The 127,523-nt window shown below is 34.1% G+C and overlaps 7 protein-coding genes across 8 annotated transcripts; 2 read left to right on the top strand and 5 right to left on the bottom strand.

The window, feature by feature from the left end:
* Positions 1–34,584: 34,584 nt before the first annotated feature.
* Positions 34,585–37,018, bottom strand: LOC105317767 (uncharacterized). Its single transcript, XM_011414498.4, has 2 exons — positions 35,738–37,018; positions 34,585–35,643 (listed from the first exon to the last, which is right to left on the bottom strand). Exons 1-2 carry the CDS (start codon positions 36,905–36,907, stop codon positions 35,095–35,097), a joined length of 1,719 nt encoding a protein of 572 aa, XP_011412800.3. The 5' UTR covers positions 36,908–37,018; the 3' UTR covers positions 34,585–35,094.
* Positions 37,019–70,563: 33,545 nt separating this feature from the next.
* LOC109618693 (uncharacterized) lies at positions 70,564–72,707 on the bottom strand. Its single transcript, XM_020067013.3, has 2 exons — positions 71,829–72,707; positions 70,564–71,733 (listed from the first exon to the last, which is right to left on the bottom strand). Exons 1-2 carry the CDS (start codon positions 72,645–72,647, stop codon positions 71,182–71,184), a joined length of 1,371 nt encoding a protein of 456 aa, XP_019922572.3. The 5' UTR covers positions 72,648–72,707; the 3' UTR covers positions 70,564–71,181.
* Positions 72,708–76,708: 4,001 nt separating this feature from the next.
* On the bottom strand, positions 76,709–79,421 carry LOC105327687 (uncharacterized). Its single transcript, XM_011428296.4, has 2 exons — positions 78,000–79,421; positions 76,709–77,825 (listed from the first exon to the last, which is right to left on the bottom strand). Exons 1-2 carry the CDS (start codon positions 79,320–79,322, stop codon positions 77,256–77,258), a joined length of 1,893 nt encoding a protein of 630 aa, XP_011426598.3. The 5' UTR covers positions 79,323–79,421; the 3' UTR covers positions 76,709–77,255.
* Positions 79,422–82,971: 3,550 nt separating this feature from the next.
* On the top strand, positions 82,972–86,911 carry LOC105327686 (E3 ubiquitin-protein ligase TRIM71). The gene is made up of 2 exons (XM_011428295.4): positions 82,972–83,523; positions 84,103–86,911. The coding sequence occupies exon 2, from the start codon at positions 84,125–84,127 to the stop codon at positions 86,039–86,041; it is 1,917 nt and encodes a 638-aa protein (XP_011426597.3). The 5' UTR covers positions 82,972–83,523; positions 84,103–84,124; the 3' UTR covers positions 86,042–86,911.
* Positions 86,912–92,642: 5,731 nt separating this feature from the next.
* LOC105327701 (breast cancer type 2 susceptibility protein) lies at positions 92,643–112,586 on the top strand. Its single transcript, XM_066087521.1, has 28 exons — positions 92,643–92,764; positions 93,058–93,210; positions 93,492–93,656; positions 94,219–94,318; positions 94,957–95,111; positions 96,124–96,164; positions 96,662–98,000; positions 98,392–98,438; positions 98,593–102,502; positions 102,654–102,707; positions 102,893–102,965; positions 103,460–103,973; positions 104,391–104,560; positions 104,846–104,974; positions 105,243–105,314; positions 105,414–105,549; positions 105,896–106,054; positions 106,414–106,593; positions 107,599–107,749; positions 107,840–107,949; positions 108,165–108,281; positions 108,432–108,513; positions 109,472–109,568; positions 110,446–110,554; positions 110,940–111,040; positions 111,131–111,209; positions 111,572–111,856; positions 112,163–112,586. Exons 2-28 carry the CDS (start codon positions 93,084–93,086, stop codon positions 112,343–112,345), a joined length of 8,685 nt encoding a protein of 2,894 aa, XP_065943593.1. The 5' UTR covers positions 92,643–92,764; positions 93,058–93,083; the 3' UTR covers positions 112,346–112,586.
* A 4,192-nt stretch (positions 112,587–116,778) lies between these two features.
* LOC105327700 (uncharacterized) lies at positions 116,779–122,108 on the bottom strand. Its single transcript, XM_020067012.3, has 10 exons — positions 121,849–122,108; positions 121,325–121,531; positions 120,092–120,283; positions 119,630–119,746; positions 119,117–119,386; positions 118,221–118,370; positions 117,765–117,866; positions 117,565–117,586; positions 117,388–117,446; positions 116,779–117,012 (listed from the first exon to the last, which is right to left on the bottom strand). Exons 1-10 carry the CDS (start codon positions 121,889–121,891, stop codon positions 116,924–116,926), a joined length of 1,251 nt encoding a protein of 416 aa, XP_019922571.3. The 5' UTR covers positions 121,892–122,108; the 3' UTR covers positions 116,779–116,923.
* An 870-nt stretch (positions 122,109–122,978) lies between these two features.
* On the bottom strand, positions 122,979–126,740 carry LOC117686578 (uncharacterized). 2 transcript variants are annotated; one of them, XM_066086915.1, is made up of 10 exons: positions 126,615–126,740; positions 126,011–126,205; positions 125,476–125,664; positions 125,013–125,135; positions 124,567–124,683; positions 124,276–124,398; positions 123,851–123,952; positions 123,704–123,725; positions 123,512–123,570; positions 122,979–123,156 (listed from the first exon to the last, which is right to left on the bottom strand). In XM_066086915.1, the coding sequence occupies exons 1-10, from the start codon at positions 126,661–126,663 to the stop codon at positions 123,065–123,067; spliced, it is 1,071 nt and encodes a 356-aa protein (XP_065942987.1). In that variant the 5' UTR covers positions 126,664–126,740; the 3' UTR covers positions 122,979–123,064. The 2 variants fall into 2 exon arrangements, with proteins under 2 accessions (XP_065942987.1, XP_065942986.1); XM_066086914.1 differs by having other exon boundaries at positions 122,981–123,156; positions 124,567–124,830.
* Between the last annotated feature and the right edge of the window lie 783 nt (positions 126,741–127,523).

Raw genomic sequence — 127,523 nt, 5'->3', positions numbered from 1 at the left:
TATTCCGTTGGTAAATAAAATTACATTAAATCGACGATACACATCATTTGTTGGGAAATTTTCTGGCCCTGAAGGCAATTTGGCCTTTTTTCATATTATAATATGCCAACATTTCTATGGAGGCATTTGTATTCTTGCTCTTGATCTGGTTTCTTAAACAACTTTATCGAAAAAAAAAGAATTCGTAATTCCTATTTTTATGAAGAAACCCCAAGGGAACGTCGTAGAAGAGATGAGCCGCTAGGAAGAGTGCGTTAATTTACTGGATTCCCATCCAAATCAAATAAGCTAAAGTTATGGAAATAATAGGAATCCATCTCTGCTGCAAAATTCGCCTAAACTTATTAAAAAACATGAATTTGTTTATAGAATACTTAAATGTGAACAAAAGATACGGCGCGTTTTTTCTTTCACTTTTTTTTGGCGAGTAAGGAACACGCATTCCAATTATCTGTTCATAAATTGACGCTTCTCGTGCATACTAACAAGGTAGTGTGCATATATTACTGTCAATCACATAACTTAGTCGGTAGCTCCGCCCCTTCTTTGCACCACTGTCTTGCGGAAGTGAAACAGACTTGCGAACCGCCTAAATGTCAGTCATTACTACGTGGTACTGTTTACGATGGCACAACCTATCTATGGAAAAAAGATAAGTTCGATATTGTCTTTTCTCCGGAATCATCGGCTCCAGATGCATGGTTTTAGTGTTTTGGCATCGTTCCCACAATTCAGCACTTTCCAGAACATGAAGTAAAATGACGATATTAGAAAAGGGTTAAAGCCATTTATTCGAACCTTTATTTGTCTTGTTTTCAAAAAATTTCTCTCATTGAATCGCGGCTTTTTCTTTTGCCTATACCTCTGAATCTTGTTAAAGTTTACCGAACTGTAATAATTATCTTGCTAAGGCAGAACCTGAGAATCGGTAACCCGATGCAAATCATTAACTGCTATTATCGACATTCCCAATCTAAGGTTTCTGATCTTAGAATATCAAAGTGCGCTTGTTGAACCAGATAATGCAACACCTAATGGTTTCCAGACCGAGGAAGATAATTGGTTAGATGCCAATGTCTCCATCAAACAGCATGAAACTGATGGACGTGTTCAACACTGTTTTAGCCCCGCCCCCTTTTCAGAGAGCGTACCCGCCTTCTTTGAGATCTCGCCATAATGATACAAAAAATTATTATCGTGCACGATCGCCAAGGGTGTTATTAAAGCTCAATACTTCATGCCAGATTGATTATGAATCCCTCTCGGCTCGGGTTGATCCTCCCGCGGGAAATGAAAATCTGTCTATTGGCAGATCCATGGAATTCATTTCAATTTACTGTTCTCTCTTACCAAGGAAAAAAAATGAAAATGAAGAAAAAAATTGGAAAAGAAAGAAAAGAAATAAAAATTGCAAAGCTTGTGCGGTGTAGGTTTCATTTTCCAGAGTATAGAGAGACGTATGAAATGAATTCGTACAATCGAGAGTACGTTTTGATGAAATGTGAGAACTGATTATAGCAGTGATACGAACGACAAAATATAAATGTAATGGCCTTCAAGTGAAAATTACAATAATGAGTAAACGAGGTAACATTTCTTGGAGTATGACTTATTATATGACAATGGTACATGTAATAACATATCGTAAGGAAATTTGAGTGGTTGGGGTTGGGGTAGGGGAGTACTTTGGCTTCTGTTTAAAAGACGCAAGACACCCTAGGCCTAGACGAAAAAAAAATATCTAGGCCCTGCCAATAATTAGTATACTGGGGTGGGGATAGGAGTAGGGGGGGGGGTGAATTGTACGATAAATGTCTGCACGTATGTCAGACTGAAATATACTAGCGATTGTTATACTAGCAGAAAAGGTTACTCGCCGCGGTCCATCTTCGCTAACTGTGGGTAGGATTCGGGGATCGCTGAGTCGCCGCCTATTGTGAGTTAGGTATGAACAGGGGTGGGGATGGGGGGGGGGGGGGGGGAATCAAGCAATGCTGACTCACGGGACTCAATAGACTATTCAGTTTACATTTTATAGATTGGAAATCCCATTACAATTGTATATCTCTGGCACTTTTATATATGCAGTCTATAACTCACAATAATAATTAATGGGTCCTTAACCAATTTTTTATATTAAATATTCAAATTACTTACATGTATGTAGAAATGACGTAATTCCGTTCATAATGAGGGTCACCATCGTTTTCTCCAATTTCCTTATACATGCAGCATACTATTAAGCTCTTTGATCATTTTTCGTATACACCCTCCCCTTCCCTCCCAAGCATTTGGTCATCCCCCCCCCCCCCCCTCTCCCCCCGGCCTCTCCCCAAGTTGTGATTTTGCAAAGCCTCATCAGAAGAAAGTAGTGTTGACATTTTATTATCTTCTGTATAAGCTAAGACACCACTCTTCCATTACCTTACAAGAAGAGAGAGCAGCAATCAGCGTGTTATTGTAGTATCGATCTAGTGGCGACATGCAACACTAACATTAGTATATTGTGTAAACGCGACACAAATGAAGGCAATCAAGGGACGCAACTGTGTCAAAGCCGCTTAATTAAATTCTATAACGCCAATACGCAGTATGAGAACATTCAACGGCGTATCAGATGACATTGTTCTACATGTACCAGATAAATACATAAATTAAAAAACGAATTAGAACCTTAAGGCCAGACGCGACTTTTTTCTATTTTTTTTTCTATTTCCGCAAATTAATGTGAAGTTTTCCATTTAAATTACGTAATTCCTTTAATCATATTTCATTTTATATGATATTTTTCTATTTGAATATGAATGGAAAATTCAATGGAAAATATAATGAATTTATTTATAAGCACATAACTGCATTATGTATGCTATAATAAGGGGAAATTCAAACTATTCTAACTCCAAGAATAACATGTATGTGGTAATAATGGTAATATACCGGGTTTTTTTTTTTGGAATTTTATAAGGAATATTTGATGGAAATTTATCTTCAATTAAGAAACGACTCGCGTGTCTTTAAAATAATAAGTTTAATTCAAAATCATACAAAATATTTTATGATGTTGTCGTCATTGATTTGTTGTTCATATGCACTTGCTGCTAGCAATATTTCTTGTACAAAAGACATATCTATCTCTTTATTCTACTCCCCTTTTGACATACTATTTGAAATATAACCAAAAAATATGCATTATGACTATACAATCTATATCATTAAAATTCAAGTATGTCAGACGGACACTAAGAACATAGAACGGAGACAATCGCAACCTCTCGGGCCTTTCCGGCAGATTTCGGAAAAACCGAGCTCTGCCGGAAAGGCCCGAGTAGTTGCGATTGAGCATGGTGAGTATAATTATCCTTCAATTTTGTTTCGTTTGTTTTTCATACATTTTGAATTTAAAGCAAACGGAATTTACATGTACCTGTAGCCATATACAAAGCCATCGCATATTTGCCTCGCTGAATTTTGAAATATATCAAATGAAATTTTTGAATGGCTCATTGGAGGAAAGAATGACCACAAAACCAAAGGACATCCCATTGTTATATTTAATACCCATAAAAATGAATTTCCTTAACAAAGAGTTGTCGAAAATTGCTGAGGATAGAAAAAACCCACACAAGATGACAATTTAACAACAAGACGTAATACATTTATGTATCAAATCTATGAAATTTAAGTAATGTTTAATGGGTTTTTTTTTTGTTTAATACTAGTAGATCGTTTTACTAACAAAATTAATTTGAAATAAAATGGAAATATAACTTTTTAAAAACAATTAAACAGTTCTATATTTTCTATGTTTCAATAAATTAATAAAGTGCAACAAAGTTTATAAGTGTGAAATTTATACGATAAATGTACTGTCCTACAGTCAACATGCAATTTTACGATTAAATAGTTAGAACTTTTTCATATTCCGACTGTAATGTCAGAGATCAAATATAAACAGAAAAATTAAAAAACCCAAAGCAGGTTAAGATTACGACCTTATCCGAACATTCAGGCAAAACAACGACGATTTACCGAATTTTAATTTATACCATTTCCGACTTACATTGCAAATCTTCAGGTAAAAGAAAGATAACTCTTGCATCATCGAAGTACGTAGATTTTAAGGTGGCTCTATACACCACTTTTTGATGACGCAGTACGCAAAAAAGTAAATCTGGAAACATGCATTTCCGGTACTGGCTGATTTAAACTGAGGTGAATTGTATGGGAACCGCTATTTTGAAAAATTTGTTCAATGGATAGATTTAATATGATAATTGGAAAATTCATTACTTACAAGTAATGTGGTATGTGACACCTTCACGTTGTGTGGTATTATTTATCGAAATAAACAATAAAATCAAGTATAAATTTTCAAAAAGTTTCTTTAGCATCATCGTTATGTTACACCGTAGCGCAGTGGTTTAGTGGGTTCACTACAAACCAGTAGGTCATGAGTTCGAATCCCGTTGAGAACAATAAATTTTTTAACTTTCACCAAAAATTTCTAAAACGCATTTTTTGGTTGAATACCGTGAAAGAAAATTCTAAACATGTGAAAATATTTCAATTATAATATACTTTAATGCACATTAATATCGACACCTAACGGGGATGAGAGGGTTGCTTTGAATTTCTCTCAGGTTGGGATACATAAATCCTATTAGCCTAGTCAATGTTCCCCTTTATTTATTTAACTTAGTTTTGCATTAAAGCGAATTTATTCACTTATACAGGACAAAGTCTATAATGAAATATGTATGTATTTATCATTCCAACATTATATTTAGGAAATTTTCTTCAACTCAGAAATGAAAAGTCCCCAAGGTGTTTGGGCCTTGGGACTTAGGAACGATAACCCTTACATGAGGAACTTTCATACCAAATAAAATTAAAAAAATTTTTGTGTTTATTTGCAATGGTTTTCATTCAATTTTTTATGTCAGATTTATTAAAATACATTTTCTTATAACATCAAGCAACTTTTTCAGATGATTTGTCAACAGAGTAAGAAAATATGAAAAATTATGTTTTGGGGAAATACTAAAAAAATTGCAATAATAACATTTTTGAATGTTAAGAAGTGTTATATATTTTTTTATGTGTCCGAAGGAAATATCCATCATATGACAAAATAATTTCTCTCAATTTATTGATAGCTGTCTTTTTAAAAAATATTTTACAAAAACACGAAAAAACATTAAAAAATTCTTTAAAATTACCTATAGTATCCCTATCGTCATTTTAATATTTGATAAGTATATGTTTTGTGGTCTGCTATTGAAAATTGGAATAAACTGTGGGTGTATAGAGCCACCTTAAGGTACCTCTTATACTCTTCGAGACACTACGTCACAAGATGGCGTTTTAAATGTTTTGTTACACTGTTTTGGTTGTATATCGCCATAACTCAGTGGTTAAAGTATCGGGCGTGTAAACCGCAGGTCATGAGTTCGAATCCGTTTGAGGCTTTTGTCGCCTAGTTCTTTAATCAGGCTTTGTAATTTTTCTGCTGATTTGAAAAACTGTTTCAAGGTGTAGTGAGCCACCTTAAATCAGTTCTTCCTCCACAGAAATTTTGAGACTTACATCCTTTAGTTTACTAAGCATATATAACACGTACTCACGAATACAAAACACTGGTATTGCACAAAATGCTGCGGGAATGGGTACTTGTATGGTGATAGATTTCTTACCAACTTCGAAATCGGTAATACAAAACATTCAGAAAGTTTGAGGAGGTTCAAATCGAATTTATTGGTCCATATAATGCCAATGAACACAAAACACCAGATGCCGAAAGAAAGCAGCAAATTCAAATTAAATCTCAATGACCATATGCATGAATTACTTATTTAAAAAGTGATTAAAAACTAATTTTTGCCTGTAGTGCTTTAGAAAATTGAAATCCAATTTTACGGGAATATTTTAACAAAACAAGAGGTCTATACGCCTTAACGGTCACCTGAGTACCATAGCCCATACACAAACTATATGCATTAAATTAAGTTTCATTCTTAAGTAGAAAATTATAATATTGTAATGATCACCACCTCCCTGCCTAAAATCTTTCAAAAAGGACTATGAAATCTATATTAATTTAAGCCAAAAACTTAAAGATGATAATAGAGTGCATGACCTAATATTGAAAAGGTGCGAGACTCTGCTAGAAAAAATTACCTATATTTGTTAACTTTCAAGATAGGTTTTATGTGTATATATTTTTATAAATAAACAAAAACGAGGTGGCTAGTATACATGTTTTATTTAGAACAACAACCCATCCCCCATCCCCAGGGGCAGACAAAATCTATCTTTGTTGGCATTTTTATTTAGAAAATTCAAAAGCTGTTTTTGCTTCAAATGATAAAATACTTGCATAACAATAACTTACTTATTATGAATAAGCAAAGGAAGATAACTCCATTATGAAGAAGCAAGGAAAGATAACTCCATAAACTCCCCCTGAACTCTTTCCAAATGCTTTCACCTTATCTTAACTTTGATAGACAGCTTCATTTTTCTCTTTTCTAAATATGTGAATTTACTCATTTCTTTCATTGAAATTCCAGAACAGAATAAAATGATAGGACAAATATATACCCCCCTCCCAGCCATAACCCTTGTCTTACATGCAGGTGATATGAAATACTATTAAAGATGACAACTTAATGTGTATTTTCATCTAAATATGCAGACAGTTTTCATTCTGTGTGAGTAGACTTTTTTGATCATTATAATGTACATTAACACTAAATGACCATTTTGGTCACACCCTGTTTTAAAAACCCCTACCCTATACACTATATGAATGCTTCAGTTTGGCCCTGCCCTACATTCAAATCCCTTCATTGGGAAACATATAATTTCAAATTTTGATAGATATCTTAATTTTATTTCTTTATATGCAGTCAGTTTTTTATTCAGTATCAGTAGATTTAAAGAAATGATTTTTTAAAACATTAACATAATATGACTATTTTGGCTTCGCCCTAGAGTTAAAACCCCTACCTCTAGGGGCATGAAATCTATAATTTTGGTAAAAGGTTCTTGGTCCACAAAATTTCCTTACAGATGTGTACATTTTATGCATTAACACCATTATATAAATAGTGCCTTTTTGTGAGGGTAACAGTTGAAATTGACAACCCGCGGAAACCATTGTCAACCGACGCGAAGCGGAGGTTGACAATGGTTTTCGAGGGTTGTCAATTTCAACTATCCTCCCAAACAGACACTATTTATCTTATTATACTGAATGTCTTAACATTATATGCATAAACACCATTATATAAATAGTGCCTTTTTGTGAGGGTAACAGTTGAAATTGACAACCCTCGAAAACCATTGTCAACCTCCGCTTCGCGTCGGTTGAAAATGGTTTTCGAGGGTTGTCAATTTCAACTATCCTCCCAAACAGACACTATTTATCTTATTATACTGAATGTCTTAATATTAGAGAATGTTTTACTGCTTTTATATAGAAATGACGTGAATTCTACGCCGGACCGTACGCGCATAATTTGATTTAATAATTTAATCCTTTTGGCAATAGTCAATAAAATATGTTCAACTCAACTCATCTCAGCTAAGGTCTTTAAGGTGGTATGGGACACCTTCATGTTGTGACGAACTATTTATCGATATAAACAATAAAATCAAGTTTAATTTTATAAATAGTTTTTACCGTAATTGTCACCTAGCAGCGTAGCGCAGTGGGATAAAGGTTTCACTACGAATCTGTAAATCATGTACCTGTGTTCGAATCACCCTGGGTATATTAAAAATTTTTACCTTTCCAAAAAAAAAAAAAATCAATTGTAAAATTTAAATTTTTTTTAAATCGGCGAGAGTATTTTATTTAGTATGTTCTTTAATTCACATTAATATTGATAGATGTCCCATACCACCTTAAAAATTCATGTAAAGTGACTTTACATAGCGTCCATTTAACTCAGTCGTGCTCATCAAAATTATGATTCTTACCTTTCAAATACTCTTTGAAAATCTTCGCCGCACCCTTGTAGACTTACAATATTTTTATTTTAGACGTCCCCATTTCCGTCGCAGAGGCCTGAGCAAATCTTGTCGCTGCCATTTTTTAGACACAACATTGTGATGTCAATTCAAAGGACAACTACTTTAATTTAAAAGTAATTTCAAATTGCAACTACTTCAAATATATTAAGAAATTACAGAATGCAGTTTGTGTATTACATGTATATATTATCAAATGTGGGGAAACGTCCACCATATTACAAAATATTAAATATAACCAGACGGATATACCCAGCAGACACGTGCCATGTCTAAACCAATAAAAATGAGACTTTGCAGTCCGAAGGAAAATAAAGATAAATCTTCTGTGCGTTATGATCATAATGGTGTCCTTCTATATACATTTACTGTAATATGGATTGCGAGATATGAAGATATTATACTAAAGCTATACTGTGAAATCATTTAAATTCAAGAGGGCCAATTTTCGTGGATTGTGGGTTTTTGCATACTCATGGGGATGTAATTTCGTGGATGCATCAGTTTTCAGTTTCAGAAGGAAAGATAACTCTTTCTAAATTTGTTTTCGTCGAGGGTTTAAATTCGGCTAGCCACGAATGACACAACAATTGAGCAACCACGAATTCCATTGATTCCACAGTATGCATGAAAATGTGTATTTACGATTTCTTATACACGTTTTAGGTTGAACATAAAAGAAAGCGATTTCTTTCAAGTACCGATAAATTGCAAGCAGTGTTAAGGGACATCAGGACCACTAACAAAGTGGCGCTTACCGGGGTACTTTTATTACAAACTACAGTACCGATCAGACCCAACCTAACAGAAAGTAAACCCCCAACTATACCCTGTGTTTACTAGAGTGGACACAGAGTAAACCCAGAAAGGACACAGAGAGTAAACCCGATCAGAAGTATACCCCTGAAAGCAGACGCTAACTGTGTATTTGGAATATACAAGGGACAGGAATTACAGGCAGTAGGATGGTAAGATAAAAGAAGGGTCTGCTTCACACCAGTTGACCTCAAAAGCAATATCCAAATAAAGCCCGAGTAAACCCAAAGTAATCCCTGAGTGGACCCAAATTTTCAAAAAGTAAACCCAGAGTAAACCCCAAAAGTAAACCCGAGGTTTAGTTGGGGTTTACTCTGGTGTTAGGTTGGGTCTGTACACTTTTTTGAATTTTTATATTCCCAAGAAAGTCATACTGGAAATTCTATAGGGCAACGCAATAAGTTGTTTATTATATCGAGCGACATCCAGTACTACAATATTGAATTAATCGGACTCTAATCCAAAAAGATCTCTCACAATAGAAGAAGCTACCGAGTACTAAGTTTGTTGCCGAATATGGGAAAAGCATAAAATATCATAACGCTAAAGACTACTGCTATAGATCTAGCGGAAGCAGTCATAATACGAAGTCATGGCTACTACGCAAAACTGAAGGCAAACCACAACTACAGAAAACGGGTGACCATATTTACAAAGCTTTCCCTAGAGCATGAAGAAAAACAGAAAATTGTTAGTATAATATCAATGGGAAACATGATAACGAAAGGATGCAGCATGGCAGTAACAAAGCAATAAAGGAGTCATACACAAAACAGCTCCTGTTATTCTACGTGATGCTGCCATGATTACCAGAGACACTCAGCAAATGCAACCCAAAATTTCACATCAAATGATGCTGAACGACTTAATGGCTGCACCCACGCCAATCAAATCAGAGATAAATTGTACAGAGAGTTAGAAAAAGAAATTCTAAAATTCCACAACGTTGCCGACGAGGTTTTGGCAGCATACTCAATGTGTCAAAACGGCGAAAGCAACATTTAGGGCATTATTTGTAACACACAAAAAAGGAAAAAAAAGACCCCCCCCCCCAAAAAAAAACCACCCAACCAACCAATCATCATATATATTCTAACGAACCACTAGAGGACCTTAAATCTAAGTCTATAGCCTCCGATGGCAGCATTCAAGGCTTCGTTGTACTTTCAACTTAGGTCCCTGTTTCAATACAACGACAACATATACAAACTAAAAAGTTGTCAAACGCGAAACTCTTCAAAGGACCAACAATGCTGCACAGGCATGGAGAGACTGAATCGTACCGCAAAATCTTCTGCCACATAATAAAGTTGGTGTTCCATCTGGTAATAAAATCGGCATCGACGAAGAAAAATAATTTGCAAAAGCAGTTCACCATGCCTTTCGGGATCGAGTACAACTTCTTTGCACAAAACACTACAATGACAACTTGGCGATATCACAAAGACAAGGAAGGACGTGGAATCAAGGAACAGGAATACATACTAGTTGTCTCCTTCATATTTGTTTATGAAGGGAAAATTATCGCAGACGATCCCCTTTCGTTCGATTCCAAATAGAAGATTTGACCCGTCACCTATTTACCGAATTCCGAATTGAAAATCGTCTTAAACCACTTCTTGAAAAACGTGTGAACGCCCCCCTACAAACTAGCATAATAATCAAAGAAACTATGAACAATCATCCTGAAAAATCTTTAAACTGGAAGCCCTACAAAATAACCGACCTCATCAAATAGATAAACGATATCAACTCCATCCAATTTTATGATCTTCAATGTGCTCTTCATGACAATGGGAATTATGTTCTGCAGAATTCCATGAAACAACATAAGGTTTGCCCAAAATTCATGGGTGCAATTAGTTAAAAAAAAAAATAAAAGAGTGTGGACACTTTACACCCCAAAACCAGAAGTCCTTGACAAGACATAAATCAAGTCTACATCGAGTTGCAGCTTAAATTCCAGGTAACTGTAGGTAACCCTATTACCTGAAATGTACTTACTTTTAATTACTAAAATAATTACAATATCTTACATTAGAATATTATAGAACAAAAGGTGTTTGTGAAACACTTATGCCACTATTACTTGGCCATACACTTTAGGCTACACAAGCCTTATTATGGTCAGTAGACATTATGGTCAGTTTTGACCTTTTGAACTTAAAATCAATAAGTGTCATCTACCGGTACAATTCGAGATGCATCAACCTATCATACATGACGGTTATTAGTAAATGTATTGTGGACTTGTATCCCAAGTACCCCAATATAAGACCATTCGAGAAATTCTTTGAGAAAATACGCTTTTTTCATGATAGTACCGCGAAACGACTCATCCACTGAATGTGACAAACCGAATAGTGACCATATCGCAAAATTACCCAACCATCGAATGTGACAAACCGAATAGTGACCATGCCACAAAATAGCCCAACCACCGATGTGACAAACCGAATACTAACTTCACCATTGAAAGCGATAACACAGTAAAAACAAAACATTGTGAACAAGATATCTGTGAACCAATGGTCACGAGTATTACCCCAAAAACTCAGAGAAAACGTGCGAGTAAAGAATTGTATATAGGAAAGAAAATTGCGCCTAAAGTAATTAGAACAAACAAGATTGATGAAAATGGAAAACTTATTGACAAAGAAGTAGCAGTTTATGGAAGAATGATCCCTATCTTGAAGATTTTGGAAGCAGATTCAACATAGAGATTATGAGAGGACAACAGCAGCAGATACATTGACGCAAGATGATTTGCGCAAGATTTTCCTGCAGCTAGGAGAAGAAATGCCAAATCTGGTGAAAAAGCAAAGGAGAACCTACAAAAGATTGAAAACACACGTCACTTGAAAATATGGTGCGATCATTCAGAAATACTAAACCACGGCTACTTTACAATGACGATAAGTACCACGTATGACAAAGTAGCCTTCATCACGACTGCGGAGTATTTGAAAAGATTTCCTGAGCGCCCACTGTAGATGTGCAAGGTAGGGTGGAAAGGCCGAATCTTTATATTCACGGAAAACCTCCAGTAGCGATATTGACCATTTATCATATATGCAAACTAGAATAGAAGACACATAAAATTTAAGACAGCAGAATGACAAAATCTTGTTTATTTCGGGGTTTCAGTGGAGATGCACCAGCAAGGCAATTCGAGTCAGAGCATCAAAGTGGAGGTAATTACAGTTGTCTCTGCGGAGCAAGATCAAAGGAACATCAAAATCTATAATATACATTTAATATAAGCAACCCTTCATTAGAAGAGCGTGTAGAAATATTCATTGGAGGATATTATGGAAAAACTTTTCCTAAAAACCATCCCATTTTCAAATCTAAGAAGTCTGAACTTGAAACGGAACTTAGAGCAAGAGGCTATGATGTACTTAACAAAGACAAAAGTCAGCTGCAGGAAAAACTAACGTCATCACTCAGGAGGATCCAGAAACCACCAGCACTTCTCACAACTACAGATGAAATTTCTGATTTGGTCTCCCAATATACCTTCCTGCGAGACTCTTCATGACGTCACAAACATCCTACAGAATTTGATAACAGAGCCGCCATGTCACATTCAAGATTGATCCACACCAAAAGGAATTTAAAAAAAATTCCAACATCAACTTCTTTTTAAAAATTGCAACATCACCTATTGGCGACAAAAATCAGGTTCTGATGCGCGCCTTTTTGCAGTTAAATTGGCCATTTTACCGAACTTAGACAAAAAGATCAACAAAGACATTTCCGACCTCTGCATGACTTTATCTGAAATAATATATATCTGTAAAAGTGAACACCACCAAAGAACACCCCAAAATCTTTTTAGACGTAATAACTTCTATTTTTGTATTCAGTATCCTCTCGAAAAGTATTACTGGAGTCCCAAAGAAGATGACCGCCCAAAATTTTTCGGCTGCCACTTCCGTAGTATAGTAATACATGCTCACGAAATTTTAAGACTGATATGCCTAAGATCTATTGTTCCTAATCAAAGAGATAATTTGGCGACTTAAAAAGAATCTCATTAAATACCGCCAACAGGCAATGTGGATAAATCAACGACAATGCAGTTTTGAGATTTAATGCAAAAAAGATGGATGAAAATAAAAAGATTACGTAGGACACCAGGAATTAGTAATTAGTCACTAGCCAAACTGCTGACCAACCCTTTTTCAAGCTCATTACCAGCGAAATGCCGATTTCATGTGCGCTGAAAAAGCTCATTAAAATTAAATTTAATGAATAAATTTATCAATAATACCATTTAAATTCCTTTACATTTTGGCTTAGTTTTAGTCATTTTACGTTACATTCGGGTCCAAGTTGGGAAATCGAAAAACATTTAATAACCCAATGGCCAAGTTTTTAAGCCTGTTTTAAGCTAGTTCTTCAAGATATGAAATGACCCGTTTTATGGTTTTGATATTTATGTTAGCAAGCCTAATGGCTTGGATAAAGATCATCGAACGCTGACTATTAAGAATGATGATAATAAAAGAGACAATGAAATTTGCATGACAATGGATAATTCCGAGTTAAAAAGCTTTTACCATAAATCACATTATAAATGATATCCTCTTCAGGATTCAAAGGTCCAGACATTCCAAACCAGAGGTAGTGCTCCTTGACAAAGTAAAACCTTACATTGGGGAAAACATCCCTAAGGGTTTAAGCCGTTACAGCTACTCCTTTAGTGTTTAGTTATCGCCAATTACCCAAGCTCCTTCCTTAAAATCACTAACGTTTAAATGAATTGTTATCCTCTTGGAACATCGGCTTACACCAGTGTGAAATATGAGTTCGAATTGAGTTCGAAAAGCGTTTTAAATGTGAACGTCAGATAGTGGAGCAAAACAGTGGTGTTGGTTATACATGTGGCCAATGCAAGCAAGTTTTAACCCAAACCTGACAACCATCGACAGAAGTGAGTGTCTGCTTCCTTCACTTTGGCTAACCGGAAAACTAGAAAGTATTCACCTGATGATGACGATGGGTTCATGAAGAATCTTTCCTCTCTTATCATCAGAGTGCTCAGATAGATTTGTTTCTATAACACCAGATGCTAGGATGCAGAGAAGCAAGGATAACAAGAACAAGTTCCACAAGAGGACCATGTAATCTTCATCTTTCTTAAATCCAGCAGCCTTTATAGGAAATATCTGCTCATCGAAACCACCAAATGTCTCAGCTCATCTCTGATGCGCAGTATAAAGACTTGTAATGATACATGTGGTAAACAAGGTATTCAAAACTATGTTTGATGAGTGTTACGTGTCTTGCACTTTTAAAACAAACTACTATAGGTGTCCTTCGAACACAATATAACATCTGTAGAACTTAACCACATAATATGAAAAAATTTCTAAAACTAAAATCTTATATTGTGTATTTTTTTTAATTTTTTTTACTTGATAACAATGTTCATTTGTAATAATTGTAAAGATGGGTATATGCCCATGTTTACAGTAGATGTTACGTGGTCTTGTGGACTTCAACTAGAGTTATTTTTCTTCGTCCACTTTTGTGAAATATTTATTTTACCGTTTGTTGTCAGTATTAAAACCAAATAAAAAAAATGGCATACATAATTTAGCAATACAATTTGATAATATCAATTTATCTTACATTTTATGTCATCTTTCGATTAAAATAAGGATAAAAAGAGAATTGCAAAAGAATCACAGCGAACCAGAGTACGATCAGACGAGTAAATATATTGAAGTCCTGTTCATATTATAGGGAAACTACGAGCAATTTCACACACTTGTTATAAATGGCCACCAGTAATAATATCCATCGTTTTTTTATACATACAGGTATATCCTGGCTAAGTTAAAGAGATCCAGAAGCCGAAACAGGAACGTACGACACTTTTTGAAAAATGGAATTTCGGAGATCGTTTCAGCGAAGTGTACATTGAAGCATTTAATAGGAGTTAACTCCAGAAAAGTTTCTACGTAATGTTTTGACTGACCTTTGTCCAATCAGATCGTAGCTTGGCGGAGTTAAGACATTGCCGCTCGTGACTTGAATGAGAGAGAAAGAGAAGAGGAGAGAGAGAGAGAGAGGGAGAGAGTGAACTGAGTAAATTATAAGTGGTGCCGATGAAGGAATAATCATTAGTTATAAACTTGCAAACAAATTAATTAAGGTCTGTATATAAAAACTACCTGAAAAAATTACATGAAAAAATCCTATATTGGAATAACTTTAAAGCGTTTTAAAGAACGATTGTGAAAATTTCTTTGGCCGCGCGCCGTCGACAACATGTACATGGATAAGAATGACGTAGCTAACCAACTTAATTTCTTAGCATGGAGTCCGAGAATACAGACATTAAATATTTTGAAATGCGAACGAATGATCACTTATGAACATGATGAATTTAGATGTAGTGTGAAGGAAAGGCAACGCAGTCGGATGCTTAGTGGAAAAGTAAAACAATGGTGGACAAATTCGTCCTAAGGTAAAGAATGTTTCACACTGAGTAACCATGAAGAAAGTTTTTATACAAAGTACATTTACTACCTATCTTTAATTCCAGGAAGATTCGGCAAACTTTGATATGAATATTTTGACATTACCTCATCCTATTACTGATCTATATATAGACATCGTTGTTCCTTGGTTACACTTCAAAGTTTCATAAAGTTATAAGATAAACTAGACCGTGATTTGTCACTTAATAGGATAACTGTTGTTGATCGATAGTTCGCTCATCTGCGTCATCTATAATGTACTCCATTAACCAGTTAACTCTCTCTCTCTCTTTCTCAAATTAAGTCACGAGCGGTAACGTCTCAACTCCGCCTTCTACGATCTGATTGGACAAAGATCAGTCAAAACATTACGTAACAACTTTTCTGGAGTAAATATGCATATTAAACGCTTTAATGTACTTCGCTGTCACATCTTTTTTAATTGCAGAATTGAGATTTTTTTTTACATGCAGACAAGTGAACATTTCCTTCGCTAATTAAAAACCCGTTGTAGACTTAATATAATGGGATATCAAGATATATATATTTTAACCTAGACACAGTTGTTAGAGATGCCGAAATCAGTGCAGTACTAAATCAGAAAAGATAGAAGCGAGAAAGTGTTAGGCTATGTCAGTCTACTACTTAAATGATCTAGTGTGAGACGGACATAAAACACCTTGCTGCAACCTACTCTGTTAATATTTGAATCAGTTTTTGCTACGAAAAAGATTTGTCCGTAGGAATGATTAACATGCATCAAATATGGAAATACCGTAAGGAAGCGTGCTTAGCTGGATCGAAAAACTTTTTAGTCTATAATGTCAAAATAGATCACAGGTGTTAAAAATGTCAAAGTTATGCTGACGGTATGTTTTGATTGCCTAACTCAGCTGGTTGTAGATACCTGAGCGTGATGATTTGCGAACCATGAGATGTAAAATGTGAGTACCTTAATCAATGGGGTTTACATGGGTATCAGGTTGTGACAAGAGAACATGGCAATTTATTTTTTCATGAAGATATTTCATGGATATCGATGTCAAGCTTGAAACTTGACTATCAAGGTGGAGTGTTGCTATTCTCTCCAAGCAAATGCACACAGGACATTACTGCTGTGTTCTAGCTACATAGTATGTGCACTAAGATGAAGTTACCTCAAGACATTGATATGGACATAAATGTTCCAGAGTAATTACTCCCATCCAAAAAGGCCCATGTAGACCAAATTAGACAAGCAGTTGGACAGTGTCTATTTTAGAAATGTAGAAGTAGGTAGTGTTAACTAGAGTATTAACTTGGGAGGGGGGGGGGGGGGGGGGGGGTTGTGAACCAATGGTGAACACTTTATTTATTATTCGGGCCGATAGGGAAACATAAAAAAGAACAAATTCGTTTGATGCATTATACATCCATTGTCCGTTTCAAACACAAACTGAAATAAAATATGAACTATGTAAGCATACTGAGTTTTTCATTTTGAATATTTTAAATCAAGCCTTTTACTTCAATATTTTATTTATTTACATGACCTCAAATTCCTGATAATAAAGCTACTTAACACTCGGTTTATCCCGAATAAATGCTGAATCCTGGAGCATTCAGCAGACAACACTCATTTGATGAATGTAAGTATGTTTACATATTCACATACTTTGTTGTGTGCTTTAATTACAATTTTTTAGTAGTTATACATTTTTACTTCATTAAAATATGTGTGGAGGTATTAATACACAACATTCAATTTGTGGACGATAGTTTATCATTTGGACAAAAACAAAAGCTAATAACACAATATACCATCTGAAAGTCAAATTGGACTGTGATAATGAAAAAAATCCTATTTTGCAGGCGCCATGGTCATGAAAAGAGGTTAAAACCTCACATATATTTTATAATGAACAAACATTTGATATTCATAATTATATAACTGTTATGAGGAAAATTACCATTTCGGGATATTACGGTCATGCAAAGAGGTAAAACAAACCTGATGATAACAATTACTTGTCTACGATTCTTGGTATCTGAAACACATAAAAAACAAAACATAATATAACTATGTTAGGCGTCTATGTATGGAAATTAGAAATGTTTTCAAAGCCTGATGAAACATACTGCCCTGGATAAATTCGGACAAGTGTCGTTACCTTCAGTGTATTCAAATCTGTTAGCCAACGACTAGAGAGCTAACCGCTTTCATCAAATTGTAGCTTGACACACACTGCCCTAAGTCGAAGGTCTTGTTATAATGGCTTCACTTCTTATTTAATCTCTTGTATCACATGTGTTTATTGGTAAAATTAAACATTAACGCTTTTAGCTTTGGTGTAATAGAAGTTGGATTTTCCCTTGCACCCATCGGTGATGATTCTGTAAATTGTTTAAAATGACTGAAATAGACAGGGGGTTGAGGCAAAGCCCCTAGCCGCTGACAAAATTTAAGATTTAGTAAACCCAAAATGGCCTTGAATAAGTGACAAAATTAGAAGTTACTTTTCATTTTTTAATAGTCATACAGTAATTCACATAATTTTAACCCAATTTGGCCTTTTCAATTTTCTTCTCAAAGGAAGTTTTTCTTGCCCTTTAAGAAGCCACTGTGAGAGTTTCCATTGTCTTCCTTTTTGACACAATCTTCCTTTTTATTTGCAGTTCGCTTCTTTTCTTCTCACTCTTTGTTTCTCTTCAAGTTTCAGGATGTAGTTTCTTCTTTTACTTGATATTTTTTCCTCTTCAACAACTCGCGATAACCAATGCAATTCACAAGCGTTTTTAACACTCTTGTCTACATCTTAAACATCATGGCCTGGCAGGATAAACCGCGCCATGTTAAAAAGGAACCCTCATCATCAATTTGATTTCACTTATAAGGAATATATAGCAGATCAATTTTGTACAGGACGACAGTTATTCAATTTTGCTCCAATTAAGGGTTCTTAATGGCGTATCCTACAAAAACAGAGCTAACAGAAACAAAAAAGGATAATTTTTGTCAATTTAGTAAAAAATAACATTTTCTTTAAAAAAAAATTTCAACATGAAAATTGCAGCTCATATTGCTTTAATCAACAATTTTGTTTCACCATGCATCATACTAAAAGGCATCATTTAATCAATAATGCATTTAATTGATTTTTACTTAAAATAAAGTGAAGTTTGTTTCACCATTTCGAACTACTTTTTTTTTAATACAACACGGCTTTTAATAAAATTGACCGTTGTAAGTCATTCCTACACGGTATGAGCAGGTACGATATAGCGTCAATGATACTTTCAATCCCCTCAATGATATACTTACATTCATGTTATAAAAATATATTCATGCTAAGTCTTCATGTAAAATTTTTTTTTGTTTACAATTACCAAATGCATACTCTTTCAATTATTATTGTTTAACCCCCACCCCAAAAAAATAATCTTTAAAAAAAATCTTTGGACCTCTGTCCAAATCTGTCCCTGTAACGACGCCTCCATCAAGACCATGTATCGCCACCAATGGATTGGTACTAATAATCTAGGTGAAAACAATTTGAAATTGTAAATCAATCAATTACCATTCTCAATTTAAAAAAAATCGGATTTATTTCTTTATAAAAAATAAAAGAAGGGAGGGAGTTATGATGTACATCATGTGCATTTTTTCAAGTTCATCCATTGTGTTTGTACAAAAAAATCATGAATTTATTTACTCACTTGAAATTAACCTCAGGCGGGGTCCACCCCCTGTTTTGTTGGTTTCCCTCTTTTTGATCGCCTCCTTCTTCTTATTAGCAGACTGACCATTATGGAACGCCATAGCTGCCTTATGTGGCTATTTTATATGTAGATGGTGCTTTATTATATTATGCTGTGGTTATTTCATGTGAAGATGGTGCTTTATTATATGAAGATGGTGCTTTATTATATGAAGATGGTGCTTTATTATATGAAGATGGTGCCTTATTATATGAAGGTGGTGCTTTATTATATGAAGATGGTGCTTTATTATATGAAGATGGTGCTTTATTATATGAAGATGGTGCTTTATTATATGAAGATGGTGCTTTTTTATGTGATGGTGCTTTTTAATGTGAAGATGGTCACTCGGAACTTTATTTATGAAGACTGAGTTAAACATTTATTATCTCGAACTTTTGAAACAAAATTGATACAGTTAAAATCCATTTAATACACAATATTGCTAGTTTTTCCTTTTTAGCAAAATAAGTATTTATGTTACGAGATGAACTGTACGACTTAATCTCAACTGAATTGACAAATATGATTAATTGAATAATACAATATTTTGTCAGTATTTCTTGACATTTTACTTTTGCCTTTACCACTTATAAAAGGGCTTTCTTTGAGCTATATCATAGTATAGTAGACCTTTCCCTGGACTTTTTCGACAAGAATGTCGAGAAACCCCCATATGAATCATCTTAAATAATATTTAAAGATAAAATTAATTCAATCAAACTATGTATCAGTAATAGAAATATTTCTCGAAACTTGTATGGATCCAAGCAATATTGAATTCTATAGTCTCGTTCAACCAAACGCTCGGCTGACACCGTAAATCTCCGACAAGCAATTAAGGGAGACTCTCTGCTTGTCGGCGATTTACGGAGACAGCCGAGCGTCGAGTTGAACGAGACTATATTGAACTCTGGCGTAGGAATACATACGACTACAAAAAATATCTAAATTGTTCGTACCATTTAAAATCTGACTATTTTCAAGGTATTTATAAATAAGTTTCCTTGAAAAACAATGCTGTAGCATACATTACATCGAATTTATCAATTATGTTCAAGAGCTAAGTCTTGTCAGCAGCTATGATTTGTGATGAGGTCCAAACACTGTTTCACTTTCGGTTTGTCTGAGTAACTGCATAGGAAAGTTGATTAAAATCAACTCCCAATTAAGAGCGGATCAAAGATCTTATTTGAATCAGATTGCTAGGGCATAACCTTCGCTTAAACACAAATAATTAGTAAATTCAATTTTCTGCTTTTCAGGATAACGTTACTAGGCTTTAATTCTTGTAATATTCCGTTATTATATAGTTGTCACTTTAAACTAGATGTAAGTTCGGTTGGGGTAAAGTCGTACACAGCTAGATCTCCTCGATAGCTTATATACTAATCGTGTGCTAGAAAAAAGAGGAACTAGCAATAGTGTATCAAATGGATTTTGATCGCATCAATTTTTTGTTTTACTTTCAATATTTCGAGATATTACATAAATGGTTAACTCAGTATTCAAAAATAAGAGGGGTTCCGAGTGACCACCTTCACATTAAAAAGCACCATCATATAAAAAAGCACCATCATATAATAAAGCACCATCTTCACATAAAAAAGCACCTTCACATAAAAAAGCATCTTCATATAATAAAGCACCATCTTCATATAATAAAGCTCCACCTTCATATCAAAAAGCACCACCTTCATATAATAAAGCACCACCTTCATATAATAAAGCACCATCTTCATATAATAAAGCACCATCTTCATATGATAAAGCACCATCTTCATATAATAAAGCACCACCTTCATATAATAAAGCACCATCTTCATATAATAAAGCACCACCTTCATATAATAAAGCACCATCTTCATATAATAAAGCACCACCTTCATATAATAAAGCACCATCTTCACATGATATAACCACAGCATAATATAATAAAGCACCATCTTCACATGAAAAAGGCACATAAGGCAGCTATGGCGTTCCATAGACCATCCTGAAACCTCTATTTTGTTTCATCCAGTGTTCTTGTGCAGTTTATTGCAGATAAATTTACTCTAAAAATAGCCTTTTATAAACAAAATACGATGTTATAGATTCACTACACGACCAAAGACATAAATACTGTTAATGTTATTTATATCTCTGACACAACCATAGAGTAAACATGGCAAGCGCACCGGAAGACAAAGTCCAGCAGGTTTAAAATATTCTCTCTAATTCTGTACAATCTATTACATTACACATATCACGCTTTTCTATTTTGACATCGATTTAATGAACTAAACGGCGTCTACAATGTATCTGCAACCATTTTTAGAATTGGTAGGACTAATCATCGGATAATACATGTACGAGATCTAGTTGCGCCAATGTTCCGAGAATTTGGGAATATAACAAATAAGGGAATAGACGTATATGACCTGTCCTAATTTTATTTTCGAAATATTTTTAAGAATTTTGTGTTTTAAATTAATTAAACTTTCCATCAATATGATGTATTTTTAAAAGAATATGCACATAAGTGAGCTATATGTTAACAAATTTCGTATGATATATTTGGCGATAATTTCTACTGATATTCATAAATCTTAATAATCTGCCATTAGCTTAAATACTGAAGTAAACTTACTTATCGGTGATGGCTTCCCACGCCTTTTTCTTCATATCCAAGGTCAAGGATGGCGACAGTTTACCCCCGGATAATATTATTGAATGACGGACACGCGTCAACTAAAATACCCATTTCTCCCTCCGACACACTGGTTTTTCGTGGCTTTTTAATCTGTCATATTATAGCAGACAATAATGGGCTAATCGAAAGAAGCCAATACGCATGCGTAGCATTCGTTGTTAGGATAGTTTTTGTACCATCTTCTGAAGAGTTAAAGACTACGTGTTTCTCTACGTTTACGTGTGTAGTTACGACCTTAAGGTCAAGGTCTAGTAAATGATCCCAGACTGTCTTTTTGGTGCTAGAACCATTATGACGTCATAATTTATTTGATGAATCTTTTCCCATATTTTACGGCTTTAAAGGAATTATGTAGAAAATAAAACAATATTTTTACATTCTATATTTAATCACGGGAAAAGTAATCCCGGTACCTATATTTAATTTGACATCATTTTAAAGAGGAGGTCAAGAGCTTGTTAGATGCCGTTTTTGGAGAGACTGTAGGCATTCTAGATATATTTTATTAGTAAAAAAGGGACAAAACTCCAAGATTTGCTACTTTTATCCTTCATATTTCATAGAAAATGGTTGTTTAAAACATGATTTTTCATTGTGTCTACCAAACATTTAAGCCCCGGTACAGCCTTTGAAACAAAGATATTGTTATGAAGCATCATTAAAAGAATTTATATCTTTCATTTACTAGATCTTGACCTTAAGTAAAACACAATCTACGCACACATACATTCGAACGGTAAGTGTAAGTTGACGTCTACGACAAAATTTACGACCTTTAGTAAAACTCAACCCAGGGATGTGGAAATACTTGTTTGCGTTATTTTTGCTCAGACACCGTTAGTGGACAAATTAAATCTCAGATGATGCATGATGGTAATGGTGGGTTTCGGCAGTGCTCTTGGGCTAATAGCACATAGGTAACCGTTAAGCCGTCTCTATCTTTTAGCATTATAAGGTAACCTGAGTCACTGTTGACATTATGCAATTGGTTCGTCCATCGATGTGTGTCGTCCTTTAACAATTTAACATTCCTCTAAAAAAAACTACAAGGCATATTGTTACTTTTTTTTACTCTGAAGTATCTCTACGGTTACAGAAATCTAATTTTTAAAAGTTATGACTTTACTACTCCTCTGTGCCTCATCGGGGGGGGGGGGGGGGGGGGGGGCACAATAAGCAAAAAAGGCCAAATTTGCATTTGCATTTCTTACCTGAACTCAAATGTTGTATATGTATATGGCATAAATTAATCCAAAAATATCAAGTATAGTCCATATATCGGTTATTTTTCGTGTATGTCAACAACGAAAGTTGAATTTGTCCGCCATGTTTACTGACCTTGACCGGTTTTATTTTTGGACAGCCAATGAGAATTTAGGAGCGGATCTTGAACTTAATATAGGAAATTCCCCTATTTTAAACATAATTAACGCGGTAAATATTAATTTTCCATTATATACCATTTCTTTAAATGATGTTTTAGTGATATAACGAGGTAAGATCGATTATTTAGACTGACATTCACGTTATCAAGCCCATCAAAACTCCAAGCGTACATCCCATAAAATCACGCTAGAACTGTCATGACTGCTGAAAAAGATGACTGGTAAACATGCTGATGTGTTTTATCTGGTTTTGGTTTATATACGGTTAATTTGTTAAACCTGAATTAAAAAATCATTTTATCTAAAGGAAGTCAATAATATAAAATCGATCTTTTCAGACCGAAGTCAGCCGCATTAAAAAATTAATTTTGCACCATTACGGAGATCCTGTGGAATTGTAGCCCTCTCCAGTAAACATCAGATATAAAAAATTGGAGAGGGCTACATTATTGCAGCTAAGCTACATTGTGTTGAAATGCAATAATAGCCGAGTAACTAGACACGATCTCGTTGCGAGCAACGAATGGGTCTTCCGTCCGATTTTTGAATAGATAAGATTAAACTTATCACTTCAAAGATAAAATCGTAGATCTAAGCGAAAAATAGTAAAAAAAACAAAATTGCGGCAATCGGGGCTTGAACCCGGGTCACCTGGGCCATGTCCACGACTCTATCGACTGAGCTACTCAGACTCTCGCTTCAGAATTTTGACGCTTAATTTCTCGAGGATGCCTGAATTACCTGAAAGCACCTTGTTGCGAGCAACAAGTGGGTCTTTCGTTTGATTTTGAATTGATAGGGTTCAATTAAACTGTTGACATTTGGAACGATTTACTATCATATTAACTTCCTTTTAAACTAATTTTTCAACCTACACTTCGAAATGCAGATTTCCGGAAAACGTCATTTCTAAACGTCAATATCTCCGCAATGCGTTGTCCGATTTTAAAACGGTTTTTAGTTTTGTATTCAGTACAAAAATGTCAACAAAACGCATATGCTTTTATATTCCAAAAATCAAAATATTAGAGTCACTTCCGGTGACGACCGGAAGTGACGGACGACCTGCTCATATTAAAATTTGATAAGTTAAAAACATATTCTGATGGGAAAAATTGTACACTGTTTGATTTAAAAAAATTTTAAAACACAATTTTCCAAAAATGCTGTTTGAGCGGACCGGAAGTGACGGACGATCGTAGTTTTACCTGATCGGCCCTAGAAATTCAAAAATCTATCATTCCGGAAACTTTTTATTTTCTATCTTTAATCGTTTTTGCGAAAAAGGGAGGACAAGATCACTTTTTACAAAAAGGAAAACGAACATAACGGCCGACCGGAAGTGACGTCATCAACAAAAATGTACATGATAAAAGACCTTGACATTTTGTATTATTCGTGAAATTTTAATAAAAATCCATTGAAGCATATTTGAGATATTAGAGTTTTAAGAAAAATGTTAAGAAAAAAAAGAATAATAATAGTGAAAAATAGAGAAAAAGAAACCTAACAAAAACAATAGGGTCTTCCGTTGGAAACGGAAGACCCTAATTACGGCATTACAGGCGGGGGAATTCCCCGCCTCCCGGGTCTTAGAGACAACCTAAACTATTTTTTGTTTTCAATATATCCCCCATAATAGGTTCCTTCTCTTTACTTTGATTCCACAGTAATCATCGGTTAATTTATCAAAATATTTTTATTAAGTATGATCTGTAAATAACTTGTAAGCAATGCATACATACGTTGTAATTTTGGCACCAGATCAGATGAAATCTATCTTCATCAAATCTCCTAATTAAAGATCCTCACCATCTAATATCCATTCTATCTTTGATTCTTATAGTGCTAAAAAGACACCCATATATTGAAGACCAAACCAAAAGCACACTATTACCGAAGTGCATCATATAGTCCAATTCATACTGAGCAAAAGTCCTGTGATGAAATCTTTTGGAGTTGAATTTATTCCTTCGAAATGTGTTTTGTCCTATTATAGGGCAAACAAAATACACAACGGAATCGGATTTATGATGTCAAATAACAAAGTAATAAACCTCTAAACTACAAAGGCTACTGTGAGAAATGTATGGGGTTTTCGCTAAAGATGGCGGCCAAAGGACATAACATTTGTAAAGTGTGGATTAGTCGATAATGACGTCATGATCAGATGAGTACATTCGATGATGATAAAACACACAACAACATGATAAAATATTTGTGCATCACATTATTAAAAAAGCAATTTGCTTAACGACAAAAAATGCAAACTACGTCATGACAAATACACACCACGTCTTGATAAAAGCATATCAAATACTGATATTTGCATATCACATAATGATACTAGTATAGCACACTGCATAATGATTAAAGCACACCACATAATTAAAGAAACACACTACATAACGATAAAAGCACACCACATAATCATTTTGGAGAGGGTTTATATAGGTTTTGCCTGTTGCCTAATTGATTTGCCTGTTGATTACTCAATAAAATGTTTTAAGCTACACCACAAAATGATAAAAGCACGTCAATTTATGACTAAACTACATCAAATTATGGTAAAAACCTGGGAGCTACAGTGCCTCCAATAGTAAAAAACTGCAATTTATGGCGCACAAAAAATTGCGTTAGTTTTGGATTGCAGTTTTTGGGAGTTGATTTTAATCAACTCTCCTATGCAGTTACTCTGGCAAACCGAAAGCGAAACAGTGTTTGGACCTATGCACAAATCATCACCGCTGACAAGACTAAGTTCTTGAAAATAATAGAAAAACAAAAGGCCCATGGGCCACATCGCTCACCTGAGGAACAATAGGAATGATAAAATCAGCTCAATGGAGTCATAATACAAACTATCTGGACAATGTACAATAATACATGTAGATCTTGTATAAATAAAATCCATTTTCCCCTGGATATTCTTATGTTTATAATCATTAGTCCCTTTTCTAACAGGATGATTTTATAGTCATATCATATGTTGAGTATTGCAGTTCTCAAAAAGATCCCTAACAATAGTTTATATATGGGATATAAACGTACATCAAACTCTGAACCTTCTCGTGAGGCCAAAGAATTGTCCTGGGGCCAAAGTCTTAACAATTATAAAGAATCATCTGGCTGATTAGTTTCTGAGGAGATTTTTAAAGATTTACCCTATATATTCCTTTTTTAATCTTTGACCCCCCCCCCCAATGTGGCCCCACCCTACCCCTGGGGATCATTATTTTCACAACTTTGAATCTACACTACCTGAGGATGCTTTCACACAAGTTTCAGCTTTCCTGGCTGATTAGTTTCTGAGAAGAAGATATTTAAAGATTTACTCTGTTTATTCCTATGTAAAACATCGACCTCCCATTGTGGCCCAAACCTACCCCCCAGGGGTCATGATTTTCACAAATTTGAATCTACACTACCTGAGGATGCTTCCACACAAGTTTAAGCTTTCCTGGCTAATTAGTTTCTGAGAAGAAGATTTTTAAAGATTTACTCTATATAATCATATGTTAAACTTCGACCCCCATTGTGGGCCCAACCTACCCCCAGGGGTTATTATTTTCACAACTTTGAATCTACACTACCTGAGGATGCTTCCACACAAGTTCCAGCTTTGCCGGCGGATTAGTTTCTGAGAAGAAGATTTTTAAAGATTTACTGTATATATTCCTATGTTAAACTTCGATCCCCCATTGTGGCCTCACCCTACCCCCGGGGGTCATGATTTTCACAAATTTGAATCTACTCTACCTGAGGATGCTTCCACTCAAGTGTTAGCTTTCCTGGCCGATTAGTTTCTGAGAAGATTTTTAAAGATTTACTTTTTATATTCATATGTTAAACTTCGACCCCCCATTGTGGCCCCACCCTACCCCCGGGGGTCATGATTTTTTTTACAAATTTGAATCTACACTACCTGAGGATGCTTCCAGACAAATTTCAGCTTTTCTGGCCGATTAGTTTCTGAGATTTTAAAAGATTTACTCTATATATTCATTTGTTAAACTTCGACCCCCCATTGTGGCCCCACCCTCAGGTGAGCTAAAAAAGTTAAGTTTACAATTCAATAAGTTGGTTTCTGGAAGAACAGACTTTGAAAATTTTCGTAATAAATATTGACATCTTTTTTTACTTTTTTAATCTTTAGCTTTTAAGATCTGTGTACAAACATAGAATTGTGAGCAAATCTCTGTATCTTGCTTATAATTCGAAGCTTAACACTCAAATATGGTTAGTAAATGGAAATTGTAAATAATTAAACACAAGAAACATGCACTACATGTATAACAAATAAAGAACACAATTTATTTTTTTCGAAATGAATCATATATATACATGTATATACCTACATATTTCCGTCAGCGATATCAAACTCTATTTAAACTGAATAAACTCGAGAAAATGCCGAGCATCTCAACAAAACCTATTGCATTAATCTACCATTACGCAAAAGATAATGCCGAATTACCGATATAATGAATTGTATTTCAGTACACCTACATCAGATTTTGCTTAATTTACGCAGGTAAACAGTTAACGTAACTGTTTGATTTACCGAAGTCTCTGTTTGATTTGATACGTAAAAATCACAAAATGCAGACGATAGTTTCCAGGTTACAAAGCATAAATAATGAAACCGAAACGAAAATCAGAACAAGCTAACACCAACGTCATGTGTGAAAACTGTCAACGCATTGAAATATTTAGCCTCAATTTACTTCACAAAATCGGCACCAATATATTTTTCTTGTTTTAGAATTTCCCTTCATACGCGAGCTGTTGCACAACAAGCAAATTCATCATAGTCAGATCGACCCTTTTTGGTATAATGTCATGGCTGCTTTAAACAAAGAACCTCGTTTTAGAAGTATGGAATACGAGTCTTGGTAAAATGGGTATGCAAAACCGGGCCGTGGCAAAATAAAAGCCGGGGCAGATCGGCAATCGTCAATTCCAAATACGCATTATTTTGCAGCAATATTTACAGCGAATACAAATATACTAGTCCATCAAATATCCTGAAATTTTAATGAAATTGGCAGATTAATAACTGCCAATCTTTTGTTTTGCCCAGGCCAAGTCTTGCCTACCCATTTTACCGGATGCCGAGCCCGAAGCTATTAAACTGATTGAAACACGCCTTTCCTTTATTATTATTTTCGAAATAACTCTGATTTGAAATAGAATTACCCCTTAATTTTTGCAATTTATATTTTCCTTCCCATAAGGATAATTTATGCTAAACTACGTTGAATTTGCCTCGGTAGTTCTTGAGAAGAAGATTTTTAAAAATGCACCCCCCCCTTTTTCTACAGTTTCAAGGTTTTCTCCGCTTTGAATACAGATCGGACTTTTATTTTTGCAATTTATATTCGCCCTCCCATAAGGATGCTTTGTGCCAAATTTGGTTGAAATTGGATAAGCAGTTTTAGAGAAGAAGTTCAAAATGTAAAAAAGTTTACAGACGGACAAAATGTGATCAGAATAGCTCACTTGAGCTTTCAGCTCAGGTGAGCTAAAAATCGATGTAATGTATGCTGAAGCATTGTATTTCAAGGAAACTTATCTATAAACAATGTGAAAATAGTCAAATTTTATATACTACGTAAATCTGCGACAAGCAGAGAGGGGGCTCTCTTGCTTGTCGGATATTAACGTAGACATCCGAGCGTCTAGTTAAACGAGACTAGAGTTCGATATCAATAGTGCTAGGATTCATACAATTTTTAGAATTGATTCGATAACTAATACATACTAGTAGTTGAAATCTATTTTTTAAATATTACACAACATGATTCATATGGGGTTTCTCGAAATTCGTGTCGGATAAGTATAAAAATTCATATTATAAAAAGTGCGTAATTCAAATACAAACTAGAAACTAATTGCCATGTAAGATAAATTGATTTTAAAATAAATGATAATCGATAAAATCAACTCCCGTCAGTACTTCATTACTTTGATTTACTATAAGAAGCACTGTAGCTCCCAGGTCGTCCATCTTTTTCAGACCGGGAACTACAGACCTGCAGCTAGGTCTGGCTTTAGTCAAATTGGTGTGATATGCCAAAGAACTACTATCATCTTTTATGACATTTACGAGAAATACAGGAAAATCCGCCATTTAGTTTATAATCCTTTTTTTTCTCTACTATCTTAATATCTGGATTGTAAATTAAAGTAAGAACAATGTAATATATTTGAACGGGAAACAGAAAACTTTAAAATCTACCAAAATACACTTATTTGCGGATGTGTTTTGACTAGTCAGACAAAAAAAAAATACCGAAGAATAGTTTCCTGCACTATAAAAAGTTACCCACGCTTTGAAAGGAAGTGCTTTTAAAGCATGTTACAGCTCACTCGAGGATATCCCGTAAGGCTAACCCTCAACCCTGAAAAGAACTCTAAAGCTGTTTGGTACGATTCAAGATTGAAAAAACCTGAAACATTTGTTAAAGCATCCTCATGTAGTGTAGATTCAAGTTTGTTCATATCATGATTCCCGGTGTAGGGTGTGGCCACAAGGGGATGGGTGATTTTTTACATAGGAATATAAAGAAGAAAATCTTAAAAAATCTTCTCAAAAACCAATCAGTTATAAAAGCAGTAACTTGTTTGAAAATATCCTCAGGTTGTGAAGATTTAAGTTTGTTCAACTCATGTTCCCCAGGGGCACAATTGAGGTTCAAATATTTATAGGAATCAAAAGAAAAAAAATCTCTAGAAATTTTCCTTTAAAAAACCAATTGGTCAGAAGAGTTGTAAATTTTGTAAAAGCAACCTCTGATAGTGTAGATTCAAGTTTGTTCAAAATCATGATTGTCGGAGGAAGGTTTGAACCACATTCGGAAATCAAATTTTTATTCAGGATATTTTTTTAAAATTTTTTTTAAAAATTCCTTGAAAAAAAACCTCTTATGTTATAATTTATGGTATTACATGTATTTATATGCAAGAACTTAATTTGATGTATTGCTAATTCTAAATTGAGAATGCCCACAGGACAATTGTTGGTCCATACAACGGGTTCAAATGTTGATGAAGGTTTATTTATATAAACAGTTGTAACAGTTTAAGATCTTCTTAAGAACTGCAATGCCCAAAATGTGATATAAAATCATATTGTTAGAAAAGGGGCTTGATCTTTAACAGAAGAATATCGTGGGAAAAAATAAAAAAAATTATTCTACTAAATTACCAAGATATTTTTTCTCCATTAAGATGATTTTGTTTTGGCAGTTTTTGCTAAGGTGAGCGATGTGGCCCACAAGCATCTTGCTTTTGTTATAGTTCGGCGAAATGATTTCATTTTTCTGTGTAGGTTCATAATGATGCCCCACAGATAGAATATGAATATTTATTTAAATTTTAATCAACAGGTATTTAAGTAATTAAATTAAAATATGACTCTTATTTACAATTCTTAAATTAATCATAATAAACATAAACTTTTATTTTAACTATAATATATAAATTATGGCCTCGATTTTTTATTCCGGTAAATCGGTTAAAAGGTGTAAAGGTTTTTTGGTATAATAAACATTGTAGCTTACCTAACAATGCCATTTTGGACTGTGATTTCCTGTTATACTCTGTCCCGAGTTTTTGCTTCCACCATTTTTTGCTTGATATTTCGATAATCATTAATACCTTTGTGCTAAAACTAAGTTCATCCACTATGGAAAATGTCCAGATTTTTATGCCCCCCTTCGAAGAAGGGAGGGCATATTGATTTGCTTCTGTCGGTCGGTCGGTCCACCAACAGTTTCCGTTCACTTTCTTCGCAAAGGATGCATATATTGAAATGAAATTTAGTATATAGGTTTATCATATTAATATCTAGGTCAAGGTCGATTTAAGGTGCGATCAATCCACTTTTGACAGAGTTATGCCCCTTGGACGTAGAAAATTTCCAATCACTTGCAGTTTCCGTCCATTTTCTTTGCATAGGATGCACATATTGAAATGAAATTGAGTATACAGGTTTATCATAATAATATTTAGGTCAAATTTAATTTTTGGTACGGTTCAAGCATTTTTTGACTGAGTTATGTGCCTTGGAATTAGAAAAAATTCAATTATTGTAGTTTCCGTTCATTTTCTTCGCAGTTCTCTCCAAGTGAGGGGGGCACAAGTGTTCAACAAACATTACTTGTTTGTTTTGAAACGCCCCCTCTACCGCTTCAAGTTTCAATACACATCCGAAAAAAGAAAGTCTACGGGAATTTTGACTTGCATCAGCCATTAATAAGCCTGTGTGTTAACGTTGAAAATGCGCGAGGTATCCCGAGTACTTCCGAATGGAGAAAAGATGTAAACATTTCCCATCATAAATCTCCGTAAGGAATTTGTTTTCGTTACTGTGAACTTTTATGAGTGAAAAATGATAATTGTTCAATGAAGATATCTTGGACATATTCCCTTTTATCGATTTTAACTGTAGTTCTTTCACAGGTATGTGTATTTTCATTAAAAATTATCAAAAAGTGATAAAAGCGATAACTTGGGATTGACTACAGTAATAATTAATTTAGCATTAGCAAGACAAAACTAAGTTCTAAAAATCCGGAATTTGAACCGGAATAAAATTGAACTTTGTCCCAAATTATCCGTATGTGTATCGTAAATGTAAGTCACTTAAATTTATTACTATTTCCGGTTGTAATTTTTAAGCACATCTTGCTTGTTCAAATGACATTAGAGGAGACATTTTATTTTTTAAGTATTATTACATGTAATTAATATAAGATATAAAAACAGTTTTTTAGGTTACTTTTTACTTAAACAGGTTTATCTTTCTTTTGCTTTGTTCTTTTGTAAAACTACAATGTGTTTTTCTCATTATAGGATTCTTGAATTGATATGCAAATGAACACAGTAAGTCAGTTTAGTTCCTGTTTGTTCTTTATATTTATTTCACATAGGGCACGTCATACAATTAAGCAGCATTTGGAATATCATTATCAATATGCAAATACATAGGAAGTTTATGTCATAGTCATTGAACATTAAGTTTATTTGTACATTGGTGTCTTGCTTGTAACAGGTTTTGTTTTGCTACAATCACTATATAATTCGTCTGCCATACAAGATTTTTCTCATTGTCTATAAAACTAATTTTCCCAATATTAACAATTCATAAAGCACTACGAAAAGTTATCATTGCTCTTGTTAATTAAACAACTAAAACCGACGTGTTGTAAGTATTTCCGTATTTCTGAAATAAATGTTTTACAGTTTTTTTCACGTTGAATCCGGTATATGAAAACATGCGAACTCATTATGTTGTCAAAAGGAAACGCTTGATCGAGCCATTAATTGTTGCTCTACGTCACGTTCGGGAATATTTTCAGGATCACCATTGATAATGGACTTCAAGCATTGACCTTTGTACGCTGTTCAGCAAAGACTCTCATATTCTGTATGTGCATGCTTGAACATTTCAGCGTCCACGAGAGCTTGTTAAACAGTGAAAACATGCATAAAACACGCTGTCCTTAAAGTTATATTCTTTTAGTAATGTTTATGCATCTTCTGCAGGCCAATAACACTATCCAAAGTATATTTCCAAAGTATATTAATCTACTGTACTTTTGATAGTGACTTATGTTTTTCAACATTAAATAGTCTGTTACTGTAATGAGAATATTTAATGTACAAGGAAGCAAGCTCAAGAATAACTTAAAAACATTTTAACAAGAGCTTGGACTTTGGGTACTTTTGTCAAACAGCAAAGTGGTGTAGGCCTGTCAAATGTATTTCACTGCTGGCCATTGAGTTAAGACTACATAATCTGTATAAATTTCACTCAAAACCAGCGCTGTTTTGATGCAAAAATTAGCTAGATAGTAAGGACAACCCGAAGGTCCAAGGTCTTGTTAAAACGGTTCTATCTGATACTATCGCTATAACATCGATTTCAAGACCTTAACATACTAGAAAGTTTTAAGTCCAAAATGTACTTTTGCATATTGACTACATTTGGAGATACATTAATTTAAAGTATGTAAACAGGAAAAAAATATCACAAGTGTCACTTAAGCAAGTTTCACAGAGGAAAAGTAGGTAATAATCTAAATATGTAATAATTAAAGTTGGTGAAAAAATCATCCTTTAGTGAAATGTTGGACTGAGCTTATTCCAATTACATGGTGCTGTCTATATATCATTAGATTAGAGGAATTTCGTCAGTGGAATTCTTTTTCCGGGAGGACGGATTGACTTCCTCAGGTCAAATCCCGATTTAAACAAATATATATATATATATATATTCAATAAATCCTTTTTTTTGGTACCGGGGATGAATAAACACAAAAATAAGCCCTATGTTTGAGCATTGGACCTATTTTGTGTTTATATAAATATATATATATATATATATATATATATAGAGAGAGAGAGAGAGAGAGAGAGAGAGAGAAGGGTGCAATTAATGTAAATATATTTTGTCATCAGCAAATTCCATGAATAAACTTGCCTGTTTTCAAGTGACCCGCTTATATTTATATTTAATGTGTTGATAGCAATAGTTCTGTATATGTCTATGAGCTTTTTAACTGTCGACCAATAAACAAGTGAGCCATTTATATATCTTTATATTAACAGTTTCGTACATGCCTATGAGCTGTATAGCTGTTGACCAATAAACAATACAACTGACCAATCCACACTTTACCAAAAGACCATTACGTAGACCTGATCATTAATCTCTCTACTTTGACCACAGCACTGACACTGATTAAAAATTAATTTTTAAAGCTGAAAAATGTGTATCTCAAAGATGTCCTAAAATATATGAAATTACCAACATAGGAATATTTCTATTTCTTTTATTAATCTATTTGTTTTACGTTAAAATCGGCTAACCCCCTCTCAAACACCTAAACATCAAACATATTGCTGTAAGAAACTGAATGCCTAAATTGCCAGGAAATAAAAAAAACTCAAAAGGAAAAAATTCCTTTCGTCAAAAAATTATTAATTCCTTTTTATAACGTTGTTAAAACACATGAAGTTCTGTTTCAATGTCTATTTAGAAACGTTATTTTGTTAATTTTTTAAATTAGAAACTTTTTCAAAAGAACTGCACACGAATTTGAATTAGTTCTCGTTGATGTTGTCCGTTCAACAATTGTTTTCAACTTTTACTGCTAACTGTTTTGGCTGTTTCAGGCAAGTCTGAACACTTCCATTCTCCGACTTATGCATATACAAGTTCAACAATTGTTTTCAACTTTTGCTAGTGTATCACCAGAGAACAGCTGCTAACTGTTTTGGCTGTTTCAGGCAAGTCTGAACACTTCCATTCTCCGACTTATGCATATACAAGTACTTTTACATAAGTTATATTCTGCTGTTTTGCAATGATATTATTTTTAGTTTATAAAGCAAAGAAAAAGAATGAAATCAATCAAGGAACGATATTTCTTTATTGTTACCTAATAGCTCTGGCATCCTACTGGTTTTTATACATTCTTAAATGGTAAATCTATTTTTTTTAAATAAAAATTATAGACACTGCCTTCGGACACAACAATACTTAAGTCATGTTATCCATCGGATATATTTTAATATACAAGAAAAAAAAAATATTTCAATTTCCTTTTCAGGAAAGTCGAGATTAAATATGTGCTGTGACCTATATGATGGTAATTGTAGTCACTATTTTTTTTAAAACCTGCCTTAATGAATTTCAACAATCCTAATACATGTATGTATTATAATTTTACTATGAACAAAAAAACTACATTGATGAATTCTAAAACTGAACATCAAGTTTTATCTGTATTTCACTGATATTACTAAATGTTTTCAAAATATTAATAATAATAAAAGAAATCGAAACGGGACTAGTCAACCTTGCAGATCATAAATCAAAAAGTTGCTTTTTCATTAGTCTAGTGGTTAATCACCACATGTATTATGTCAATTCAAAGATTCTGATAAACCCATCCAAACACGCCAGCCATAGATACCCATCCGTATCGAACACCGCTGCAAACACTGTCTCATTATACAGATCCGAACAGGAAAACATGTCCTTTACATTGCCATTCGGTTCCAATATACAGACATTTGGCTTGCCTTTCGAAAAGATATAAATGTTTCCTTTTGTATCACAGCAAACGGAATGCCTGTTGCGGATGGGGAAATCTTTGGATGATTTGAATGAGAAACGTGTTCTTCCAGAAGAGTCGATGACGGTGATTGAACGATTAGCAAAGTCAGAGACAACATAATCGTGGTTTACATTCACACACACTCGAAGAGGGTATCCAAACATGGAGTCTAATACATCTTCGGTTTGGGGCTTGGGACCGCGAATACGATACTTCTTCAGGGGATTACATGCTTTGACTGTCAGATCATTGGCGACTCGGTTGTTGTTTCTGCAGACTAGAATTGACTCGCTTAGTTCCATATATGCAATTCCACGAGGGTATTGAGTCATATCTAAAAATGTTTTTACCTGCAAAAAATTAAACCAATGCAATTAAATAAAGTAAAAACTTATCCCCTCTCCTAAAATGAAAAACAATTACAAACATTCGACATATACTTACATGTCGGTTTCGGTCAAAAACTCGAACTTGTTTTAAATCCGGACAAGACATAAACACATTTCCATACTTGTCGGTTGTAAGGGAGTCTACTGGACACCCAACGTTCACAAAATCTAATAAATTTCCGTCTCTATCATATAAAAGTATGCACTCAGAACGATCAGCTGCCACCCAACAATGACCATTGTCATATTTTGCAATAGAAGAAACATTGGCGCATCCTGCTGGCACACAGAAAAAGGAGTTTAACGTAAGTGGTCCTTCACTGTTTCTTTTTACAGTTGAAATCACGGCTGATCGAATTTCTTTATATTTAGAACTCATAATTTCTTTCATACCACGTATAGCCTGAGGACATTTTCTGTTTTGAGGTTTTGATTTACTTTGATTCATTTTAAAAGTTTGGGGTTTGTCGATTTCTGTATCACTGACAGAAAGAAAAATCCGGTTTGGAAACACGGATAACATCATATCTTTAAAAGACTTTTTTCCTGATGAGGGCTTGTGAGATTCGCTACTCGAAGAAAATGAAACACATTCGTATTCCGCAGAAAACTCCAAACCTTCGGCTGCTAGAAGATTGTCGTACCTCTGATTCATGAGGGAATATCGTTCCCAAGTACCAATAGATCCTGGACAGCTACCTCTTTTGTTTTCCAATCTTGTGGAACTTGTATCGATACACCCGTCCAGTTTTTCTTCTTCTAGAAAGTTAAAAGTTTTTCTGCTGGGTTTTGGCAAAGGTGGAGGAGGTGTATCATATATCATGTAATCCTCATCTCCATTGTCTGTGTCCTCTATTTTGATTTTTGGAGCCTTTGCTGGTATGTCGTTTTCACCATCAAATGTTGGTAAAACCAGTTTCTCTAGTTCGTCAACACTAATATTTTGGCGAGGTGATCTTGGTTTCGATCGAATTTTGACCTGTTCTGTGTCATCATCATCGTCCGAAATAAATATACTGTTCTGTGAGAAATACTTGTTAATGCTCTTCTTTTCATTAAATTGTTCCGGACTTAGTCCTCCACGGGGAATGTATACGTCGTTTTCCTCCAAGTTCGACGCCGTATCTGAATCCGTGTTTTTGTCAGCCTCTAGGTAATCATCATCGTTCACGTCGAATTTAAAGATACTGTTTGGAGGGAAATATTGGTTTATATCATTCTCCATTATTAATTTTGTCAAACTTATAGACAAACGCTAGAAGTAAATTCATGTCATGCTAGTTTGACACGCATCATTTTCATGCACATGATTATAAGAGAAAACTTCCCTATTGTTGAAGGGATTTGGCTTGCGGAAATTGGTTCATCACGTTGCTATTGAACAGGCAGACATTACAATAGGAAACAGCATATTTTAACAAACTTCTTCATCACACTTGGTGTAAGTGTTAAAGATATTTAGCCCTTAACTGTGTTAATTTCTTAAATTTCACGTGTTTTGTCCTTCGTTACGATATAATGCACTTAAAGAGTCTGACGCAAACTACAATATTTATATATATTTCATAACATAATCTGAAAGAAATAATAGATTGAATCTTTGTATAATACAAGATTAAGATAATAGAGGATAAGTTTTCCAAATACATGTATATCATTTCCTTGTGAAAATGTTTCTGGCATTCAAAAATTTTCAAGGTTACAAGGCGGAAAGTTTACTTATTTTATTATTAAAAATAGCTTAAGCTTTTTTTTTAATTCTCAGAAGTTAATCTTTATGGTATATGTTTTAACATTACTTAAATGTTTATGGAAATTGTAGTCTTTGTTTTAAAGTTGCTACATGTATTATTTTGCATATTTAAATATAATTTGGTGTTAAAGGAACATATCGGTAGTCACGATTTTAGCTGAAATTTGTCAAAAATCATTTTTCCATTATGGAAGTTTGCGATGAAAATTTTGATGTTAACAATTAAAAACTTGAAGCTAAATTTGCGACCATGCTTTTTTTTAATGCTGTTTGAAATGTTTTATAATGTCCTAAATTTCATCTTTAAACTTTAATTACTTCATTATAGCCCCCGCAAACGAAGTTTGGGGGGTATAAAGTAATCACCTTGTCCGTCCGTCCGCTTGTCTGTTCAATTCGTGTCCGGTCCATATCTTTCTTATGGAGAAACATTGGAAGTTTTTACTTCACACAAAGTTTGCTTATGACCTAAGGGTGTGTCATGACCTTGAAACAAGGTCATTCTGGCAAGGTCAATGTCACTGACAGAAAAAGTGCAAAATTCGTGTCCGGTTCATATCATTCTTCTGGGAAACATTGGAAGTTCCTCACACAAAGTTTCCTTATGACCTAAGGGTGTGTCATGACCTTGACCCAATTTAATTCGGGCAAAGAAAAGGTCACCGGCAGAAAAAGTGCAAAATTCATGTCTGGTCCATATCTTTCTTATGGAGAAACATTGGATGTTCTTACTTCACATAAAGATTGCTTATGACCTAAGGGTGTGTCATGACCTTGACCCAAGGTCATTTGGGCAATGCCAAGGTCACTGGCAGAAAAGTGGAAACTTCATGTCCAGTCGATATCTTTCTAATCGACAAATATTAGAAGTTCTTAATTCACATCAAGATTGCTTATAACCTGAGGGTGTGCCATGACCTTAACCCAAGGTCAATTGAGGAAGTTCAAGGTAATTGTTTACAAAAAAGTCGGGCTCAGTATACTAAAAATTCAAAATGTTTTTATTAAATGGCTGCTCTGTTTGATTCGAGTCATGTTTGTTAACATAAGGATACAAAAGTCCTCATGCATTAACAGTGAACTTGAACTAAAATGGAATTTAAAGAATAGAAATTGGTTTGTGTATTCATATTCGCATTTACAGTTTTTTTTTTTAAATAGAGCAGTTGTTATTTATAGAAAATGGACGTGAAAAAGATTCATCCAATATTTTCTATAATAGAAAAAATACATAAGTTATACATGTAATTCTTTCTTAGCGGGGGATATCAATTGTGAGCTTGCTCACAGTACTTCCAGATTATTTTAAAGTTTTACAAATTTTTCTTTGTTATAAGATACAAGAACATCATCAGTTGTCAACCATATCTTGGTTTAAGAGTTTTCAGCGAACAGCTATTGAAGCAGTTACTTTTTTTTAAAAACATGACGTTTTTCAAAATGCAAAAAAAAAATCACTGATGATAATGAAAAACGAAATAGCGTATGTTAAATAAAACATCAAACTCAAATAAAAAAAAATTCACGATTATAAATTATTTCGTTTTATGGATTTTTGAGATGGTTGACGGTTTGTTATGTCATTTTTTCATCTGTCATGTTTGTTGAAACTGATTTAAAGTATGTTTATGCATTGTAATAGCAGGTACATGTGCACATTGGCTTTTGGTTTCCCTCTATTTTGTTGTGATTACGTATGTTGGTTACGTAATGTAACGTAAATAAAAATATCCACTCGGCAGTTTTAAAATTTAGAATTTATTAAAGTCCAAAATCACAATTAAAGAAATATCATTTTAAAAAGAAATCCAAAGTGAGAGTGTAAAATAATTATCAATCCCGCATGTCTCATCTTTGACAACTCCTCTCCTTTTTCTATAAAGGGCAAATGAAATAACTCCAATATGGAACCAAAATTTGGGGAACGCTCAAAGACATAAATTCTCAGAACAGGATACAGGAGGGAATTACCATAATAAATTCAAAGACACGCCAGTCTAAGATCTGACCATCAATCAAATAAACGACAAGAATAGAATTCCTGGGTCCCCCGCCGGTCAAGCAGTATACTAGTATCGAGTCTATCGACCAAGGCTGATTTTCGAACTTGACCAACGTATTAGTGGTATAAACATTTGGTATAAATTTAATGAAAATCCGTCAAAATTTGTAGGCATGAGAGCGCTTACAAGGTCAATTTTTGGATAAACTGGGGTCATTATTGTGGTCAGAGTCCCATAACTCCAACAAAAAGTATTGACCAATGCTGATTTTCGAACTTGACCAAGGTATTAGTGGTATAAACATTTGGTATAAATTTAATGAAAATCCGTCAAAATTTGTAGGCATGAGAGCGCTTACAATGTCAATTTTTGGATAAACTGGGGTCATTATTGTGGTCAGAGTCCCATAACTCCAACAAAAAGTATTGACCAATGCTGATTTTCGAACTTGACCAAGGTATTAGTGGTATAAACATTTGGTATAAATTTAATGAAAATCCGTCAAAGTTTGTAGGCATGAGAGCGCTTACAAGGTCAATTTTTGGATAAAACGGAGTCATTATTGTGGTCAAAGTTCGATAACTCCAACAAAAAGTATCGACCAATGCTGATTTTCGAACTTGACCAAGGTATTAGTGGTATAAACATTTGGTATAAATTTAATGAAAATCCGTCAAAGTTTGTAGGCATGAGAGCGCTTACAAGGTCAATTTTTGGATAAAACGGAGTCATTATTGTGGTCATAGTCCCATAACTCCAACAAAAAGTATCGACCAATGCTGATTTTCGAACTTGACCAAGGTATTAGTGGTATAAACATTTGGTATAAATTTAATGAAAATCCGTCAAAGTTTGTAGGCATGAGAGCGCTTACAAGGTCAATTTTTGGATAAAACGGAGTCATTATTGTGGTCATAGTCCCATAACTCCAACAAAAAGTATCGACCAATGCTGATTTTCGAACTTGACCAAGGTATTAGTGGTATAAACATTTGGTATAAATTTAATTAAAATCCGTCAAAGTTTGTAGGCATGAGAGCGCTTACAAGGTCAATTTTTGGATAAAACGGAGTCATTATTGTGGTCAAAGTTCGATAACTCCAACAAAAAGTATCGACCAATGCTGATTTTCGAACTTGACCAAGATAATAGTTGTATAAACATTTGGTATAAATTTAATGAAAATCCGTCAAAATTTGTAGGCATGAGAGCGCTTACAAAAAAGTGTGACGGACGGACGCACGGACACACGGACCCACAGACCCACGGACACACGGACCCACGGACACACGGACGGACGCCCGGCATTTCTATGTCCCCGCACCGCGTTGCGGCGGGGGACAAAAATAAACAAATGCCAATAAACAGGGGATCACTGTGAGAAATGGATAGGGGAGAGGAGAGATGTCAACCTGAGAGATCACAAACAGATGCGGCAATGTATTTCTAAAATGATCAAACAAATTAAATTTCAAACATAAACTACAACTCAGTTTACAAAGGAAATTAATTCAATATGAATGAAATATATGTTGTCTTTATCAGTAAAATATACGTATGTATATGACATTTTAGTTCATCACATTTTAAGATTTTAAGTTGGAGGTATCTAAGAAGAATCCTCTGAAATGCTTTTCATCTTAATGTCCTTTTTAAAGCAAGACCCGTTCAGTTGGTCATCACTCATTGGTGTCTAGTTAATTTTCCTACTTTATTTATACCAACACAGCTCTATTTCATTTTCCAGCCAGAACTTCACATATCCTACAGATATCTGCTATTAAAGAAAGAAGACAATACAATGAGTTCATTGTCACCAAAAGACCAATTAGTTAAAAAGCAGAAGAAATAACTGGTCTTAAAAAGAATGGTGAGAAGATGTACCATAACAACAGAGGGTGTCTCCGGTGCCAATCAGAGGTGGACTGTCCCACTTTATTGCTCCTCTGAACACATGTACATGTAAAAAAAAACCTGTCATTGCTGGACGCAATATCATATGCCATCCCTGTTTTGCTGAATGCACTTCACTACTATTGAATACTCTACACATTATATGATAAAGTTCTTGGTATATGTGACACTCTTCAGGTATTCAAAGCTTCAAGTCCAGGATTAAAATCTTACTCGCAAGTTTAACCTTTATTAGCATTTTTCGGAAAAGGAATACCCAGGATGTTATTGACTAAAGTAATAAATATGTGAATGCAAATCTTGAGATGACACATTCCTTTGAATCCTAAGGGAGAGACTGATATTTATTGAAGAAGCCATAACCAAAGTGACGTTGATGTTAAATTACGTCATAATCGAACGCAAATCGGCTCTGTGGGCATTTTGTTTACGCTTGCAAGAGAGAAAGGAGTCTGAGACGTCAGAGAGACTTCCGAGACCGGACCAATCGCTTGGAAGTCTTCAGTGATAGAGAATTAATTAATCGTTATCATTTCCCGAGGCGAACCATCTTTGATTTTATTCAAATGGTGAACACGACTTCAAGACCTACTATCAGGTCTCACCCTCAGCCTGTTTCATCCATTGTAAGAAATATTGCCGATATTGAGCCCAATGTATATATAGTTGCCCAAGCATTTCACACCCCTACACACACAAAAAAAATGAATAATGTTCAGTATTAAGAGGTTCACAGTAGTTCCACATACATGAACTTATTAATACTTCACAGCTGTACTCCAAACTTTTAGGAATATGCGTGTAGTCTTCAATCCTTCTGTCTGGACAATGTAATTACATCTCACAAGTATATTCAGTCCAACCTGAGCATATGCAACTGCATATAAAGGACCATGAAGTTCTTGGTTGAAATTCCACGTACATTTATAATTAATTTATAAACACACAGAAAATTAATTTATAACAAGATGATTGTTGGACAACAATGCGAATTTCAGAACATTTGATAATTATTTTATCATTTTGTGTCCTCATAAATTACAGAGGGTATATAAAATTACAGTGGGACGAGAAGAAAAAAAAACCTATCATTATACCGTATCATTCAAGTGTATGAGGTAATAAATGAGAGTAGCTCTGGTGAACTAAAAGTTATATTGGTGTGGCTTTGAGCACTGGTTGGTTTTTACATTTTAAATAAACTAGAAGGTGGTAAATGATGGCCTGCATGTAGAACACTTAATTGTTCTGACATCCATTCTATTGAAGACATTTTGTACCAAAGAAAATTCATAAACATGTATCTATAATTATTGAAACTTTCATTTAAATCCAAATAAGCATAACATTAACAGATAACTAGTGGGTATTGTTTTTTTTTTTACAAAAAAACACATGTCTCCCCTTTCCCCAAGGATTGTAATATGGGGCAAATTTAACAAATATTATTCAGTAGTACACCTAAGTGTATTATTATTGTTCTTTGTTTAAAGTTTGAAGTCCTTCTGTCAAAGTATATTCAGGAATTGAAAAATGAAGTTTTTTCTAATTTGACTTTGAAATAAAATTTTTAGGTCAAGGTCTAAATTTTGGTAAGGTTCAACTAGGTTATATATACCATCTATTCATGATACAAGTTAGAAGTCTGTATGTTAAAAGAGTCTTGTGTTATGGTCCGGACAATATTTTTTATGAAAAGCTTGACCTTGAAACACAAAATAGGTCAAGGTGAAAACTTTTGGTGGCGTGCACTCCTTCTCAATACCATCTACCCATGTTCCAAGTTTGAAGTCTTAATGTCAAAGGGTATTAAAGTTTTGACCCAGACAAAAATTTATTACTTTTTTCTTCATTTGACCTTGAGTAAAACAAGGTCAAGGTCAAATATTATTATTCAATAGTACACCTAAGTGTATTATTATTGTTCTTTGTTTAAAGTTTGAAGTCCTTCTGTCAAAGTATATTCAGGAGTTGAACAATGAAGTTTTTTCTAATATGACCTTGAAATAAAAATTCTAGGTCAAGGTCAAAAATTTTGTTAAGGTTCAACTAGGTTATATACCATCTATCTATGATACAAGTTAAAAGTCTGTGTGTTAAAGGAGTATTGTGTTATGGTCAGGACAATATTTTTTATGAAAAGCTTGACCTTGAAACACAAAATAGGTCAAGGTGAAAACTTTTGGTGGCGTGCACTCCTTCTCAATACCATCTACCTATGTTCCAAGTTTGAAGTCTTAATGTCAAAGGGTATTTAAGTTACGGCCTGGACAAATTTGGATGAAGAAGAAGAATAAGAAGAATGAGAAAGTCGACAAAAACAATATGTCTCCCCTTTGAAAGGGGAGACATAATAATTAATTTTTACAGGTGTTTGCAACTCTGAAAGTTCTTTCCAAAGGAGACTTCCAGTCTGACATCCAACCCTCGTTCAACAGAATGAGTTGTCGATGCCCTAAATGGCAGTCTTGACAATATCACCTTTCCGATGGAGCTAGAGGAAATTCTTCAGACCAAGGAGGATTCCTTAAGGGTGGCAAACTTCCCCAACGCATTTGTACCATTGACAGAATACTGATTCCCATCATCGCGTCGGTTGACAATGGTTTTCTCGGGGTGTCAATTTCAACTGTTACCCTCCCAAACAGGCACTATTTATATAGAAACAAGTTGCTGTCCTTTAAAAAAGGACTACAATACGTGGACCATTTGCATGTGTTTCCAACGAAAACGTGATTTCAAACCTTAAGATTATCAGAGATTCCACCGACTCTAGCCCTCTGCTTTTAACCACTAAATTTGTATGTTGTATTACGTATACATGTATGTATAGCCCTGAATTTTTATCTCAGAATTAAAGGATTCATATTATGATCTATCTATGAATGAAGTGTGCATGTATAGTATCAGGCATTCGGTGAATTCTACTATTTGCGCACATATTACGATTCGCACTTCTTTCTTACAGCTTTGTGTAAATTAAAAATTTCATATTTTGATGCATTTTTCTTGAGATTTAAACTTTTATAGTGATATAATTATTCAATCATACTTAAATGCTTTAAAAAATTTAATCGGGAATTTCTCTAGCCTCGCCTACTATAAATGTAAAGTTAAGTTACATGTGTATTCGGAAAACAACAAAACATTGCAAGTTATGCTATTTGATGCATAACATTAACTTATTTCATAATACTGTTAGTTCATATCACATGCCAATCATTTCTTTAAAAGGAATACTTTGTTTCTGTACTGTGTACCGACCACTTTACAATTACAGCGCCATTGAACTTGTGTGTGCATTTGGAACGGAATCCCGATTCAGATAAACGTGTGCTAGCCTGGTTCCCTGAGCTACCCATTACGCACAGGAACTAGGCTAGCACATGCGCAGGCTGGATTTTCCCCATAGCATCCGGTTTAACCTCGCTTATATATTTTCTGCGTGGACCTCAGGGTCCACGCAATAAATGTGCAACACCCTCTCAAATGTATATGATATTTTGAATTATCGTTTTCCAATAAGTGGTAATTTTTTTCCGATTACAGGTCATTATCTTTGAATTGTACAAAAATAATAAAGTTGAAATCATTGAGTACGACAAATTATGAAACAGACTATTCCTGACCTTGACTGGAACTCTAAAGCACTGGAGGTTCGCATGAGTGTGAACATAAATTGAAAAATGAATAAGTTGATATTTTGTGGGATTTAAACCTTTAAACGGTAGGAAACTAACGGTTTTTGTTGTCATGAAATTGAAAGAATGTCCATTGTAAAAAGTTGAAGCGTGCAGTTGATTCAATTCAGCGTATTTTAACGACCGGCCGAAGGTGGGGCGAATATTCACGAGAACTTTGCATGGCACTGGTCCGTGATTCGGAAGAGAAGTCCGTCAAAAATTTTCAGTCTCGACGAATCTCGCTGAGATTGAATTTTGGAACATCATAACAATTTTAAAGATTTCAGGTTTTTACTATATAGCCATATTGGCCCAATCCTAGGGCCTGACCAAAGTGCCATGAATTTTACGATTTAGTTAGAGAGCCTCCAGGACATCATAACCATGCATTTAGTTTTTCTTAAATATATATATATATATATATGAGAGTAGATAAGAAGATTTCATTAAGATGTAATACATTTTTACAATAGAGCCATATTGGCCCCATCCGAGGGCCTGACCAAGGTGCCATGAATTTTACGATTTAGTTAGAGAGCCTCAAGAACATCATAACCATGCATTTAGTTTTCTGAAATGTATATCTGAGAGTATATAAGAAGATTTTGTTAAGATGTAATACATTTTTACTATATTGCCATAATGGCCACACTTTAGGACCTGAACAACTGACCCAGGGTTATGAACTTCACAATTTGGTAGAGGGCTTCATGGCCATTATTATCATGCATATAGTCCGGTAGTTTTCCCCCACATGGGTGGAAATAGGGAAGAAGATTTTTGAAAATTTGATTTTTTTGCATACTTGGCCCCACCAATGGTGCCATGGGGGTGATAGAGTCATAAAGTTCACAATTTAGATTCCTCTATCCCTAGAGATGCTTCACACCAAAAATGGTGACAATTGGCCGTGTGGCTTTCAAGAAGAAGTTAAAAATGAAAAATTGTTAAAGAGCAATGCACTACGGACGACGCACGATGATCAATTGCAATAGGCCACCTGACTCGATGAACCAATCAGGCTATACAGAAGAGAAGCCCCCACGTGGCTAGAGCTTAACAGTGATAAGATTTTTGATACATTATTCTTATATCTCTAAATGATCGCCGAAAGGAATAATGACTGGCGTCCCTAAATGGACATATTTTCTACTGAGTACATATTACGTATAAATACTAAATTAAAGCGATCAAAATTGATAACCATCACTATGAAACCAAGTTTATAATTATGGCATATGGTTGACAAGCAATGTAAGTGTAGTGTAAAGTGAACATACTGAAATCACTTCGTTTTCATTTATCTCAGAGTGAACACGTGTAAAGTATAAAATATTTTTAGCATGTGAACTAGTTTTAGCAATTTTGCGGCTGGGAGTCCCCTACTGTTTTTTACTCTCCAATTTGTTTTCTAGTCAAATGTTCGGGGATCTTCCAGCCGCTTTTGTTTATGTTTATATGTTCTATAATTTTGCGTCATTTTTAAATAAATGACAAAATTTTAACAATCAAGAGGTGTTACTGTTTTTATTCAAATGGAAACAAACAAGCGTCAATGTTGCCTTGAAAAGTAAAGAAGGGGTTTAAAATAAATATCGTAGCGATGGATATCGCCACACAAAAGACGCGCGGAAAAGATCGGCTTCCCTCAGACTGGAATTACCCGGAGGAGGTACCTCTGCCTCTACTATTCGTCAGATGATGATGAAGCTGAAGGAAAAGCTATAAGCCAAGGACCAGTGCCTAAACTACGCCGAGTTCATCAAGAGGACCTTGGACACTTTACTTCATAGTGATGTCGAGTTTCCCCCTATTTTTCATCCGGATGTAAAAATTGAAGATACCAACTACTTCATATGTACAGACAATACTATTGCTCGGCTTCATCAGTCAGCAGTGCTTGTAGGAATCGGCTATCCAACAGACCTACATGCGCGGGACTGTCGCGTTTTGTTCGTCGGGACACACATTCACAACGGTTCTGTTTAACTCTGTAACGGACCTTTCCTAGCCAACGCCAGAACTATACCATATCAAGTGATGCGTTTTCAGGAGGTTATAAATTTCTTTTCTTTACGTGATAAAGATACTGGATCTGCTGTCCAAGTATACTACGGCTGTGTTGTCCGAAAATGATTATTTGTGCGACCAAGCCCTTTAGGAAGAAATCGCTGGACAATGATGGTGTTATCAGTATCCTTGTTGGCGCAAGGCATGGATTTCGAAGGTTTCCAAGGACACGAACTTTGTGTGTATCGAGAATGCAACGTGTAAAGTGATTCGTGAGGAACATGTCACTCGGACGGATGACCATTGTGCTCATCGAATTGAAATTCTAGGAAAAAGTAGACTCTACGAGTTTTCATACAGCAACATTCCTAGCATCGGCGGTTCAGCAACAGTTCGTCTCCATACTTATGACTATAATGCTCGTATAAACTAATTTATAAGAGAGGAGCGCCCTGATATCAATAACCAGAACGACACCTGGCATGCAGCGGAAGCAGCTGAAAAAGATATTTCAAAAGTGGCCAAAGGACAAAAGTACCATCGGTGTTCTTCTTGGCATGAAGAACTCACAAAGTCCATTCCGTGCGTTTACACATTCAGTACAACACGAGGAACTGTGACCATAATCGGGATACTCTTCGTCAGCGACTTAAAAACAATGTTTCATTATAAGAACACCCATGACAATTGTCCTGTAAAAAGCCAAAGCCGCATGGATCCAAACTACGAACCAAGCAAGATTTTGATGAGAGATCTTGTGGCAGAAAATCTCCTCAACAGCGCCGTTCGGAAACAGTCGTGTACAAGTGCCCAAAGGACTACATACTCGCAGTGGATACGTACTACGTGTACTCCTTCAACAATGCATTAAACGTATTCCATGACAAGCGGATCAGGTATTGGGATAACGCCTACAAATGAGGACTGCGTAAGCCATTTGTCACTGGAACGAAAACGTCGACAGGCGCAACATAAGTGTTTGCGAGACATTGTCCGGACAAGTAAAGACAAAATGGGTGCACGGACTTGCGCATATCGACAAAAAATATCGTGCAAGTTCTCGGACTTATTCTAAAACTAAACAGAGACAATTCAGAGCCGCCTCAAAAAAACAAACAAATTAAACACACAACACACAAACATGGCTCTGCAGAGAGGAGGCCTCTCCGTGGCTAGAGCTGGAAACATCACTCAATGATACAGATTTAGATAATAAAAATAAATGCATAATCGACCGCATCGTCTCAAGCCACGGGTTTTGTGTCCATGCTATTTCCACATCGTCTCAAGGCACGGGTTTTGTGTCCGGAAATAGAATGGACACAAAACCCGTGGCTTTAAACGATGAATCGACCGATGGCCAACGTTCTCTGTCGTGATTTTTATTCGATTATAACATCAACTTTATTGATTTAGTGATGTTCTAATCATCGATTATTATCAAAATTACTCGGTTGTTATCGCATTTTATGCACTTAATTATTAAAGGATTCATTGCGATTAATCGGTTGAGTTGTTTATATTGTTTTAACGAGCGCAATCTTAAACAGAAAATTCTAGACGCGAACTATCAAATCCCTAAAAAGGCGCGCGCTGTTTGAAAATGACCGATGACAAGTTATATCCGATTAGTTTAGGACCTCCTTGTAAGGAAAAGAAAGTGAGCGCACAAGATTGTAAGTTTGCAGGAATCCTCGACACGAATCAATTGGGATTTAAATGTCTATAACCTCGAAAGACAATGTACAGGTTTCAACAAAAATATATTATGTTGAGAGTCGAAGTACCTGGCTATTCCCGTTATCAAAGCGCAATTAGCTTTCAAAAAATGGCAATGAGAGGTAAACCGATAACTAGTTGGAAATGTTAATGCAAACATATTTTAATGAAGTTATATTGTGTATATCCTTAAAAAACTAGTCATAAGAAAAGAATTTTTTATAGTGTTCATACAGCAGATCTAGAAATCAATAACAACAAATTAAAATATACCGGTATATTATAATTCAACATCATGTTATAATAACAAACATTTAAAACAAAAAAGTTTAATTTTTTTTAAAAAAGACCACCAGTTGGATTTGAACCCAAAACACTGAATGTATGTATTCACTAATCCAGGACGAAACCACTGAGCCGTGCGAGACTTGTCAATATATGCTCTATAAAGTACTGTTTGAAACAACACTGTCATATCAATGGACTTTGTTTTTTTTCCTTCAAAAAATAATTTGAAAAAGTACATAATTAGTCATCTCTCCGTCTTTTTTTCAAAAGCCACATTTTTAATGTTGAAATATGTTATCTTTACACGTTTCAAATTTGTGGAGAGAAGACCCAGAGACAACAAAATCATTTAAAAACAGTTGTAAATAAGTAGGATTTTGCATGAATTGCATCATGTTGCTTTATTTAGACCCATATTATAATAAAACCTTTTGCATTTCAAATATTTTTCCACTCATTCCACATCCAACAGAAACAAATAACGGTTATAATTCGAAAAATATTCAAAATTAATTGATAAAATTTTTCATCTCCTTGTGCGCCCAGATTCCTGCCGAATCTACATCGTAAGCGCCCACATTCTTTGGACATGACAAAGAGCGTTTGCAAATTATGCCGAAAAGAATACGCTTTCAAAGGAAAGATTTGTTTGTTGTACATGTATTTTAATAGTTGAACTTGGACGACAAAGACGTGTTACGTTATCCGATTTCGCATATCAAATATAATGAATATAAGTAAAATTATTTTTAAAAAGATACGAACGTTACGTCAGAAAAATTGACAGTTGGCTTTTAAAATAAACTACAGGGATGTATTTACTTCATCTTCGAAAGTAAAAATAGTTGATGTGCATTACACTGCATTTAATATAGAGGTTCGCAAGTGAATAAAATTATTCATAATTACCTATCCTGTACATTTGAAAGAGTATATCCCGACACTATCTTTTAAAATCTCGCAAAAACTAATTTAAAATTTACTCTTATTGTAGTAAAAACAAGTCAGTTCTTCAATGGTTCCGGAAAATCACTGGAGATGAATTTGTAGTTGAAAAGCATCAGAATCTTTTAGAATATTCAAAGCATTGGCCGCCTCCCCATTTCCCGAGTTTCGACAGTGTATTACTTAAGGTTTTTGAACATTTTTTGAAAGTAGAACACATTTCTGAAATAAACTGTATTTGCTGGAGGCAAATTCTTTGACTTCGTGTTTCATTATAACAGTTGATATTTATGGAACATTTTGAAGTAAGAATTCCTAATTCGCCAATGCTTCAAAAGAATTTGAAGATACAATATGAATCGATTCGTGTCAGTAGTGACCCTAATTTCTATCGACAAGATGAGGAGGAATCCCAAGCATAATGAAACTTTTAGGATTCAAATAATTTGCCGCCATAACTTCCAAGAATAATTAGCTATAACAAAATCTAAAACATTGATGCTTTTGTTGTGAAGATATTCCGCCAAAACTTCAATACCTGGTTTCTCTTTCACAACCAATCAAGATGAAAATGGTAATCCTACTATATCATCTATGATATATACGTTGAAGGGAATTTCTTTGAACTCTCTCCCAGATATATCAGACATTGAGTTTAATAATGAAAGTTTTGTTGAACAAATTTGGAATATTGCTATTCAACTTCCAGTGTAATAAGAAAATAGTGTAGTTTGGAGAGTTAACACTAAAAGTAGTAAGGATATCTTGATCACCAACTGTTTTGCACATTTCCTGGAAGAGATAAGTTTCAACATTCTTTACTCGGTGAAGGATCCGATGTAATTCTTTTGCTGTTCAAAAGAGAGCAGACTGCCGAATGGAACTTTAAGGAATTTAGAAATTGTTTGTAGAAACCCCAGTTTAAGGAAACACCATTTCAAAAATTGTTCATTATCAACATGTTTTTGATTGTCAGTGTGAACTTTTATATGCTCATGAAAAAGTTTACAAGGTGTTGAAAAGTTTACATGACAATCCCAACATGCAGTCAGCGGGTAAAGAAACCAAGGTAAAACAATGTATCTCTTCATATCAGAAGCTTGAAATTTGCAATTAATACACTGTTTTGTTTTCCTTTTTGAAATGTTTACTACTGGTACGGGTTTTTTTCGTCATCAGAGTCAGGACTGTAATCGGGTTTAAAATTCACCTCATCAAACACGAGATCAAGACCCTCGGCGGAAGCCAATTTTGATGTTGACACCTACATACACAAGAAAAAATAACCTTCATAATATGGAGGAAAAAAATATCTGTTGAAAACTTGATACATTTGTCAACAGATCAGTGTCCATAATTATTTCTCATAATATATACATGAGTACTTAAATCTATTAATAACAACCATTAAAGTACTTGTATCCTGGAACGCTGACATTTCTCCGTCGTCTTGTTTGGTATATTTTTGATGCAATTTTACCTGAACTGCATCGGGAAGAAATAATTGGTTACATATATGTCTGAAAAAAAAAATGGAAATGAGACCTTTTAAAATTTTGATTCTACCAAGATTTACAGTTAGTTTGTTAGTAAAATTTTCTAGTGGACAACGAATCGTAACAATGCGATGTTCTAAAACATTTTTGCAATTTGTTCTGGAATCTGTATTGACTAAATTTAGAAAACTGATATTCTATGACCAAAACATATGTTTCCAGATTCGCTAGGAAAAAATGTTCCTATGATGTTAAGATGTACTCTTATCTTGGGATACCCTGTCTGAAAAGATTTCAGAGAAGCCCTAACAGTTTTGGTAGGTTTGTTTTATGTTGAATACCGAACAAGATTTTTCATAGTCATAACATACCACACTCACATTGGGCCAGTAATGTTTTTCAATGTCTAAATGACCGACAGATTTAACATTTTGACAAAGATTAAGCACTTGTTGTCTAAGAGATGTTGGGACTACAACACATATTATCTAATCAGTGTGGTAAGCCATTCATAATGTAAAACATCTTCTTGAATGAGAAGTCCACTTTACAAAACCACAAAGCTTTTGTTTCAGGGCTAGTTAACCTGATTTCAGGATCAGACGGTTCAACTTGGTTTTTAAGCCAGTAAATAACTGGCACAATATTTGTGACATCTTTCTGAAGTTGAGCTAAATTTTAATTTTGAAAAGTGTCAAACCAGTTACAACCTACACGGGACAATAAAAATTTGTCTGTGATAATATGCCTTGCTACTACCATACATTGTTTGTTGATTTGCAATAGGTGCTTTAATCATGTCTAAAACTTCGTGAATATTTTTCCATAACTGAGCTAGCTGCTTCTTTATCTCTACAACCCCCCAAGAAGTTTAGAAATCTGGTCAATTGCTTTTCTACCTGATTCATGATTCATTATAACCATCTTTTGTGAAAAATGGAATTGTCTTTGTTGTTTAATCTTCGGCTCATTTCTTTCTTAATGTCCTTACGTTAACACACATGTATTAATGGCAACTCATCAAAACAACTCAATTTTTTTCTCTTTCCCCATTCATGCCTCTCAGCCAATCTTTCAAACTGTGTAATGAAAATGCCCCACCTAATTTTACCGTCCCCACTATATGTAATCAATTTTTTGTTGGGCTGCGACTATTGTTTTTGTGTCCTCTATGTCTGACTTAACGTGAGTCACTGTCTGAGCTACTACTTCTGAATGACGAACTTGAGGGTGATTAATCTTAATCTGAAGACTTTTGTCTTGTGTGTTTATGTGTTTTTCTTCCCTTGTATTTGCATTTATTAATCATTCTGTCTTCAAATGTGCTCAGCTGATGGAATTGCATCTAAGAGGGTTTTTTTTGTTTCATGTTTTTCTAAATCATGATATGATTAAAATAAGGTAAGTTCTGTCCCTTTTCTAGTATATATGTATGACAAGTCAAACATTATCATTAAATAAACAGTGTAAAACCCTTAAGTAAATATGTTACTTGCAATTAGAGTAAACTAAAGTTTGTTTTCAATCTAGAGTAGAATATAAAGTTTGAATTTCCCCAGTTCTTTTATCTTTCATTAAAGTGTAACATCTCGTTTAGTTCTTATATACATTAAGTTGTATGTTTAGAAGCTTTCATGAAATAATCACATATTTTTTGGTAAATTTCACAGGAATAATTTTGTGTTTAAGTCAAATGCCGATTTTCGTTTTTCATTCTTGTTAGGCAGTTATTTACACGGCGTGGCTACGGTTTTTCGGGATCATGACAATGAGCACATTGCGGTTCAGCTGGTAGGCAGGGAACGCTTTCTCATCCATATGACATTGCCTGATCCAACTTCTAATGTTTAGACGTTTTTGTTTGCTCTGCTTCAATTATGTATTTTTTAAAGAATTTTCGAGATTGATTGCTATTTGTTATAGTTATTTTTCATAATTTCGTATTATACAAGAAGACATTACTTTAAATTTCTACATTTCTGATGAGGATATATACACACAAGGTCTCAAAATTTTGGAATTCTCAATAATAGGGGTTAACGGTATTAGACGTGTTTTACTTATGCAATATTTTTTAAAAATGCTTGTAAAAATGTGCTAAAAAGTTTAAAATTTGTAGTTTTACAACGGAATTTAGAGTTTAACTGTGGAAATTTGGGATTTAAATTAAATTAAAAATTTTAGACTTGGGGGGGGGGGGTTACATTAAAGGTCGACTATCGTTAAAAATCATTACTAGTAAATGAATAAACGTTTATTCAACAGGAAAGTTGGTGTTGATAGTTTCGTCTTGACTTTATATGTGTTCAGTAAAAATGGCACAAAATTAAAAAACATACCAGAGGAAATTCAGACGGCCATATATTTTTTCTTGATTCATTGACTCGTGTGAGGTTTTCCACTTCCAGTAAAGGCATAACGTTTGAACATTTCATTTCAGTTCAAAAACAAGACGTTTGATTACTGTAACCGTATTACATTTGGCTGCGTTTTCTAATTAAGAGTTTTTGGCGGAATACGGCTTCTGCTAAATCAAATACATCGCTAAATGCTATGCATACATGTGTAAGAATAAGTCACATTCAGGAATATGCTAATTCAAATCAATTCAAATCCATGCCAACTTGTTCAAAAACTATTTCCCGCCAAATATCGTAAACGTCAAATATAATACGTTTACAGTTGTTTTTTTTACCATTTTGCATTTAGGTCAATACACTAAGCAACCGATTCGAACCATGCAGAGAAAATTGAGTTGCACTTAAGGAAATAGTGAGGAGGCTTTCACAAAATATTTTATTAATCATTATTCAGTTATGTGTTATAAATAGAATATGAGACAAATGAAATCAAATTATTACAAACTCTGTAGCATTGCTTCATTTCTGTTGCAATTGGTGTATTTTGATGAGCTGAAGGATTTTCAACAAGGGTTTGTTTGGATACCGTTACCAAGAAAACAAACATATTAACCCATCTAAAAATGGTATATTCTGCTAAAAAAATACAATGCTCTCCGTTGAACCAAGTTTTATAGTTTTTTTATTACTTTGGTGATACTTCCTTTATCCATCCTTGAACAATTTTTAGATTTCCTTGTATTAATTAAATAGCATATGTTAATATATGTATGGTAAGTTCAATAATTGTAACTTTATTTTATTATTAGTTTTTAATAAAAATCATATATATTTAGTTGTCAATTACGCAAGTTTCTGTTTCATAGTTTGATATAAAAATGTTTATACATATTAAGCACACTTTTGAGTACATTTGTAACAATTTAATTGCAAATTTACTTAAAGATTACGTTTACTTAGGGATTGAGATTTCAAAAAAAATATTTTTACAAAGTCTAATACCTGCAGGCATGGCATCGAAGCATTCTTGAGACTAAGACATTTCTGTTGCACCGAAAAAATAATCTTCGTTGGAAAACATATGGAACAAAAGCTGCCTGAAGATTTTTGAGTTTCAAATGGAAAGCTTTGTTCACCTTTTAGTGAATGGTTGAAAGTTTGATTTAACGTGTTCGTTTTAACAACAGTACACAAATTATTTCTGGGATATTGACAGATTCCAGAACTAAAAATTAATCTTACTGTCGCCCTGTCTGATGATTTCCGTTTCATTCAGTTTCAAACAACACCCAATTTTAATTTCACTGCCTATATAATTTGAAACGGACATTGGGCTCTATTTTGGCCTATTAAATATGGAAGCTTATCGTTGTGTTGATATTGTATGTGTTCGTGTAAATCTATACTGTATACACGTTGATACAGATTGAGTGCTTAAAAATAGATTAATCATTTTATAATCCAAAAATTTCATTTGTGTAATTACAAATTATATGCATATTGAAACTAGAAAATAAAATGGACGTTATGTTATGGTATTCAATATATAATTTTCACAGGAATTTTCAAATTTTGATTATTGTCTAATTCATTAGACCTTGATTTTTACGTTGAAGTCTATTAGTAACACATGTTTTATCAAGATATTGTAAAAAGTAACTTACAATTCATACAAATCTATTGATGAATGTATGGATAAACTTTTTTTATTACAGTTAAGTACATTGAAGCGTTTAATAGGGGTAAACTCCAGAAAAGTTTCTACGTAATGTTTTGACTGACCTTTGTCCAATCAGATCGTAGCTGGGCGGAGTTAAGACAATGCCGCTCATGACTTGTATGAGAAAGAGAGAAAGTGAATTGAGTAAAATATAAGTGATGCCGATGAAGAAATCACCATTAGTTATGAACTGGCCAACAGATTAATTAAGGTCTATGTATAAAAATTACACATATATTCAGTATTGGTATAACTGTAAAGGGTTTTAAAGAACGATTGTGAAAATTTCTTCGACAACAGTGTTTTCATACATGTACATGTGTAAGAATGACGTAACTAACCAACTTAATTTCCTGGCATGGAGTCCAAGAATACGCATTAAATATAATGAAATGCGAACGAATGATCAGTTATGAATTTAGAAGTAGTGAAAAAGAAAGGCAACGCAGGTGGATGCTAAGTGAAAAAAACAACAATGGTGGACAAATTCACGAGTCCCTTAGGTTAAAGAATGTTTCACACTGAGTAACCGTTAAAAAAGTTTTTATACAAAGTACATTTACAACCTATATTTAATACCAGGAAGATTCGGCATATTTTTATTAGAATACTAACGGTAACATTGTAATGAAAACAGTTTCTTAAATATTCGTACAATCTTCGATATTTGACACTACACCATCCCTTATCTATATATAGAAATCGTTGTTTCCCGGTTAAAGAATTTCAAAAAACTTCAAAGTTACATGAATTTATAAGATATACTAGATCTTGATTTGTCACTTTATAACTATTGTTAATAGATAATTCGCTCATCTACTTCATCTTTAATTTACTCCATTAACTCTCTCTCTCTCTCTCTCTCTCAGATTAAGTCACGAGCGGTAATGTCTCAACTCCGCCCAGCTACGATCTGATTGGACAAAGGTCAGTCAAATCATTTCGTAGAAAGTTTTCTGGAGTTAACCTCTGTTAAACGCTTCAATGTACTTCGCTGTAAAATGTGAAATAAAAACGCTTCAATGTACTTCGCTGTAAAATGTGAAATAAAATGAATCATTTATCACAGATGTCTTGACAAAATTATTTTTTCTTCCTTTTATTAAGGGAATATAACTCCTATCCCTTCATTTATAATTAAATACCTTGATTTATTTACATCCATCGAATATTTTTTCTCGTTCTTAAGAAAGAAAATCGCATAATAAAAGAAAGCCTTTTTCTTTTATCTAACGTAGTGATGTACGTAATAAAATTCAGTTTCTTTTCCTTACTTTTCGCGATCAATTCAATAAATTGTTAAAGGAAAAATATAAACAACAGAAAGAGACACAGAGAGAGAGAGAGATAGATTTGAAGAAGGTGACATTATGTTTGCTAATAAAAGTGGTTTTAGGGTTGCGTATAATACAGCCATGTGATCGATCCCTTAATTGTATTTCAATTAAATTATATATCCTGTACATTTTTTGATTGGTTGTAAAATTGTTAGTTGTATACTTTATATTTGTAAAGAGAAGCTTTTTTCTTTAATTTAGTATTAACAGTTTCAAACAACAAACGGTGGACTACTTACGACGAAAGACAAAATCAAAACACGATTGGTCATCTGAGTAAATCAAGTGACCTAACAAATGTATTTGAATTTTGATTGAAACAATTACGTTAACGAAATTACGGATATGACTGGCAATTTTAAAGTATTCATAGCATAGGTGGGGTAAGAATACAAAAATATATTTGTTTTCAAATTTATAACCAATTTGTCATTGAATGGGTTGTGTTAGTTTGCAAATTGTAATGATCATATATCAAAGATCGTTTAAGTGTAGTTACAAGTTGATGTTTCCTGAATATACTTTAGTTAATTATATTATTATATATTGCTCTTATTGAACTCTCTCTACCAGTTCATCAAGTTCATCACGAGTGCTGTGGCAGTGTCGTTTAAAATATATACATGTATGTACTGTTTTCGAACAAGATATATAGTTTTGCAACCAATACACCTTTAAATAATGGCCAAAAAGGGAACTTCAGACAAAGTAGAGAAAACATGTATATAAGTACAAAATTGCTTCTACGTACGGTTCAGAGTTTGAAAATTGTTGATAATATAGTAGAAATCGAAAAAAAAAATCCTCTTGTAATCATCATGTTCCAATCTGTAACGCATCAAAAGCAAAAAAGTAAAACATTCATATCTGTTTCCATACTTAAAATCTTTGGATCAATAGTCTATATCTCTATTTCACTCCCTTCCCCCTTTAAATGTTTGCATAGCTGGGGATATCTTCTTTCACACGAAGAGCCGCAACTCTCTTGTCAGATATCTTGGATATACTTTAAGAGGTTATTCATATTTACCAAACAATAAATATCTCAAAATATTAGCATTGTGTCAGTTTTACTCCTAACGGTGTCGAAACTGAGAGGTTCTGTAGCAATATTGAATAACCAAAAGTATATTGATATCAAGAGAGTCCTTAAATAAAATAATAAACCATGTTGAAGGCACAATATGAAAGTTTTGATTGTAAAGCATGACTGTAAAATTATTTGACACAAAGCTAAATATTACTTTTAACCAATACATATCCGTTGATATCTTCTGGATACGCAAGGGGGGGGGGGTGTTGTTCTGCCACTTAAACAGTTACAGGAACAGGAGGACTAATAATATAACTGTGAAAACATTTACTCTGAAAGTAATGCTACATGGAATAACAAATAAAAAAGATAATATTTGTAACATTTATTATCATACAATATCATGCAATATTTCTCCTCTACAAGTACATCGGAATGTTGGATGTCCTATGTAATAACTTAAAACCGACAGTAATAAAAATGTTTTTGTCTTGTCCGGGTCTAAAATTATTAAACGATTCCGACTTGTTAGCATTGAATAGAAATGATGATATTTAATACCAAGAACCATATCCAAGTAGTAACATATATAAAGTTGAAATGAAAAAAAAATACAAGAACACATTCAATGAAGATTCAACCAAAATAGGAAAAACAAATATTTTTTTCAACGGGCAGATGAAATTCCTTCTTCAAAATCTATTTTAGATGTTAAAAATTTTAACTCAATTTACCTTGGTAAATAAGTTCATGCAACAAGAGTTATCTTTCTTGATATAGACAGGGTTAAAACGCCATGGTCACGAATTTAATTACAAATCTAATAAAATTGAAAGTTAAAACGAAGTTGATGCGAAACATATGCTCAAAATTATTGAGAAAATAACACTAACATAGTTATTCTTTAAAATTTAGGCGATAGGGGCTAAACATGCCAAACATATAAAAACGCAATGTCCCTAAGAATATAAGATATTTACTTAACTGATATTTAAGAAATAAGGTATTATTTTTTTAAGTATATCGGGATATAAATACGGGTTGGTACGTGATCAAATCTATCATAAAGCCCTTCATACCTTCGGGCTTTATGTTAGATTTGATGACGTACCAACCCGTATTTATATCCCAATATACATAAAAACAAGAGGCCCAGGGGCCACATCGCTCACCTGAGCAACAATTGCCTTAATTCTGATCAAATTAGCATTACAGTATCAAAATATCTTGACAACTGAGTACAGTAGATCTTGCTAAAAAAAAATTGAAAATCTGCCAATTTTTATCCACCTCTTATTTTTTAGTAAAGCCCCTTTTGTTGTTGTACCTGTAAGAAGATTTTTCTCTATTCCTATAAACCCCCCGCCCCTCCCTATTTCATGGCCCCACTATTCTCTAGGGAATCATGGTTTCATCAAACTTAAATCTACCTTTAATCTCATAACCTGTGCTTTCACACTAAGTACTGAGTTTTGGACCGAAAACTTTCCCAGAATATTTTTCAGGATTGTAAAACTTGATCCCACAATTGTGGCCTCACCCTACCCCCGGGGACCATGATTTGAACAAACTTGAATCAACACTTCCTGAGGATGCTTCCATTTTAATTTGAGTTTTTCTGGCCTAATAGGTTTTGAGAAGAAAATTTTTAAAGATTTTCTCTATATATTCCTATGTAAAACTTGATCCCCCAATTGTGGCCCAACCCTACCCCCGTGGACCATGATTTGAACAAACTTGAATCTACACTACCTGATGATGCCTCCACTCAAAGTTGAGCTTTCCTGGCCTAATAGTTTTTGAGAATAAAAATTTTTTCAAGATTTTCTCTATATATTCCTATGTAAAACGTGATCCCCCAATTGTGGCCCCACCCTACCCCCGGGGACCATGACTTGAAAAAATTTGAATCAACACTTCCTGAGGATGCTTCCATTTTAATTTGAGCTTTTCTGGCCTAATAGTTTTTGAGAAGAAGATTTTTAAAGATTTTCTCTATATATTCCTATGTAAAACTTGATCCCCCAATTGTGGCCCCACCCTATCCCCGGGGAGCATGATTTGAACAAACTTGAATCTACAATTCCTGAGAATGCTTTCATTTTAATTTGAGCTTTTCTGGCCAAATAGTTTTTGAGAAGAAGATTTTTAAAGATTTTCTCTATATATTCCTATGTAAAACTTGATCCCCCAATTGTGGCCCCACCCTACCCCCGGGGACCATGATTTGAACAAACTTGTATCTACACTACATGAGGATGCTTCCACTCAAATTTGAGCTTTCCTGGCCTAATAGTTTTTGAGAAGAAGATTTTTAAAGATTTTCTCTATATATTCCTATGTAAAACTTGATCCCCCAATTGTGGCCCCACCCTATCCCCGGGGAGCATGATTTGAACAAACTTGAATCTACAATTCCTGAGAATGCTTTCATTTTAATTTGAGCTTTTCTGGCCAAATAGTTTTTGAGAAGAAGATTTTTAAAGATTTTCTCTATATATTCCTATGTAAAACTTGATCCCCCAATTGTGGCCCCACCCTACCCCCGGGGACCATGATTTGAACAAACTTGTATCTACACTACATGAGGATGCTTCCACTCAAATTTGAGCTTTCCTGGCCTAATAGTTTTTGAGAAGAAGATTTTTAAAGATTTTCTCTATACATTCCTATGCAAAACTTGATCCCCCAATTGTGGCCCCACCCTACCCCCAGGGACCATGATTTGAACAAACTTGAATTTACACTACCTGATGATGCCTCCACTCAAAGTTGAGCTTTTCTGGCCAAATAGTTTTTGAGAAGAAAATTTTTAAAAGATTTTTATCTATATATTCCAATGTAAAACTTGATCCCCCAATTGTGGCCCCACCCTACCCCCGGGGACCATGATTTGAACAAACTTGAATCTACATTACATGAGGATGCTTCCACTCAAATTTGAGCTTTTCTGGCCTAATAGTTTTTGAAAAGAAAATTTTTAAAGATTTTCTCTATATATTCCTATGTAAAACTTGATCCCCCAATTGTGGCCCCACCCTACCCCTGGGGACCATGATTTGAACAAACATGAATCTTCACTTCCTGAGGATGCTTCCATTTTAATTTGAGCTTTTCTGGCCTAATAGTTTTTAAAAGAAATTTTTAAAAGATTTTCTCTATATAGTCCTATGTAAAACTTGATCCCCCAATTGTGGCCCCACCCTACCCCCGGGGACCATGATTCGAACAAACTTGAATCTACACTTCCTGAGGATGCTTCCATTTTAATTTGAGCTTTTCTGGCCTAATAGTTTTTGAGAAGAAAATTTTTAAAGATTTTCTCTATATATTCCTATGTAAAACTTGATCCCCCAATTGTGGCCCCACCCTACCCCCGGGGACCATGATTTGAACAAACTTGAATCTACACTACATGAGAATGCTCCCATTTTAATTTGAATCTTTCTGGTCCGATAGTTTTTGAGAAGAAAATTTTTAAAGATTTTCTCTATATATTCCTATGTAAAACTTGATCCCCCAATTGTGGCCCCACCCTACCCCCGGGGACCATGATTTGAACAAACTTGAATCTACACTACCTGATGATGCCTCCACACAAGTTTAAGCTTTACCGGCCTAATAGTTTTTGAGAAGAAGATTTTTGAAAAATACCAACAAATTTTCAATAATTCTCAATTATCTCCCCTTTAAAAAGGGTGTGGCCCTTCATTTGAACAAACTTGAATCCCCTTTACCTAGTGGTGCTTTGTGCCAAATTTGGTTGAAATCTGCCCAGTGGTTCTTGAGAAGAAGATGAAAATGTGAAAAGTTTACAACGACGACGACAACGACAACGCCAACGACGACAGACAACGGACAAATTGTGATCAGAAAAGCTCACTAGAGCCTTTGGCTCAGGTGAGCTAAAATATGATACCTTATTTCTTATATTTTTATTTGTTGCAAGTTATGACACTAACATTTTTCTGTTTTGACCTAGAAAGCCGGTTTGTTCAAAATGGCGTCACAAAAACAGTTCTACAGGTTGTAATTCATATAATCGACAATAGGAGTGAATTTAACAATATTTTGTGAAAACAATTCAATTTTTAACAAGTAGAAATTTAAAAAAGATTATCAACGTCCATTCATTAAATAACGGTTGGGATTAACGCGGAACATCACTACCTACGTTAAAGTAATCCGGTCGGCCATTACTTGTTAAAGTTGAAAACACAGTGATTAAGGACGGACTTGGCAAGAATTTCTGAAGACATGGTGGTTCTGACCGAAGAATTGCATGAAGCGTCATAGGATGGCATTTTTGTCGGGTTCCCTTCGATTTCTTCTAGTGGAACATCAGAGAGAGATGCAGATGGAGCTCCTCGTGTTGTGGCGATTGACATTGTGGATGAACTGCACGAAAGGTTTGCGATTTTGCGATTGTTATGGGTTAGTAACATTTGACAAACATGAGCGTTTTTGTTCATCTGACAGGTAACGATTGTATGTCTTAAGAGAAGCTTCACAGCGATGGCCACTCATATCCATTATCTGACGTGACTTGAATCCCTGATCACTCATGGCTGTTACTGATGTTGCGCGCAGACAGTAAGGTGTGTAAGTGTTCATGCATTTGGATGACTTGCTAATGTCGGACACGAAGCCACTGAATGATCTCTTTGCTAGAGGTTTTGATGTGTACCAGAGATCTGCACTAGGATTCTGCAGTTCATCTTTGAAACAAGAGTTGAACAAACTAAGAGCACTGCTTTATGTCTTGGAGAGAAACAGACGAAGCATTTTAACTGGACAGGTCTCACTCTCAGGAACCTCATAGATTCTCTTTCCAGATGGAGTTTCTTCTATTCGAATATCACCCCCCCCCCCCCCTGGAAGTTTTTCTGTTGTGTTTCGTGGCAAAGACTTACATATTGGCGACTGTTCTCATCCTTTTGAAAAGAAACGAGTCTGTTCGCAGTTGATGGTGGAACTCTATTTCACGAGTAGCAAGGTGTATAGACAAGTGATACCACGCACATTGTCGAAGAACAATTGGATAATAAGGAGCGGAAAGTTAGTAAGTAGAAATTCGTTCAAGGTCTTCAGGATGAATGACAGATTTGTGGTTGGTAGCCCTTGGATGCACCAGTTTTCGTCATTTCTTTGAGCATTCCATCCAATGTATGGTTCGCTGATTGTCTCGAACAATATCCATGGACCTTCTTAGGTCTTGGAGGTACCGTTTGATTGCCGAACGGATAGATTTCAAAGAATTTTTGTGGTAATTTTCAGCTTGTACATCCGTCAGTTCTTCTGATCTTTTGGAAGTTGATTTCGGTTTGGCTTCACAATAAAATCTCCTTAATTTTGTCGCGAGGACCTCTGGACTGACAATTTTGAATTCAAGGACATCAGAAAAAGCCCCCAAGTGCCTAACTATAAATTTTAAATGAATTAATTGTTATTATTGTTTTAAATGTTTAACTTTTAGTGTTTATAATTTTGTTTGCATTCTTAAAATTGTTTTTCCTTTGTTGGTTTTGTTTGTATTAACAGTGTTTGATTTGATTTTATTTCTTATTTCTGTTACTGTACGGTAGTACAATAAAAAAAATGATATGCTTTTGTGCTGGTCAGTGTTTTGTTATACATGAATTAAATCTGTAGAACATACATTTGTCTTATTTTCAAGGATATATTTATATCATCATTGTATGTTTTATTCTTTTTTTTTGTAACTTATTTTCAAATTGTTAATTTTACTCATAGTTTCCGTATATAAATTTATGGGTGTTTTACCTTTAATTTTAGACATGTTAAGTTTCTTGATATAATTTTTAAATGGGTCAAATATATACCTTGTAAGAGTTTCACTCCCCATTTCGTATTTCGTTTTGTGGAATTGGATTGTCGGGAGTCCTCAAACATTTGAAGGTAATTAATTTAATTCTCTTGGGGGGGGGGGGCACCCCATATCTGAAATTTGGAGCTCAGCCTCGACTTCTTTAGTTTCTTCAAATGGGAGATCCAATGAGGCCAAGATATCGTTCTCGAACAAGAGATACATTTGTATACATGTAGTTCTGGCTCGTTTTCACTAATATTGAAATCACCGTATTCAGCCATATTTTGAGAAGTGAATGCCAAAAGCAGACGGATATTTTAAAATGCAAATTAATTATTTAATATATTGAAAAATAAATGTATTTTGAAAAGATTTTTTCCTGTGTTCTAAAATTCTCGTGGTTTTTTTTATGTGCAAGTATGTTTTAAACGCCTTCTAGTTGATTTCAGTCGGATTTGTTTTCATAGTAAAAGTAGTAACCTAGTTCTCACGAGGTCATTGTATTCATACGCGCTCCTAGCGTGACCTTTTGACCCATGCTGCTGTTATGCAGGAATGACAGCAGATTGTGCAAACAGTGTTATATAAGGGAAAACATTTACAAATGTAAATATATATAGATGAACATACTACAACTGACTACATTATGCTGGTTTTGGAAAGTCTTAAAGTCATCTTAATTTCGTAAAAAAAACCATGTCTTTGTTATTTACGAACCATCCGTGTCATTTTTATGCTTTGAATTTTACAGTCATTAAATATGTAACCGGAAACGGTAAAAATTCTATATTTTGGAGTTCAAAATTTAAAAACTGATTATCTTTCCAAAACCTATTATATATAAAATAAAGTTAAAATTCTACTGTTTTAAGGATTAAACCAGGTGCTATGTTGATCCCAGATCATGTTAAACACCTTGTTATTGAAATTAAAAGATGAAAACAGTTTCAAAAATTTATTATAACAAAAGTAAATGTGAATTTATATAATTGATAACATATAAGAAGTACATTTTTTTAAAAATATAACAGGAGTGTAAATATTGCCAACATATATTACTAGAATTATGAAAATATATTGCAATAATTTACCGATAGAAATAATTTCGCAGCACAGTTAAGGCTGTCAATAAACTCCGTTCAGACAAAAAGTACGGGAAATGTGCATTATGACATCACAGTATATTACAAACCTCGAAAGTACTTATTAATCTATTTATTAGTAAAATTAACTTATACTAATCTTTTAATTAAAAACAACAAATGCTATTACTTACAATTTTGATGTCCGTTATATAGTACACACTGAAAAATAAGCGAGATGTCGTTCTCGCTGTACTACAAAATATGACGTCATATGCTTCAAAATGACGCATTAAGTTAAATCATTGAAGGCTATTGTGCAGTTTTATAGCGAAGAAAAATAAATGTCATACATTAACGGAAAAGAATAAATGAATATTTTGTTTAAAATTATTATTAGTAGAATGCTACCTATGTAGTCTTATTTTCATTTTGTTAAAAGTATGCATCGTATAAAGAAGCCACCTCGGTTTTGTATAAAATAGCGTATATCTAAAATCTGAGTACCTAAATAAATCACTTAATTGCAAGTGCATACACTTACTTGATCCCGACAAACTTTTACATGTGAATTTGAAATATGCTATGTAACATACAAACTTCTACGATCCTTGTAAAATCTTACAAATTAATTATTTTTTAATGAAATTAACCCTGTGACCTTCAAAATTATTCAACATATGCATTATAAATTACGGTTTCTACTAACAAATATTCTTATCTTAAAAAGTTCGCACCGTTTTTCAAAATCTACGATATAACATCAAGTTATTTCATAATTCAGTTGTGAATTTTGACATGATTATGCCCTTGCAATATTGAATTTTTTAAATGACCTCAAAACCACAAATACATCTGCTTGTACCATGCGACTGCCATATCACGTGACCACTATGAACATAAAATATTGTACTGTTATATATATATTTTAGAAATATATTGCATTTGAGTGACTGTTATTGATTTTAAAAAGGACATGCCAGTTTAACTAAAGTATACGTGTTTTCATCACAAAAATTTGCCCATATTTTTATTGACCGCCTTAACTGTACTGCGTTATGAGGGTGGAATAAAACTATGTAATTATTACAATAATGGGTTGCCATACTTTTACAGAAAGACAATGTTCAACAATGGGCATGGGATTTGCCCAAATATAAAAAAAAAGTCTGGAAAATACGACATACAATATCAAATATTACGAATATATATATATATATATATATATATATATATATATATATATATATATATATATATATATATATATATATATAAAACAGAATGCGACAGTCCAAATTAAATAAATTGTTTACTGTCAGCGCTTTCAGCCATGTCGGCTCTTCAGACAGTTATAACTGTCTGAAGAGCCGACATGGCTGAAAGCGCTGACAGTAAACAATTTATTTAATTTGAATAAATTGTTTACTGTTAGCGCTTTCAGCCATGTCGGCTCTTCAGACAGTTATAACTGTCTGAAGAGCCGACATGGCTGAAAGCGCTAACAGTAAACAATTTATTTAACGAGGCCGGGTCTAATTTTTTCTGCCCTAGATTTTTGAATGAAATTTTTTACAAGAATTTCTAGTGATATAATTATTATTTTAAGATAAAAAAATAAGAAATTTACCACACCGTTTGTTTAAGGGGTCATCTCAAAGTTTGTTAATTTTTAACATAGGACCCTATGGGATTTTGCTTGAAATGTACCAAATTTGCACATTTTTTAAACTTCTGCCCTAGGGATTTCTTTTTTTGTTCTACATATTAAAGTTATTGCTAAAAGGCATCAAATTGTCAAATAAAAAAAACCTTTTACCTCCTGGTTTGTTCCAGGGGTCTTATCAAAGTTATTTTTTGTACGCCCAATTTCCAAGTTTGTCAGATAATGGCTATTTTTTATTTGACAAAGACGGAAATGGAGATCTTTATTGTGTTATTAAAACATTACGACATATTTAAGTAATAAATAAATATATAACATCACATATTAAGGGTAATTAATATAAAATACATTGTTAATGTCTTGAAATAAATGAATTAAGCGTTATTTAGGCGGGTTAAGAAAACGTGACAAAGGGTTAGGCTTGCTGAACCCTCTTCACGTTTTCGACCCGAGCCCAAATATAGCTTATACTTCGAGACATTTGTGTTTATTCCACAATATAATATCAATTTTACACATCAAACGAGCTATTTTCAACAAATTTTGCTGAATATCTGCAGTTGAAACTATCACTCCATGGCGTCAACAAAGCAAAAAGATGACGTCACAATACAAATGAAACGCTGCGCGAAAGCGTGCGTACTCGTTCTGTACTCGGCCTCGTTAATTTGGACTGTCGCATTCTGTTTTATTTATTTAAGTATTTTTTGCTGTACCAAGGCTTTATTTATCTATCTATATCTATATATATATATATATATATATATATATATATATATATATATATATATATATATATATATATATAATCCAAAATGAGTAAAGTTAATCCACACAAGTATTAAATAATAAAAAATAACAGAAAGCCGAATCAAAACTCTACCGGTTTCATTATAATCTTCAGGAGTTTTGAACAATCACCATAGATACATAAGTACATACATTTCAAATGATCATTGTGACGTCATATAACATCAAGTATATGTTGCGCTTTTCAGAGTTCATTATGACGTCATAGTATAAGCGTTTTGTAATAGTACGGGGGAAAACATATAATATATTCAAATATTCTATAATTGTACAAGAAAAACAAAATATATTCAAACATTCATAATTATAATGCATTCAGTTTTGGTTTATATAATGAAATGAAATGTTTTTCTTTTGTTTCACGCTCTTTTTCGGTTGTTATTTTATAAAATTTATAGATAGGACATACTGTTAAGTTCGGAAAAATGTTCTTGGCACAGTTTCTGAGATGTCCGCTAACAGCCGTGCACTGGTATTTTGCTTCACGAATTTGTTGTCGGTGGACGGTCATTCGATGTCTGAGGGTATCCCCGGTTTGACCAATATAGTTTTCTCCACATCCTGCACATGTTATGACGTAGATTAGATTAGAACTTTCACATGTAATAGAGGAATGTATATTAAAATTTCTGCCGTTTTTGAACTCGAACTGGTGGCCTTCTTGTAGGTAAGGGCAGGTGGCACATCTTGGCTTCTGGCATTTACGGACATCTGGTGTTTCTTCGATATTTTCAAATTTGGCACGGGTTAAAATCTTTTTCAGAGACGGACTTTGTCGTTTACTTTTAATGATCTGAAATTTGTTTAAGACTACGGTATCTCTAATATAGCTTTTAACTTTGGACACGTACGGTTTTAATAATAAATCCAATAAATTGCTAGCACTCTACTTGACCTTCATTGCTAACGGTTACTAAATAAGAAACGAACACGAAGCTCTGAAAAAAGAAACTAACCTTAGTTCTTGACTCTAACAGAGTAACTCAAATATGCCGGATGGCGCTATATATTTCTAGTGGACCAATAAAAAAAAATTTAAATAAATATATAATCCGATAATCTTAGATTACCTTGACTCGACCAATGAAAATTGATAGGTTTGCTTCTCTCTTTATGGTGAAAGTAAAATATTATCCAAATCCCTTAGAGATGAAAATTATATCATACTTTTATTAACTATTAGTTGTGTAATAATCGTTAGTAACCACTTAACCTTTGCAAAGTACGAATGACATTTGCTTTCTTAGATGCTTATGACATTCGAGATATGTAGACCAGTAGTCAAGCCCTTGTTACATAACCAGAAAGTTAGACATCACTTGAGTTGGATAAACAAAATAAAGAGAGAGAAATTATTATAAAACTATTAATTTCATTACTACCGTTATGTCTTAACATTGTATGTTAATTCTTATAAGTGTACTGTTGATAAAAGGTTCGTCGAAAAATAACGAATTAAAGTTTTAATTTATTATAATGTTAAATTATTCATTACATGTTTGTATACGCTGAGAAAGATTGACTTTATGAATAAATTCCAAGAGTTATTTTAGTCTAGAGGAATTCATAACGCACAACCATCTTATCAGTGTGTGACGTTTACAAGAAGTTGCTATAAAAAGTCCATAGACCTTTAAAATACCTTCTTTTTTCAAGTCCTTGATTAGAGTACAAAAATGTATGAAAGTGCGCCTCAAGAGTAGTAAATGGGAGGGCATTTGTACCTAATTCTGGAGGATAAAGCAGCAAAAGCCACTGCGTAGATTGTAAACGAGATACGTAGCATGTGTGGCATTGCATGCTTAATATACAATACTAACATTCCATTAAGAGAGTTGGATGGTCGTGGCCATTTTTAAACTGTGAACTCCTTTAGAAGGATAGCCCTTTACAAAGATATAGAAAAACATTGACATAAAATGCTCAAATTTATGGATTTTTTCTTTACTAAATAATAGTTTACAGCTTAACAAATCATATTTAAAAAATATTGGTAGTTTGGCTATTTGCTGACTACTGGGCCTCCATAAAGTCAGACAAAGAGAAAGAGCAAATTATGTATTGCACAACCAAAGAGGAGGCGACAGCTTGCAGGAATATATTTAATACCTGATGTGTCGGATAGTGAGGAAGAGAATGGAGATTGAATTGCAATAAAACACATGTAGCAGCGAATAATTCACAAATGGAACAATTTGTGGAAACTGTAGAAAATAGATATAGTAAGCAGGGCAAAAAAATGCTTCGGTGATCTCATGTTGTTAAATGCAAAGGTATAATGAAAACCTTTCATGACGCCATTGCTTTAAATCACCAACCGATGTAATAAACATAATATGAAGATAATAAAATTGGTTTCATAGCAATAGCAGTTTGTATTAACTGTGTGTAAGCAACGAATGACTAACAAGTTTTAAGAAATACCTTATAATTTGTATACATTATCGTCGTTTTAAGAAAAGAAACACAGTTTAATCATAAAATTTGAAAAGTAAAAACGATTCTTTACAATGAAATGGAAAAATAGGCTCTGTAGTATTTCAACTTGGTCGTCTTGGTGATTAAATGGTTTCTAACATACTTTTTTCATTACTAGTTTTTAATTTAAAGCAATATGAGCTGCAATTTCATGTTGAAAATTTTTTTGGAAGAAAATGTTATTTTCTACTAAAATGACAAAAAATATCATGGTTTTAAAATTTCTGTTAGCTCTGTTTTTGTGGGAAAAGCCATTAAGAAGCCTTAATTGGAGCAAAAAAATTAATTGAATTATTGTCGTCCTGTACAAAAATTGATTTACTATATATTCCTTATAAGTGAAATCTTTCTCCTGACAAAAATTAATGATTTTTTCAAATCTTATTTATCATAAAAGTTTAAGTTACAGGCAGACTTATCGCACTAGCAGGTTTTTGCAGAAAAATAAAATTCTAAATAATACAGCTCATATTGCTTTAAACTTTATTTTATTCATGATGGTAAAATCAAGATTTGTTCTGTAGAAAAAATTTTGATGTGACGCGTCCGCCTTAAAATATGTAAATGAAAACAAATTAAACAAATGGAAACAAAGTTACTTTACTTTAAGATGTGCAGGCTAACATATTCGTTTAAGTTTATATCAATATTTGTTTAAAATAATACTTAATTTTAAAAAATCTAATTGTGAATAAATTTCACGTACATTTATGTAATTGTCTTTTTCGTAAAAAAAGAGAAAATAATAACATTGATCAAAATTAAAACATCCAAGACAACTGAGAGTAAACTAAATCCTGCGCAAAATATTGCGCACTTGATGATGATGATTAAACTATGCCTGATTTAGCTGAAGCGGAATTCTATTTTTACTCCGGATCCTTGTCGAATGTATTGAATAAAAAAACGGGCGATCTTGACCTTGTTTACAAAAGAGGGAAGCTACGTCCTACGGTGTAGTTTAGAAAATCAAAAATAATTTGGGTTTATTAAAGTAATTAATCTTAACCAAGGATATTGTTTTACAAACCTAGCAAACAGGATTTTATGAACCACTTTTGTTTGATACCTAAATAACTTGGCGAATATTCGAAAAGTCGTTGGAATATGTTTTACATATACTTACTTAAACAACACCCAGAATAAGTTCTTTATTACCATAATGCCATCAAGTTTAAATTATGTATTATTCACACATCTAAACTGACAGCCGTCACACAGAATATATTCAATATACAATAAAAACATATTTGATACAAGTTTTAATTGAAACATTAAGAATGAAACACCATGTGGAGAAGTTAAACAATGAATTCCACGATTTTAGCGGAAGTTTTATTGCCAACTACTTAATAAATGTTTAACCTTCGTTTTACTTAATTGGTATCAGTTGAAAGATTTTGATTGACCCATCCAAACAACCCACCCATAAATACCCATCCGTATCGAAAACCGCCGCAAAAACGATCTCATTATACAGATCTGGACAAGAAAGCATGTCCCTTAAATTACCGTCGGGTTCCAATATACATACATTCGGTGTGCCGTTCGAAAAGATATAGATGTTTCCATCTGTATCGCAGCAAATGGAGTGTATATTGAGGATGGGGAAATCTTTGGATGGTTTAAAGGAGAATCGCGTTTCTCCACGGGGGTTTATGACAATAATTGAACAATTAGCAAAGTCTGAGATCACACAATCGTCGTTTACGTTCACACAAACTTGAAGAGGACAACCGAACTTTGCGTCAATTTCCTCTCTTATGTTAGGCTCATAAATGCCATATTTCTTTACAGAATTGGATGCAGCTGCTGCCAGATCATTGGCATCTTTCTTCTTGTTTCTGCACACTATGATTGACTCGCTCGTCTCCATGTATGCGATTCCACGTGGATATTTAGTCATATTCAAAAATGTTGTTACCTACCAAAAAATATGACATAAGTTTAATAAATCAAAGTGGACGTCTCTCTCTCTTTCACTATAAATATATATATATATATATATTAAATACTCACATGGCGGTTTCGATCGACAACTTGAACCTGTTTTAAATCTGGACAAGACATAAACACATTTCCATATCTGTCGGTTGTGAGAGAGTCTACATGACACCCAACATTTACGAAATCTACCAAATTTCCGTCTTTATCATATAATAGTATGCCCTCGGAATGGTCAGCAGCAACCCAGCATTGACCATTGTCATATTTTGTTATAGAAGATACATTGGCGCATCCATCTGGAACACGGAAAGTGGACACCAATAAAAGAGGACATTGACTGTCCCTCTTCATATCTGGACTGACAACAGACCGAAGCTCTCTGTAGACTTCTTTCGCAAAATTAAAAGCGCGAGTGCATATTTTATTTTGATTTTTTGATCTGGTGGGAAGAACAGTTGTTTTGTTGTTGATTTCATCCATCTCACAGTCAATTTTTATGTTTTCGGCTTTGTTTTTTGAAGTTTTAGACTGTTTTCCCTCTTCTTCATCAAACATAGGTAAGTCGAATTTCTGTTGATCCTCGGAAGTGAAAGATTGGTGAGGTGATGGAGAGTTTGACTCATCGTTTAAATATTCCATGTCATCATTCTCATCATCTGACCGAAAAATACTATCCTTCGAGAAATATTTATTCATACTCATCTTTTTCTCTGAAAGTGCTGGACTTCTCTGCGGAGTTAAGAAATCACATTCCCCCATTTTCGACTCTTTAACCGAATCTTTGTAATTGTATGGTACAAGGTAGCCCTCGTCATCTTCGTCGAAAGGGAGGATTCTATTGAGGGAATCATATCGGTAACTATCATTTTCCATTTCATCAATTTTCAACATTAAAGAAGGAATAAATCATGAGCATGCTTTGTCTAGCTGACCCGCTGTATTATTAGGTATATGAAGATACTCTAAACCTTCCGTATCGTGGAAGGAAATCAAATCATGGCATTCTTTGAAACACGCGGAAACAACTTGAAAAAAACACGTTACAATTTCAAAAAAAAACTAAATTTTTAAAAGACGTGTAACTAATCCGTACTAGTTTATTGAACTCCGATTTTGTTAGGTAGTTAAAAACTATACTTTTCTAGTCTTTGATCCGGTGATATATTTTTATACGTACATAATATATCTTTTTATTTAAATTTATTGAACGATTGTTACCTAATTGATTCTTTCGACGAATTGTTGATATTTTGATATTTTAATAGGGCTCGATGGTCGTGGTCTTTTTTTTTAAAGAATGTATTGATCTACTCTAGAAAAAGAACTCTATATTCAAATATAGGAAAATATCCAAATTTGAAAGGTAAAATCTATGGCTTTTTCTTTACTAAATCATAGTTTAAAGCTAAACAAACCATATCCTAAAATTTTAGCTAGATCTGAGGTTACCAAAACTTTACAACATTATTTCAACGGTGCTACACTGTCAGACAGCAAAAAGCAGAAAATAGCATAGATACTTGTGTAGAAGGACTTCCTTATGACAAAAGCTGTTGCCGTTTTATATGTAAGTGACCGTTAAGTAGGCTTTCGACGACATCACTGTCATGGAGCAGATTAAAATAACCAAGCTAATCCGGAGAGTAATTTAACCATTAAAAATAAGATTCAAATCACACAGAACGACAAAATGTTATTCAAGAAGGCCTAAAACATCAAGAATTCTGATGGTAGCTAAAGAAATTGAAAAATCGGGTGATTATTTGTATGTATCCTAGATTGCTAACGAAGAACATGCTCATAATTTGACTGCTTTGAAAATGGACACAAAGTTTCATAATTAGCATTTATAAGACTAAAATGTTTTCAACAAATTTAGAATTGCAGTTTTTGGAAAATGAATGAAATAAAATATCTTTTTCCCATTCAGATATCATAATAATGTCTGCTAATTCCCAAAGAGGCATCCAAATTCAATATGGCCATGGGTTATAGTGGAAAATGATTTTGTTACAAAATATCCCAGTGATTTTTAAGCATGAATTCAATACGTTGTTCTTTTAAACAATCTGAATTTCGGTTGTTACTGTTGTTTTCTCGTATAGGTATACATGTACAAATCTTAAGTATAAATACAAGATGTAATTGCATTTATGTTTTATACCATAGAAAGTGCTTTTCTGATATTTTTTTATATTTCTGAATAATTATGTAGAGGCGAATGCCTTTTTGACAAAATATATCACACAACATCCATGAACGTAAACATGTACTAATGGAAACATACATTTCATTTCTAAATCGTTTGCCGGACTATAATATTATAGTTTTTTTTAATATGTGACGACAATTCAATAGAACAATGGCAGAAATACACAATACAATATGCATCCATGTTGTGCCTTTTCTCTAGCATTTCCATCTTCGATTTGGCATTGTACTTGACTGTATAAAATACTCATTTTGGTTTTTCTTTCTTTTTTCATTGTAGAATTTCCTCAACTGTGTCGCATAAAACCCGTTCAATATGAAGCAGATATTCTGCCTTATCAGCTAGAATGTGACAATTGAAGCAGGATGAAATCGGCGTTTGCTTCAAATGCAAAGCACAAACAGGAAGGTTATGTATCGTCAAAAATGGATAAAATTGTTTATAGTGGCATGCAACAATGTTATGTACCCGAAGATCGATATTGGAAAGATGATAAATAAAGGTGGCACTAATTGTAAATTTAGAGATTAACAAGAGCAGAAATCGATGTGGATTTCGTGATGTTTCTTATGATAATTTTTCATTTTTATTTCAGATGAATTTTCTCTGTAAATGTTTCACGATTATGAATAAAAACAGTTTAGAGAAATAAAATAATAAATATTGGCAATCTATAATGATATTTGGTACGCCAAGTTTCGAAACAGGGTTTTTTTCCTCAAAATTTAAATAATCCACAATATGTTTTTTAATGGAAACGCGATAAATTAAGAGCACACTGTAGCGGGGAACGTTTGAAATTGATCGTGCTAGAAGTTTTTGAAGAAAAAAAATTGAATATAAAAATATGCTTCCTTATATAAAACTACAGATAATAAAAAAAAGTGTTCATTTCTGTGAGATCTTTTTAACAGATCAAAAAGATCTTTTTAACGTCACAATGATGATCAAAAGAGCTTTAAGTTTTTGTAATGCTTGCGATGGTTGTGTTCATAATTCTCAAGGATATGCCTATCTCAAACATAAATGAAAAAAATTAAAAAACAGTAATGTTATATAGTTCAGCTCAATATGAATTTGGTTGGTAAAAGATAAAGTCTTCTGGAAAGCCCTTGATCTTCACTGACATAAGCAACTATGTTGGTTAAGTTTTTGACATTGCTATCTATACCCATCATATTGGGAGTTCATGAAAGACAATCTTTTATCATTATTGTATGACAACATGTTGCGACGATGTTTTGGAATGTCCACTTGTGAGCCCGAATTGAATGACCTTAAAGACGTCAAGAGCACATAGATAATTTTTTTTAAATCATATTCAGAACAAGATATAGGATGGTGCTTTTATACTTGTTTTAAAAAGACGGTGACAAAATCATTATAAAGATTTAATCAGTGAGTGTAGTCTGAATTCTCAGCTAACATAAGAAACTTTAAGTTGAAATAAGCAAAATAGTGCAAGAAAGCATGCGAACGCTTTCTTTGAAGATTCACGCGGGTTGTAAAATTGGCGATCATTGCAGGAATATTTCTGCATTGTCGCCACCATAACATCCCGCATGAATCACCAAAGAAATCATTTTATTGTTTAAATGAAACAGTTTAATAAAAAATTATATCAAAGTCAATCTTGCAAACTAAGTTTTAGTAAAATCTATTTTCCTAATAAGTATGAGATGACGTCATTAAATCAGATATTTTAATCAAAGGACTTTGCAAACGTCCATACCACAAATAAACAAAGCATTTTTTTAAAAATCCATGATAGTGTATTTCTTCTGTAAGTCCTTTGTTAAGTTAGTTTTGTTTTGATTGCAGATATCTCGTTCTCCTATCATCTGTGATATTATTATATGATATATAAATGACCGCAACTTAATAGATTCGATTTCTTGATATACATAGTGTCTTTTGTACCATAACCCATTTAATTGTACATCTCAATTCACATCAGAAATCAGTAATCAAAGAGTTACGAAAAAGTACCTCATGTCGTTGCTGTGTGGCCTAAATTCATCAACAACACTGTATTTAACTTATTTACCATTTCGAAGAAATTGCATCGTTCAATATAATTCGTATTATTAAAACTCTTGTTCCAAGATTTTCAGAGCAATAATCTTTTATATAACATGGTACAAATGGAGATTTAGAGAGATACAGATAGGAATCATTGTAAAATATCTCAGTAAGTAAGAATGAAATAACTGCTCTATTTTATTTTTCTTGCATCATCATTTTCATTTTCAAAGTAGTGACATTTTTGACACGATTTATTACTGATCGTGTTTTGCAATATGCACTATTTCTAGTAAATGTTGAAATGAACTCCTAACTGATTCAATTTTAGTTGATATTTATAGATCATTTTAACCATTTTGCATTGTATCATCATTTTCACAGGTCACAGGTTGTGACATTTCTAGATATTATTCATTACTGATCGTTTTATGAAACATGTACTATTTTAGTAAATGTTGAAATGAACTCTTGATCATGATTGATTCGATCAATTTTCAGTTGAAATTTCTAGATCAATTTATGTTACCTTTATACACCATATTGCTTCCATATTAGTTGAGCAAATTGCCAAAATGATTTAGAATAGTCACTTATATTGTTAAATAACAATGCAATATTTACAATCGAGGAAATAAAAAAGTAGAGTAAGCTGGAGCATTGTCATGATTTAAATTGAAAATTTGGAAATTTTATCTTCTGATTTTAAATTTTGACAATGACAATGTTTCCATAGTGCTGGCCACTTTATTGATATCTTTAATGATTAGTCAAATTTACATTGTCATTTACATGTATTATACAATAAGCAAGATACAAGGCTTACAATTCTTTGTTATGAAAACAAGGCGCATTCTATAAACTGGTTAAATGTTTTTTTCGAGTAGATTTTTTAAAATTGTTTTTGTTTGTAATAAACACAAAAACGCATGCAGTTACATGTACTAGTGTTTATCACGCTGAATTTTGATTTAAACATGATATCTTCTATTCATCACTCATCATATAAATTTAAAAACATGACGAACTCTGTAAACGTTACTGAGAAATATCAGCTCTGTATATTAGTTAAAACTCAATATGATTGACGGTAAATTAGTAGTTGACCGTTGGAAATACCCTAAAACGGCTTTGTTACACGTATCACGAAAAAGGAAACAAATACAATTGAAAAACATTTGTTTAATTCATAACTGTGCTCGTTTAAAATGAGTTTTATGTTAAAACAGGCATAGTGTTAAACAATCTAAAGAGACAATTGTGTTTTAACAAACAACATTGGTTTGGTTGCTGAGTTTGAAGATTTTAATTGTATCTTTCGAGCTCCCGAGCCATAGATATCCATCAGTATCAAACACCGCTGCAAAGCAAGTATCGTCGCTCAGATCTAGACAAGTAAACGTATTTTTCACATTGCCGTCAGAATCCAAAATACAGACGTTTGGTGTACCTTTCGAAAAAATATATATATTACCATCTCTATCACAGCAAACAGAATGTCTATGGCTAATGGCGAAATCTGTTGACGATTTGAAGGAAAATCTCGTTCTTCCAGAGGAGTCGATGGCAGTTATTGAACTATTGGCAAAGTCAGAGACAACACAGTCGTTATTTACATTCACACACACTCGATGAGGATAAACAAACAAAGTTTTCGTTACAGTCCCGGATTTGGTCTTGGTACCGCTTATACTGTATTTTTCTATTCGGTTTGATGGTTTGGATGACATGTTAACGGCAATTTTCGTTTTGTTTCTGCAAACCAGGATTGACTCGCTAAGCTTCATATAAGCGATCCCACGGGGAAAATCAGTCATATCCCTTAAAGTTTTTACCTACAAATAAAACCAAAAAAAATAAAATTAAATAGTGGACTCTCTCTCTGATTTTAAAAATCAAAGTTCATATGTAAATACCAAAAATACGTTTACATTTCACGGTTTCTCAAAAAGTATCTATCGCGGTCGTTTTAATTTCGTGAAAAAATGTTTTGGAATAAAAAAACTCACGTGTCGGCTTCGATTGAAAACTAGAACCTGTTTAATCTCTGGACAAGACATGTAGACATTTCCATGTTTGTCTATTGTAAGTGAATCTACAGGACTCCAAACATTTACAGCTTCTATCAAATGTCCGTCTCTATTGTACAATCGAACACGTTTAGAACCGTCAGCGGCCACCCAACATTCACCATTTTCATAACTTGTTATGGAAGAGACATTCGCCATTCTTTTCGAAATTAAGAAACTGGAAACCAACAAAAGGGGGCCTTTATTATCGCTTTTCGGGCTATTACAAACCGATGACCGAATTTCCTCATATTTTGAACTTATCTTTTCTTTCACAAAACGAAAATAACGAACACACTTCCTGTCACAAGTTTTTCTTGTGGGAAGTAGTGTTTTAGAGACAACACCCCCATTCTCACCGAAATAACTGGAATTTTCATTTTTACTTTCTAGAGTTTTTGATGGTATAACCTCTTCTTTTCCATTAAATATGGGTGATGCCCTTTTTTTAGTATAGGTCAATTCACTTCTTTCTTCCATCTTAAATGCCAAATCCGTGTAATTGTGAGGCAGAACGTAATCTTCATCATCTACTTCAATTCTTGCTTTGAGATTCATTTTCTCCTCATCTGTCAATGATGTACTTCCTCGGGCATTGCTTTGTTCACTTCTTTCTTCAAATTCTTCTACTTTAATTCTTGCTTTGAGATTGCTTGAGGTTTCTTGTTTACGTTCTTGAGTTTTTGCTGGAAATACATATTCTCCGTCAACTGTGGGTGAAATATTTTTATTTAGATCTTCCTGAGGAATGGACTCCCGAGATGATCCAGGTTTCCATTGATTTTTTACCTGTCTGCTTTCTTCATCCTCGTCTTCTGACAGAAATATACTGTCTTCCGAGAAATATTTGTTCATTTTCTCCTCACCTGTCAATGATGTACTTCCTCGGGCATTGCTTTGTTCACTACTTTCTTCAAATTCTTCTACTTCAATTCTTGCTTTGAGATTGCTTGAGGTTTCTTGTTTACGTTTTTGAGTTTTTGGTGGAAATACATATTCTCCGTCAACTGTGCGTGAAATATTTTTATTTGGATCTTCCTGAGGAATGGACTCCCGAGATGATCCAGGTTTCCATTGATTTTTTACCTGTCTGCTTTCTTCATCCTCGTCTTCTGACCGAAATATACTGTCTTCCGAGAAATATTTGTTCATTTTCTCCTCATCTGTAAATGATGTACTTCCTCGGGCATTGCAATCATCATTATCTTCCTCGAGAAGATATATGCTGTTTTTGGCAAAATATTGGTTGATATTTTCCCCCATTAAGTTAATTTTCTCTCAAGTTAGGGTATATACATGGAGATAAGAACATATCTTGCTCGTTTGTCACGCTGTATTATCAGATGCAGTGCATGTATATCTATATTTTGAAACTTCCTGATTGTGGAAGGAAAGCGATTAATTGTCTCACTCTGAAACATGGCGATATATATATATGTATAGAGAGAGAGAGAGAGAGAGAGAGAGAGAGAGAGAGAGAGAGAGAGAGAATCCAAAAAGAGTGAAAGGTGATATCACACAGTATAAATAATCAAAAAAAGAAAAAGAAAATGAACAGTTCCAAAGTCTCTATTCACTAGCGCTCTCTGGATTTACATCCATCTTCAGGTGAACGTACATAAGTTATGAAATTAAATAAACTATACATATTTGTATACATATAGGTATATACATACTGCTATTTGGTACCATAGTAGCAATATGGGTGTCTATACATGTACTATTCGCCATTTGAATAGTAAATAGTGAAAAGCTAATAGAGCTGTTCATCACACACACACACACACACACACACAAGGAAAAAGAAAATGAACAGTTCCAAAGTCTCTATTCACTAGCGCTTTCTGGATTTACGATTTACATCCTTCTTCAGGTGAACGTACATAAGTTATGAAATTGTTTTCCTACCAAATATAGTGGTACCAAATATGTATTTGCAAACCATCAGTCAGAATTAAACCTTTAAGAAAAAATGCAGACAAATTCTTTGATTATATAACTTTTATTTATAATATAATAGATTATAAAAATATGGTTGAAAAAAAAGTTAAACTTCCTTAAAACCTTTATTTCCTTGTTTCGTTTATGTAATATACATAGGTATTTAGAATGTAGTATGCAGCACAGCTGAAGTTTTTGAAGTTAAATTTCCTTAATGTTTTATGATATATGTGTAAGTTTGACATGTTTTTTTTAGACCGTCATTGCTAAATATTTGAAGTTAATTGTTGGATTTGATGATCATTTGCTTCAGAAGAAAATCCTAGGGTGGGAGTGTAAATGTGTTGGAGAGTGATAAAGTTGCTTCAGTATTGTGACATGCGCAGTTTCTGTACATGGTTGTTAAGGATGTTGGCACCTGAACTAATAGTAATGTCAATCATCCGAAAACCACTTGAATATGAAGATGGGGACCTAAAATGTTCATTTATTTTATTTGTGACCCATGTCACATGTCATTTTTTTGAAATACGGAGACCTAAACAGAAAAGAAAGTTTTCCTGAAATTTTTGTTAAAATTTGACATGGAAATTGATAATTTGAAGAAATCAAACACATATTTATAGTTTGAACAAGAATTTAGTTATGATTTTAATACAGTATGAAGTTGAGCACATGTAGTGACTATAAAAGTAAAATCTAAGTCAAAGTTTAAAAATTCTTGCTTTACTGGTGGCTTCAAAGGCCAGTACATAAGGAGCACAAAAACAGATGTTACAAATTTTTGGAGCAATTAAATTATAACGCAATAAAAAAAATATAGATATGTCATCTTTCTAAAACTTTGCATACAAATAGACATACATTTAATGTCTCATTTAAAAGTAAAACAAGTAGGGATCACATCTCAAAAATTTGAGATATAGCATGAAACAAGCTAATTTTAGGCCAAAATTGGAGTTTTAATTTCTTCTTAATTTCTTTGAAATATAAGCTAAATATGCCAAAATATATCGATAGCAATATCAAAATATTGTTTTAACATGTTTTTAGAACATCGTGAATATATCGTAATACACAAACTTTCTAGAAATTTGGTCTGTGCTGAAAATTAGGAAGCTAAAGTAACAGTACTACAAAACTAGTGAGTTATGAAAAATGTTCATTTCCTGCTTGAAAACCTTCCGCCACAAAATGATTATAGCCCCTTACTAAATTCTGTAAAAATGTATAATTTTTTAAAAACAATTTTATTCAATAAAGTTTATTTAGGATTGTAAAATATAAATTTACTACTAGAATTAATATGTGTACAGAACTTTCAGACTAAAGGTGACCCAAAGTGGAAACCCAAAACTTGAGGAGCGAACCTCTTTAAATTAGTCTGTTTGGAAATACGCGTGAAGGTTTTTAAAGATTTCAAAATCTGTATCGTTTATTTGTTCAACAATACCTGATAATACAAAACTTTACCTAACAATCTCATTAAATATTTAATTAAAAACAGGAATTAAAGACGTGAATAACTTGGTAATTTTACACAAAGCGACTCGAGATGCAATATTTGACTTTTTTAAATAGCTTTATATATCACTGATATTTTTGGGCTAAACAACAATGAATTTTGTTCGAGTTTATAACCTTCTTCTTCCAATACATTAAAACAGATGGAATTGAGGGACCCTTATTATAATATAGAGGATATGCATAACTATAAAGAAACAATATAGATTAGTCATGTTACGTTCTTGCATATTAACAGGACACTATTTATTGCCAAAATCTCACCGTTCGAGGAAAAACTTTGATCATCAGGGGGGAAACCTATTATAAATACAGAAAATACAACTTATAAATAATAATAAGGAATAATTGTATATAAAATTGAACACTCTTACCGGTATGAGAACCAGACAAAACGCAAATATATAACCCTACCGCAAATAAGGGGAATATCAACCATTTGATTTTATTTAAAATTAACAAAGTAATTATGTGAGGGTCAATCGTTTTATAACTTTGAGTTTCAATTCCTTGAGCGGTACGTAAAATAACAGTGAAATGAACTGGCATCAACATTGTTTCTATACTCCAAGTATAAACGCGTTTCTAATGCACAACTTATTATAAGGTGTCACGGGACAGTTTCTTGATACACTTCGCTGTAGACAGGGGATGTGTGTCTTCGGAACTATATAACTACATGTAGAATGTTCTCAGTTCCCATTCAGCAAAAACTACCTTTTATTTACCCTATATACGACCAATCACCAATTTGTGAGGAAAAGTAGTATTCCAAATCTGTAAAATTTTCTACATAAAGGATTTTCTAAGATTTTTTCGCCCATTTTTCCATGATTTTTCAGCTTTTTAGACAACCCCCAGCTTTTTCCCTGCTAAGGGCTGACATTCTGTATCGTGTTCATGTTGCACTGTCGCATTTCACAAACTAGTATGTGATGATTTTTTGCTATGTTTCCCGTCCACCTAGATTTTGTGTTATTTTACCCCCCGTCTTTGCAATATCACTGTGGTAAGTCAACACAACAGTCAAAGCCGCATGCAAGTTTCGCATTTTAATTCTGATTTTCAGGTACTTAACTTAAGGGGCCTAAATATTGCATACCATTTTCAATGGAAGACATCCCTCTAACTAACGATAATCATTACAAATCATTTCATTAATTTTAGCAACATTCACTAGCCTCTAAGTACAACAACTGTCAATTTTACAAAAATGTTACTTTATCCGAAACTGCCCCTTGCTACTTTGGTACTAGCATACCGATATTTTCCCGGAAAGGGTCGATTAAGGTTCCCGTTGTTAACAAAACAAATTAACCCAGTAGGAATTCATTTACATTGAGGTGTCTCATTTTTTTCGGAAAGAATAAGGATACTGCAGACTGATGAGAGTTATTTGCATACAGTTTTCAATGCATTATTTATTCGTAATTTTTCAAATAAAAAATTGATGATTGGGAAAAGACGTCTGTTTAAACAAGCTTTATGATAGCGTCAGAAAGATCATTACTCTAATGGTGTTGAATGGCTAATATTATTTGAATTGTGACAATTCGCTCTCATGTATGCGACGGACGTATTCATTTAAAAATGCACAGCATGAGTCAAACCGATAATGTATTGATATAAAGAATCACGCGTCATTTGTAGTGGGACAAAACTGGCTTTCTACAACATTTTAGAGCGCAAACGAGAAAGTTTATCGTCAAAAGTGGATAAAATTGATTTCTGATGGCAAGCGAAAATGTTGTGCACCCGAGAATCAATGCGAGAAAGCTGAATAAATAAAGTGGTAGCTAGTCGTTAGTGAAGTGATTCACAAGCAAATTAAGAGACCGACACACAAAAAGTTTTCTGCGTACAACTGCATATCCAAGTTGTTCCTAACTATTGGTTCCGAGGGAATAGGAATTGGTGGGTTTAAAGTCAAATAGGCTAGTGACTCGGGTAGAAAAAATCGTCCTCTGATCAGATGGATTAACATCAGAGAAATTTCAGGGTAGGTTGATTTTATTGATAGCTATTTTTAAGATATCTATTTGATTTATTTTAAAAGTTATGTTTTAAAACCGTTTCATGAAATTTTTTTGACAGTGAAAATCATTGATTCTTATATAAAAAAAATTTGATTGTCTAAAGGAATTTTTTACAATTGAGATAATAATCTAGATAATGAACATTATTTTTCAAAGATATTGATTAAAACTAAGCAACACAGGTTGAAAAGGTGGAATAGATTATCAAAGAGCAATGATTTATTATCAGAAGTTGATAGCATGCTGAGTTTTTAAGTTAATAGGTGTGTGTGGTCGTATCCATTATCTTGTTTGTTGATAACCCGAAGAAAAATGTCTCTTGTAATTCCTATAAATTTATAATTCATGGAAGTGATCTTTATAGAAACTTTACGATAAATGACAAAAGATAATTATCAGAGTGATTTTTTGTGTTCTTTTGCCGTGCCCGATAGGAACTTGCTAAAAAAAAGTATGAAATTGGAACATTTTTAACGAGGAAATACGATTGTGTTCGCCTGATGAAGAATGTGTATAGATTTTTGTTTTCAATATTTCTTTAGATCTTATGAAAGTTAAGTAAAGATGTCTAAAGGCAAGAATAGACAGAGAACATTGGACCTAATCCTGAACAACCTCAAGTGTTATCTTTGTCTGGAAGAATTTAAAGATCCGCGCCTGTTAAACTGTCACCATAGTTTTTGCAAGGAGTGCCTCGACGGTTACATTACGACATGCTGTGAAGATGGCGTTTTGGAATGTCCACTTTGCGAGTCTGAGATGAAAGTTCCCGAAAAAGGGGCACGAGCGCTAAGAAGAAATTATTTCTATCAACTTCAAGAACAGAGCATTGGTGAATTTTGCCAAGTTTGTGGAGAGGAAGAAGAGGCGAAAAAGCACTGTATAGAGTGTAATCAAGATTTTTGTGCGTCATGTGTGAAATCACATGCTGGAATGACAGCCACGCGAGAACATCATCTGCTGAAAGTAGGACAGAGTGCAAGCAAGCAACAGATAAAACATACTCTTTTCTGCAAAACCCACCCTGAGGAGCGGCTGTTGTATCAATGCAAAGTCTGCAAGGATTTGGTTTGCCAGCATTGCAACGCAACAACTCACAAGCAACATGCATCAAATTACGTCAAGGATGTTGCAGACTCGAATAGGGCCAAATTAAAAGGCATTGTCAATTCAGAGGAATACGTAAATTACTTGTGTTGGTTGGCAGAGAAAAAAATGGAGATATCGCAAGAAATTAGCAGATTTAAAGGAGCACAGCACACAGCAGAAGATGCTATTCAAAAACACTCGGAAATGTTGCACCATCTCGTTGAAATTGTGAAAAACGATCTTATGGGGAAAGTGAAAGACATGATGAAAGAGAGAGTGACACCTATCAAGGGACAAATCAAAGACTTGGATAGGAAGATTTTGTCTGCTGCGACAATCTATCAGTTTGCCAAAAACGTTAGTCTACAAGGTGACGACATTGCTGTTGTGGGATACAGTCATAAACTGGTAGCGAAGCTGGATAAAATGAAGTCGGACTATTCAATACCAACAGTCAAAAGAGGTAACACCTTCTACTTTGACCCGAAGCACATTGAAGAAAAAGACATTCGTCCATTGTTTGGGATGGTAACACCTGGGATCCCTGTTGAAAAAGACCTTAACCCAGAACTGCTGGAGGACTTTGAAGTGGAAAACCAAGGTTCAGTTGTTTCTGCCATACTTCCTCTAGGTGATGGAAGAGCATGGGTTGTTGAAGGTGTAGAAGGAGTGCTAAAACTATACGATAATTCAGGAAGAGTCCACAAGTCACTTCACTTGGGTCTACCAGCGGACGACATTGCAAGTGGACCAAACAACACCATTTTAGTGTCTTGCAATTCTGGAAAGGTCATCAAGACAGTTGACAAACAATTGCAACAAACGACGCTGCTATCCACCCCTGTCTGTGCACGAGGATTAGCCATGGACCAAAAGAGTGGAATCGTTTATATCTGCATGACCGAGAAAAATGCCTTTTTTGATCATGATGCCACACATAACAATAAAGTGGTGAAGACAATGACAGGAGAAAACAAGAGATGGGAGCTACCTGATATTTTGGAATTTTCCGCCCATCCAACTGTTGAGTATCCAGCCAGAGTGGTCATAACCAAGAATTCGTTTATCGCTATATCTGACTGGAAAAGGGAGTGTGTAACTGTGTTAAATCCGAGTGGCCATATTCAAGCCGAGTACTATGGACTAAAGAAAAATGCGGAAAATTATTTTAACCCGCGTGGCCTCTGTAGTGACCCGGACAACGGGTATATTTACGTGACCGACTACAATAACAGTAGAATCATGAGGTTGGACGAATCAGGAAATATGTTTGACGTCGTGCTGAACAAGTCTGACAAAATATTCAAACCTTGGTCGGTCGCCTTAGGTCAGGACGGGGTTTTGTGGGTAGGGAGTCGAAATGGAAAGATGTCTGTGTACCATCTAAATTGATAATTGTGATTTTGCAAAAAGGAAGTTTATTACGATTACTTTGGTTTCATCAATAGTCGTGTGCATCAATGTTCATGAAATGAATGAAAATTACAGGGTAAAAGATACGTAAAACATAGACAATGATAATACCAATACAATTTGTTATAAGAAATTGCATTCAATGAATACGCAAATTGGTACGTATTTAACGAAAATTAATAAAACTACAATGTAGTACCCTAATCAGCCTTTGATTTTTTTCATTGGATATTTTTGACCATCTTCTATTTATTAGTACAAGAAATATTTACGATTGAAATTTTTAAAAATGCTCCTACGTCTGTATACAAAGTTTTTCGTATAAAGTAGAATAAAAAAATAACCCCGACCAAAAACTCCTTTTTAAACTCAACCCACTTAGTGCGTCTAACTCCATTATATTTATAGATTACTATTATCTGTGTGGACATTTCAATAATTTGTGTGTGCCGATATAACAAAACAACAGTGCGACCATTTATTTCCTTACAAGTTTTGATTTTGCAAATTGATTTTTTTTTAAAATATGTTCATGAATGTTGATGAAAGCTACCGGAGACAATGCAAGCATCCGTGTTGTTATAGCATCAATTGATTATTTTGGGGTTTTTTAAATCGCGACTTTTCACCAGTTTGGATTGTTTTGTTTCCATGTCAGCATTGGTTACTAGTAAATAAACTTTACAAAGTGTTATATTTCTATGCGGAAATTACAGGTATTTTTATTGCTCTATCAGACCCATATACACACACTTACGTACATGTAATAACAGTTTGTACACGTAAGGAAACTTGGCAAACCTACGTCAGCAGATGTCGGCTTAAGGAATTATTATAACTGATATTGTGTTTTATGATCAAATTAGATTCACAAAATATATACTATTTTTTAAAACTAGTTTAGACTGCGTATTTCTGATTTCGTGTTAAAAATTCTATTTGTGTAGTACTTAGATTCAAAAAAATGTGACTTCCTTCTATGAGTTCAAATGTAAGTGATTGAGTATTTTTGTACACTTGTTTTTAGAACTTTTGCACATCCGAATACAAATGGTTGTTGAAAATTGTATGCAAAAAAACCTGAAAATACAGCATGTGTACACCTGTGTATATATATTATTTTATGCACGCGTATGTACAGATTGTATAATTATGTGTCTAAGCGATTAACGGAATACCCGGCTAACCAAATTGTATAACCTATTGAGTAATCCAGAAAGCTGTTGAGAACACTTTACCAGTACTCTGTAATTCGCTGAAATATATTCATCACAAATTTACTTTTAAAATGCCGAACAAATCCAAGTGATAAAATATTACTGGGTTAATTCATATAAATTAAAACATGCACCTGACAATGACAAAATGACAAATTCGAAATCTGACTCTCCTAATCAGATACATGTATTGTACGGAATCAACAAGCAACACAAGTTTTCCAGAGAATATGAACTACAAAAAGAGTAATCACAGTTTATTTTTAGGTTGCAGGACTCGTATCAGACAGGAATGCTTATAAGAGTATTGTTTTGTAAGCCGTAAGCACGCTACTTCAAAAGCGCGGGATTTTCTAGGGGGTTTTCTGTAGGGTTTTTTGCCTTTTTGGCGTAGATTCATCCTACACGGAAGAAAACCCAGAAAATCATGAAACGGGAAACACATAAGGTTGAGTTTTTCTGTTGAGAGGGGTCGGGGTGTCGAGAGCAACGTAAAGAGGATGTAAAATATCTGTGATGATGCGTACATCAATTATACAAAATATTTCAGTTACAGTAAAACTCGTTTCGTACCATGTTCCGTATATAGCGAATTCTCGGATATAGCGAAGTTTTTTTGAGTCCCCGGTAAAATTCTAAAGAAATCTTTGCAAAATTTTACGGTTATAACGAATTCAGATATAACGAAATAACTGATATAGCGAACTGTTTCAGTGTCCCTTAAAGGTGAATAACAACGAAATTTAACACTAGTCTTTGATAACGAATTTGTTTACAGTTTAAAAAGTTTGCACGACCATTTAACACAATAGTTTGAATAAATTTATTTTCTCATAAATTCTTCAATGTACAATTCGATTTTTAAAGGTAACAAAAGGATGGGGTTTTTTTTCAAGCATCAATTAGCAAAAATTGTAGTCTGGTTAAAGAAAACATGTTTATACTAGTGAATTTGCTGATGTTAATATTACGAATTCGTTATATGGATATAACGAATTACGGATATAACCAAGTAAATTCATTGGTCCTTAGGACTTCGCTATAACCAAGTTTTACTGTAATAAGCCCAATCACGTAGCTTCACTTTTTAGCCCAGGAAAGATTTTTGTTAAATTTGCATAAAAAAAATTTGAATTAACGTGGAGTTGCGCCCCCTCTCTCCTCCTCCCCACTTTTATGTCAAGTAAAAAAAATGAATTGAAAATAAGGAAATAAACAGTGAAATTGAAGTTATAGATATTATTAGCCCCCCACCCTCCCCCCGGGGAATAGGATTTTCTGGCTTTTTTTAAAGAATCTTATTATTTTCCTTTTTTGTCAAGATTTTTTATTGGAGTCTGCCCCCCACCCCTTTCCACTTTTAATAAAAAAAAAAGATATTACGTGCCTGAAGCAGGATATTTGAATGATTTATTACTTTTTTGTTATCGCACAAAGATAAAATAGGTTGTTTCATTCATATTTTAAAACAAAAATTGGATCGAAAGTCAGTATATACATGTAATACATGGAACCAAATTGAAAAAAAGTTCCATAACTCAATTCATTTACCGGTTGAGGTCCCTTTGGAGCAACATGATTGTGCATTAAAGTACGTATATGTTAAACAATATGCACATACCCAAGAGAATTGCATTTACACGCACACACACACACACACACATGCACGCGCGTGTGTGTGCGTGCGTGTAAATGCAATTCTCTTGTGTATATATATATATATATATATATATATATATATATATATATATATATATATATATATATATATATAAAAGCTCATTTCTACAAAAGTAACTGTTGCATTCTATACATCGCCAGATTTTAAAATCACTCAAATCGAAAAAAAGATTCGTTTAGAGCAAGCGATCCTCTCATAAATCAATTCAAAGTTCACAAATTTGAATCAAAGACGAATTTCAACTTCAACCCCGGATCTTGGGCTATTATGTGAGGAAATAATCAATTGACAATTCTGACTCTGTTAATGGCGGAAACTGACCCCAACGATCACTTTCTTTCATATTGATTGACTTTTATCACAGATCTATCATCAATGCAATGAAACCGTTTTCATAGGGCCTTGTTAACAATTTAAATGACCTTCTTGTATTGACTACTGATTGATGCTCAAAGCTGAGAATAAATTTACATGTGTTTACACGAACTTGCCGTTTGAAAAAAAAAATCATTTTTTCTAGGAATAGAAAAAAAATAAACGATATTCATAATGCATACACGTATCGATCTACATGTATTCTTATTTGATATATCATTTTTTTATAATCTACATTTGATTGATTGATTGATTGTATTCTCGGTCACGTAGAATATTTTTTTCACAAAGAAAGACCAGCGCTGAAAGTCATTGACAAGACAAAAAGGATAAAAAGGGAAGTATAAGGAATAAGAAAAGAAATTTACTTCATATTTTGCTAAACCTCGATTTCCTCTCCATGGGTGTATGGGTAGGCGATTTTGCATGAAAGTGGGGGGAGGGCAAACACTTTTTATCTGATTGACCAAAATATACTTTCACTATCACAGCTGTTACACCCCTTATCTATAAATTAATACTCAATAGCTAGCTAAGTGGCATTCAAGAATTTCTTTCTTGTCGGTGTTCTCATAGGCACTTTGTGTTTTTCAAGTGAGTTAGCTCATCTTGGTAAAGATCGATGCCCTATTCTCTTTGTATCTCTAACAACTTGTTACAAGTGTTGGTGGACATATTTTTTCGATGCAATATTTTATATATTTAGTTTGTTGCACCATTTTATGTTATCAGTGCCAATGCATTAGATAAAATGTGTATTATTTTTAAAATTGTGCCTATATTCTGTCATTATGATAAAAGGCGTTCTGAAATCTTATTGTATAATGTAATTTTATTGTATGAGACAAATTTTCAAACAAAATGAAATATAGCATTTATTTTTCGATTTTTTTTTTAATTTGGATTTCATCTACACGTACTTACATGTGTCTCGTTCGTGATACTTAACAATAATATTAGTTGTCAGCAATACGCCCACGCTTCCGTTCCGATAAGTGAACAAGAATTATTAAATTGATTTTCAAAACTCAAAATGCAAAGGAAAGATGCATTTCCTAACTTGTGGGGAAACGTGAGAAATGTATATAAGAAAATATGGCTTTGAAACATCGATAATACTGAATCATTTATACGACAACTAACTGCAGGTTTGAAAATAATTGTTTTATATAAAGATATTCACTTTTCACTTGTACACACTTCTTTCCAATGTTTCTCATCGATTTATTGGAATTATTTTTCATTTCCAACATGACTGGAGAATTATATATGCCAGTAACAATTTTCTTATACCAAATATTATTTCCAAAATATACAAACACATAACAGCCTAAGTATCGTTAGAAGACCCCCCCCCCAACAATGTGTTCCATTAACGTAGAAAGAATTTTCCCACGCATCATATTGTCATATAAGTCAAACATCAATATAATTTAAACAGCATTATTTCTAAACTCTAAATATTTTTATATCATATACAGAAGATTTTGACTTTGTATTCAGGCTGTGCAACAAGACACTAAAATACTATGGACACATAGGCACTCCCCAGCTAATTTTGTAAATGACAAACGATACTAGTATTTATTAATTTATAAATGTCTACCCTCTGTACTATAAAATCAAAGTAAATATCACTCGTCATTTACAAAACTAGCTGGGGAGCGCCTATATATGGACAGAGAGAAAAAGGGAATGTGATTTTTTTTATTCAATAACATACTCTGTGTATAATTTGCAGTCTTTCAGCAGCGAAGACCTTTCTAGCCGGCATATTACTCCAATGTCATGTTGTAAATTTTGAATTTACTGATGAAAAAAAAATAAATTTACACAGTATCGAAAAAAGGGGACATGCCAAACAAGGTGTTTTTTTTTTATTAGATTACCTAGTTAATTTAACCACGTTAATTATTCAAGAGATATCCTACATGTAAGAATGTACTAAAGAAAATAAATAAACACCATTTTATACCGAGCTCAAATTCTATAAAATAAAAGGTATACTACTTGCTCGAAAATGATTATAGTATTGATATATAATACTAATACTAATAAAATGTTTAAAATACATGACTTGATATAAAAATAAACAGTGAAAATTATATGCAAGTAGCTTTAAAAGTTTTGAATTTACTGGGTGGGTGTAAATACAAAATTTACAACATGACATCTATTATTTTAATTTCGTCGACCTGACGAGGATAACAGAAGTGGACTGATTTTTCGAAAGTTCTAAGTGTTTTTGTGTTGACCCCCCAAAAATACAGATTCATATATAGCAAATTATACGTTTATGAATATCACATACCAAAGCCTTTTAAAATTATTTTACTCATTTTTTACTGAGTATGTTTATATATTTTCGGAGTTAAGGTACTTACTTACTTACTTACTTATCCTAGCTCTCCGTGCCCCGGAGGACGCATGAGGCCGCTTCGGAGTTAAGGTGGGAACTTTTTATTATTTTTATTTGTTTGAATTTTATTTGCTAGCTTGTTTGGTTTATAAGAAATGATTATGCTTTGAGTAATTTTGATTTGAACAGCTGTTGAATAAATATTTATTTGAGACAGCTATACTCTATACAGTATTAGTCACTGAATTTATTAAAAATGATCCAAAATTCTATCTGTGTGTTCAGTCATTCAATCTTTATTTCCCCCTTGTGGAGATTTCATGTTACATATAAATGTAATACATATTACATGCAATAAGAATACATGAAGAAAACAAAAAATTAAGAAAACTATTCACAAATAGAAAAATAAACAAACAATATGTCCAGTATAAAAAAGGGTAAGCTACACAACTTTTTAGCTATTAATATCTACTTTTAAAAATAATCGAAGTCATAGCTCTATTATAAAAAGCGATCATGGTTCCACGCACAAATTTTACACATAAAACAAATAAAATATCTCATGTTGTGCTCTTCTAATAATGCAGCTGGTTCTAACCCCCAGAAAAACCAGGGACCTTATATATATAGGCTATAACTGAAAATTAAAACTACCGATTAGAATGTCAATGTATGAGCAGTTAAGCACGTAGCATCGTTTTTGAAGGTGTGTGTGTGTGGAGAAAGGGGGGGGGGGGGCAGACTCATCAAAAAATCTTGAGAAGCAAAATAAATAAATAAATAAAAAGTAGCGTATAACTTTAATTTCACTCTTTCACTATTTCCTCATTTCAGTCCCAGGTGCACCAGCCAACTACAATGTGATTGAAATAAGTTGTCTATTCATGCATCATATATGCATCAGTACTGTTTGATATTGATTTAAAACACAATAAAGTTTTTGTATACACTTTTCAAGTTTCGCTACTTTCCCGGAATTGGACTGTTTTGATTCGGCTACTACACGGTCACTTCCGTAGCGCCATTTTTGATGTCTGTCTGGTTGGAAAGGAGAGGAAAGGTTTCAGGTAATTAATATAAGAATTACCCGTGACCCTGTCGTTATATCTGATTGCGTGTGTGTTGTATTTGAAGAAAAGTTATGTATGATAAACCAGTTTTAAGTCTTCAGTCGCGCAGTCACCGTGTATTCTTCAGATATTGTCATCATCCTGGAACTTTGGAAGGAGATATTTTTTCGGGAAACATTGAAAAGCCTACTAACATTGACATCCGTTGAAAAGATTAATAATTCTGTTAACTTTCTCACATTTCAAAGAAAATATGAGCTTGTGTTGATATGTGGTCTTTTATTTTCAAGGTTTTGAGGAATGAAGGTGCAGGAAAATGGAGGCAGGTGAAAATAGTAAAACACTTTGTCAGAAATGTGGAGAAATTCATCAAACATTAAGACTGTCCCTTAGGAAAAGAGCGAAGAAATGTTTTTCAAGGTCCAAGAAAAAACTCCAGGAAGGTAATATATTAACACTGCTAATAAGAGATTTCTGGAAAATAATGCATGGCATGGAAAATGTCATGAGAGAATTAAAAAATTATGCACATTTACGTAAAATTTTCAACATTCTTACAAAAATTTTAATGGGTAATTTGATGATGCCCATGCAAAATATGTACTAAATTCTCCTCTACTCTCTCATACAAAAAATGTTCCACAGCAATAAGGGTAAACTGCTCTAAATATACCCCTGTTATTAGAGCCTTGATTCAAGAAGATTACTGTGGTTGATATTTCAGCTGTAGGGCTTAGCAGTGAAAACTGGTTCCAAGTTGCTACAACACAAAAACTACAGGCTAAACAAAGAGAGAAGGAGGAAAGGAGCCTGTTCATGTCCCCTGTCTCTCAATGCTCCTCACAGCTGACCCCAGACATTCTTAAATTTCACAGGGGAAGGACTTATGGTTTGTTTTTCCCCCTGTACTGAACATTCTCAAATTTCATTATTGTAGAAATGTTTGTGTTTGCTCATGATAAGATTGTTTTATATTGAAGACACCTTTGAAAGAATTTGTCTTTTTCTGTCCTGACTCAGTTTTTCTAAACTTGATAAGGTCAGTAGGTTGGTAAATTTATTATCCCCCCCCCACCCCAAGTTTTTGTTTTAAAATAAGTAGAAAATGGATCTGCAAACAGCTTAATTCATGAAATAAAAATCAAGCTAGCCTTAAATAGTGAATTTCTTGTGTTTGGTACATTTTCATTTTTTCACATTTCATTACATTTTCAATTTTTAAAGTTGGTTTAAGGTTCTTTGCTGAGTCATACAAAAGAACTTATGACAAAAATTATATAAAACCATAATTATAATTTACGTTCATTAAATTCAAACGTTTATTAGTTTTTTATAAATGAGCAGTCATTAAGTTGGTCATAAGTCGTAAGTTCCATTGTAAAACACAGCCCTTAGATTTATTTTTTGCGCAAAAATAATTCTGTGTTTCTCTTTTTTTTCTTAATTTATAGAATCCTCTCCTGAGATCTCCACCTTTGAGCGGCTGCTGAGTTCCCAGTCCTCCACATCTAGTCCACAATCTAGGTGGCTCCACCCCTCACTTGGCTCCAGGTAACAGACTAACCTTCAGAAAAAAAAAATTATCAATTTATCTAACTCACTGACATGTTGCTAACTCTTCTTTTCATGTAGCTTTCTGGTCATGTTCCTAGAGCTGACTGTTCATGTTCACATAGATTACTGGTAATGTGCAAGTACATCTCATTAGTCATGTTCTTATAAGCTCACTAGTCATGTTCCTGGTCATTAAATTATAGACGTGGGCTGATGTTAAATCTCTTACCCATTGAGTCCCTTCTTTTTCCTTCTTTTTTCAGTCTTTTCCTTATTAATTGGTCAAGCTGTTTAAACTGACAATGAACAGCTGTAGATTCCTTATTTAGCTTTAGTGCATAATTGTGTGATTTCGCAGTTTTGTATAAAATCGTAAAAGCCAAACTTTCCATTCTATGTCATGACTGTCAGAAAAATAATGGCTAGATTTTAAAATCCGAGAGGGATGCTTCTTGCGATTTTACTCAGATAATAATTCCTCATATTCAAATGGGAAGTTGTAAAAAATTTCAATGGAACAGGTGGAAGGCCTAGTGACCAGTGAATTTAATCTTTGATGATAAATTATGTAGCAAAGTATTTATATTTGATCTGAAAAAAATCTGTTTATGCATATGTGTATTATTTAAATTTAGTCCACAAGATGGAGGTAGAGACCAGAATCTTGCCTCTGAGGAAGCCATTATAAGGAGTCTTGGAATTTCAGCCGATGATTCAGGGATTTCTTGGACCAGCTCTTTAGCCACACCCTCCCACCCTCTCTCCCCCACTGGCTCAGGCGTAAAGCAAGGTATGCTGGTGCTAACCCTGTCACTTTTATTAGGATGAAATATGGTATGGGCTTTTTCACCCTTTTTCTGTTAGCTATTTCGTGTCCAGCCAGGTTGTATCTATTATTGTGTGAACTTCACGTACGAAAATCAAACCTGGTCGGCTGATGAATCTAGAGGGAATGGTGTGTCAATGCCACAAAAATATGTCATTGTGGCGTCTGTGATTTATGTACTAGTACATACTACAATGTGTTTGGATCATGTTTTGTGTATGGCTGAGACAATATACCGGTATAAAAATATCAAAATAATGTGCAGAGGATACATGTATCAATACCCTTATATAGATATTGAGACAGAAAATATAATTCCTGTCTCTTTTATGCTATGCTTTAAATTTCCTATGCATATGAAATATTATTCAAATGAGAACTTACAACTAAGTGCATTAATGAAATTCCCAAGACTACAGTACATTCGAAATAGTGACCATGTCAATGGCAGTGTGAAGTTGTTTTATTTTCAAAGCTTCACTTTTTAAGAATTTGAGTATTAAAAATGTACTTTTTGAAATTGAAAAACAAAATTTTTCATTGAAAGGAAAATATTGTGTTACATTTTTTATCCTGAAATGTTAAAATTATGACAGATATTGATACAGCAAACATTTTATCCTCCCAGTGCTTATGTTTTGCACACTGTGAGATACAGGACTATCAAATCTGGTTAGGTATGCATTATGTACATAGAATTCCAGATGTACTTATCATTAATCCTAGCTGTTACCTCTACTATACTATTGTGTTTAGAATAAGTCACTGCTAAACTCTGGTGCATGGCAATGTTTATGGAATAAAGATAGCTAAAACAATGAAAGTTGTGTGCTATTCTATGTACAGTGCTGCATAGTAGAGAGATCAAATATGAGGAATAATTTGGTATACCAATGTCTTTGTTATTTATTTTTATGTGTTCATATCAATTTCATACTGTAATGAACTTAAACATCGAGTCTTTCTATTTTAATAGATGTGAATGAAGATCAACTTTCAGAGAAAAGAAAACAAAAGGTAAGATTATGATATGATACAAGAGTACAAACTAATGAACTTTATTGCAAGTTTAGCTATCTGAAGAACCCATAATTTTTTTATGGTGGTATGGGACACCTGTCAATATCAATATGGATAAAAATACATTATAACGAAAATACTCTCACCAGTTAAGAATTATTTTGACAAATAAATGTTTTGTAGAATTTGAAAGTTAAAAATCATAATAGTCCCAATAGGAATCAGAGTCATAATTTACAGAGTCATAGTAAACACTTTAATCCATTAAGCTATACTGTTAGGTAACAATTTTGGGGAAGCAAAATTTATTAGAGTAAACTTGATTTTATTGTTTATTTTAACAGAAAGTACATCACAATACGGAAGTGTCCCATATCACCTTTTTGACATTTGTACATTCCTGACATTTATCTTTCTTACCCCTGAAAAAATTGTCGATCTTTGATGATGTATGAATGTGAAAAATAATTTCCTCTTTCATTTAAAATTTTCAGAGAGTTCCCAGAGCATTATTTTCTCCAGGTGTGGTCAGAAATCCGGATGAACTCTGTCATAGTTTAAACAAGTCAGACATTGAATTAAAGGTTGAACCCGATGAAGATGCAGTAAAAGAAGGAGCTTCCAAAGAAGTACATGTACTAGACATCTCTGTGAAAAGTGAAGTAGAAACAGATAGTATGCAGTTGTTTTCTCAGGAACTTATAACAGAGGAAACTAGTTTGGAAAATGATGTTGTTTATCTTGGAGAAAAATCTCCAAGCACAAAGAAAGATAACTGTGCTTCCGCAGATGAAACCATGGCATCCGCCATTAAACAGGAAGTGATTGACGAGACTCTGTCCGATTTCTTTGATCCTCCGTCAAAGTCTGTAGGAAGGCGTCGCTGTGCACCCAGTAAAGGAAGGAAGAGAAAGTCCCTGGGTGATTCACCTTTGGGATTAGACTTTCCTTTCAAGAGAGAGGCAAAGGCATTGGTTTCCTCCTCACCCTCATTGTCTCCAGCAGCAAGTACAAGGAGGGTTCTAAAAGCAGCAAAAGAAAAATTTAACACCCCTGTAGAGAGAAACAAGCCGCCACGGTCAATTCTGTCGAACGAGAAATGCCGAGGTTCAAAGTCTGGTACAAGGAAACGTGTGACATTCAGTAATTCTGATGATATCTTTAAAGAAATTAATGCAGGGAAGGAAGAGGGTGGTAAAAGCAACAAACAATTTAAAAAGACAGAGGATGTTGATATCAGTGTATCTGCTGAGAGTGTTGAAAGTTTGAAATCGAGAGATTTTGACTCCTGTGATCAGACAAAAGGACAAAGTGTTGATGTTACTGTAGAAGACTCTGAAGACTTGTTTTCACAAGTGTCACCTTCTTCATTGAATGAAATGTGCTCTATAGATAACGAGGACTTGTTTGCTAAAGATGTAAACTCATCAAGTTCCAAAAAGAATGAAGATCATGGGAAAATATTAAACTCTGTTGTTGCGGCAGAACCAACGGCTACAAATGGAAATAACAAGAACACGGCTGTTAATGAAACTCAGAAACAACATTCTAGTGATGATGTAGCCTCCACAGCAGACATAGCTCCTGTTGTGCCAAAAATTTCAGGACTGAGGTCCAAAGGTAGAAAATTCTTGTACCCAACCACCAACCAAATTACAAAGAGTTGTCCCAAAGTTGTTTATGGGTTCAAGGAGGTTGAATCACCATTCCACAATCATCACACCACAAGTGAAAGTCCCACAGTGGAAAAGAATGACGGAGAGCCAACAGCTGGGCAAGGCTTTGAAAAAAAATCAAGAGAGACTAAAAGTCCAAAAGTTTCTTCAACTACAGGTACATATGGTGTAAACTGCACTGTTTTACATATACATGTATATATTAAACCAATATTAAAAGTTGTTTTGGACTGTGATTGTAGGCAAATCAGAATCTGTTACATTTTGCCTTCCTTTACTTTTGTCCCATCCTCCTACATGTACACCCTCAAACCCAGTTGATAAAGTCAAACAGAACCAATTTAGAAAATGGCACATACCTGTACATACATGCTTTGGCTGGAAATAAAACAGGGTGAAACAGAATGCTAAATAAAATGGGGTTTAAGCCGCTCATGTTGATAGAGTTTGAATTTTTACAAATAATCTTACAAAGAGATGATGAAAAGTTGAAAATATAAGACGTTTTATTTTGACAAAACATTTGATTTTTTTTTATATTTTTACAGGGTTTCAAAGGTTCTCAAAGTTAGAGCCAGCTGATAATCAAAGAGAGGTAACTCTAACTTTTTTTATCCAAAATAAGATTTTTTTGATAAATGTTTATTTTAACATTTTATTGGAGTTGAATGCCATGACTTGTAATAAGATACTTTTCAGTATTCAATGAATTGCATTAATAGAACATAATTCAGAAACTTTTTTTATAGAAAACATTTAAGGAGGAATTAACTTCAAAACCTGACACAAAGATGAGTAAGATGGTGAACAGATCTATAGACATCAAAGTACAGGAAACCAAATCAGAGTTACCATTGAAAAATGACAGAAAACTAGACAAAAAACAAAATGATGGATCTACTATCTCTAATTCTAACAAACTTGTAATTAGTTCACCTCTCAATAACAAAGACCAGACCCCACAGCATATCAAAGAAGAGTCTGAAGTACAGCCATCAACAAGCATATGTGGGAGTAGCACTGAGACATTTGGAGGATTCTCCACAGCAGGTGGTAGAAAGTTTGTCATGGACAAGGATGCTTTACAAAAGGCAAGATATCTGTTAGAAAAAGATGATGATAATGATCTTGACAACGGGGTACAGAAATTGTTTGAACAGGGAGAGAAGGCTGTAGAGATTGAGAATGTTGACCATAGACTGGATCCAATAAGTTTACCCAGCACAGGGAGTAATGAGTGTACTGGTGGAGTTAAAGTGGATGATATTTTAGGTAGTGATGGTTGTAGCATTAAAGGATTTCAGACAGCGAGGGGGAAAAAAGTGGAGTGTAGTGAGAGTTCTCTTAAAAAGGCTGAAAGGATGATAATAGAAGGGATAGCGACAGAGGAAATGGCAAGTAAAGAGTGTACTGTTGGGAGTAAAGTGGATTGGACTTCAAGTAGTAGTGGTGGCTTTCAAGGATTTCAGACAGCTAGTGGAAAGAAAGTGGAGTGCAGTGAGAGTTCTCTTGAAAAGGCCCAGAGGATGATAACTGAGGAGGGGGATACAAAAAAAATTTCAAATACAGAGTCTGAATGGGATGATATTGAAACTGTCATGCCATCAGGGGATAAAAAATCAGCAGCCAAAGGTCAGGAAATTGGTTTCTCTAGTGTGACAGAATTTATAAATCCTGGTTTAAAATCATCAAAATCTACAGCACAGTCAAGTGGCAGTAAGAGTGCAGATTTTCAAACAAAAGGAAAGAACATTTTCTCAGATATTTTTGAAGAATTTCAAGACTGTGGCAGCAACATTGATGCAGACTCCATCCCTGGATTTAAAACTGCTGGTGGCAAAGGTTTTAACAGTGCTAGTTCATGTTTGAAAAATACAATTCCAACAAACAACAAAAAAGGTTCAAAAGAACCTAATGAAGAATCTGTTGACTCGGTGGTGGAAGAAGATATTATCAAGTCCATGTTTTCTGGAATAAAAGGCAAGGTAGGAAACAATTCTAACACAAAACCAGTTGGTCCCAGTACTTTTACCAGACCAGTCAACACTGCTCAGCAGATGAAATCCGCCTCCATTGCTGCCCGATTTCCTCCTGGTTCCAGCATTCCTAAAGGATTTAGACCTTTCAAGCCACCTAAAATAGCACCTAAGGCAAAACCTCATATACCTACAGCATCTGATGTTGTTTCAAAGACAACTGTCGATAAATCTGAAAGTGTTCAAAAAATTCAGCCACACAGTAATGAAGGTTCCAGAGATGAGGAGAAAAGTGTGAATGAAAATTTTTGTAACAAAGAGAATGATAAAATGGATGATAGTGCTGATTTGAGCAATTTGTTTTTGAATGACATGTTTGAGGAGGAGATGGAGATCTCTCAGAAATTAACTCCAGAACCTGTGGCTAATAGTGGAAAGGTCATGAAAAAGATCAGTGAAGAATATATAGAAAGAGTTAAAGAAAGTGCTTGCTCTACATCTATACCAGAAAAGGCAGAAGAAACCACAGAAAAAAGTCTGAATGGAGGTCCTAGTGCTAAAATGCCTGCTGAAATGGTTGATGTCTTGCAGCACAAGTTTGATGGATTTCAGACTGCTTCTGGGAAGGCTGTCTCTATTGATGAAGAGAGTTTGAAGAAAGCCAAGGAATTGTGGGATAATCAGACAGACAATGATGATAAAGAGACTGATCCTGAAGTTACTTTCCAAGACATTAACACTTCACCTTTCCTAAGGAACAATGAATTGATGAAACAAAGAGATAGTCCAAGTCCAACTGAAAAGTCTTTTAATGTATCACTTGTCCCTGATCCTCATGCACAAAGGCCACATAGTAATGAAAATATAGCGGGTGAATTAAAAACATTCCAAGGATTTCAAACTGCATCAGGAAAATCTGTGAACATTGATGAACAGTCTCTGTTAGCAGCAAAAGAGTTGTGGAAGAACTCTATTGATGATAGTAGTTTAAAACCTTTGTGTGATGAAAATGTAAACAAAAATCCAAAAACTTCTTGTACAAATTCAGTCCAAAATAACAGTGACTTTGACATGGCAATAAATAATGTTAATTCTTCATTTAGAAAGAGTTCCGACTCGGAAAAGGAGGAGAACATTCATACCTCCCATGTTGAAGAAAAAATGAAGGAAAAACCTGTACAATATGGTGGCTTCCAAACAGCATCTGGAAAACTTGTAAATGTGAGTGAGAAAGCTATACTGGACGGAAAAAAATTATGGGACAATTTCTCCATGGAAGATGGGCATCCTTCTACCAATTCCTTACAAAGCACAAAAGATAATGTGCAGTTACCTGAAAATGAGAATAAGAAAGAGAAAGTGCCATTTAGTGGATTTCAAACAGCATCAGGAAAAACTGTAAAAGTGGATGACAAGTCTTTGACAGAGGCAAGGAAACTCTGGAGTTCCTCTAGTGTGGAAGAAAGGGAAACTCCATCTCATACAGTCCTTGAAAATTTGTGCCAACCTGATAACTTTTCACAAAGTAATGTAAAACAGAAAAATGAAACGAGCAATACTTATGACGAGAAAACATTACAAGATTCAGAGGAAAAACCAAAGAATCAAATTGTTCCCCAGTTATCAAGTTCCAGTGACATGAAATCGAACTTTAGTTCTCTTAGCAGTATGGGAGAGAAAAAAATGGTAAATTATATTAATATTCAAAGTGGTTGTCCTCTTGCTTTTCAAAGCCCTTTTATGAGTGCATCTGGGAAAAAGATTCAAGTTTCAGAGGAGGCACTAAATCATGTTAAATTGGAAACTTTAAAGACAGAGGAGGGAAAAGAAAATGAAAAGCCAGTATTTCAAAATGATGAAAATAAACCAGTTATGAATTCTTCAGAAAGTATGTCTTGTCCATTTCTGAGTGCATCAGGAAAACAGATATCTGTATCAGCTTCTGCTTTGGAATCAACCAAATCATTTTTCGATGACAATGAGAAAGATTTTTCTTCTTTAATAACAGACAGCAAGAAATTTTCTCCATTTCAAAGTGCAAGTGGTAAATCTGTTTCTGTGTCAAAGAAGTCTCTTGAGATTGCTCGGGCAATCCTGGAGGAGGACCATGAAATGAAAACATTGCATACTGCAGCAGCAACGAGTTTGCCCAATGAAACACATTCAAAAGAAAAATCCTTTTCACCGTTTGAGAGTGCAAGTGGTAAAAAGGTCTCAGTGTCCCAGAAATCTCTTGAAATGGCCAGAGCCAAGCTAGAAGACAATCAAGGACCTGAAAAGCAGACCTCAACACCCAAAATCTCAAAAGTTGATAACATGGAGGGCGACATCTCACCATTTCAGAGCACAAGTGGAAGGTCTGTGTCAGTATCCAGGAAGTCACTGGAAAAAGCTCGAGCAAGATTAATGGAAAACTTTGAAGCAGATGTTGACACACTGCCAACTTCTAGTGATGAGGCCCCATCAACATCATCAAGACAGGAAACTGGTGTGGTCTTCCCAGCTCACAGTCGGAAGAGGAAGTTAGATGAGATTAAGACGCCGAAAAAGCAGAAGACAAGAGAAGTGGAGGATGCGAATGAATATGAGAATCTGATACTGCCAGATGATTTCTTTGATGAAATGGAGACTCCCAATAAGAAAATCAAAATGGAAAATGGGACAGCCTCCAAAACACTACCAGGTAGTGTGTAATTTGTTTTTGTTCAATAATCATTATTTGAAAGTAAATATGTAAAAAGTTTTATGCACATTGTACATATATAGTTCTGCCATCATTCAGAAAAGTGTATAGAGAGCATGCATTCTAACCAATGGATTGTTTTATCTTGTAGGACATGTTGGAAAAGACAGACAAAATTTTACAGTGCTTTCAACTGTTCCTGAAGGTATTAGAAGTAAAACATGTTGAAAAAACTTAATTTTTGTTTGGAAAATCTATTCACACGATTGTTAACTCCATTGTTCGATTTTGTTTGATTTTTATTAGATACATGTAGCTCAATACTAAGGATGCTGAGATTACTTAGGGAGAGTACATGTTTGTTTGACTTGTTTTTACTTTTGTTTATAGGTTACACAAAGGATAGACAGAACTTTTATGCTAACCCATTAAAATGCCAATCTGCCAGGGATTCTGGAAGCAGGTATAGAGTAGATTTTGTGGAACAAATGCAAACAGAACTTCCTGTTAATGTTGTTTGAATACATTGGAAATTCAGCATCATTGTTTCTTTCTCTTTTCCCCATTGCTCTTTATATTGATTTAAATTCATTTTAAGGAGAATTAGGACCCAGTATACAATACTTCTTTTATCAAAACAAACAGTAGCATTTATTTTTATGTCTTTATGATTTTTATACATGTATTCCATAATGTTGTCAAACAGCTTAGGTCAATTTGATAGAGTGTCTGTTACTGAAGTGAAATGTCCTATTTAAGTTCCCTTGGTTTCTTAAATGATTGTCAGCTTTGAAAGAGTTTTTTGAATGTATTTTTTGAATAAGTATTGTTTACTTTCACAATTAAATAATTTTAAAAAAAGTGATTCAATATCAGTTTATTTGTAAATTGGAATATATAAGAGCTCATGATTTCTCATTCCACCATTAAAATAGCTTCACTTGGCTTATTTTACAGTTACAGGGCCCTTGTCTATCAGGAGGAGACAAAGAAACAGAACACACCTAGTGCAGCTACAGCATCAGGCTCAAGCTTTAGGACTCCTTATAAAGCAGGATCCACCTCTGCTGAGAGCCAAGGTCAACCGAGCTCTGTGGTGAAGTCGGTGCAGCCAGTGTTTGTACCTAAGTCCAAGCAACAGGCTCATTCTGCATCTCCTCTGGATGTTAAGTCAGCAAGTAAGACAGTGTCAAAAAACCTTGGCCCTGCAGTGTCCTCTTCTCTAAGTACTAGTCCACAGACTGAAAATTCAAAGCAAGATATGACACAGAAAACTACAAAAAGTGACAAAGAAAAGGAGGAGTACAAGAAAGCCTTGGAAACTGGCAGGGGTAAACAGGAGGAGATGATGAAGTCCAAGTCGTCTTGTAGCGTGAAGCCCAGTGCTGGCCGATTGTTCCAGCTGAAGACTTCAGGGACGAGGTGTAAACTGAGGGAGGTCATCTTTGGGCAACAACAGAACAAGACTGACGTAAGGCAAACGCAGAAATGTCATAACTGTAATCTGGTACTTTGAATAGATTTAATGAAACCTATGATGGAGGGAAAAATGCTTTTTTAGTTTTCAGTAAAAATTAAATTGTATCAAAAATCGTGTGGATCAGTGATAGAAAAAAGTAAATTTTATCACAAATTAGAAATGAGGCGTGAGACATGAATTTTTTTGAATTTATTGTCAAAAAATAGTAGATATTATTCATTATCATGTATTAATTGATTACATTGATTAAATGATATCAAATTTTGATTTCATTGAATGACGGGAAAAGTAACTTATAGACTTGGTGTTTCTGTATGAAGGGATATAAATCAAAGGATCTGAGACCCGAGTGATAGATTTTACATACTTTACATACTATACATAATTTACATTTTACATACTTTACAGTCGAGCTGTGTGATATCCTCCACCTTGTTGGTGAGGTCCTGTAACGCCGCCAGACACCGATTCTACCTGCCCGACTTCTACAGCGCTGATGTCACACAGGTGTACGCCGGAGATGGGGCTCTACTTGTTCCCGATGACCAAGGGTATACAGGAGTCAAAGAACTGTACAAGTAGGTCCACTATGGTAGTATATGGTTAAAAATTTTATTCTCCGGAATGATAAGTAACTTTTCGTTGATTTAGCTTAATGTAAGATTAAAATTGTTTTCAGCTTATTGAAACCTCCTCAATTTTGAAAACTCAAAATACATTTGGAAACTTTGTATACTTGTTGATATTTTCTTTTTAGTGTTTCAGTATTTACTGGTAAATGTACTTCGACAAGTATATTTCATGTAGATTTTGTTTCTGGGTAACAATAACATTTTATATTCTAAATTGATGAATTCTTGCAGGGCATTCTTGACCATAGACAGTGTCGACCCATCCCTGATCAGTGAGGCCTGGTTCTGTAATCACTACAGGTGGATCGTGTGGAAGCTGGCGTCATACGAAGTCGCCTCCCCTGACAAGTTTGGCAGCAGGTGAGTGAGAGTGTAAAGCAGCAATTACAGGTATTTCATCATTCCTGCTTTATCTTAATTTGGGCGTCGTTTAATTCTATACAATAAAATGCATTTTGTTATATAATTTGTATGGTATCATCCAATAGATTTTTACCAGATGTAAAATAAAAAAGGAAGATGAACGAGATATTGAATTTGTTTGCAAATTTCTTGGATGGACATGTATGTTATACTGCCTTCAGGATACACTTTTTTGCATCGCTGTAATATCCTCTTTAAATAATAGGGCTCTGACTCCAGAGAATGTTATGCTGCAGATGAAATACAGATATGACAGAGAAATTGACAGATGTCAAAGGTATTTCTACTTTAAAAGGACAATATACACGATAATAATCTGCATTTATCATAGTATATGTACTAGAAATTATTAATGTGATTGGACATATCTTCTCAGGTCAGCCCTAAGGAAGATAATGGAGAGGGATGATACCTCCTCCAAGAGACTGGTGCTGTGTGTGTCCAGTGTACAGAGAGCAGAGTCCACAAACCCAGCAACACCATCCAGCAAACAAACTGTCCTGGATCCTGAGGTCTGTCTACTTGCTATTCTCATTATCAGTAAAAGCCTAAGTACTTTTTACTATTTATATGGTTACAATTTTGAGCTGTAGGGGTTGACATGTGTATTAAAGGCTTTCTTTTCTGTGTAAATTTTTCAATGAATCATCACTTTTACAAATGGTTAACTTTTGTTAAGTTCTTTCCCTTTTCAAAAAAAGACTAACATTGTACGTTTACTTAAAAATTTTAAAAATATATTAATACAGTACATACTGTATATGTGATGAGTTCATTATAATTCAGAGGTTGTATAAATCAATTATGAAACATGCAAATTATGTGAAAAATAAGTGAATGCCAGAATTGTCTCTACAGGTGACAGTGGAGCTGTCCGACGGCTGGTACTATATCCCAGCCAAGTTAGATGTCCCCTTGCTGGACCTCATCAATAGGCGGAGGATCCAGACAGGGCACAAACTGTGTACCACCGGGGCGGAGCTGGTGGGCAGTCAGGACCCCTGTACCCCGCTTGAGGTAAGACCAGGGCTGTGTACTTGTTTGAGGCTATATGTGATATATTTATGTGATAGTAATTCATGTTTTAGATATAAATCACATGCGAAAATAGCAAGCTTTTCTGTATTTATTTTGGATTTTTCATTCAGAAAACTAGGTACTAGTATGTAATGCATATTTTGAAAGAATTTTTGAAGAGAAAAAAATCAATATTCTGTTTCCATGTGCATTTGCTGGTTACAGCATAATTATCTCAGTATATTGTAAAATAGTGTAGAAAAATAATTTTGCATCCTTATTCATATTTGATGTTCTACATGAAACCTTTATTCATGTAAAAGAACATATGATAACTGACTCAAAATTCCCACATTCAGGCCCCAGCTTCCCTGCAGTTGAAGATCAATGCTAACTCCACTCGGCCTGTCCCCTGGGACACTGTGCTAGGCTTCCAGCCTGACCCCCGCCCACTGTGTGTCCCACTCAGTGACCTCCACGGAGAGGGAGGGATGGTGGGGTGTGTAGATGTGGTGCTGGGAAGGAAGTATCCGCTAATGGTTAGAAAGTTACCGGTTCACTCAGTTTTGTTTTGATGGACAAATTTTTAGACACTTCAGCCTAAATCTGCATACGTTATATACCTGGTACAATGTACAAAATTTCTTGTGAATTAAAAGAAGTTTGTTTTAGGCGAGAGAAATTTAATTTTTAGTTTTACGGATTTTGTTGTAAAAAATTTGGGTCGGAGGAGGGAAAATAAAAAAAAAAAAAAAAAAGTGGGCAAACTTTTATTAATCTAAATTACATATTATTTGCTTGAACTTATAATATTAAGTTTAATTTGTCCACTATCCACTGTGTACTTTGTGTTTGTTTCAAGATCATTGGTATTAACCTTAAAACTTGTTCAGGATAACATTTTCTTTGCTTTTCATAAAAACTTTTAAGCCAAACCATGCATGGCTGACCTCCATCTTAAATACTCCATGTTATAGAGACGCTTACACTTGATTTTAAAAGCTCCCTTTGTCAAACGTTTTGCAGATTTCAAATCAAATAAAGTAATTTTAAAACCAAGATCGGTCTCAAACTTGAAAATTCCGGAAAAATTTCTGAAGATACGAATTTTTTTTCATTATTTTTTTTTTTACAAAATCGGAAAAATTGGGTCGGCGGATCCGTAAAACTAAAAATTTAATTTCTCTCGCCTTAATTAAACATATACTGTAAACGTATTACATTTGGCTTTGTATTCTATTTAGCGCTTTTTGGCAGAATGCGGCTTCCGCTAAATCAAGTACATCGCTAAATGTAATTCATATATGTAAAAGAATAGTCACGTTCAGGAATACTCTAATTCAAATCTACGCAAACTTGTTCAAAAACTAATTTCCGCCAAATATCGTACACGCCAAATATAATACGTTTACAGTATTTGGTAAAATTAAATTTGTGTCCAACATCCATATCTTATGGTTAAATCGCCAATTAATCAAGCTCAAGATTAATTTTGTTTAATGTTTTTGAAACCAAAATAATCTGGTTGTGTGTACCGTCTTTAGTACATGGAGAAGCTGCCTGATGGGAGATCAGTTTTCAGAACAGCTCAGGCCGAGGAGAAGTTCAGCCAACTCTACCAAAAACAGCAACAAGACGCCATGGAGTCCCTGTACAGAAAGCTGGAGAAAGATTTCGACAAGGAGGACTATGAAGGTAAAATATATTTGAAGATTGTTTATATGCAGCGTGGATAAAGGGAAAACGGATAAGTTAAACATGATTTTTGTGCAATCTTTTTTGCAGAGAGCCGTGCAGTGAAGAGACAGTGGAAGGAGTCTGAGATTGAGGAATTACAAAGTGGACAGGAGGTGTGGGAGGCTCTTAGAACAGCCAAAAGACCTGACATTGTAGAGGTGGGTGTGTACTTGTTAGAATAGCGACAATATGAATTACCAAGAAACAACTGATTGTAATTCTTTCATTATGTTTCAATTGAGATATGGTCATTGTAAATATTAGAAAAAATCCAAACGTGTTAAAGATGATGCCCATGATGCAGTAAAATACAATCAGTAGCAATTTTGTGCTTTATCATGTCTGTATTGTATGTGAAGGTTTCTATGTTCAGGGTTATTTGAGTGACTCTCAGATGAGATTGCTAATGGACTACAAACAACAACTTCATCAAGAAAAGCTCCAGAGGTTACAGAATGAGTTCCAGAAATCCTGGAGTGATGAACAAGGGGTATAAATAGTTCTAGATATCTTCCAATATTCAATGTATTTTTTGGATGTTAAGATTTTATGTGAATATTTTCAGATTGAAGATATTTATAGCAAAAAATATCATTTACATAACATAAACTGAAGTTTTTATAAATCCTTTTTTCTCAAGAATTCAAAGGCCAGAAATGTGGTGCCATTGCTGAAGTTAAGAGTAAAGGGACTGTCAAAGAAAGATGTGGACTCCAGAATATGTAAGTGAATTCTCTGCTATGAATATGTGCATTGATAGAGTTGATATCATACATGTAAACCTACAGTGATGAAAAATAGGTAGATTTTAAACCGAAAAGCGGTAGCATCGCGCGCGTCCTTTTTCGCGTATATTTCAAAGCACAGATTTGTAAGTACTACATATGTAGTAAAGGTTTCTGATTAGTAATTAACAATATCAACTAAAATATAAAAGACTTTTGAAACTTGGTATTAACACTAGCAATAAAAATGTTCGTATGCATTTACCATGATGATAATGATTACCGGTAAGCTATTTTTAAGGGAAAATGTTTGAGTGCAGAGCCCTTAACAATTACCTTTGTTCAGAAAAATAGGTTAAGTTGCCAAAATTGATTATATAAGAGAAGTAAGAACTAGTAGGAATTCATATGTTCTTTTTCAATATCAAAACGATGTTTACATGCTTATTTATTACAAATGCAGCATTCAATAAATTGCAAGTCAAGTTTACTGTTATGGCCAAGTTAAAAGATATATTCAATCCTCGTTAAAGCTACGTGTGGAATTGCAAAGCTTCTTTTTCCATTGCGAGGATAATATCAACATGTCTTGTAACTAATGTAATCACGGGAAGTGGCTTCTTTCATCGTTCAATGTAAAACACATGCTTGAAAACTTGTCATCCAAGCATCTAAAGAAAGCCTTTGTGTGCCTCCGATTCAAAGTCACGCGCTAATTTCAAACCCGACGAGAATTTTTGACCACAATGGCTTCCAAAATGGCTATCTATCAAAACAAGGAACATATTTTAAAGAAAAGCGGTAGATTTTAAAATAAAAGCGGTAGGCGGGAGACAGAGCTAAAAAGCGGTAGACCTCCGCGTAAATCGGTAGAGTTAACATGTATGGTTGATATTCAAAAATCTGTTCTCAATAGGTGTCAGTTGATTTAAATATGAGTTACGATACATTGCAGCCACAGTGATATCTGTGTGGAGACCAGGCCAGGAAGTGTTGGATCTGAAAGAGGGACAGAGATACAGGGTCTTCTCATTGTCTGCCTCTCACTCAAGGTGAGGAATAGGGTCAACCCAAACCACAGTCTGGAAGTCTACATAGTTCTTTCCTGTCTATGGCTGCTTAAGCACAAAATATTGTAAAATATATTATCATACATTTGTTAAGATGTTTCCTTGATGAAGTTTAGGAGGTAAAATAGCTATTTTTCTTAGGCAAAGATCGTTCATATATAGGTAAACTATACAGTGGGGTATAAAATGTGCTATCCACCCCTCTGAATGCTGTCACAAAAATGTTGACACCAATTTTCATTTATTATCATTTTATTTGACTTTCTCTAACACTAAAAAGTTCCACAACCATGAATAAAAGACTACAAAAGTCTTATACAGTGGCTTTGATTGGAATAGCTCTTTCATCAAACCAACTACACCTTGAAATAGTTTCTCAATTAAACAGAAAATAACATAATGAAAGCATGATGAATTAGAACTATATAAGACAAATAATTGAAAAAATATGCAATTTTAGATAAAAAATTATGGTTTTTAAAAAATGATTCAGAAAATATAAACAAAAGCTTCAGGAGGACGGAACTTGTGATCTGCGATTCACAAGCCTACCAGTAATACTTTAACCACTGAGCTATGGTGATATGCAACCAAATCCATTGTTAAAAACAATTTAAGAAAACATTTTTATTGTCATCTTGTGACGTAGTGTCATAGAAAGTAGAAGCCTTGATGTAGTGAGGTACCTGAAAGCATCGTTTGATTTTAAGAGGTCAATATGAGTCTGCAAAAGTTTTTGTCAATGGAACACACAATAAAAGAAGGATCTATGTTGAGCCTTCAAATTATTTTGTAATTTATAAGACATTTAAATTGTAAAAAAAAAAATTATATCTTTTTGATATTTATGATATTACAGAGTCAGATACAGTCCCAACAGTGTACAGCTAACGGCAAACAGACAGACCAAGTTCCTGCCGGTCAGGGTGGACGAGAATCTGCTGGACCTGGTGTATGAACCCAGAGAGGTATGTACATGTATTAATACAGGTAAAAGTCATTATGTAATGCACAAGAGTTAGGTCAAAGATAATGTCCTATGAATTTCATATGAAACTATTTATATATGTGAAATCGGTGTTATGTTGAATTTGCACATGCATTTATGGTATGCTCTTTTCATGTGAAAGTTACACATTTGTAAATGTGTAGCTGCTGAGGAATAAAAATAATAAAAATAAAATAAAAGTAAAATAAAAATAATAAATTGTCTTTCAATGGTCTACAACAATTTTGTTGTGCTATTGTGTATATTTCAAGGAAAGATGTTATTAAACTGTGCATATGTGCTGTTGTGTATATTTCAAGGAAAGGTGTTATTAAACTGTGCATATGTATGTTTCCTGATTACAGGTGCTATGTGCTTGTGACTTAAAGAGACGACAACCGATGTTTGGAGAATTAGATACTGTGTGTCTAATTGTTGACATTGAAGTCACAGAAGCTGGTGAAAGGTGACAATTTTTCCTCAACATTTGGAATGATATATTAAAAAAAAAAACTATCCTTGAAATTTGAATGTTAAACTTTCATTTTTTTTTCAGCTCAAGAAACCAGGAAATTGTGTATGGAATGGACAAAAATGGAGATATTTTAGGGATCAAATTTTGGGGAGGGCTTAAGGTATGTGTTTGTACATACATTTCTTAGACCAAGTAATATCTAATACAACACTCCTTAAGGACTTTAATTCTAGTAGATTTATACCTGAGGCCTGTACAGCACAACTCATCAAAATTCCTTATCCTTTTAACAGAAATTTTAGTGAGTGCTTGCAAGATCCTGCTCTGCTAAACAGGCCTTTGTTCATGTCTAAATTGCTAGGGAAAAAATAAAATCATTAAAGAATACTGAAGTCAAAAATACTTAAGTAAAAATTTTCCAGAGAAATACAATTAGAAGTCTTTCTTGGAAAATGGAACATCCAAGTTATATACATGTAAGGGTTGTAAATATTTTGTTATTTCATGTGATGTATATTTCAGGCCTTTGGACTGAACGCCACCCTGACTGTGGGTACTGTGGTCTGTGGGAGTAACCTACAGGACAAGTTCCCCCAACGCCCCACCATCCTACCCCTGGTGGAGGCCAGCATGGAGTTCTCTGTGTTCTCTAAGTCCCCTCAAGGGGCCCCTCAGAAGAAGGCTCACCAGGTCCTGACCGAGAGAATCAAAACAGCAGGGGAGAAAACTCTTTTGGAAAGGGGCCAGCAGCTGGTGGCTGAACTGCTTGAGAAGAAGAGGAAAACCACACTGGGACACACCCCAACAGTAAGAGTTCAATATACTGTGAACTATTTATGGAGAGGAATTTTAACTGAATAGAAAGGAAGCCTAGAGTAGTTTCATTGAAAATAGAATCCTGACATTGCTATACTATATATATTTAAAATGATATTTTGGTAGAAATAAATGTGAACTTGTTTTTTATGCAGTGCAAAATTCTCAAAAGGGTAATAACTTCTCTTCATTACTTTAAAAGTCAAATATGACTTGCAACTGTACAAATATACTAAAAGCCAAGCAAAATACAACCTGATGGGAAATAATAATCTGATGTAAATATGTATATTTCAGAAGACTGTTTGCAGTGAGCAGGGAGAGGAGAATGCTAGTCCAGTGCCTCCAAGTTCTGCACAGAAAGCGAAGATGGCACAGTTGATGTCATACGGGTCACCCTCCCCCCTCTCCCCCATCCCCACCAAAGTGACCCCCGCCGCCAAGAAAAACTTTAAAGTACCCAAACCGGCCCATGTGTAGGAGCTATTCCATTGATGTGTTCAAAGTTTAAAATTTGTTGAAACTATATTTATATAGTTGTTAAATTGTGAATGGTGCTAGCATGTTGATTTTTAGTCCTTGTTCAAACAGAACAGTGAATTTTATGAAATGATTGTTATAACCTTATACAAATATGGATTTACTTTAAAAACTGAGTAAAGTATGTGCCAAAATTGGAAAATTTAGAGAAATTAAAAAATATCTGAGTTTATATGGCTCTTACTTTGCTTCCTTTTATTAGTCCCCTACCGGTATCACCGGAGGGGACTATAGCTTTCCTCTGCGTCCGTCAGTCCGTCTGTCGCCCGTCCGTCCGTCCGTCCATCTGTCTGTCCCACTTCAGTTTTCCACACTTTTTTTCTTTATGCGTTTGAGGAATAATATGAAACTTGCTGAACAGCTTCAAAATGTCAAACTACAGATCAAGTTTACACTTTTGTAGCGTCTGATTGACATATTTTCGAGAAAATTAATTTTTCATATTCCAATTTTTTAATGATCGGGTTCGGTGTGTATTGAATAAACGAGGCCAGTATGTAGTCAGTAATAATATCGTGCGTTACTTGTACCATTCCTTTTATCATTTCTAACAAACAAATAAATTCTGTAAAATAGTATCAAGCAGTGTGTTGTAAATTTAATCGGCATGGGTTTTTTTGTATTATTACAATCGGGTTCGTTGTCGGGTTGGGCTGTTTAACTGTTTGGTTTGATTCGGGGTACAGAAGACGGTAAGAAATGATATTGTGCATAACAGTGCATTGTTTTCACAAATTTTTACCAGCGAATACAGAATAGACCTGGCGAAATTACAGGAGATGAAATAAAGAGTATTATTTTTACCTATTTTGTATTTAATTTCTATATCAACTATATAGTTGTTCTTTTATCTCTGATTAAAACATGGCATCTCGTTTACAATAGCTCTGAAATAGTTGTGTGCTTGGAAGCTTTCATAGAATAATACAAACCGGTAGGGGACGTGTATTGCTTATGCAATACTCTCATAATGCTTGTTTTCTAAACAGTTTCTCTGTTATGTAGATGAATTGAATTGCTCACACTGGATTACTCCTTTTGACTTTCTGGGGCCAGTCTTTGTTCATTGTTGGAAACCCTCTATGGCACACACTGAGCCAACTCATTAACCTGCTCAGTTTAAAAAATCTTTTAATGGGTTCAAAATGCCTTCTTAACTTGTCAGTGTGGTTGAATGAAACCTATTCGATTCATCATCTATTCAACTCTGTCTATATAGACTTAAGAATTAAGGTGGTAGGGGACATCTGTCGATATTAATGTGGATTAAAGTACATTATAATTGAAATACTTTCACCGGTTTAGAAATTTCAAATTTTGCAATATATAACCAAAAAATAGCTTTTAAAAATATTTTGAGAAGTAAAAATTGTAAAAACCCCAGCGGGATTCGAATGCATGACTTTCAGATTCGTAGTAAACTTTCTAACCCACTGCGCTACGCTGTTAATTGACAATAACAGGATAGAAACTACTTGTATAATTACACTTGGTTTTATTGTTTGTTTTGAGAAGTACGTCACAACATGGAAGTGTCCCATACCACCTTAAATTTAAACTAGCTCTCAAATTGCACAATAAAGACGGCAACCACCATCAGTAATCATTGAAATATGCTCTCTGTAAAAAATATTTCACACTTTTTCTGGACTTGAATTTGAAACATGAACCGATTATACTAATGGTAATGTATATTTGCCTATTTTATGCTAGATAAATATTGCACCGTTTTGCACGTCTGTTAAATATTTATTTTTCATTATTCCAGTGTAAAAGATAATTCTTTTAGATATTTATTACAGCACAATTATTATGCATTTGGGTCAAGAGTAATGAAAGCCTCCAGTTACATTAATTGCACATTACAACTCATTTTTTCAATGTAATAACAATACCAATTACAACGCATTACAATTACAGATCACTAGTTTGCTGTGTAATGCTCCAAACTCGCTCACATTGAACTTGGCATCCTCCTTCCGTAATTGATTGATGAGCTACCAGAGCGAATGATTTGCATGTGCTTTTAAACAATATTTCCTTGGCAATACGGCAGTCGTTATGCAATGTGTGATTGCAGCCAAATTTTGACTTGTAATTCCAATTCCATGAACCATAAATCCCACCATTCTCTATGCTACAAATCTCTGAGCTCACTTTTGCACTTTTATTGTTCAATACACCGAGCCTATGCATCTTTTTAGAAATATTTTTGAGCAGTTTTTGACAAGCGTTTTTTTCCCTCTTATTTCGTATGCAGCCAAAACCTCAAAAACAGCGCTGATTCATAACTAATGGAATTAATTTTTCACAATTACGAAGCGGCCCCGGTAGTGTGTTGTGATAGGCCAGATCGCTTCTAAAGATGAGATCTCTCCGATACAAGACGAAGTGTGGGTTCCCCCTATTGTTGCAACCCTGTCTCAGGAAATGGCACGGGTCCCTTAAATTATTCATCTTGTGATTCCCGTCTGTCAAAACAGACGCAGCTGATGAATGCAGTAGTGTATTTTTTCATTCAGTGACACTACAAGTATCGACATTGCTTTCCAGAAAAGTCATATTTCTTGGTACCAATTTGCCTAATGCTTTGTATCGGGGGATATCTCCTACGTTCTAGCTTGTACCAAGTTGTATAAATCTTCTGCTCCAAGGATCCTATCCAATTGCGATGATTCAAACAGCACGCATATATTTTCATTTCAGAATATTAGCATGTTCTTGTATCAAAAATATAAAAAGAAATCGGAGACTCCTCATGATGGAGCTCGTGATCTGCGATATAACCTATAGCCATTGGCGAATGTAACTGATTGCTCCTTTCGGATACCTAGGGAAAAGGGAAAAACGGATTTTACAGCAAATACAGGGATTAAATGAGAATGCCAGACATTATTGGACATCAGCCTATCTGCAGTACCACCATCGATGCCAAAAAGTCTCTAAAAGCCTCGTCATACAAAACGAGAAAGACGGCAAAACGAGACCCCTTGTGTTTTTTCTAAATGGTGGTTTATCTCCCCATATCTTTATTTGTTAAGGTATCAGGACTTCATCTGCGCATAATGACACTTCCCTATACTAATTCCTGACCGGGGGATGGAGTTGTTTCAATATACTTCCACTTAAATAACTTACAATATCTTATCCCCATTAATCATTATTCAACAGTGTATTGTTTATGAATATTCATTGGGGGCTTTCTGTTAGAAGATTAATTCTGAAATGCTCCCTTATCACGAATAAACAATATATCATACTTAAATACCGAATATTCCATATTTATACGTCTTTAATACGTCTCCCCCGGGTCTGGCGGCGCGGAATGCATGAGGGAATCCGTAATTGATTTGTATACCCTAATGGCTACGGCATCGGGCCGACCCGGCCGCAGAATTCACAAATCCTCTGTGAAGTATTTCAAATGCTTGGACCAATTACAGGGAATTTAAAAAGCTGCTTATTTTCACGAAGAGCTGTTCATTGTTTATCGCTTGGCTTGGCTTCAGAGGTAATTGGAACATTTTCCATCGGATAGCTTTTTACAGATATTTTCCAGTCACATGGAGATTCGGATATTTTTTTTTTTGGTATCTCTACGTGTTCAGTAGGGAAGATAAAGGAATTAAGGGAGACCGGAATCAAAAGTTTATCAGGGCCATTCAGCGTAATAGAGAATAAAAGAGTGAAGATAACAACATACCAGAGAAATAGAAAAAGGGGGAATGAGATATATAGCAAAGAGGGGGGAGTCGATTTCTCTGGCCGCTGACAGATAATTCTTGTCATAATTGCGGTTTTATCTGAAGCCTTTTTGTCTTAATAAGTAGCGAATTTGCAACTTAAGAGTACTTTTATGTTTTCGCCGATTCTACAAAGGTCAGTTGCAAATTTGAGCAATTTACACACGACGTTCAATAATTGCAACAACAACGAAAATCTTAAAATATTCCTTTGATTTTCGGGAAAAAGTTCCATGTCGGTATTTTTCATTTCTCGGAGTATTTCTCAACAGCTATTAGAAAGATGATTATTTCTAAAGGCAAATAAATGAGTTAAAACGATTGTAAAATGTGAACCAGAAAAAGTTATGTTTCTTGATGAACTTTGTAAGCTGTGATATCTGGAGCATAACTCTAGGTCTCAGCTGTTTCATCACCTTCCCTTAGTCTCGGTAGCGCCATTAAATCTTCCCACTCCATACAACAGTATGATAATTGTTCGGTTCGTGTGTTATAGTCCTTATACACAACGCAACATTTCAAGAATGAATCGCTCTCACACTCCCCCAACCCTTAATCCCCGAGCGTAAATAAATAATTAACACAGTATGTAATCAATCTTACATAAATAAATAATTAAAACAGTTGTCAATCAAAATTACAGTAGTTTATTTTCTGTGTAAAGATATAACTCTTCTGACAAAATATATGATTATATTGGTTGAAAGAAAATGCATTGATTTAAAATGTTTATATGGAAGTCTTCAACGATGGTGTGTTGCGTCATGTAATTGCATCATTTATACGTCGTCATTGATGGCACCATGTAACCATCGCTGTCCAGCTCTTCGATTTGGCGTTGTGGGGTCTGCTCTTTTAGGTCTTCTGAAAAAAAAATGAAATACCAGATGATTAGCGGAAAACGTCTTCTTAAATATTTTCATACACAGTGGTTTAATTTATATTGGTGGGTCTGAATTTTTGTTGTATGAGTTTTATTCACGGTTTCGAGGATATGAGAACACATTGAAAATGATCGTAAGCTTTCCTATCGAGTTTCTAACTTCGATGATCGAACATCAATTTCATTGATTAAACAATATTTCTACAATTTCCATAAAAAAAAAAATTCCGATGACTTCCTTGTTAAATCGAACACAAATTTGTATTTCTAACAAATGGCATTTTCCATCGGCATTTTAGTATTGGAAATAGGAAATGTGCGTAAATGACCAGTCAAAATCAGTACCAAGTACCTACCTAGAGAGGAATAATTAGGGCCCGGGCCTGCATTGAAGTGCACGGAATCGTAGGTGGACCTAAAGTGAAATAAAATTGTCGTCAATTCATCCAACTCATATCTCATGATTTCTATTTTGACAAAATTGTTATGCAACCAATTACTGAATGCCAAAAAGTCCTGGAGTTTCGACCTACCTTATCATAGACATTTCTGCCTCTGAAAAGGAAATGATAAAAAATATGAATAATACATGTCAAAACAATTTCTGTATATATATAATGCTGGGATTTTGTCCGTTTCTTAAAGTTAAACTATTTTTTTTTATATTTGAGTTCTATTTTGCAATTCTTAGAAATTTGGCACATAGTATTGCCAGAGCTTTGCAACTTCTGACCTTTTCTGAGTTTCTTTGCCTTAATATACAAAATGGCACTGACGGCAACCATGATTCCGGATAGGAAGATCAAGGCACACCCAAGGAGAAGTAGAGAGAGACCTGGCGAAAAAAAATTACGAGAAATAGAGGAAGTACAGTACTGTCTGGAGGAAACAGCCATATTATTGCCGCATATAACATAAACTCAAAAATAAAAATTACCCGCTATATTATTAAAAAACAAAAACTAATAAAAACACGAATAAAAAAACAAACAAAAACTAAACCGATAATCGATTGAAACAACCATGTGCATAGATTTTTTAGATTACCAATGGACAAAAAATAATAACGACGATCAATTTTTATGCAAAACAAACGTTTAAAAGAACCAGTTCCGATATATAAAATAGTGTTGATAACAATGCAATGTACTGTCAATGTAGAATGGTATCAATTATTATATGCCTGTACCTCCAGTGTACGAGACGCCGCTTGAATCCTGGGCAATGAAAGTTTCATCGATAGATAGAGAGTTGGTTGTTGTTGGCGATGCTGTTGTTGTTGTTGTTGTCGTCGTCGATGTTGTCGTTGTAGTACTGTCTGCATTGCTCGCGTTACAATCTACGGTGAAAGAAAAGACAAATAGCAATCAATGTGATTGCTAGTCATTGGCTTTTGTATCTGTTTTTAACCCCGGCCCTCTCCATCCTTTTTATCAATAATACCGGTATTTTTTCTTTATTTTTTCTTTCCATGAAAATAACATCCACTCTATTTATTAAACTTAGTAATGAAAAGGATATGACATACAACTAAACTACATAACTAAATGCGCGGATCCAAAAAAAATACGAGGAGGGGGGTATAGAGGACTATCTTTGTTTGCCGGGGGGGGGGGGGTCCAAGGCCTATTTTTGCTATTGTTACTATGCAGATTTAAGAAATTTTAATTCTTAAAGGCATGCCCGGAACCCATGCAATCCCAACCCCCTCTAGATTCGCCCAAGTAGGTATCAGATACATGTCTTCCTTTTCGCACATGAGTCCTTACAAAATAATTCGCGAAAATAAATTTCCGCCAAAAATTTTGCCTTGACTTTTTGGATGTCATTACCAAAAAAAAAAAAATTGAAACATGGTTCGTAATGATATTTATTCGATGACAAAAGGTAATCAACCATCTATTGGATATTTTTCAAACGCGTATACTCTTTGTTTTACAGATGTTCAACACCTTTGCTTACAGTTGAATCATTACAACTTTTTTTGGAAGTTTTGAAATCCAATTGAATAAAAATCCAACAACCACCCACAATAACCATCCACCCGAACATTATTACCTGACAAAATAGATACTGTGTACTTACATGGATATTCTTGGCCACTATATGACCTTACGCTGGTTTTTAGATATGTACCACACGATGCATTACTCGTAGCGTTGTACACATCACAGGAAAATTCCCCAGCATTGTCAGCGATCGCAAAGGTAGCCACGATGGTTCTGGAAAGTATACAGATTTTCCCGGGCTCAGTAGACGCTGGGGTGACCACGTCCGATTGTGTGGAGGAAACGGGGAGGAAGTTGGGCATGTCAGCGGGACGATGACAGAATCTCATTGGACGGGCTGGACTACCTTCATATGACCAAGTTAAATAAGAAGGTCAAAGTGAAGAGAAAGCTTGTAAAGTTCAAAATTAATTTATTAAATCAGGTTTTAATAATTACGACATCGTAGGAAAAACTACGCGAATAGTTGCGTCCACCAATCGCAACCTCTCGGGCCTTTCCGACAAAGCTCGGAATTGTGGAAAAGGCGCGAAAAGCTGATGCAAATTTTAGCTGATGGCCTGTATATCAATATAACGACAACACTTACCCACTTCCGACTGACAGATCAATACTATGGTGGTTCCTTTAAGGTAAACATTGTCGGTTGATCCAGGTACGTTGGAGGGACTGAGGTCGAAGACAGGTAGACCGCTGGAGGGGTTTGCTATAATATAACAGGTTTTTTTTATGATTTGACAATATAATTGTCAATTATAGAGATATTTGAGTTACAAATAATCCGTAGCGAATGGAATTAAAAAAGAAAGTTTTCGTATATTGAAGAAGAGTTAGTTTGCAGGCTTCCAAAATTTGGATTTTCCTCCGGTTAGAAGTTTCATGAAAACTGTATTTATACAAAGAAACACGTACATTTAAGTGATTGGTTATTAAACAAATCTTATTAATTTTTGTTAAATTTTGCACAAAAGGGTATACTCAAACGCATTCCTATTTACACGTAACAATTTCGATGTTGCGCCAATAAAAAAACAAAATGTTTGTGCCTTACCCACAACGGCGACATTTACAGAAGCAGACGTGACTGTCAGTGATTCGTTGTTAGCGCCTGTGTGGGTGATTTTGCACTGGTAGGAGCCGCCATCTTCACACGTGACCCGTCCCGCTGAGACACTGAGGTTAAGAATTGCCCCGGAAACTCTTCCTGCACGCCCTTCTGTTGTGGCCTTTAGAGCTAAATTATCTGATGGAATATATTTTAATTCGATTATATATATATATATATATATATATATATATATATATATATATATATATATATATATATATATATATATATATATATATATATATATATATATTGTAAATTATCGTGTTATTACACTTTTATATGCTTTGAAATCATTCATATTCGTGGTTGCACGTGCTTTGTTGTTGTTGTTTTGTTTGTTTGGGATTGCTTTGTTTTGTTTGTCTTTTTTTTTATTATCGTTGGAACTATTCACCGACAGTTGTATATTCCCAACTAATTATGAAATATTCTGTATGAAAATAAAATCATGTACATGTAACTATGCTCCCATGTTTCTGATATTGTAAAAAAAAAAATAACTTACAAAGTACGGAAATTTATCTCCGCAAAATTAAACGATTCTACAGTTGTAGTAAATAATGAAATGTTTTAATTTAAACTAAGTGTTGGTTTAATCTAACTTTTGCCAATGGTGAACACTTGGTAACAGTTTAATTAAACCAATTTTGACTCTAAGCAAAATAAGTGAACGTTTAAAATTACAGTAATTCATATGCAAATTGTGGGGTAAATTGTTACTTCAATACGGATTTACATAAATTTTTGCAAAATAATATGTTTCCTTTATCTTAGCGCTGTGAATTTATATTACATTTTCGATTTAGATATTTACATACATGTACATCCCGAAAATATTTCATCAAAGTTTCAACCTAATAATAGGTGTTCGGATAGAATACTGGTAAATGCAGATGGTCGTATTTTTTAGTTGGTTATAAAGTTTTTAATGATACCCTCTCTAAATTACCAATTTCTGTGTATTTCTGTTAACCTTATTTTGGCGGGAAACATGTTCCGCTAATTTGAGTACATCGTTAAATTGCATACATTGTATATACATATAAGTACAGACATTCAGAAAGACACTAGCTTTTTGAACAACGAATTTCCGCCAAATGCTACCGCCAAAATATCGTACACGCTAAATTTACGAACTTTAAAGTAGTTCCCCTTAGTAATCAAACCACTTACTATCCCGAAACACCGGGTCATTTCCCTTGGGCGGGTCTTCCACGTAGAGGATTGTAATGTATGAGGACTCGCTGACCAGTTTACGCTTGATTTCCAGTCGGCTGATGAAGTTAAATCCATTTCCCGAAGGTGCACACTTCACTACAAGTTCTCCATTGACCACGTCTACCTGTGCTGGAGCTTCGAGGTTTGCAACCTGTGCTTTACCTGTTTTGCAAGCCCCACAATATATCAATCAAGTTACTCAATTTCTAGGCCTGTATTTTAAAAAATATCTTAAAGGAAATCCGTTGAGTGAAAACCTTTGAATAGTTTATCTTTACAAAAAAACCTACAGTTTAATGAAGTGTTTGTTACATCAAGATATCATTTAAATAAATGCATACTTGAACCCCCCCCCCCCTCCAAAAAAATCACTTCGATTCACTGTCCGAGGAAAAAGAACCCTTAGAAAAATTACCTTTATCGATCAAATAATTCAATCAAGTGTGTAAAATTATCACAACTAAAGAAGTAGGTTTTACCTTGTGCAATGAAAAGAATAAATAACACAAACGCTTCCCTCATTGTAACACAGAATGGATACGTAAAGAAATAAATTATTCCCTCTCATATTCAGGATGTGAGGGTTAAGCTATTGGTCATTTCTGACCTACATCCGCCATGATCAGCTTTTGTCACGTAATATTGCATTAAAGTACAACTACTTTATGCTATTGTAACATAGGTCCATGTATATCGGTGAAACATTTGCATGATATCTTGTTTCATAAAACTCGGTTCAAACCAACGATAGAAGTGAAAAATATAGGTGCAGCCATACCATCGTGTCTTACATCACAAGTGGTCAGGTGTGACGTCATGCTGTTGTTTACCGCATTTATTCGATGATAATAATTCATCTAGTATTTTAAAAGTACTTTACACTATATGAGCTGAATGAACTACTTCCTGAACAAGCATAATGACCCGACCGACATCTAACATCCCATGTTGGAAACTCTTTGTATACCTGTCTGTTGATTCCTTGTAGCGCGCCATCCCTACCTAAGTACCCTGTCTTCGATTATAGATACACTGGAATTGTGCTTTTTCCGTTGTTTCGAAGTCTTCATTATTCGTATGACACTTTTAACTATTTTCATCCTCTTTCGGCTAACTCATTAATGAATTCGAAATGTTGCTTCCTTCAGAAGTCTATAGTATTTATATAGGTTACCACTTTCAGGGAACTGAATAGTTGTGGCAAATTATGAACTAAATAAATGATAGCTCTGCATAAAGTTACAGGAAATATTCAAACATAAAACCTAGTTGTTAATTTAATTATATATATTTTAATTGAGAAAATCAAATGCTTATTTTTCTTTGCTACATTAGAGTTTATAGCTAAACAATTTTTTTTATTAAGGTAGAAAGATTAATTTGATCAACCAGCTTCCTTATTCTTTTCTAATTCTATGCTCGTATTTACATTTCTAGGATGTATATAAAAAAAATTCGATTAAAATTCGTTTTTATTAATAAACAAATCTGTGAATTTTTAAAGTAATGATGCAGGAAAACATCCAAATAACTGAATTCACCAATGTTGAAATATTCTTTATTAATATAAAATTTCAACAAATTTTCCAGTTTTCCTTGTGTTTTTTTTCTCACTAAATCTTTGAGTTTGAGTTATTTTAAAGACCTCTTAAAGTTCAACCTATCTCTCTATTATTACAAATGTTCACAAATCAATCACTTTCCCTTAAAGGAACTGGTAGGCATTACATATCCATCACTGTCTTGTTTCTCCAAAGGACGATGGTAAGTGTTCTCTGCCAAATTATCTAAAAACAAAAAATGAAGAAGAATCAATATACGTAGGTATAAGAAGAAATTTTTCATTGTTAGTTATTAAAATCAAAGGAACAGCCCATTATTGTAAGCAATTGACATCTCTCTCTCTCTCTCTCTCTCTCTCTCTTTGTCTCCCTCTGTCTGTCTGTCTGTCTCCCTCTGTCTGTCTCTCATTCTCTGTCACTCTCTCTCTCTCTGTCTGTCTGTCTGTCTGTCTCCCTCTGTCTGTCTCTCCTTCTTATTCTCTCTCTCTCTCTCTCTCTCTCTCTCTCTCTCTCTCTCTCTCTCTCTCTCTCTCTCTCTCTCTCTCTCTCTCCACTCAGTTTCATACTACAGGTAGCTTACCCAGCGATGAGTATTCAGACGCCGATTTAGAATTATATTGAACTGAATCATATGTGGTTCTAAATCAAAACAAAATAAAAAAGATAGATTTCATAGTATCTAGAATTTTATGTTTAATTGATGAAAAACGCATTTACTTTAACTACAAAGATGTAAAAGAAGAATATCATAAGTCAATTAAAAGTTTATTACCTTATCATCACCGCTTCTGCTTCTGTAATTTGAAAAAAATGATCGTTATATTAATTATCTTATTGTTTGATTTTGCATTAACCAAATGGATTTAATATATATCAGTAATAACGCATTGTTGGATAAGCAGCGAACATATAATAAGACCTTTTCTGAGTTTCCTGGCCTTCAGATAGATGATGACACTGGCGATGAATAGAGCTCCAGCAACAACCGTAAACACACAGCCCAGAACCAGGACCGTGTAATCTACACACAAAAGGAGTTCAATAACAATTCAATAGATGTCAATCAATTTAAGCAATTAAAGACTGTGCGTTCAATGATAGAAAAAGAAAATATGAATAATTAACGATATAATCAACCAAAAAGTCAAATTCAAACCAATTACAAAACATACAATAGAAATACTTTGAATGTACTTTAAATAAGGTGTAATTCGCAAAGACTAACTTTCGCGATTGACTATAAATAAACCGGTTATCGCTGCGACTAATGTTACGACTGTTCATATGTTTAAAAAAAAAGTGCAGTTAAGGTTTATAATTCATTTTGTAGTAAGGTATACAAACCCTTTGTTTCAGGAGTTGTAAATTCTCCAGTATTGATTTTTTTTGGAATATTTGGCGATGACGTCACATTCGATGTAGGTGTTATAAATGACGCATTCGTCGAACCAATACTCACATTGCAGACTGCAATTATACAGATCATGTATTTAAAAAATACAAACAAAAATAGTATTGAAGAAATTTAAACAGAATCCAATTTCAATTTCATAAAAATATCCTTCACAAATTACTAAAAATATAAGTTTAATATACTACATAATATCGTTCTAACTTGATTTTCAACATCAATACCCGGAAAATCCTGAACAGTGAACGAAGCAGATGTAGAGGTCATGTGAGTAGAACACCCCCTGTTAGCTGTGGCGTTGTACACGTCACAGTATACAAGTCCATCAGAGGTTACCGGAACTGACGCCAGAATGGTTCTAGTTTTAACACAAGACTTTGCAGAATCCGTAGAAACAGGAGCTACGTAATTGGCTTGAAGCTCAGTTATGAGTTCATAACCAAAGACTTTCTTTAAACAAAAGCGCATCGGGTAAGCAACAGGAAAACCTGGGCAAAAATACATGGATAACTTTGGACAATCACCATTCCTTTATTTTAATCGACATCAACTTTAATTTCTACATGATAAAAATCTTATTATATCTTATCACATTACATGTATTATTATAATACCTCATTTGAAAGAACACATTACACATTTGCAGTTCTCAACATGCAACAAAGCTTACCAACTTCCGCCCTGCAGCCTATGATAATAGTGGTGCCTTTGAGATACCTATAACTGGAGGAGTCTTCATTCGGAATGTTAGAGGGACTGAGTAACAGAATAGGATCCGCAGACGATGGTGGAACTGAATGGAATATGGTAAAGTTGGGAAGATTGATTCCAAATCATAAAGCTACCGTAAACGGATTACGTTTGGATGTGTATTTTCTTTAGCGTTTAGTCACCAAATGCCATGTCAATAAGTTTAAGAATACACATACGTACTTTTTATTTAAAAAACCTGCTTATTCAGATCTACGCAAACGTGTTAACAACGATATCCGCCAAATATCATACCCGCCAAATATAATACGTTTAAAGTAATATTTCAACAGGCGTCAATAATAAATATATTTTCAGGTAATTCATTATTGTTTCAATATGGAACGTAACAAAATCGTTACTAGTGATGTTCATGTACCTACCGACCAAGTTCATAAGTACAGAAGCCGATGTCGCTGTTGAGGATAGGTTGCCCACAGTGTAGGTAATCTTACACTTATAGTAGCCCCAGTCATTGCAATTCACACGGTCCTTGGATAAGTTTAACTCCAGAGAAGCCTCTTTAGAAGCCCCTACCCTTCCAGTTGCAACTGTTCGTGGTCTCAACTCATCTTAGATTAAAAAAAAGAAAGATGAAAGTTGATCAGAAACTGAAAACAAATGAAAAATCAAATGCATATACATCAATGGAGCTGACCTTTGAAGATAGTTTGTCTTTTTTTTTTCAATAAATATATTAAAAAATAATTTTTGTTTGTTTTCAACAGATCAGTTAAGTTTTAAAGTTGCTGTTGCAACAAGAACTGTCTGCAAATACTGTTAAAGAGGAAAACCAGATCGTTCAACGTCTTCATTATTTTGCAATAAAAAATCTTATTTTTAACATTAACATTAAAAATGAATTGATTCGGCGGAGTACCATTTGCTCCATAAGCAAGCTGTCACCATTCTCCTTACCATCCCTAACTATTGGAGTGAATCCCTCGCCCACGTACACAAGAGTACTGTACACTGATCCTGTTGCAGGCTTCCTCTCGATCTGGATTCGGTTGATGACACTAGCCTTTAAGGACCGACAACTGATGGTTAACGGGGCCTTCCCAAGACTTAGTGAGGACGGAACACTCAGCTCAACTTGTGTTTGTGCATTACCTGTATTCAATATAAGAACAATCAATGAAATGATTGATCTTAGAAAAAACTTAAGTATATATTTATAAGTCTAGTGTCTGGTTTTAAATATGTGTATCATATGCAGATGAAAATATTTTTCAATTTTTAAACTTCTACAACGCATGATTAACTTTTGCAAAGGTTAACTTCGTTTACAGTATATGTATTAGAAACATATTCCTTTAATTTTGTGATTATTTCATTTTCAACGTTGTAAGATACAGGAAACACTAGTCGTACATGTTATAACGATGATAAAAGTTTCAATCATGGCACATCGCATGTTAACTTCTGCATAATCTAAAGTTTCCAATTCTTCATTAATAACCTCTTTAGGAAGAAAGATATCTCATGGTGTTTTTTTTAACCAATTAAGTTTTTAATTTACCTGGCGTAATAACGAATGGTAGAAAAACGAGTAATTCCCACATAGTCATAGCACAATCATGTACATATATGATGACAATTAGATGTATAAACAATGAGAGGTCTATCAGGATATGTTATTATGTTCAGTGCGTACCAAGTTCGGTAGTGTGTATTAACTATGACGTGTCCGGTCTCTGACGATACATATATAGATAAAAGTCTTCATTTTGAAATGTGAATTTACGAATTAAAAAGATTAGTCTATAATGTAAAATTAAAACTTCACAAGTATTTGAAAGATAAACTAGTGTGCGTGTGATAAAAAAAAAAACACGGCCATACACTATTCTGTCTACATGTATTAATGTTTCTTATCATATGTTTTGTTTTTGTTTTGTGGTTTTTAGGGGTTTTTGTATTTTTTAAAACTCCATTTATCAAATACATTTATCTTGCTTTAAACTATTGCACAAATTCAGATTGACTCATCCCACTTTAAGTGGCTTTAAACTAAAGGTCATCGTCAGCAATTATAACGTTCAGGGTCATTCATCAAGCTCAGGGTCAACACGAATAACCCTTCCTTTTTTTCTAAAGACAAAATACTACACAAAAACTGTCAATTGTATATTTTTTAAACAAATACTTAATTTGTTGTAATTTTGCATAGAAATGTAAAATGTGAATATCTTACTGCAAATCCTGCTTTCAAAGTCGCAGAATGATAATTATCTAAACAATGGAGGTTTTTACTTAATAGATTGAAAGGCAAAAATTAAATGTTTGGTGCGAGTCGACTGTGGAGTCTGTGCCTAAAGGATAATATGGTATATCTCAAGGTAATTAAAGTGTTGTCTGTTAGAACACCTCGACCAACAGAATTCCACAACAATTTACCACGTCCAATGCCCGATTCCATGAGGGAAGG

The sequence above is a fragment of the Magallana gigas genome, chromosome 6, assembly GCF_963853765.1.
Source record: "Magallana gigas chromosome 6, xbMagGiga1.1, whole genome shotgun sequence".
Lineage (NCBI taxonomy): Eukaryota > Metazoa > Mollusca > Bivalvia > Ostreida > Ostreidae > Magallana > Magallana gigas.
This window is presented reverse-complemented; position numbering and strand designations above follow the sequence as displayed.

Coding starts and splice junctions, on each gene's coding strand:
- LOC117686578 (XM_066086914.1), bottom strand. CDS start 126,663: ATGACTATGTGGGAATTACTCGTTTTTCTACCATTCGTTATTACGCCA. Junction 124,831..125,012: donor AGGCTGCAGGGCGGAAGTTG/GTAAGCTTTGTT, acceptor ATTTTTGCCCAG/GTTTTCCTGTTGCTTACCCG. Junction 124,399..124,566: donor CACTGTTCAGGATTTTCCGG/GTATTGATGTTG, acceptor GTATAATTGCAG/TCTGCAATGTGAGTATTGGT.
- LOC105327687 (XM_011428296.4), bottom strand. CDS start 79,322: ATGGGGGAAAATATCAACCAATATTTTGCCAAAAACAGCATATATCTT. Junction 77,826..77,999: donor TTTTCAATCGAAGCCGACAC/GTGAGTTTTTTT, acceptor TTTTATTTGTAG/GTAAAAACTTTAAGGGATAT.
- LOC105327700 (XM_020067012.3), bottom strand. CDS start 121,891: ATGAGGGAAGCGTTTGTGTTATTTATTCTTTTCATTGCACAAG. Junction 119,387..119,629: donor GATCTGTCAGTCGGAAGTGG/GTAAGTGTTGTC, acceptor GGTCATATGAAG/GTAGTCCAGCCCGTCCAATG. Junction 118,371..119,116: donor TAGTGGCCAAGAATATCCAT/GTAAGTACACAG, acceptor CTTTCACCGTAG/ATTGTAACGCGAGCAATGCA.
- LOC105327701 (XM_066087521.1), top strand. CDS start 93,084: ATGGAGGCAGGTGAAAATAGTAAAACACTTTGTCAGAAATGTGGAGAA. Junction 106,055..106,413: donor ACCCCTGTACCCCGCTTGAG/GTAAGACCAGGG, acceptor TCCCACATTCAG/GCCCCAGCTTCCCTGCAGTT. Junction 110,555..110,939: donor TGGTGTATGAACCCAGAGAG/GTATGTACATGT, acceptor TCCTGATTACAG/GTGCTATGTGCTTGTGACTT.
- LOC105317767 (XM_011414498.4), bottom strand. CDS start 36,907: ATGGAGAATGATATAAACCAATATTTCCCTCCAAACAGTATCTTTAAA. Junction 35,644..35,737: donor TTTTTGACCGAAACCGACAT/GTAAGTATATGT, acceptor AATTTTTTGCAG/GTAAAAACATTTTTAGATAT.
- LOC105327686 (XM_011428295.4), top strand. CDS start 84,125: ATGTCTAAAGGCAAGAATAGACAGAGAACATTGGACCTAATCCTGAAC.
- LOC109618693 (XM_020067013.3), bottom strand. CDS start 72,647: ATGTTGAAAATTGATGAAATGGAAAATGATAGTTACCGATATGATTCC. Junction 71,734..71,828: donor TTGTCGATCGAAACCGCCAT/GTGAGTATTTAA, acceptor ATTTTTTGGTAG/GTAACAACATTTTTGAATAT.